This window comes from Erythrolamprus reginae, chromosome 2 (assembly GCF_031021105.1).
Source record: "Erythrolamprus reginae isolate rEryReg1 chromosome 2, rEryReg1.hap1, whole genome shotgun sequence".
NCBI lineage: Eukaryota > Metazoa > Chordata > Lepidosauria > Squamata > Dipsadidae > Erythrolamprus > Erythrolamprus reginae.
In genome coordinates, this window is record NC_091951.1 from 209,613,798 (window position 1) to 209,757,976 (window position 144,179).

At 42.2% G+C, this 144,179-nt stretch overlaps 3 protein-coding genes across 21 annotated transcripts; 1 reads left to right on the forward strand and 2 right to left on the reverse strand.

Moving 5' to 3' along the window:
- The first annotated feature begins 9,875 nt into the window (after positions 1–9,875).
- Positions 9,876–83,109, forward strand: SMARCA4 (SWI/SNF related BAF chromatin remodeling complex subunit ATPase 4). Of its 14 annotated transcripts, none has more exons than XM_070741588.1 (36): positions 9,876–10,177; positions 21,354–21,442; positions 24,100–24,346; positions 27,059–27,191; positions 27,824–28,216; positions 28,353–28,451; positions 29,052–29,310; positions 29,894–30,020; positions 31,304–31,477; positions 33,233–33,406; positions 33,514–33,681; positions 34,108–34,158; positions 37,551–37,681; positions 38,183–38,240; positions 39,020–39,138; positions 40,551–40,701; positions 40,848–41,011; positions 43,880–43,946; positions 45,524–45,634; positions 46,511–46,753; positions 49,898–50,011; positions 52,318–52,425; positions 54,623–54,709; positions 56,139–56,185; positions 57,952–58,118; positions 60,639–60,802; positions 61,955–62,182; positions 62,389–62,487; positions 62,734–62,811; positions 65,037–65,264; positions 72,287–72,540; positions 73,768–73,876; positions 76,214–76,315; positions 77,439–77,571; positions 82,126–82,265; positions 82,616–83,109. In XM_070741588.1, the coding sequence occupies exons 3-36, from the start codon at positions 24,125–24,127 to the stop codon at positions 82,646–82,648; spliced, it is 4,935 nt and encodes a 1,644-aa protein (XP_070597689.1). In that variant the 5' UTR covers positions 9,876–10,177; positions 21,354–21,442; positions 24,100–24,124; the 3' UTR covers positions 82,649–83,109. The 14 variants fall into 14 exon arrangements, with proteins under 14 accessions (XP_070597689.1, XP_070597701.1, XP_070597695.1 ...); XM_070741587.1 differs by having other exon boundaries at positions 10,002–10,172; XM_070741589.1 differs by having other exon boundaries at positions 10,002–10,172; positions 73,771–73,876.
- A 1,909-nt stretch (positions 83,110–85,018) lies between these two features.
- DNASE2 (deoxyribonuclease 2, lysosomal) lies at positions 85,019–92,068 on the reverse strand. 6 transcript variants are annotated; one of them, XM_070741607.1, is made up of 7 exons: positions 91,944–92,068; positions 90,284–90,390; positions 87,970–88,147; positions 87,297–87,378; positions 86,950–87,114; positions 85,827–86,024; positions 85,019–85,696 (listed from the first exon to the last, which is right to left on the reverse strand). In XM_070741607.1, the coding sequence occupies exons 2-7, from the start codon at positions 90,370–90,372 to the stop codon at positions 85,338–85,340; spliced, it is 1,071 nt and encodes a 356-aa protein (XP_070597708.1). In that variant the 5' UTR covers positions 90,373–90,390; positions 91,944–92,068; the 3' UTR covers positions 85,019–85,337. The 6 variants fall into 6 exon arrangements, with proteins under 6 accessions (XP_070597708.1, XP_070597705.1, XP_070597707.1 ...); XM_070741604.1 differs by having other exon boundaries at positions 91,701–91,979; XM_070741606.1 differs by lacking the exon at positions 91,944–92,068 and adding an exon at positions 91,761–91,776.
- A 5,623-nt stretch (positions 92,069–97,691) lies between these two features.
- LOC139159500 (uncharacterized) lies at positions 97,692–117,142 on the reverse strand. Its single transcript, XM_070736816.1, has 9 exons — positions 117,075–117,142; positions 113,659–113,709; positions 112,095–112,172; positions 110,832–110,888; positions 109,721–109,780; positions 108,108–108,172; positions 106,681–106,762; positions 104,146–104,204; positions 97,692–97,890 (listed from the first exon to the last, which is right to left on the reverse strand). The coding sequence occupies exons 2-9, from the start codon at positions 113,689–113,691 to the stop codon at positions 97,692–97,694; spliced, it is 633 nt and encodes a 210-aa protein (XP_070592917.1). The 5' UTR covers positions 113,692–113,709; positions 117,075–117,142.
- Positions 117,143–144,179: the final 27,037 nt, after the last annotated feature.

The window sequence follows — 144,179 nt, forward strand, 5'->3', positions numbered from 1 at the left end:
CTTCAGATGCCCGACTCCCACCAACAAAACGGAACAAAACCTTCTGAGACAAGAAGTGCAACATCTGTTGGACATTGCAGCCATCGAACCGGTGCCCCTAGACCAGGAAGGTCAAGGGTTTTATTCGCTTATCTTCCTAGTTCCCAAGGCTTCAGGGGGTCACAGGCTAATACTGAACCTCAAACAGCTAAATGTGTACATAAGATACCGCAGGTTCAAGATGCAGTCGCTCAAGTCCATCCTAGCCTGCATCCGGCAATACGATCTCCTGACCTCCATAGATCTACAGGAGGCCTACCTGCATGTACCCATACATCCAGCTCACAGGAGGTACCTACGTTTTTACCTGGAGGGGGGGCATTACCAATATCGAGCCATGCCCTTCGGACTATCGTCCGCACCAAGGGCCTTCACCAAACTGTTAGATGTCGTAATGGCAGATTTACGCCTCCAGTCGATAAGACTACAGGCATACCTAGACGACATTATTATCCTCTCCAGGTCCCCCAGCCAAGCAGAGGTAGACCTCAGGCACACCATTCAGTCCCTGCAGGCACATGGGTTTTCAATAAATGTTCCCAAGAGCCATCTAATCCCCACGAGATCCCTCCAACACCTGGGCACCATCATAGATACGACCAGCTGCCAGGTCTTCCTGTCTCCGGACCGCCAGTCCTCTCTGCTGGAGACGGTGGAATCAATACGACACAACCACAAGGTACAGCTATCCCTACTATCCCGACTCCTGGGGATATTTGTGTCCTGTATCGATGTAGTACCATGGGCAAGACTCCACGCCCGTCAGCTGCAGTGGTTCCTTCTGCCCTTTCAGAAGGGAAGAACCAGTCACACCAACAGACTGGTATTACTTCCCTCCAAGGTTCATCGATCCCTTCGGTGGTGGACTACATCAGCCATACAACAGGGCACCTGTTTCAAGGAGCAGATGGGCATCACAGTAACAACCGATGCGAGCCTCTCCGGCTGGGGCGCACACACAGCTCAACAAATAGCCCAGGGCTGCTGGACATCAGAGGACCTCAGCAACAACAGCATCAATTTCCTAGAGCTGAGGGCGGTTTCACTGGCGCTCCAACAATTCCTTCCCCGAATTGCGGGCCGTCCGGTACTCATCCTCACGGACAATGTGGCCACACGAGCGCACATAAACCATCAGGGAGGCACCAAATCCAGTTGCCTCATGAAGGAAGCAGAATCACTGATATCCTGGGCGGAAAGACACCTGCAGTCTTTGAGGGCGGAACACATAGCAGGAACCTCGAATACACAGGCGGATTGGCTGAGCCGGGCAACACTGGACCCGGCAGAATGGCGTTTGGATCCGAGCATTTTCCTCGACATCTGTCTACGGTTCGGAACACCACAGGTCGACCTCTTTGCCACCAGGGACAATACACAGCTCCCTCGATTCTTTTCACGCTTCCCGTCCACGGACGCAGAGGGAATCAACGCCCTGAGATCCCCCTGGCCGAGGGGCCTTCTCTATGCCTTCCCACCAACCCCTCTCATTCCAAAAGTTGTCTCCAAGCTCCTGGAGGAGAGAGCGGAGTTAATACTAATAGCACCACACTGGCCGCGGCGCCCCTGGTTCTCCGACCTGCAGAATCTGTCGGTCTCCAGACCATGGAGGATCCCGGACAATCGGATAGCACTCTCCCAAGGGTCGGTCCACCACCCGGATCCTCAGTGGTGGCATCTCACCGCTTGGCGCTTGAGGGGTGTCGACTAAGATCTCTCTCGCTACCTGAAGATGTAATCTCGACAATACAGGCAGCCCGTCGAGCCTCAACCACCAGAATTTACGGTGCAACATGGACAACATATTTCAATTTCTGTAAATCAAAGAACTTGGATCCGCTTAAGGAATCGTTGGAACAGATTTTATCCTTTCTTCAGGCAGGACTGGATAAAGGACTTGCACCTAATACCCTCCGTCGGCACGTAGCGGCCCTCTCCACGGTAATCCACTTGGACAAGTGGAGATCTCTGTACCACCACCCTTGCATCCGGGACTTCCTCCGTGGTGCAGGGAACCTGAGACCTCAAGTAGTACACAGATACCCTACCTGGGACCTCACGCTAGTGCTACAGGCACTAACAGGCCCTCCATTCGAGCCAATAAAATCAGTTCCACTGCGCTACCTTTCAATAAAGACAGCCTTCTTGATCGCAGTGACGTCAGCCAGAAGGGTATCGGAATTGTCGGCCCTATCGGTGAGACAGGACCTATGTGTGTTCCACCAAAACAGGGTGGTGTTGCGATTAGATCCAGCATTTTTACCAAAGATGAACACACCTTTTCACCGTGCTCAGGAAGTCATTCTACCTGATTTCTATGCGGAAGCCACTGACCCCAACGAGCGCCGTTGGCACAAATTAGACGTCAGGCGAGCCCTCGAAATATACATTCACAGGACCCAACATCTTAGGAAATCCGAGGCGATGTTTATCTCCTTCCTGCCGGCTTACTTGGGTCAGAAGGTCTCTTCCCAAACCATCGGACGTTGGATACGCTCCTGCATAACTGAAGCATATAAGTCCCAATCCCTGCAAGTTCCACAGGGGATTACAGCCCACTCCACAAGGAGCGCGGCTACTTCCGCCGCTTGGAACACTCAAGCGTCGGTCGAGGACATCTGCAGAGCAGCTACGTGGGCATCCCCAACAACGTTTATTAGACACTACCGGCTGGACCTCTTTGCAGCGGCAGAAGCAGACTTTGGCAGGCGGGTCCTCCAGAGTGTTGACACCTCCACTGCTCCCCTGGCCGGGCCTGTTCCCTCCCTGTCTCAGTAGCTTGGGTATATCCCATGTTGGACTCTCCTAAGCAGCGCATTGGAGAAGAGCCGTTGTACTCACCTGAACGGTCTTCTCAATGCGCTGCGTGGAGAGTCCAAACCCACCCGGCCTATCGGCTCAGGGTCGCAGTTATTGTTTTATGTCAATAAAGTTTTATATATATATATTTATACTACACCTGTCTACGCCTTCGTTTAAAAACTGGACCCTAGGGGTCGGTTGGGGGGTGTAGCCAATTTAAATATTTAAATTTTAAACTCAGTCCCTACCAATAAGACTAGAGTATAACCCATGTTGGACTCTCCACGCAGCGCATTGAGAAGACCGTTCAGGTGAGTACAACGGCTCTTTTCATTGTGAAGCTTCTCTATGCAACCTGAGAACACAAAGGGAAGTAAGCCTGATCAAACAATTTCTGTTGGGTCATGAAGAGTCAAACGTAACTGGACAAGATTTTATCTGCCCCTAGAATCTTTGAAACACAGGTTCTTTATTAAACACCATTCTTCGTGCCCTGAAACTTCAATCTACTTTGCAATAATCTTGTAATCTCTTTCTTTGGGATTTGGTAAGATATTTCTGTGTAATCCCTCCCTTTCAATTCATTTTATAAACTAATGCTTGCATTTCTAGCCATTGTGAACCACTAAATAAATGGATATAATGGTTTCAATTAATCATGAACCAATCCTAATGTGCATTATTTAAAAACGTATATTTTTGAATTATAAATTTGCCCATCTGATTTGCAGTTTCATTTATCTATCTATTCATTCATAACCTTTGAAAGGCTAGTGATGTCTCACTTGAAAACCATCATGGATTCACTATTACACCCCCTGTAATTTGCATACCAAGGAAATAGATTGACAGGTGATGCTGTTAATATGGCTCTGTATTACATCCTGCAACATATTGAATCTCCAAAGACCTACGCAAGGGTTCTTTTTGTAGACTTTAGTTAATCATTCAACACCGTCATACCAGACATTCTTTTAACTAAACTAAATCAGCTAGCAGTACCTGAACACACTTGTAAGTGGATCACAAGCTTCCTAACAGACAGGAAGCAACTGGTGAAGCTAGGCAAAATCACATCAGATACCTGTACAATTAGCACAGGGGCACCCCAAGGCTGTGTACTCTCACCACTTCTCTCTATACATCAATGACTGCATCTCAAACAATCCATCTGTCAAACTACTGAAGTTTGCAGATGATACAACAGTGATTGGTCTCATTCGTGACAATGATGAAACCGTATACAGACGGGAGTGTGAACAACTAGCCTAGTGGTGCAAGTGGAACAATCTAGACCTGAACACACTCAAAACCGTAGAAACGGTGATAGACTTTAGGAGAAACCCTCCCATCATACCACCTCTCACAATACTACAAATTTCTAGGTTCTATCATATCTCAAGACTTAAAATGGTCACCTAACATCAAAAACATCATCAAAAAAACACAACAAAAAATGTTCTTTCTGTGCCAACTCAGAAAGCTCAAACTGCCCAAGAAGCTGCTGATACAGTTCTATAGAGGAATCATTGAGTGTGTCATTTGCACCTCTATAACTGTCTGGTTTGGTTCTGCAACCCAACAAGACCAACACAGACTTCAGAGGATAATCAGAACTGCAGAAAAAACAACTGCTGCCAACCTGCCTTCCATTGAGGACCTGTATACTGCACGAGTCAAAAAGAGCAGTGAAAATATTTACTGACCCCTCGCATCCTGGACATAAACTGTTTCAACTCCTATCAAAACGTTGCTACAGAGCATTGTACACCAAGACTAGACAAAAGAACATTTTTTTGCTGAATACCATCCTTCTGCTAAACAAATAATTCCCTCAACACTGTCAAACTATTTATTAAGTCTGCACCACTAGTTTTTTTCTCATCATTCCTATCACCCATTTCCTCCAACTGTATGACTGTAACTTGTTGCTTGTATCCTTAAGATTTTTATAATATTGTTTCCTCATAGCTTATTTGAGTGTTGTACCTCATGATTCTTGACAAATACAGTGGTACCACGTGATACGAACTTAATTGGTTCCAGGACAAGGTTCGTAAGGTGAAAAGTTCATAACATGAAACAATGTTTCCCATAGGAATCAATGGAAAAGCCAATAATGCGTGCAAGCCCATTAGGAGAATCCAAAATATTAAGGCTTTTTTAAAAAAAGTGGTGGCCAGACAAAGCTGAGGGGAACAGAGTGGGGGGAGGGAGTCCCAATGAAGCAAGGTGAAAAGAGCCTCTCTTGAGCTCCATGAGTCCCTGCCTCCCGTTTTTGTCCCCCCCCTTTGCTCATCTCCCCCACACCTTTCCCCTCCCTTGAGCTCCATGAGTTTTTTCTTCCCGTTTTTCCCCACCCCACTCTGCTCATCCCCCCAACACCTTTCTCCTCCCTTGATCTCCATAAGTCTTTTCTTCCTGTTTTTGTCCCCCCTACTATGCCCGTTTTTGCGATCCTGGGATTCCCCTCCTGGGATTTCCCTACAGCAGTGATTTTCAACCTTTTTTGAGCCGCGGCACATTTTTTACATTTACAAAATCCTGGGGCACACCACCAACCAAAATGACACAAATTAAATAAATAAATAAATAAATAAATACATACATACATACATAACCCCCTCGTATGTACAATCCCATGTAACATCCCCTTATAAATACAGTCAATCATCAACCATCCCTACTCAACTTTATATCTCATTTCTGGGTACTTCTCCTGTCTTTCCCCCTTTTCTCTCTCATGTTTGTCATTTCTCTCTCTTCCTCCCTTTTTCCCTCATTCCTTTTCCCTCTCACTTCTCCTCTTTTTCCATCCCTGTCTCTCTCCCCCCCTTATGTGTGTGTGTGTATACACACTGGAACCATTTCCAAAACCAGTTGAGGGCTGGGGTTTTTTCTCTTTTATTCTTTTCAAAAAGAGGTGTGGGCTGGGGGGCATTTCTTATTATTTGGGTGCTTTTTACCATATGCTTCAAGAATCACCCCTCTCTCTCTCTTTTGTTTCTCTCTCCTCTCATTCTCTGCCTCAATCATTTCTCCTTTTTTCTCCCCTTTTTGTTCTCATTTCTCTCTCCTTTCCTCTCCCTATCTGTCTCTCTTGCTTTCTCTCTCTCTTGCTATCTCTTTTTCTCTTATTTTCTCTCTCTCTCTCTCTTGTTCTCTTATTTTCTTTCTCTCTCTCTTGTTCTTTCTCTCTCTCTCTTTCTCTCTCCCTCCCTCTTTCTCTCTTTTTCTCACTTTCTCTCTTGTTTTCTCTCCCTCTCTTGCTTTCTCTCTCTCTCTCTCTTGTTTTCTTTCTCACACTCTTTCTCTCTCTTGTTCTCTCTCTTGCTATCTCTTTCTCTCCCCCCTTTCTCTCTCTCTCTTTCTCACTTTCTCTCTATCTTGCTGTCTGTTGCTGTCACTCACTCTCGTTCTCTCTCCGTTCTTCTCAGCGGAGGCCAGCGAAGGTGATATTCAATGTCGGGAGCGCGCCAGCGGTTGTGCGTGCTCCCTACCCCCCTGCTAGCCGCTCGGAATATTCAAAATAAGAAAAGCCTTCACCGGCGAAGGTTTTTCTTATTTTGAATATTCCGAGCGGCTAGCAGGGGGGTAGGGAGCGCGCGCAACCGCCCGCGCGCTCCCGACATTGAATATTACCTTTGCTGGCCTCCGCTGAGAACGGAGAGAGAACGAGAGTTGGGCCATTTTTTGTCTCCTGCGTTCCGGGTGCGGGAGGAGCCACGCCGAAAGGCAGGAGACAGCGGAGGAGGAGAGGGGGCGGGCGGGGGGCAGCGCCGAAAGGCCGAGGGGGCCGGAGGCACCATGGGGAGGCAGGGGCGGCCGCGGCTCCCTTCCCTTCTGCTGCCGGCGCCTCTCCGCCCCCCCGCGGGCTGGCAGGGAGATGAGGAGCGCGCTTTCGGGGAAGCGATGGTGCTTTGGGGAAGCGACGAGAAGCCATGGGCGCGAGGGGGCCGACTTTCAAAGCAACCTTTGCCGGCCTCCCGTGGGATCGCAAAAACTGGCGCTTGGCTTGCAACGAAAGTCTGGAGGCAGAGCATCCCAGCGGCAGCGGCAGGTTCGTAAGGTGACAAAAGTTCATAAGAAGAGGCAAAAAAATTCCGAACCCTGGGTTCGTATCTCGAAAAGTTCGTATGATGAGGGGTTCGTATCACAACGAGGTACCACTGAGTATCTTTTTTTCTTTTATGTACACTGAGAGCATATGCACCAAAGACAAATTCCTTGTGTGGGCAACCACACTTGGCCAATAAAGAATTCTATTCTATTACTTTATTAAACTTATATGATGCCTATCCAGAGCAACTCTGGGCAGCTTTGCGGTTTTCCTGCAAAGTACTTTAGAAATGGGGTTCAAAGATTTGTGGGCATAGTCCTCCACCTTGCCATGGGAGTACTAATGTTGCTTCTTCTGTTTGTCTGTGAAAGTCTATATTTTTTATCCTAGCTACTTTTTTGAGCACACAAATAAGCATGAATGCCCTTCTCCCACACAATCTATCCCTAGGTTTACAAAAAACGAATGCCAGTTTCACTGCTGTATTCTTTGAATCTTGATTTATTATTATATCCATTAGCTAATGCTTCAGGTAACGATAAACTGTTTTGTTTTACTGAAGATAAATTAGGGAGGCCTAAAAAGCGAGCTCAACTCTCCCTGAGCTCACTCTGTGAAAACACATGGTTTCATCTTAAATCTTTCCATAGCATCAATCGTTCCCAGTGCAATTTTGACACTTTCAGCTGTATAAGAGGGGCTTGTCTCCGTCCATTGTCAAGACCACTCTTTGCACTAAGTCTATTTTCACTATCATCAATTGTGCCTCTGATTATGCTGTTTGCAGTCCCTACTAGAGAAGCCCTAGCTAATATATCTCACTAGATGTAAGAGCTCTGTATTAATAGGTACAACCTCTGTGGCACTATAGCTACTAATGTCCAATAGACTCCTTGTTCAATCAATTACAATATTTTAATTAAAATAAGTTCAAATAAGAGTTACTGAACATAAGCACATCAAAAAGTACCTGACCATTGAACCCTCTAAAGTATAACCAACACAAACTATGAAAAATTGCCCATACATCAAAAATATCTCAAAAATAACCAAGACTCAGCAACCACGTTTACAGTCGACTTCTTAGTACTTCAATGTAATAGGAAAAAATGAACAAATGAATAAATGTTTGGAGACTGAGAAGCCGTCTCATCTGGATGGGTGGAGGAGCCTGTCTATGGATACAGGATGTGGCAGTTTTATGTCTACTTAAGAGATTTAATGCACAGCTAAATTATTTCAGCTAAGACTATGGCAGAGAATGAGAGAACTGGGGATTGAGTACATGGTACTTATTATCTTACCTTTACATTCATGTTATTTAGATTTTAACAGTATTAGTTCAACTTCCCATGAAATGTATTTCTTTTATTAAAAAACCAGAAACTCCAAATGTGTGTTTTTTAGAACATAGATCCACAACCTCAGAGCCGTGGACCATTACCAGTCTGTGGCCTGTTAGAAGTCGGGCTGCTCAAGAGAGCAAAGCTTCATCTGTGCACACATGGGATCTAGGTAGCGCAGAAAACCATTCCGTCCCCCAACTGTGGATCCATGAAACTTGTCCCTGGTGCCTAAAGGGTTGGAGACTGCAGTTTTGGAGCATAATTTTTTCCAGCACCGATATTGTCAGGCAAAGTGGACACATTTAACCTCAACAATAAGCCCTTCTCTAAAATGAATTTTTGCAGAAGCAGCAGCGGACTCCAAGGCTATCTTCTGTAAAACTTTCTCGATTATTTCATCTCAGAGCAGACAGCAGGTTATCTTTGCCTTTAGAATCATCCTTTCTTGTTTGCAAAAGCACACACAGTAGTTTTTCTCCACCACCTACGTTTGCTTAAACTCATGAAATTAAAACGTATGGAAATATTTTAGGTAGACAGGATTCTTCAGACTACCCTCTCATGTGCCCTAGCCTACGTTTTGTACACTTGCAGATATTGTATATTCGTGACCTAGTCCCCCTTGGATTTAACTTCTTTCTTTCTTTTTTTAATATTTTTTTATTATTTTTCATTAGACAAACAAAAACAAACAACATTCAACATTGGGGGGATTTAACTTCTGTTGACTCTCGAAAGCCGACGTCGTGGGTCTTATTAACCATTTATCATTATTATTAACCTCTTATTAACCATTCAAAATGTCACGGTAGCAAGGCATCCTCGTTTCGCTTCCATTTCTCCTCCTCCTTTTGAACTGAACTTCTTTTGTGAAATCCTTACATATTTATTATTTATTAATTGTTCCTATTGTGCACAATAAGCACAATTAATTTTTTTAAAGCACAAAATTGTGCTTTTTTTAATATCTGGCCTTTCAGCCGGCTGAGGAAACAGAGGCAACTCACTGGATAGGGGTCCTTAAAGAAGCAGCCAATCCGAATTGCTTTGCTTCAACGGCTGCCAGATTTACATGATTAAAGCCCCTTCCCCCCGTATTACCCTCAGCCGCAGTGGTATCAGCAATGCGCATGCGCATCGACAGCCACCGCCGGCTTGGACGGGCATTGGGGGATGGGGAGAGAAACTTGGGAAGGCAAAGCAAGTCCGCGCGCGTCTCCATCCAGCTAAGCGCGTCTCCAACTTAACTCCTCCCTTTTTCAAAGGAGAACGAAAGAGCCTTCCTTCATCGCTTTATTGGCTGAAGCTAATGAAGGAGGTGGGACTTAGAAAAACCCCCAGAACCAATCCATTTTCCTAAATAGCATCTATGTCTGCCGTCCTGCTTTCTGTCTACTGTACTGTATCTCCGCTATATCCAGCGCTGTTGAGTTGGGTTTTTAAAAAAAACAAATCAGTTCGAGTCACTTAGAGAGAAAATGGAAGGATCAGAATAAAAATGTGAGACGTTTTGCTATTGGCCCATTCATGGCTACGTAATGCTCTTAAAGGCTGCTCGCACTTCCTCCCTCTCGTGATTGGCTAATAGCAATGGAAGGTGTTAAGATTCGGGAGGTCTGTTAGGGGAAGAGCTCTCTGATTGGTGGAAAAGACGAGCAGGTTCAGACCAGAGCGAGCGCGCCCCCTTGCCGGCTAGGAACGAATGAACGCGCGCTCCTGAGAAAACTCGTCTAGCCTGTTGGGAGGGGGAGTGCGCGCGCGCGCTGTTTGGTGCTACCTTTTGCGGGAGCGCGCCGTGAGAGGAGAGGCAGCCGGAGAGCATCTCTTTTTCACACGCGCGGCGGCAGCGGCTCCTCCTTTGTTCCCCCCCTCCCCACAGACCGCTCTAGAGCTCTCGGGCCGCCTAGCTGGCGGGGGCCGGCACGGTAAGGTGTGTGTATGGGGGGCAGAGAACGTTGATCGCGCACGCGCGTGGATGAATGAATGAGTGAGTGAGTGACCGTGTGAATGCTTTAGAATGAATCGGGAGGCAGCGGGGGGGGGGGCGCAACCTCAGCCAAATCAGCACATCCTCATCGGATGTGGGGGCGCCGTTATTTTCCGCGAAGTCTCATCTCTGCGATCGGCTTTGAGGGTAAGAAGAGAAAGGCAGGCGGGGGTGTGCCGAGTCCGCCTCTTTAGAGCCCCCCGGCATTTTTTTCATCTCTCGCCCCCTGCTCTCCTCCTACCAGCATATAATACTCCCTCCCTCCCTCCCCCACCGTAGCCTTTGCATCCCCTTTGGTACTTCTAAGCATCCTTGTTATTGATTGTGGAAGCTCTTTGTGGGGAATGGATTCCCTCCTGATGTGTCCTGTTTAGGTTTCAGTAGTTCATTTATTATTCATTTTGTATCCCTGCTCTTTTGATATTTCTCAAGTTTATCCCTCCCAGATCTCCAGTACAAACTGGTTGTAGAGAAAACAAGAGTTGGAAAAATGTCGAATTGGGGTATATAATGACTTAAATGAATAGGACAACACAGAAAAATCGGACTGTTTTTTGCTGATTGCAACATAAACTTCGTGTTCAGAAATATTTCAGAACGATAGTAAATGCTAGCTTGGATTTCAGAGTGTTAGATTAAATACTCAACATATAAATTCACTTCCCTTTGTTCTTAGTCCTTCCTCTGATAGTGCCCATCTTTTTCTGATAAGCTTCTTTTCATCTTTTCTACCGTTGGTCTTTCTTTCTTCCATCCTTTCATTCTGCATCCCCACAAACCAAATTCCCCAGAATCTGTGTTACCACTGCTGTTCTCTGGTAACCCTAGCTAGTCCAATGGTTCCAGTAATGGTGAAAAAAAAGTAGATTGTAACCTGCTTGTGTATCACAATTGTAAAGGATCATATAGTGCTATCTGATCTGGATGCTGAGATTATTATGAACCACTGGACCAGGCAGGCCTTAAGAGTTGTCTATTGCTCTTAAAAAGAATGCTTATTCAAGATTGCTTGATACATATTTCACTATTTTAAGGAACCCTGTTAATATTTTAAAATTCAGAGAATTCTGGTTTTGTGATGTTTAAAGTTGATTGAACACAAGTAAAATTAGTCCATGTATCGCTCCAGCTGTTTCCTTTACTCTTACTTTCTCAGGGACTAATTCATAGAAATATGGCCTTTCTGCCACTTTGATGTCTTTTCATCTCCTCTGTTGGTTTTCATTCTTATGAAGAATAATTCAATTTTCTTCTACCCCCTCCCTTTAAAAAATGTTTCTAGTCTTTGGTTATGTGATTCTTCCAACTGTTTTTAACTTTGATACTGTTTTCTTGTGTTGTCTCATCCAAGTCTTATCCCCTTTCTTTTAAGGAAGTGTGAATAGGTATTATTCCTATTCTTGTCTCCACTTTCGTATGGGCTAATTCTATAATAATAGAATCAGAATAGAACTAGAGGGAGATCCTATACCATTTCAGACAAGTGACTATCTAGTCTCTTAAAAACCTCCAGTGATGAAGCAACCACAACTTCTGAAGGCCAGCTGTTCCAATGGTTAATTGTCATCACTGTTAGGAAGCTTTTCCTTAATTTCAGGTTACTCCTCTTCTTGATTAATTTCCATCCATTATTTCTTGTCCTGCCCTCTGGTGCTTTGGGAAATGAATTGACCTCCTCTTTTTCGTGGCAGCCTCTCAAATACTGGAATAGTGCTATAATGTCCTCCTAGTCCTCCTTTTCGCTAGACTAGCCAAACCCAAATCCTGCAACCATTCTTCATATGTTTTAGTTACCAGGCCTTTAATTACCTTAATTGCTCTTCTTTGCACTTTTCCCAAAATATCAAAATCTTTTTTTGTAATGTGGTGACTAAAACTGGATGCAGTATTCTAGGTGTGATCTTATTTTAGGTCCACGGAGAGGGGCGGCATACAAATCTAATAAATAATAATAATAATAATAATAATAATAATAATGATAATTATTATTATTATTATAAAGAGGTATTAATACTTCACATGATTTTGATTCTGTGTTTCTGTTGTGTTAGTTTTTTTGGCTGCTGCCTCACATTGCTGCCTCATGTTTAAATGACCACCCACTACCATAAGACTCCAAAATCTATCTCACTGTTTTTGAGCCAAGTCTCACCTAATCTGTACTTGTATCTTTGGTTTTTCCTGCCCAGGTATAAAACTTTGCTTTTCTTCACGTTAAATTTCATTTCGTTGGATAGGGACCATTGTTCAAGTCTGTCAAGATCTTTTTGTATCCTGAGCTTGTCTTCTGGGGTGTTGGCTGTTCCTGCCAGCTTAGTGTCATCTGTAAATTTGATGAGTTTCCCTTCTATTCCCTCATCTAAGTCATTTATGAAGATATTGAAGAGTACTGGGCCTAAGACAGAATCTTGTGGTACCCCACTGCTTACTTTCCTCCATGTGGATGTAAGTACCATTGTTGAGTGCGGTTTGTCATATTGAAGGGGTTTGGATTAAACCCTGTTCAATGATAAGGGTTTAACAAAGATATCCTCTAAGACTCATTTCTAGTCCCTTGTAATGACGGAATGGAAGTGCTTTCTACCTTATCCTTATTCTTTTTCTTCCAATCCAATTCCCTTATTCTGTTCTGCTTTCTTTACATTCATATATTGTTCTTCCCAACTGACAACCATTCACCAAGTTCTCTTCCCAGCTTTGAAAACCTGGAGAACATTATCATGTTTTTGTGCAAACAAAGGCCAAATGTTGCACAACTTTCTTTATTAACAATTGAAGAAGGGTCTTAAGAATGGTGCTACCAAAGCACATATCAAGATGCTTTGATTTTTCTTGATATACTGCTCAAAATAATTGTGAATTTCTATCTAGAAGGCTTCTGTAAATAGAGGGAATGATGTGTTTCTACATGCTCAAGATCAGTCATCTAGTATCAGAAATGAAAAACCTCTAAGGCTTCAGTTAGCCTTCAGATGTGCTAATTTTAACCCTCATATGCCTCTAAAAGTTGCTATATTAAATATATAATTTAAGAAATAGGCAAAATGATTAAATATGTGCCTGTGGAGTAAATGTTTTTACTATATTTTACTTTAATTAAATGGATAGAAAATCAAATTTCTGGGTTTTTTCCCCATTCCCACCTGTTACTGTCCAACGTGCATTCCTCACATGCTGCTTAGAGAGCAGATATGGCCCTTGGCCCAGAAATAGTTGGACCCTCCTGCCTTTTGCTTACTTTCAACATGAAAGCCTGTTGCTACTTCCAGCTAGTCTAGGAACCAAGCGTAAGGTGGAAATGTTCTGTGGTCTCCTCTAAAAACAGGATGGAAAGAGGATCTTTATTTTTACATTTTCTAACTGCAGAGAGATAGGAAGAAGCAAAATAAGGTGTATGTGCTCGTTTTATGGTTGTAGTCATAGTTGCTTTGTACCCAATACAGAACTAAAAGATTTGTCTCACTCAACCACTTTTAGCACCAAGTGCTCCTTAGCCTCTCTGGAAATATTCTAAAGCACTTAATGGTGTCTAGCAATTGTATTCTGCTTTTCTTTTCTTTTTTCAACTTCAGGTAAACTGGTCTTCTAAATCCAGGGATTCTTAACAAGTACTCAGTGACTCTCAAAGGCAACATGTTTTTTCTTTCAGCCACTCTTAGCTGTTTTCCACATCTTGCTTATCTCGAGGAAACATTTTCTTCTCATTTGTCTCTCCCCAGCTTGTTTTATTTATTTGAATTTATTTATAAATATATAAACTGCTTCAGTTGAGATTGACATACAAAAGAGCACCGAAGCAAACAGGAACATTGTTCTGTGCTGAGACACTTTTTTCTTGCTTTTCTCCAAGATTTTTCTCCTTTGTTGCTTTTGTATTGCTTATTCTTTTTCCTCAATATGTTATCATAATGAGGAAAACAGACTGGCAGGATAGAACATTTTAAAAAATGAAACATTCCACTATTTCCTTCATTAAATTATATTATATTTTTGGCTCCCAAAATAAGACATATAATGGAGTACATTTCCCCTTTCGCTTAAAAGCAGTATAAATAATAATTTAAAAAATCTGTTTTGTTTTTTAACTAAATGTTATAATGATGTTCAAACTGTTAAGCATGATTAGTTAGTGAAGTTAGTGAAGGCAAGTCATTTTAAATTGCAAGTTATACATTTATTTATTTTCACTAAAGCTAAATTAAGAACAGTCTAAGCTTCATATATAGAGCTAACAATATTTGATCTGAAAGGGAAGCGGAAAATTGATTCTGTATAATCCTGAAGCTTCCTGTCTTCTTTTTTCATTTTGTTGAACTGTGATGTTTGGTACTATGTAAAAATCAGAACTCACAATAAGATAAACTGGACATTGCATGTACTGTGATTCAGAACTGAAACAATTGGAAAAAAGAGACCCAGCACATGATAATAGTGTTGAATTTCATCTTTCTGACTTGCCAAATTAGTTAAATTAAGAGATTGAATTAAATTAGCTAAAAGCAAATGAAAATAATTTATTTCTCTATTGCCATACTTTCAAGATAATTGTTTAGTAATACTTTTTTTAATTTTGTGCCTGCAAAGCGGCATCGACTCCTGGCAGCTGCCTGGACAAGTCCCTGCAATACAACTACTATTTCTGTATTCCTTATGTAAAATTTCTGAATAATTTGTTGGGGTACATTCTTAAAGAGTTCCATTGAAACTCTCTAGTTTAGAATTCAAATCCTGTTGCCCATATATTTTAAAGCTTCCTAGACCTGATGTGGCTAATAGAAAAAAAGATTATATAAAATGGATGAGATTCTTAACCCTGCTGTTCTGTTCGGGTCGTATGTGACCCGAAACCAAGTTTGAGTCCCTGTAAAACATTTTCCCTGCATATCTGAAACTTGAAATTCCATGAGTTTTCATCATTTCAGGGTTTCTTTCTTGCTGAAAAAAAAAACCTCCCTAATGTTATGTTCCCGGGTCTATTTGACCCGGACTGCAAATTGATCATTTTAGGTACTTATATTTGGTCTTTTTGAAAGCTTTTTTCACCTGGAAACAGGTTTGAACATTTCTGCACACAATGATATGAAAATTGAAATGAAAAAAGTAAATCTTATTGGTTTATTTCGTGGATATAATGCATGCCCCCCCCGTTTTTGTGAATTTTTTTCAATTTTTCCAGTTCAATTTTTTCAATTTTTCCAGTTCAATTTTCATATCATTATGTTCAGAAATGTTCAAGCTACCAATCCCACACCAACTTTAGTAAAATAGAATGGATTTTGCTAGCAAAACTATCCATAAAGTGAAGACTATTTCAAAAAAACGGAGGGGCATGCATTTCATCAACAAAATAAACCAATATGCATCAATTTTTCCAGTTCAATTTTCATATCATTATGTTCAGAAATGTTCAAGCTACCAATCCCACACCAACTTTAATAAAATAGAATGGATTTTGCAAGCAAAACTATCCATAAATTGAAAAAATTCACAAAAACGGGGGGGCATGCAATATATCCGCAAAATAAACCAATAAGATTTACTTTTTTCATTTCAATTTTCATATCATTGTGTGCAGAAATGTTCAGACTACTTTCCAAGTGAAAAAAGTTTTCAAATTGACCAAACATAAGCACTTCAAATGAAGAGTTTTTGGTCCGGGTCGTATGTGACCCGAACATAACATTAGGAAGTTTTTTCGAACAGAACAGCAGGGTTAAATGGATGAGATTCAAGTAGTGTGGTTAAGTGAGACATTTGTTAAGTATGTTTTGCCCCATTTTTACAACCGTTCTTGCCACAGATAAAGGAAGCACTGCAATTGATATGTTAGTAACCTGATTGTTAAGTGAATCTGGCTTCCCCATTGACTTTGCTTGTGAAAAGGTCAGAAAAGGGGATCACATGACTCTGGGAGACCACAACAGTCCTAAGTATGAACCAGTTGCCAAGGATTTCAATTTTGATAGCATGATCATGGGGATGCTTCAAAGGTGGTAACTGTGAAAAACGGTCATAAGTTGCTTTTTTCAGTGCCATTGAAAAGTGAACTGTTGTAAATCAACTACCTGAAAAAGATCAACAATCTATCATTATAGAATCTTCTGAATGAAATTAACTAGACAGTTTATATGATTTACAGATAGTTCTCATTTTATTTGGAATTAAGGTAGAGTTCCCTCTTCAATATGTATTCATTGTTGATAGGTTGATTCTCTGTGATTATGGTAAATCATTATTAAATAACATTCTCTTTCATGCCATTCCTTGAATTGGATAAATTTATTCTAACTTGTTTTGAGGATGAACAAAGGAATAGATTAAGAGAAGATGGACATAAAAAAATGTTTCCATCTTATCTAAACTTCTAAGGATACTTTTAAATGTGTGTTTAGAAGAATTTTGACTTCTTATCATCCAAAATAAATGGTAAATCTTTTTCTTTTTTTATACTTATAAATCAGGGCTGGGTTCTAACTTACCTCGCTGCCAGTTCACTTCCTCCTGTGCTTCGTGGCTGCGTCTCATGGGCGCACATGCAAAAAATCCAACACCCCCACCCCCTACCCCCGCAAAAAAGCCAAAAACAAGATGGTGACACATGCGCAGTGCCGGAAACTCCGCTTCTGCACATGCGCAAAAGAAAAAAAAACCTAGGGAAAAATCCCCCTCAAAAAAAATCCCCAGAATTTTTTTGGAAAAAAAGATGGTGTTGTCCATGGATTGGCACCAACCGAACCAGTTCTGTGACATCATCATGACCTCACCAGCAACTTGCTACCGGTTTGGGCGAACCAGTCCGAACCGAAAGGAACCACCTCTGTTACAAATACATAATGATATTCTTTGTGGCCTTTCAGATTACTTAGAAGGTTCTGATATAGGGATCATCTGAAAAGGAAACAAAAAAATTGCAGGAATAATCATTCTGCTCTTCCTTTTTTTCCTACAAAAATTATATTGTCAAGTTTTAAATTGTGTCTTAAGTAGCAATTTAATTGCAGCAAATTATTATTTCTAAATATTTAAATCCACTACAGCTAATAGGTAAATCAGTTGCTCCTCTAGTATTTTATTAGTATTAATCTATATATAAATGATAAATTGTAAAAAAGTATACATATGCCTAGCAGTATGTATGCAAACAATTCTATAATTTTAGGATATAAATATGCTGCATAAAAATCCAATCAATTTTTAGTGCTAGGAGTCAGATTTGTCACTGGGAAACTCCCAGTGAAGCTATCATTGAAACAATGCTCTTATAAATTGAGGGAAATTGCATTGGCAGAAAAGTTAACTTGACCATAAAACTGTTTTAAAATCCTATAATAAAAAATAGATGTAGTCAAATGTGGATGCAATTGGTAATAAGTAATAATATAATTTCTCTTTTTTATGACCCTGTAATCCCTTAATTTGGGATAGTGTCAGGCTGACTGGATAAAATAATTATTAGTTATAATTTCTTCCATTTGGAATTAATATAATAAATATTGATGCTTAATGTTTATACTTTCTTCAATTATATAGAAATAATGCTCCCAGGGTATCAGCTTCACTATTTCTTCCTTTTTTTGCAGGAACAAGCCCTTCTTTAATTTATTGTTCAGTTTGGTTTTATTTTGAGGTTGCTTAATAAAAGATTTTTATTATTTTATTTTATTTTTAGGCTGTTTAATAAAAAAGCAATATTTTTGAAATAATATTCTTTTGTGGGGGGGAAATCCAATTCTAACAATGCTTTGTTCCAGAATATTAATAGTAAAATGAATGCATTTAAATTAAGTAATTCCAGTTAAGATTTTCTAATAATTATCCTCAGAAAGCAGACATAAACAGAATAATCAACTTGTTAATTGGAGCACCTGATCTCACGTTTTCAAGGAACTTTCCAGCAACAGAATGCAGGTGAATGATGTCAGCATCACCTGGGTGGAACTGAATGGCAAAGGTGGCATCACGTCAGATGGAGCAAGCACCGTCTGCTTCTGCAAATGTGTTGTGGCGTTGCATATGCCTCCAAATAAAGTGGAACTTGCAGCGTGATACCGCTTTTGTCATCTTCATAAAAGCAAGATTCTTTAGATGCCTATATGCCCACAGTTTTCCCTCCCTGTATGGCGGAAAGAGGCTCTCTTCCATGGGAGAGAATTCATTAAGCTAACACTGTTCAACTTTAGTGGGCATATCTAGGAGCCCTTTGCTTCAACAGATCACTGAGACGTAGCATTTGGGGGTTTTTGGAGATTGGGAATTTCCAACTTGGGAAGAACCACTTTTAGGAAGGGGGAAACCAGGAGTGGATTTCTCCCATCCAGATTTGAAATCTCCTTCCTGAATGCACCTCCGGATCCTGTCACATAGAAACTGGAAATCCTTCTAAAGGCTTGGCTAATTTAAAAAAAAATGCTGGAAAGAAACTCTAAGGCACTTTAGGAAAGAAGTAACAAAAGCCTCTACCGTTGGACATTTCACAATCTGGCTGATGTGTCCAAAAAGCTCCAGGGCTATTTTTTGCTGAGCAAGTTGGCAGCTGATCACATAGTTATTATGTAACCATACAGGTTGGTGGTATATGGTTCAAATAATAACAGTACTTAAGACTGGGATCCTGTGCATGTTTACCCAGAAGAAAGCCCTATTGAATTCTGGAAACTGCTGCTTAAAATACGTATAGACTTTTGGAAGAATTAAAGTTTAAAAGCCATTGCTGAGCAATGTGTTCTCTTTTTTGTATCTAGAGCCAAAGTTTTGTATCGGTTCCCAAAGTTGGGGCCACGCCCCACAGAGGGGCAATTTGATTTTTAATGGGGGCAATTGGAACCTTGTTTAAGCCAAGTTAATGGGCGTTCAGGCTTCCATGAGTAAGTCACTTATTGAATAATAAGAATTATATGTCACGGGGGGGGGGGGGAGGCCTCAGGGTTTTAGAGATGCTTAGGTGGCTAAAAAAATGTTAGGAACCACTGATCTAGAGCCTCAGTTCACCATTGTTGCATAAAAATGATGATAACATTTTTTTCACCCTTGTAGGCACAACGTGTATTAAAATTGCAGTAAAAGTCTTACCTCTCCAAGACCCAGTTTAAAAAAAAAACTTATTGTATCTATACTTTTTATTTCCTAATCATCTAAAGCCTTAATTTCTTGTTCTTTAAGTTAGCCATATTTCCTGTTACCTTTAAATCTGGGGAGTTCCAATCTCTTAAGTTAAACTTAATTCCTGGTCATTGTAGATTTCTTGGCAACAGTACAAAATATTTGACAGTTGCCTTCTCCCAGGATGTTTTTCAACTTGCCAGTCTAACCTACAGAACAGGTATTCCTTGAATGTTTCTCATCCCAGGTGCAGGAGGATAGGTTGGTTGCTGCTGAGACAAGCTGTTGCTTAGTAAGTATATCTATTACCATTGGATTCTTCCCATTGCCATCAAATGTGGTCCTTCATAGGAAAAAAAAATCATGCTCCTAGTTTAATTCAGGCTCTGCTTTTTTAGTGTGAAGAATACAATACTTTTGACAGAAGGTTATGTCTTAGTTTAGGGCCAGAATGTACCCTGCAAGAAGTTTGCTTATTTTATTATTAGATTTTTATCTTCCTTTATTAATTATAAGTATTTCAAGGTGGTGAACATATATAACACCCCTAGGTCACAGGTATCAAGCTTGATTGTGCCCTGGGCTGGATTGTGACGTATTGCGACATTTTGCCTTTGCGGAGTCAGGATGGGCGTGGCCAGTGCGTGATGTAACTGGCCTGGGGGCTGCCAGTTTGGCAGGCCTGTCTTAGATTCATCCTGAATAACATTTTATATATTTTAGAAATCAAGTGTTCATCTCCAGAACATAAATTAACATCCCATTCATATTTATTTCCTGTGAAAACAAAACTTTTTAAAAATCAAATGTAAATCTTTCAAAAATTCTATAATAATTAAACCAATCATAAGTAGATCACTCATTAATTGTTCTCTTTTCTTTATCTTGAATCCCTCTTTTTCAAATATCAGTAAGTCTCGATACACCATCCATTTGAAGTGTGAAAAACAGCCCAATGGGCAAACCAGAAGTTCAAAAACATGGTCTTCTGGTTTGCCCATTGTGCTGCTTTTTGCACTATGAAAAGGTTCGCCCTGTTGTAAGTTGAGAGCTACTGTAGTATATGTAACTGGCAGAGCAAAGGAAGCAAAACAAGGCTAGTCTTTCACCCTAGAGAGGTTACCATCCAAAAATTGACCAGTAGGATAATATCAAACTCTCTGTGTTGTATTACCTGGGTGTCAAAATAAAGAGGCCACTGGAAAGACATTGGCTGGGAGAACAATTTGTGCAAGGGATTAATGTGATAAATGAAGAATGAATTATAGGAAAGACATTTCTTGTAAACTGTTTCCAATTCCCTGACTCAATTTATGGTGCTTCTTTGCAGTTGCTCAACTTGTCGTGAATCCTTCTTACACCATAACGGAATGGGCGTAGCCACGTAGGCATGGCCAGCTCGACATCACTCGTATTGGGGGCACCTATGGTGGTTCAAGCAATCTGCCAGAGAAAATGGGCTCCCAAGCTCCATTTTCAGCTGCAATGGCTTCATGCAACCCTCTGCACTTTTGGTGGCAGAGGCATTGTGGGCCAGTCCTTTGCTGTTTCCAGGATGGCCCAGTGGGCCATATGTAAGCACCCTACAGGCCAGATCCGGTCTCCAGGTCTTGAGTCTGACACCCCAGTACTAGAATATTTAAATTCACCATTTCCTAACCAGATAACCTCTGTTTGTGTTAATTAACAACACTCATCCTCCCTACTGCTAAAAGATAATCATATTTATTTATTTTATTTCATTTTATTAGTTTATTCAGTTTTTCAAAGAAAGGATTGTCTTCTTTCTTTGTGAATTGATGTTGCAAATATATTTCAAATGGTATATGTGTATGTGTATTGTTACTCTCTATTTTGGGTGCATCAGATTGAATAAACTGATTTTCAGAACTGGAATGTTGTAACCTTTAGTGTTGGGCATAAAACTAGGCAGGCAGATGGTGACTATTTCAGAACTTGAAACTGACAGATTGCAGATATTTTGAATAGAAGAATAAGTACAGTTTTTTCCCCCCAACAGAATTCGAATAGGTACGGGGAAGAGGGAGAGACTTTGCCTCACTATACAGGACTGATGTTATGAATTAATTGACACATTGACTTTCCCAGGTACGTGAAAGCAAAGAATGCCCTGTTTCCAATTTTTAAAAATATAAATAGAAGGTATTTCAGTGATATATTTTATGTAATATCGACAACTTAATGGGTTAAAACTGAAAAAAGTATTTATTAAAATAATGGAAATAGCACATTTAGAAAAAAATTTAGATGCTTAGATATCTACATTTTAAATATAATGTAATTGGTATTAATTTGTTTCACTCATTAGCCACTTTGACTGATTGAGATCATTCAATTTTTAATTCAAAAGGTTTTACTTTTTCTTATAAATATAAGCTAATCCTTCTTTCACTTGATGCTTTTGATTAAAATATAACATTTGGTCTACATTTGTGTTTTGGATTGGAATGTTTCTGAGCATGACTGCAAATAGATGAGAGAAAATACAATAAGGGAACCAGGTAGAAATAGTAGAATGGAAATAAAGATCACCACCTAATATTTTTGTGCAGTGGAACATTTCCATTCCATATCCGAAGGAGATATATATACTATGATTTATTTTGCAATATCTTACAAAAAGTGTAAGCAGGATCTTGCATCATGCTGGCTTATTGTATGCATCCCTATGGAGAACTAACCTCCAAATATATCACAAACTATCCATTTCCATAAGTAGGCTGCCTTTAAGCCTGCTGTTAGTATAATATATAGAGGGACAATGTAATTCAGCTACTGCAGTTCAGTTGTTGATGGAAATACATGAGTTAGGCTCATTTTAGTTCCCTGGAATCTCCTTGGGTAGCCTGGGTTGGAATTTTTGTTAAGATGTAATTTGTTAAATGTATATAAAACCATACTTTGCTCAAGAACAAGGGATGACCTAAAGCATAGCATAAGCAGCATAGTTTGGAATTATTTATCCACTTATAAGTGGATGTTCCAATAGACATTAGTTAAAACTGAAGTAGTATTCAGTTAGAGAAATTTCTCTTCTGGCTTATATTTGGGAAGCATTTTGATTTCTAATGCAAAATTAATTACTTTTTAGTTTAGAAGTAGTCCTTAACTTATGATCATTCATTTAATGACCATTCATAATTACAGTGGCCTCAAAAAAAGTGATCAGTGACCTATACTTGGATGCAAAAAGGGAGTGGATGTAATGTATTAGCGCATGTGTGTGCATGTGCGTGCCCATGCCCATAATGCAATGCCCTCTTCCCACACATGCGTGCATAATCCCTCTGCTGCCCCCTTGTGCATTCTGGACTTCTGGTAGGACAGTTTTTCGCCTTCCCCAGACTTCAGGAGGCTTTCCTTTCCGGATGGCGAAAAACGGCCCAACAGACCTACTGGCATTCCTGTTGTGTCTGTTTTTTTTGCTATCTATAGCCTTCAGAGGCTTTCCTGAAGCCTGGGGAGGGTGAATCCCCCCCCCCCGGCCTTCCTGAAGACCGAAAATCAGTTGGCTAGCAGGCATATGTGTGCTGGAGCTGACATAGGGCAACGCCTCGGGTGCCTGCAGATAGGGCTTCCACCTGCCACCTGTGGCATACATGCCAAAGATTCACCTTTACGGCTCTAGGTTATTTCTCTTGTCCATTTGTCTACTACTAGGGAACGTTTCTATGACTTGTGGACTTCAACTTCCAGAATTTTGACAAACCCAACAAAATTCATTATGCTTTGGCATGAATTCAGTTATCATTTCTCTAGATACTCAATCCTCTACTTACAATCATGAGCCAAAAATTGATTGAAATTTAAGATTAATAATTAAGTAAGAAATGTAGATAAGTATTAATTGGCTAAATATTAGTTGGGTTGAAATAATTTTTAAATTTTGGATTAGGTAAATGTGCTATTTAGAGGAGGAATAAGTCTGAAATTTATATATGTTTATGTTTTGTTTTTAATTTTCTTTTATTAACATCTGATTGGCTATACAAGGTTTTATTGGTTTATAGAAAAATGTGTACAGAAAGAAGGAAGCACTTTGGCATGATGGTTAATAAGTTAGAAATATAACTGGTGTTGTACTCTATAAGGACCTTGATTATAACTCCTTGACAAAACAGCTGATTTTTAAGGTATAGTTATTACTATGTTAGCATGATTTAGCCTCCTTCAATATAGTCTAATTTTGTTATACTGTCTGAAAAATGACACTTAATTGACCATCATCACCTATTGTTATTCACTTTTGTTTTTTAATTCTTTTTTTTAATGTGCTTTATTTTTAACTCCTTGCAGTCTATGACTGCAGTAAACGTATCTTAAAAATACAGATAATAAAAAAGCTGGAAAAGTGTCCGGGTTACAAAAAGCATTGGAATTTTCTGTTATCTCTTTGCTACCATCTTGTCATCCAGGTTCGTGCAGGTGTACTTTGAAATACACTGAATTTGCCATCAATAAATAGGTAGATTATTTGTGAATTGACACTTGGGAATTTGACAACACAGTCCTTTATTTTCCTCAATATCCCAAGGATACTTATTTGGAAGGAAAGTAGTCCAGTTCAAAACTGTTCAATACAGTCCTTGAAAGATTTCATATACTTAGTTTTAGTGCTTTCTTTTCCCTGACAACAGGCGGTGGTATCTTTAGAAAAACCTATATTATGATTATGCCATACTGCTAACAATGATTACATTTGATTAACAGATACTCCCCCCTAATAATAAATTCTCTTTCATTAGGATATTATTTTCAACGTCTCTGAAAATGTCTACTCCTGATCCTCCAATGGGAGGGACGCCTCGTCCCGGGCCTTCTCCTGGGCCTGGGCCTTCTCCTGGTGCTATGCTGGGCCCTAGTCCTGGGCCATCCCCGGGTTCTGCACATAGTATGATGGGTCCCAGCCCAGGACCACCATCAGCAGGGCACTCTATACCACCACAAGGGCCTGGAGGTTATACTCAGGATAACATGCATCAGATGCATAAGGTAATCAAGGTTGATATTCTTTCATCTGTCTACAGCTTGCTTTACTCAAATAGAAAAGGAAATGGGGGGATCGATTCCTTTATTATTTTAGCGATGAAATGGAACACAGCAGGATGTTTTATTTAGCATTAAATTTCAACAAGGGAGTGGAGAGGGAATGTTGTGTTTCTGTGTTCTATTTTATTCAGGAGTTCAGGCTGAACATTTAACTCTCTCATTCTATTTTTCCTCCCAAAAATGTAATACGTAATAAAACATACAATTAATCCTCGACTTCGAGCCCAAAATTTCTGTGGCTAAGTAAGACATTAGTTAAATGAATTTTGCCCCTTTGTTTCAACCTTTCTTACCACAATTGTTAATTGAATCACTACAATTGTTAAGTTAGTAACAAGGTCGTTAAGCGAATCTGGCTTCTCCATTGACTTTGCTTATCCAAAGGTTGCCAAAGGGGTTCACATGACCCCGGGACACTGGAACCGTCATAAGTATGCATCAGTTGTCAAGCATACAAATCTAATAAATAATAATAATAATAATAATAATCTGAATTTTCATCACACACAGAACCATAGGGATGCTGCTGCAGTGGTTGTAGTGTGAAAAATAGTTATAAGTCATCTTTTTCACTGGTGATGTAACTTTGAACAGTCACTAAAAAAAAAAAGTCGAGGACTATTTGTAATAAGACAAGGTGACGACCTTATTTTTAAAGATATGCAACCAAATAGAAGTCTTGTAGAATAGAAGACGTTCACGTCCTTCCGCAAAAAAAGGATTTTGCAAAGCGAACAGTCTACCTTGGAATCGTTTTCACAGAGTAGCTGTGTTAGTCTTGTGCAGTGGAATCAAGAAAATGTTATGCAGCACTGTAAGATCAGCTGTCGTAGATGCATGCTGATTCTAAGAGCCTAGATTTTGTACAGCATGGAGATTCTGTGATGGTCGTAAGTGCAAGGACTGGTTACAAGTCACTTTTTTCAGTGCTCTATTAACTTTGAAAGATCATTAAATGGATGGTCATAAGTGGAGGACTACCTGTAATAGGATTGTTAGTATTAGAAGTAGTTTTTGTTACATTACTTTAGACTATATTTTATTCATTTCTTTGGCTTCTGTGCTACTCCATTTCTGAAACCACTGAGCAGCTTATTAAGAACTACATTCAAGACAAATCATTGCTCTGATGCACCACCAGTTTGAGAAGGGGGGAGGCATTGTGATTTTTATTTGTTCCCAAATGTCTTTCTGAAATTCTTTTTAAAAATATAATAGGGAGAAAATTTTCTGTGATAGAAATAAGAGCCATCACTGAGAAAGGTTGAACAGGTTTATATTAGAGTAGTAAGAGTGAATATCATAATAATACCAGATGTTATTAATAAAATACCAAGCAAAATACTTTAATATCCTGTGAGAGATAAATACTTGTCTTGGGATACCAAGTTATATGAAACCAGAACACAAAGGATGTATTAGTGCATATATGTACCATATTTTTGGACTATAACACGCATCTAGCTTTTGGGGAGGAAAACAAGAAAAAAAATCTGCCTCCCAGCAATTTGTCTTCTTGCAGCAAACAGCCTGGTCAGCTTCAGCATAGCCTGATTTAGCACAAATCAGATGATTGGTGGTTGGATCAGCCTCCCGGAATACCACAGATCAGCTGTTCCAGGCTGCGAGGATCATCGCTGCCATCACCTATCACTGCCTCTACAAAAATGGGACACACAGAGGCAGTGATAGGTGGCAGTGATCCCTGTGGCCTGGAACAGCTGATTGTCAGTATTCCAGAAGGCCAACCCAACCGCCAATCAGCTGCTCCTGCTAAATCAGGCTGTTCTGAAACTGACCAGGCTGTTTGCTCTTTGCTGGAAGGAGACAAATTGCTGGGAGGCAGAGGCCAAAGGGTAGGGGCCAGTAAAGGGCAAGGCTTTGGCAATATTTGCTCTATTAGACATACAGACATTTCCATCCACTTTTGGGGGGGCAGGGAGTGTGTCTTTTAGACAGAAAAATACAGTAGATAAAATAATATTGTTTCTGGAATGAGAAAAACAGAAGAAAGAGGTTGTATAAAATACATAAGTCCATTGCCTTCTAGTAATATGAAAAAGTAGTCCAAAACCTTACATGTATGATATATACATATATCCATTTCCACAATTTAGTATTTGTGAATTCTGAGAGGTAGATAGTGAGTGTATGTGCACAATGTATTAAACCACCCTGTCTGGTTAGTGTGAATGCCTCATTATTGTCTTTTGCATGGCTCCTTAACCTAGTCAGCAACTGTCTTGTGGTTTACTGTGACGGATTTAATTTATCACATGTCAGTGTAAACCATATAAAGGATGCTGAGCATAGTTAAGAGGACATAGAGGACAAGAATAAAAAATGTGGGATGTATATTAACAAGCTGATTTAAAATGTCATACAAATTTAATTTGAGTTGAATATGATTTTGATCTAGGATATATTTTCATTTATATACTGTATTGGATTTATTTCATTCATTATGTGTCTTCAAATCTGTGTCAACTCTTAATCAACTCTGGCATTTGAGCTTGGTCCCTCTAGTTTATCTCAGCATTGACTCTCGTGTCATTGGAGTATTTACTGGCTATTCTATGGATAGTTTATGGTAGTTCTTCCATTAGAACAAATTTGTTTAGAGGAGTTCTTTATGTGGGCTTTGTACTATTGCAGCCAATGGATTCCATGCATGAAAAGGGAATATCTGAAGACCCTCGTTACAGTCAAATGAAGGGCATGGGAATGAGGGCTGGTGGGCACACAGGAATGGGACCCCCACCAAGTCCAATGGATCAGCATTCTCAAGGTATGGCATGCTTTCAGGATTTGTGTAAAGCACATTGCTGGTTAAATGTAGCATTTGTTCTGCAATTAAATCTCCTTCTGCCATTCTGATTCTTCATAACTTTAAGATAGTTTCTATAAGACACCTTCTCTGTTTGTAAAGGATTTTTGTGAAATTTAGAGCCACATTTTCTAAGTCTGCAAAAAGGAGGCTCTCTCTCTGCTGTAAATACTGGCCCTCAACATATTGAAGGTAAGATTTCAACCTGAGGAGCGGGGGAAATACACCATTCTTCTCACAAGGAAAGCTACATCCTTTTGGAATGACTGTATAGTCATGTAGAAAAGAAAGTACATCCTCTACGGTTTTCCATATAAGACATAATAAAAATCACCTGGTCTTTAAAAAGTTGGTAAATACACCATCAGCTGACCAACACATGACCTATTACCCATGTCATTATTTATTTTACAAAAAAGGAATCAAAAATATATCATTCTGATAGCTTCTACCAAGCCTTGTCTACTAAAATGAAAGCAAAACTGCTTTATCCTTGATTTTGGAAAGTACAAAGCAAGTTAAGCTTTCTCTCCCCCCCCCGCTCCCTCCCCCATTTTCATTTCTTTTCTCTTTTTTGTCTTGTCTTTTTTCAGGTTACCCTTCTCCACTTGGTGGTTCTGAGCATGCATCAAGCCCAGTTCCAGCTAACGGCCCTTCTTCTGGCCCCCAGATGCCATCTGGCCCTGGTGGCGTCCCATTAGATGGTACTGACCCCCAAGCATTAGGGCAGCAGAATCGAGGCCCAACTCCTTTTAACCAGAATCAGCTGCATCAACTGAGGGCTCAGATCATGGCCTACAAGATGCTTGCCAGAGGGCAGCCACTGCCCGACCATCTTCACATGGCTGTGCAGGGGAAAAGGCCGATGCCTGGAATGCAGCAGCAGATGCCAACTCTACCTCCTCCTTCTGTATCTGGAACAGGACCAGTGCAAGGGCCAGGGCCTGCACCTGGACCAACACCTCCGAACTACAACAGACCTCATGGTGAGTTTACGCTGAGGTCTTTGAGGCCCATGTAGGGCGAGGTTCTCCTAGGTCTCTTCTGGGATGTCTTTTCTTTGCTTAGACCAGGGGAGTGAAAAGCTTAATGGTGTCCCTGTGCTTTCCCATGTCTTCAAAGGTATGGGAGGGCCTAATATGCCCCCTCCTGGACCCTCAGGAGTTCCTCCAGGAATGCCTGGGCAGCCCCCTGGTGGACCTCCCAAGCCCTGGCCAGAAGGTAAGGCTGTGGATTGGGGGACTTTTGTCATTGCTACATGGCTTCATTCACATCTCGGTTAAGGGCTTCGAAGCCTCAGCCTGACATAGAGGCTACCATGTCACATATTTTTCAGTCAGACTTTTAGTGCCTGAAATTATGCCACCAGTCTGAAGATTGCCAGACTGGGAGTACCTCTGCATGAACTAATTCTATTTTTTGTAAGTTACATTAACAGAATCTTAGTAGTGTGAAAGTACATTTCTCCCCCATTTTATTTGCAGCTCAATAACCTAGGGAGGGTTCCTTCTGAAGCATTGCCATGCCCACATTCCTTCTCCTGACTAAGCTGGCTCTTATCCCACTGTTCCCGGCTATGCCTTGGTTTCCCAAGGTCATTCCCACAAGCCACTGTAGTATCTTTACTTTCAAGGATAAAGTTATCTACTTTATCCGAAAATGTTTATTTTTCTTTATTCACAAGATTTATATCCCGTACTCTATTCAAAATGACCGTCAAGGTGGCTAACAATATGGCGGAAGTAATAAAAATAAATTAAAAGTAATGCATGAACCCTGAAGGAACTCCACAAACATCTTCCTAACGTTGTTCTTCAACAGGACCAATGGCAAATGCTGCAGCCCCTACTAGCACACCTCAGAAACTGATTCCTCCTCAGCCAACAGGCCGTCCTTCACCAGCACCCCCAGCAGTACCTCCAGCAGCATCCCCTGTCATGCCTCCCCAAACTCAGTCACCCGGGCAACCAGCCCAACCTGCCCCAATGGTGCAGTTCCATCAGAAGCAGAACCGCATCACTCCAATCCAGAAGCCAAGAGGACTTGACCCAGTTGAAATCCTCCAAGAGAGAGAATACCGGTAAAATGATGGCTTTCAATAGCAACTTTGCTGGTATTGCCCCAATAGGATATCTGGGTGACTTTAATTTGAATGAATGATCTTGTTGATGTTATGATAGGCTTTCATGTTAACTGTATTAAGTAACCAAGCTACAGGGTATAGGTAGGTCTGTTTGGCACCAAGACAGCATTATAAATTTAGCAATTTATTGAAAGCTACCTGGTTTTGAGGGTAGAGTCTATTCCTTGGAACCTTTCTGCTTTATATAAGAAAACTTGCTATATATGTCCCTGGCTACATTCAAGGATTTGGGGGGAGGGTTGTTATTTTTAGTCTTTCGTGGAACTCCAAGTATTTAAGGAACCCCCAGTCCTGAACTAGTTAGTGTCTGTATCTCCCTCTTAGCTGTTGGGCATTAAATGTGACCTTCTCAAAGCAGTGCCCTTCAAATGCATTGAATTAAAATTCCCATCATTCCTAAGGCACTGTATTGGGAACAGGTGTTTTCAGAGATCAGCACTGAGTTTCTTGGATAGCTTTGTTTGATGCACACAATCCTTCATGCTGAAGCTCACTGGGTATCCTAATCTCTTGTCTGCAGCTTGCAGGCTCGCATTGCTCATAGAATCCAAGAACTTGAAAATCTTCCGGGGTCCCTGGCTGGAGACCTGCGAACCAAAGCAACCATTGAACTTAAAGCCCTACGACTGCTAAATTTCCAGAGACAGGTCAGTGGTGCACTGCTGAAATGTTACTCAGGACACTCTTGAATACTGAAATTAAACAGTCATCTCCAGAGTTTGCATATATTGTAAAAGCTTATGCTTGAGAAGCTTATTTTAAATTAAATTCTTGTAGAAACTCTTAAAATGTTCTCCCCTTAATGGGGCTTAGCTAAATAGTGCCAAGTGGCTTTGCAGATAGTTCTTTTCATGCAACAGAGGGATCCTGTATTTTGTGCTGTAGCGGAGTTCCAGTTTTACATGCCAGTGGACCATCCTATTCTATCTCAGCCCTCTGAAATGTTCCTGACTGAACGGGTGGGGTAATTTCACAGGCATTTGGAATATAGAAAACAACAGCATGCATAAAGTAATCATAGTGGCTTTGCTGGCCCAGAGGGTTTTGTGTTTCATTTTGTTCATTTTGGTACATTTTGACATGGGTTGATCTTCACAGCAGCATGGCTAGAACAAACAAAAAGGCAAGGCAGAGGTGAATTTGATTTTGATAAAGAAGCCCCTTTGCAACTCAAGCTAGAGAGCATGTCTAGTCCTTCTGTATCCTGTAGTAGCTTTGGCTGGCTGGCTTCTCTGTAATAGCCTTCTCTTATTTATTTTATAAGATTCGTAAGGCTACCTATCCAAATAATGTGACTCTGAGAAGTGTAGGACAGAAGAACAAATAAGTAAAAGGAAAGTAGATTACACAAAAGATACATAATATTTAAATGTAAATGTTCTTTTAGCTAGAGTTAGCAGTAGGGTAGTAACAATGCCAGGTTTCATATAAATGTCTAGTTGTTGTTTTAGAAACCGAATTGGAATTGAGATGTGTTCCTATTTCAACACTTTGATACTTTTTGCTAATCTCTCTTCCCCATAGATTTTTAGGATCAGATTTATATTTTTGTCTTATGTTGCTTGTCAATGCCTACTCTTGTTCTTCTTTTCAGAATAGTTCAATGGTGTTGTGTTTTTCTTTTGCGTCCAGGCAGAGTTCAGTACACTTAAGAATAGGTAAAACTATTTAAACTATGGAAAAGCAACAGAAAAATCTGTTCTCAGAGATGTGTCAGCTATAGTGAACTCTTTTTCAGAAGCATTTCTCATTATCCCGGGTGATGTAAAATACAGATGTTTAAATTTTAACAGTGATTCCGATATTTGACAACAAACATAGAGACAACATAAAATGTTTTAGTTAACATATACAGTAAGTGAAGCATTTGATTGGACCACACTTTATTCTCAGTTGGCATATATTTTTCTTTTAAAATATTGTTCTACAGCTGCGACAAGAAGTCGTGGTCTGCATGAGAAGGGATACTGCCCTGGAAACAGCACTGAATGCTAAGGCATATAAGCGTAGCAAACGGCAATCCCTACGGGAAGCTCGCATCACTGAGAAGTTGGAAAAACAGCAGAAGATTGAACAAGAAAGGAAACGCCGGCAAAAACATCAGGTACTTATGGTTTCTATTTGAAAAAGTGGTATTCCTTCAGATAGACTCAGTTTACAACCACAATCGGGACCAGTTTCCATTGATTTAGCAAAGCAGTTGTTAAGTGAATCATGCCAGGTTTTATAAGCTTTTTTTGCCACAGTTGTTAAGTGTACCTTGCAGTTGTTAAGTAAATCTGATTTCTCCCATTGACTTGTCGGAAGCTGGTTGCAAAGGTCACACAGGGTAATTGCATGACTCTGGGATGCTGCAACCATTGTAAATTCAGGGTGGTGCTAAGCTCCCAAATTTGGCTCATGTGAATGTGAGGATGTTCTTGGAGTCATAAGTGTGAGGACCAATTGTAAGTCACTTCCTTCAGTGCCATTTTAACTTTGAACACACACAAGTTAAGGACAACCTGTAATAGAATGCCAGAGTGGATAAATCATCAATGCAATATATTTATTATTAGCTTATTAATAAATATAATAAACCAAGGATACGAAGATGTATACAGTGGTACCTCAAGATACGAACCCCTCGTCTTACGAACAACTCGTGATACGAACCCGGGGTTCAGAAAAATTTTGCCTCTTCTTACGAACTTTTTTCGAGTTACGAACTGGCGTTCGGAGACAGCTGGGAAGCCGCACGGCTGTTTTAAAAGGTGACAGCCGGGCGGCGGGGCTTCCCAGCAGCCTCCCGAACGCCGGTTCGTAACTCGAAAAAAGTTCGTAAGAAGAGACAAAATTTTTCTGAACCCCGGGTTCGGTTCAGGAGGTTCCTGGGAAGCCCCCCAGCCTGGCTGTGACCTTTTAAAACAGCCGTGCCGCTTCCCAGCTGTCTCCGAACGCCGAACACGGAAGTTCGGCTTTGGCTTTCGGCTTCGGGAGAAAGCTGGGAAGCCGCGCGGCTGTTTTAAAAGGTCACAGCCGCACTGGGGGGCTTCCCAGCACTCCCCCCAACCCCGAACCCGGAAGTTCGGCAAAAGTTCGGGGTTCGGGGGGGTGCTGGGAAGCCCCCCAGCGCGGCTGTGATCTTTTAAAACAGCCGTGCGGCTTCCCAGCTGTCTCCCGAAGCCGAACGCCAAAGCCGAACTTCCGCGTTCGGCTTCGGGAGATAGCTGAGAAGCCGCGCGGCTGTTTTAAAAGGTCACAGCCGCGCTGGGGGGCTTCCCAGCACCCCCCAAACCCCGAACTTTTGCCGAACTTCCGGGTTCGGGGTTGGGGGGGGGGCTGGGAAGCCCCCCAGCCTGGCTGTGACCTTTTAAAGCAAGGTGACAGCCGGGCGGCAGCGGTTTTTTTGCGGGGTTTTTTTTTGGTTGCACGGATTAATTGACTTTACATTGTTTCCTATGGGAAACAATGTTTCGTCTTACTAACCTTTTGTCTTACGAACCTCCCCCTGGAACCAATTAGGTTCGTAAGACGAGGTTTGACTGTATTTGGACAATAGCTAATGTTGGCAAAGGTGAATGAGCTAAATGTGCCTTAGGCTATGGCCAGTGAAACACCTTCCAAATCCTTGAATTAACACCAGGACACTGTGTAATTACTGATACCATGCTTGTGATATAAATAAACTATGATCCAGTGTAGTGTCAGCAACTTTAAACTGTGTGGGCTTCAGTTTCCAAAATTCTCCAGTGAGCGATGTTGGCTGTGGAATTCTGGGAATTGAAAGCCACACAGCTTAAAATTCGCTGAGATTTAGAAACACCGCCCTAACCCCTGCATGCCTCATTCATTAACTGTTGTTTGGGGGGTTTTTTAGGAGTACCTCAACAGCATTCTCCAGCATGCCAAGGATTTCAAAGAATACCATCGATCAGTCACCGGCAAGATTCAGAAGCTGACAAAGGCCGTGGCCACTTACCATGCGAATACGGAGCGTGAACAAAAGAAGGAGAATGAGAGAATTGAGAAGGAGAGGATGCGCCGGTTGATGGTATGGATTTTTCATGTCTGTGTGTAGAATGAATCTGACTGATCATTTACATGAATGCTCCCAGTATAATTTCAGAAAATTATAACTTGCGTCTGTGTATCTTACAGGCTGAGGATGAAGAAGGGTACCGAAAGCTTATTGATCAAAAGAAAGATAAACGCTTAGCCTACCTGCTTCAGCAGACAGACGAATATGTGGCCAACCTCACAGAACTGGTGAGACAGCACAAGGCTGCACAGGTGGCAAAGGAGAAGAAGAAGAAGAAGAAAAAGAAGGTAAATGAGTTAAATCAATCTGTTGCAAGCCCTGCATAAATCTTTGATTTGTGATGTGTCCCATGTCAGTCTTCCAGGGGCTGAAATTTCTGTCATGTTTAGTAATACATCTCTTATATTTTTATTTGTAAATGTTGGCCTCAATTTGAGATATCATTAAACTATGGTGTCTATTGATACTGCATCTACAACATTTATTAGAAAACTAAACCAAAGCACTTCCAAATGAAAATAATACATTTAAGTAAACCTCTCTACATTAATGATATCCAGAAGTACAAATATCTAAATTGATGTCAGAATGAGAATGTTGCTTTTTGTGCATTAAAACTGGAAAAAGTAACCTAAATGCCTTTCAAATACTTCTGCTTTAAAATACTTCTCTCCGTTGTAATAGATGTTTTTCCTGATCTTCATTTCTTTTAGAAGGCTGAGGCTGTGGAAGGACAGACTCCAGCAATTGGACCTGATGGTGAAGTAAGATTCCCTTCCCCAAACTAATTTAATTGTAGCTATAAAATTGTGTATGTATTTTATAGCACAATTAGCACCTGATTTCTTATGGTAGGGAAACTGCTTTTAATTGGACTTACAACTGGAATGAACTGATGCAAGCAGCTAGCATTGAAAATTGCTACAGAATAGAACAGAATAGAATAGAATAAAATGTTTTATTGGCTAAGTGTGATTGGACACACAAGGAATTTGTCATTTGGTGCCATATGCTCTCAGTGTACATAAAAGAAAAGATACATTTGTCAAGAATCATGAGATACAACACTTAATGATTGTCATAGGGTACAAATAAGCAGTCATGAAACAATTAATATTATTATAAATTGTAAGGATACAAACAACCAGTTTCAGTCGTACAGTCATAAGTGGGAAGAGATGGGTGATAGGAAAGATGAGAAGACTAATAGTAATAGTAATGCAGCCTTAGTGAATAGTTTGACAGTGTTGAGGGAATTATTTGTTTAGCAGAATGATGGCATTCGGGAAAAATCTGTTATTGTGTCTAGTTGTCTTGGTGTGTAGTGCTCTGTAGCGTAGTTTTGAGGATAGGAGTTGAAAAAATTTAACAATTTAAGTTGAAACAGGATGCGAGTCTGCGGAGAGGGGCGGCATACAAATCTAATAAATAAATAAATAAATATTTTCACATCCCTCTTTTTGATTCGTGCAGTATACAGGACCTCAATGGAAGGCAGGTTGGCAGTAATTGTTTTTTCTGCAGTTCTAATTATCCTCTGAGACTGCAATTGGTAGATCAGAGTTTCACCAATTGGATTTTCCTAAACATTTCTTGTAGGAATACATATTTTCTAGTCCAGTTTGTATTATGAATATTTGAATATTATGAACAGTTAGAAATTACTGCATTCTGGCAAAATCTGTGATACTTTATCTACTCATCAGTATTACAGTGGCTTCAACAAATAGGACTGCCCAGTTACACATTGCCAGATAGAAGGAAGATGGTGTTCAGTCTGTGAGTTTGGGTCACTCATTCTTTCTCAATCTAGCCTACCTCAAAACAGTGTTGTTATGGGGGGAAACTGGAAATAGAACTGTGTATGTCACTGTGAATTCCTGTAGCAAAGGTGATATAAAAATCTAAAGAAGAAAGGAAGGTTTGCACATGCTTGCAAATATCTATAGATGCAAATAAACACATTGATTGGAACAGAACCATAATACACTTAACTACCATAGGAACATTTTTGAAGCAGTCAGTTGTGTCTGATTAATCTATCTTATAATGAATCATCTTCCAGAATTGTTGGATTTTGTGATACTACCGTCAAACAAGAAAACATTATCCAACCCGATTACCAGTATTGCATTTGCAACAGTTTGAAATACAGTGGTACCTCGGTTCTCAAACGCCTCGGTTTTCATACATTTCGGATTTCAAACAAAATTTTCTGCAAAAATTTGCTTCGGTATCCAAACAAAAATTCGGATACTGAACAGAAAATTTTGTTTACTATCCGAAATGTAAGATCTGAGGGGACGAGGTCAGAGGGACACACCCCTCCTGGCCGCCCTCTTAACAGCCTCCCAGTCTCTACCTTGTAACTGCTCCAAGCTGCAGGAAGGGTAGGGCTGGCTGCAATACCGGCAGCTTCGGGGGGCTCCTTTCCTCAGCGGTTCAGTTCGGTACCTCCAGGCAGCTGCACCAACTTTTTCCTTCCCGGCGGCGGCGGCTCTGGTGGCTTCCCTACGAGGAGGAGCAGCGTCAGGAACATCATGTGATGAAGGTAAGCTGCCGGAGCCGTCGCTGCCGGGAAGGAAAAAGTTGGTGCAGCTGCCTGGAGGTACCGAACTGAACCGCTGAGGAAAGGAGCCCCCCAAAACTGCCGGTATTGCAGCCAGCCCTACCCTTCCTGCAGCTTGGAGCAGTTACAAGGTAGAGACTGGGAGGCTGTTAAGAGGGTGGCCAGGAGGGGCGTGTCGGGATTCCGACTCCCATTCCCTCTCACCCCGTCCCCTCAGATCCTTATCCCATAGGAAATAGAGGAAATACTGTAGATTTAATTGGTTCCCAGCAAGTCAATGGGCTGGGAACCAATTAAATCCATTTCCATTATTTCCTATGGGATAAATTAATTCGGTTCTCAACCAAATCGGTTCTCAACCACACTTCTGGAACGGATTGTGGTCGAGAACCGAGGTACCACTGTATCTATTTTGGCAAACAATACTGGTACAATGTGTCAACAAAAACATGGAACAACTGTTTTCTCCTATTATGAATTTATCCTCATAGTAAATTTGATATTTATCTTCCACTGGTAGTCCCACTGTTGGATATCAATTGCCATGTTTAAATTGTACATCCTTTTAACTGTCCAATCTCTTTTTCTGAATCATAACAACTTATGAATTAATCCTAGCAGGTGTTCTGAATGTCCTGTTATAAACTTTTCAAATTGAGTCGTGGTTTCTGAGGGTTCCTTTTTCTTTTTGTCATTCATTTGAACTAAATGACTGAAATTGCAGTTAATTGAAACAATTTAAGTATTTCTGACCAAGAACAAGTATCAAGATTGCATCTTTGTTTATTCAAAGATTAAATAAATAAATCTTGCAATCTATACCAATAATTATTTCTCCAGTAGTGAAATGTTTTTGCATTCATTTTTAAAAAGCAAGGGGTGATTTATCTGATATATACTTTTTCTATAGTCTGTCAATGCTCCATAAATCATAAATAAATAAATCAGAGTCCAAGGCTTGGCCTTCCTTTAAGTTCCAATTTATTAACAGAGTCATGTTGGCACGAACTATAGGAACCCGAATCTAAATTCCCCTAGGGTTCTCCACCCAGTTAAAAGTTCATCCCTTGTTCCCACACCCCCAAGTTCATCACATGGACTACTTTGGTTCTCCCAACCTCCATGATCGTCCCATCGACTTCTGGGCAGGTGTTGAACAAAGGATGACCTTGAATACCTGGAAGAAATTTGTTGTGGCTAGCATTCTTCCCTCTCATACAATCACCCCTCCCAAATTCCTACAGTGCAATTACATTCTACATTCTCTGGCAGGCCAAAGTCTCCAATTCAAATGATGCCTTCGGCCTGACATAGTCATCCCACATATTATCCCACCTATTTATAATTCAGTAATCTCTAATAGAGAGTACACTTTCATTTGTACCTCACCAGAGGTATTTATGCAAGCTTTCTGAGAGTCCTGCTCTGCCATAGCAGTAATCTTGCCATACAGTTAACCACAATACAATCTTTTTCCTTTCTCCTCTGTTTCCTGAGGTCTAATATTAAATGAGATTAGAATTGTACAGCTTTAGAATCATACTTTATGTGAAAAATACATTTTAACTTGTTGTTGTATTTCTTCAGCCTTTAGATGAAACCAGCCAAATGAGTGACCTCCCTGTGAAAGTGATTCATGTTGAAAGTGGGAAAATTCTTGCTGGCACAGATGCACCAAAGGCTGGACAGCTGGATACCTGGTTAGAAATGAATCCTGGGTAAGTTGCTTGCAGAATTCACTGTTACCTTTTCCCTAAGAAAAGTGACATGCAATATGTTTATTCTGTGCATTCCCCACCCCCGCCCCGCCCCAGATAATCATAGTAATGCAGTGGAGTGGGTGCTCTCAAACTTGTGAAGGCTATGGCCTGTATGTTTGCTAAAGAACTTGCTGAAGTTGCAATGGACTCTATGCCTGGAGTCAAAGCAAGCTCACCTGTTATCAAGGCAAGCTAGCATCTCAGATGATTTGGGCTGAGAGAATGACTGGCCGAAGATCACCAACCCAGCTTTCATGGCTAAATTGGGACTAGAATTCATATTTTCCTGATTTCTAGGCCTGTATCTTAACCATTAGACCAAATTTAATTCATCTTCCTTTTTCCTTCATCTTTCTCCCAGTTTCCCAATGATTTGGAAAGAAGGAGTGATTCTAACTGATTTGGCTTGTCAGAGGTATTTCTCTATAATAATTCACAATATCATAATTATTTAAATAGATATGAAGTAGCACCAAGATCTGACAGTGAAGAAAGCGGATCAGAGGAGGAAGAAGAGGTGAGGAGGAGTGTTCTTTTTGCTCCATTTGATCTGTTCAGATCAAAATCACACATATGTACTATATTTGAAGCATTTTTTTATCCTGGATTGAAACGAATTTTGATAAGAACCATTTGATGCATTTTATCTAATTTTACCTATATTCAGACAGACCTTTCTTGTCATATTGTCTTGTCATCAGGAAAACATAACTCAAGTAGCAGTTCCTACTTTCCATTAAATTTTGCTTTTTTCACTTAAGTATAGTATAAATCAATTCAGTAGGATTGAACTGTATCTCCAGTGAGTCATTTTTCTCCTTGCATTGTACCATTATAAATGGAGATGCATGTGAAAACTTCATATGGGAAAGGATCTAATGCAGACATATAATGCCTTATTATTGTTTATGTAAAGCATTTTCCCTTTTGTTTGGTTAATGATTGTACAGTGAGGAGCTGAAAGTGACTTGAACCATTCTCAGTTTTTACCGCAAACGTCATTCAAAAACACTCTGAGAACTTTTTTTGAGATCAAAAGAAATAAAGGAGGTTGGTGTGAAAGGAGGAGAAAACGCATATTCAGGGACCAAATGTTAGAAAATTCTTATGGCAGACAGTAAAGAAAGAAACATTTAAAGGGAATAGGTAGCCATCAACTCTGCCCCCCCTTTCTTGTGCTGCTGCTGCTAACATCTTGAGGGGACTGAAGGAGAAGGCAAATGAGCAGGACTGATGGGGTGATCCTTCAGTGGCAAGTTATTGTGAGTTACATTAAATTACTTTGGTTTGTGGCAGGAGGAAGAGGAAGAACAACCTCAGCCTGCTCAGGCGTCTCTGCCTGTTGAGGAAAAGAAAAAGATTCCAGATCCAGACAGTGATGATGTATCAGAAGTGGATGCAAGGCACATTATTGAGTAAGACTCATATAGCTTGAGGGTTGGGGTTTTTTGGTCAGCGGTTTCTTTTGGCATTCTCTTTAAATAGAGGTGAAAAAGGAGGGTGGCTGCATATGGAACATTTCCCCTGAGTGAAGGAGGGCAGCTCATACTGGAAAAGACCCATCTTCTGCCTTGGAAAAAGTAGAATTTGGAACCCCTTTAGGGGTTTGCAATCCCCTTGGTTCCCTAGGGGGCATAGTTCCTAGGGCAGTAATAGTGAATCTTTTTTTGTTCAGGTGCCAAAAGGGTGCGTGGATTCATTAATTTCTTTAAAAACATAGTAATAGACGAATTTACAATGCCATTAGCAGAGTTCTTCAAGCAGTTACAGACAGCAGAGAACAGTTAGTTTCATTTCAGCAGAGTTCAGAGTGTACAGAGTGGACACAGTAAAGAGAGGAGAGTGAGCCACACCCAGCCTTAAGTTTAAGTTTCCAGTTTCTATTCTCTGCACAGACTCAGAAGTGATTAGCTCCTATTGGCTGACTCAGTTGCTATGGCTATTCATTGGCTAACCTTGTTAACATGACTCTCCCAGTCATGAGTATTCTAACAGAAATAGATGCTGCTGTGGATCCTAGGTTCTGAAATTAGAGCTGTTCTTCTTATAGACTCCTTTTTTCTTTTGACAGCAACCCTCCTTAGCAACTAATAATAAATGAAAAATTATGTGATTATACATGATAAAAGACTGTTGATTTGGGAAGGCTTGAAGAAAACAAGGAAAAAATTGTCCATTCTGTCTGCCACTCTTTAATGGCTCCATGGTTACCATAAGGAGAATATGTGCCGCCTAGCAACAAGGACCAAGCTTTGCTTCCTTGAAGTGGAGCAGCTCCCACCAAGACCATCTGCATTTTCTGCTTCTAACCCAGGCCTTTCTGCAAGCAAGAACTAGGAAGACTCTAGTAGACAGTGATGGGAAATATCCCCAACTTTAGGTATTATTGAGAGGTTCCAGGCACAATCAGTCTGGAGCCAGGCAACTTCACTGGAGATTCCAGTCAGTCACCCAGCAGGGAAACAGATTCTTGAAAGAAAAAAAATCAATAGTGTAGTACAGAATTTAGCTGTTAACATTTCCCATTATGTTACTGACACCCCTTTTCCATTCACAAAGCTAGAACGTTAGTCATATCCATCCCAAACCAGAGAGGAGAAATCCAGAACAGGTCTGAGCTCCCAGAGCAGATCTGAGCTGCCAGTTGTCCACAGCATACGCACACAATTACACCCTGAAGATAAGTCAATTGTTGTGGGGGGGGTTTCTGGTCTCTCACACCTAGCAAGAATCAATCTCCTTTTAACTCCTTATGACCGTAGTTATATTGCCAGTAAAGTTAATACTCCCACTCTATCTTACTCATCCCCTTAAAATCTTTTCATAGGAATGCCAAGCAAGATGTTGATGATGAGTATGGTGTGTCTCAGGCCCTGGCAAGGGGGTTGCAGTCTTACTATGCTGTGGCTCATGCAGTTACTGAAAGGGTGGACAAACAGTCAACCCTCATGGTGAACGGTGTCCTCAAACAATATCAGGTAACTGTCAGAGAGCAAGTCCTTACCACTTGGCTGAGCCTAGATGTTGACATTCAGTGTTTTGAGCTGCTCCATAGAACAAGGCCACCATTTTCTCTTCGTAGGCTCTGCAATGTCTTTGTGTTTCTTTTTCCTCCTATCCACAGATCAAGGGTCTAGAATGGCTGGTATCGTTGTACAATAATAATCTCAATGGCATCCTGGCCGATGAAATGGGCCTGGGTAAGACAATCCAGACCATTGCTTTAATTACATACCTCATGGAGCACAAACGAATCAATGGACCCTTCCTCATTATAGTACCTCTGTCGTAAGTATATCTCGAAAGCGGATGGGCAACTTTGAGACTATCTGTATCCGTGAAAAAGTACTGTTACTGTGCGCTGATTGAAGTGTAAGTGAGATACAATTTAATAGGAAAAATAAATAAACCATTTGGAAGTCTGTGGTCCAATCACATGTGCCTGGAAACATCCAGGGCAACAGAAGCAGCGCATGATGTGCAGCAGTAACTGTTATTATTATTTATTTATTATTAGTTATTAGATTTATATCCATAAAGTGAGCAATAAAAAGATAACAAAGTTCAACAATAACAACGATGTCTGAGAAAATATTTTTTTAATGAATGAGTACATTTATAAGTTTGGTTCAGGCATTTTACATGTTGGTGTTCACTGACTTGTTGAGCAGCCTATCCCTGGCTTATCTGCCCCATTCAAATAGTGGTGGGGTGGGTTTTTTTAATGACTGGGTTAAAAAAGGGTGGGTAAAATTTTTGAGAAATAAAAACTCTTTGGACAAATGCTTTACTTGAGAAGAAACTTAACTACCAAGAATTGACAATCAAAGATTTTAAATAACTTGTGTTTCATACCATTATTTAATGTACCGTATATACTCGAGTATAAGCCGACCCGAGTATAAGCCGAGGCACCAGTTTTTGCCACAAAAACCTGGGAAAACGTATTGACCCGAGTATAAGCCGAGGTTAGAAAATGCAGTGGCTACTGGTAACTTATAAAAATGGAAACCAATAAAATTACATTAATTGAGACATCAGTAGATTAAATGTTTTAGAATATTTATTTTAAAGAAAACCAAAATTAGCTCTGTAAATTTAAAAGAGGGTAAATGAAAGCAATCTGGTAATAACAATAAATTAAAAAGTAAAAAAAGTAGCTCAATCAGCAACCAAGCTAAAACCTATTTCTAAACCTAACCCAGGGGTCTTTAAACTTGACAGTTTTAAGACTAGTGGACTTCAACTCCCAGAATTCCTGCACCAGCCATGCTACCTCAGGAATGGGAGTTGAAGTCCACAAGCCTTAATCTTTCCAGGTTTGAAGACTTGCATTTCTAACCCTAACCCAGGGGTCTTTAAACTTGACAGTTTTAAGACTAGTGGACTTCAACTCCCAGAATTCCTGCACCAGCCATGCTACCTCAGGAATGGGAGTTGAAGTCCACAAGCCTTAATCTTTCCAGGTTTGAAGACTTGCATTTCTAACCCTAACCCAGGGGTCTTTAAACTTGACAGTTTTAAGACTAGTGGACTTCAACTCCCAGAATTCCTGCACCAACCATGCTACTTCAGGAGTAGGAGTTGAAGTCCACAAGCCTTAATCTTTCCAGGTTTGAAGACTTGCATTTCTAACCCTAACCCAGGGGTCTTTAAACTTGACAGTTTTAAGACTAGTGGACTTCAACTCCCAGAATTCCTGCACCAGCCATGCTACTTCAGGAGTAGGAGTTGAAGTCCACAAGCCTTAATCTTTCCAGGTTTGAAGACTTGCATTTCTAACCCTAACCCAGGGGTCTTTAAACTTGACAGTTTTAAGACTAGTGGACTTCAACTCCCAGAATTCCTGCACCAACCATGCTACTTCAGGAGTAGGAGTTGAAGTCCACAAGCCCTAATTTTTCCAGGTTTGAGGACTCTTGCATTTCGAACCCTAACCCAGGGCTCTTTAAACTTGAGTTTTTAGAAGCCTGGAGAGCGTTCATGCTGTTTCCCTCCCCCCCTCTTTAGCTTGCTGGCTGGCTCGTTGGCTTGATCTCCCACCCCTGATCCTCCCTCCTCCTCGTCTCCCTTTAGTGCCCCATGTGTTGTGCAGGGAAGCAGATTTACTAAAGAGATCCACTTGGGACGGCAACAGGGAAAGGAGGAGGTGGAGAGCCAGAATAGCCCACAGCTGCGTGGGAGGAGGAGGAAAGGAAAGAGCTGCCCTCCTCCTCCTTCTCCTCCTTCCGTACCAAGTGGATCTCTTTAACAAATCTGCTTCTCTCTCCGGCTGGAGGCTTCTAAAGCCTGGAGAGAGTTCATGCCATCCGGGTCCCCCCCACCCTTTAGCTTGCTAGCTCTCTCCTCCGTCTCGCTTTATTGCCCCATGTGTTGTGCAGGGAAGTAGATTTGCTAAGGAGATCCACTTGGGACGGCAACAGGGAAAGGAGGCGGAGGAGAGCCAGAATAGCCCACAGCCGCGGGGGAGGAGGAGGAAAGGAAAGAGCTGCCCTCCTCCTTCTCCTCCTTAAATCTGCTTCTCTCTCCGGCTGGAGGCTTCTAAAGCCTGGAGAGAATTCATGCCGTCGCTGTCCTCCCCATTTAGCTTGCTGGCGGGGCGCCCTCTTGTGGTGATTCGGCGCCCTCTTGTGGTGACTCGAGTATAAGCCAAGGTCGGGTTTTTCAGCCCATTTTTGGGGCTGAAAAACTCGGCTTATACTCGAGTATATACGGTACATTAATCTTGTAAGAGATTGAAGTAGTTTAATTCATTTACTTAAGTGATAAAAACAGCTGCAAGGGGAAACGTATGGCGCTAGTAGGTTCCATCTGATCAGCCAGCAGATATGACTACATTTTTGTGTTACACTTCTAAACAATTGCTTCTTTTTGGAAGAATGACAAATAATGATGATACCAATATTAACTCTAATGTTTACAGCTTTACATAGTTTTTAGTTATTTCTTAAAATGATAAAATGAAGTTAGTGATGCATATTTGTTTCTCTTTTTCCATCTTCTATTGAAATAAAGTCATTTAAAATAAGTACATAAAATTTGAGTGTACCGTTTTTATTCATTAAATATATGGTTATGAGATTTAACTTTTAATTCTTGAAAGAAATCAGAAGATAATTTTTATAAAATGGAATTCGCTCTGTTTTTCTGTTTTAGAACTCTATCAAATTGGGCCTATGAATTTGATAAGTGGGCTCCTTCTGTGGTTAAAGTCTCCTATAAGGTAAATATCAAGATTGGGATTTTCATATACTTTCTCATGATTTGAAGTGCCATTTTAGCACTATCATGTGTCCTTTGATGTAGGGATAAAAGTATCTCATTACTGAATCACTCCTGTGTGTAAGACCTGAATGTCTTCATCAGTTCTTCCACCTCCAATCAGCTTTTTAGTTACTGCTGCTTACCTTTTCTCCTCTGGTTTTTCTTTTTTTCATGTTTCTGTTTCTCCTTACTACTGGATATTGCCTCTTAATTTTGCAAACTATTCAGCCAGTCCTCACAAAGTTTATTCCTCTCTCAAAGTTTATTCCATACAGACGGGAGGTTGAATAACTAACCTTGTGGTGTGACTGGAACAATCTATAACTGAATACACTCAAACCGTAGAAATGGTGGTAGACTTTAGGAGAAACTCTTCTATCCTTCCACCTCTCACAATACTAGACAACACAGTATCAACAGTAGAGACCTTCAAATTTTTAGGTTCTATCATATCTCAAGATCTAAAATGGTCACCTAACATCAAAAACGTCAACAAAAAAGCACAACAAAGAATGTTCTTTCTGCGCCAACTCAGGAAGCTCAAACTGCCCAAGGAGCTGCTGATACAGTTCTACAGAAGAATCATTGAGTCTGTCATCTGCACCTCTATAACTGTCTGGTTTGGTGCTGCAACCCAACAGGACCGACACAGACTTCAGAGGATAATCAGAACTGCAGAAAAAACAATTGCTGCCAACCTGCCTTCTATTTTGGACCTGTACACTGCATGAGTCAAAAAGAGGGCAGTGAAAATATTTAGTGACCCCTCGCATCCTGGACGCAAACTGTTTCAACTCCTACCCTCAAAACATCGCTACAGAGCACTGCCCACCAAGACAACTAGACACAAGAACAGTTTTTTCCCGAACACCATCACTCTACTAAACAAATAATTCCCTCAACACTGTCAAACTTTTTACCAAGTCTGCACTTCTATTTCTACTAGTTTTTTCTCATCATTCCTATCATTCTTTTCCTCCCACGTATAACTGTAACTTGTTGCTTGTACCCTAAGATTTTTATTAATATTGATTGTTTCTTCATTGCTTATTTGACCCCTATGACAATCATTAAGTGTTGTACCACATGTTTCTTGACAAATCTATATTTTCTTTTATGTACACTGACAGCATATGTACCAAGACAATCACACTTGGCCAATAAAAGAATTCTATCTATTCTATCTATCTATTCAAATGTGTATGAAGATTTATTTCAAGCTTAAACACTCTACAAGAATCTGGCCAACTGAGGTTTAAGGGAAATGTGCTGGAGATAAGAGAGGCATTCAAGTCTAGGCATAGATCTCTTGGGGTTGCACAGAGCCATGTTTGACCCCTCGCTCGGGCTCAGCCTTGACTTCTCCTACAAAAACCTCTGTGAAGTGTAATCCTAGGCTACTGATTTGTTTACCTATCATGTGGACAGTTTATAAAATAGGTCAGTCAATTCATTTCATGGGCATACATGCAATAAACAGCATAGATTAAATGTCAAAACATATACTTAGTTTTTGTATGTGTATTCTTTTTTTAGGGCTCTCCAGCTGCAAGACGGGCTTTTGTACCTCAGCTTCGAAGTGGAAAGTTTAATGTTTTGCTTACTACATATGAATACATCATCAAGGATAAACACATTCTTGCAAAAGTGAGATTTCCCTGTTCTTATATATATATATTATTTATGTGGTTCTATTTATAATTTTTTTTCTTAAAAAGCAACTGAGAAAAAAAGGATTTGGAACAGTGTTTTTCAAACATGGAAGTTTTAGGATATGTGAACCCTCAACTCATGCTGGCTGGGAGGGAAAAGTTGCTAACTTTAGAACAACAGAAAAATACCATTGAACAATGGCAGCCAGCAGTAAAAAAAAAATAGCATTCATGTGCACTGTCTGTGGACTATTCAGGCAAGCATGGTTTGTGTTCCAATCAGGGGTGGAATTCAGCCTGTTCGGACTATTTTGAGCGAACCGGATATTAATTTTAATCTGGTTCGCCGAACCAATTCCAAGGACTGGTTGACCCCATTCACCCTGTCCCTCCCCTCCCAGGAGCCTCCACGCAGCCCGTTTTGGATGCCAAGAAAGGGCAGGGGCCATGTGGAGGCTCTGGGAGGGCAAAAAACGGGCATATCAGAAGGCTAGAAATAATGGGCCTGTTTCTGGCCTTCAGAAGAGGACATTTTTGCCCTCCCAGAGGCTCAAGGAAAGCCTCTGGAGCCTGGGGAGAGAGAAAAACTGGCCTACCGGAAGTACAAAAAGTCTGGAAATGGCCCTGTTTCCAGCCTGCAGACCTGGGGCAGACCATTTTTGACCTCCTGGAGGCTCGAGGAAAATAAGTTAATGGCATGTTGAGGACTCTTATTTCACTCCTTTCAGAATATATATTGTTTACTTAATAACATTTTGAAACAACTTAACCCAGAGAGTCTGTGTCTTTACAATGAAAATGTGTCCTGGGGGAAGAAGCTTTTATTATGGAATTCAGGCAAATCCTTACAGCTGCCAACTTGTATTGTCAGATTCGTTGGAAGTACATGATTGTTGATGAAGGTCACCGGATGAAGAATCACCATTGCAAGCTAACCCAGGTTCTTAATACACACTACATAGCCCCACGTCGTTTGCTGCTGACAGGAACTCCACTACAAAATAAGCTGCCAGAATTATGGGCTCTGCTCAATTTCCTCCTTCCAACTATCTTCAAAAGTTGTAGCACATTTGAACAATGGTTTAATGCTCCGTTTGCCATGACTGGAGAAAAGGTAAGTGCTGAAAGAAGCATTTAACTCTGTTCTTCAAGGCCTTGTGAAGTTCTGCACAACCCTCCAGTGGGTTCTATCTGAACAAGTATGGCATTGCTGAAACCTTGGAATTTTATGGTTGACTTTTTTTAAAAAAACAACGAGTTTTGTTTTTGAAAAGATTGATTTTTTTTCTGAGAAGACTATCCTCTCTTAAAGGACCAAGTTTGAAAGGTCAAAATGTTCTTGAATTGTCTGAGTTCAATTCTCAACTGTCGCAATCTAAAGAATTTTAACATTGCTGTTAACAAGATTAGATATTGGTTGTGCTGGTTACCCAAAGCAGCTAAATAAACTAAATATTTTAATTATTTTTTTCAACGTTAAACATGGATTTATTCTAGTTAAATACAATGTTCCTTATATTTGAATTTAATAGGTTCTTGGATACAAACTCAAGTTTCTGTTTCACCTAGAATGTTAAATGAATTATGGGCAGAGCATATTTGTTTATCATAGCTGTATTCAGGGATGGGTTGCTACCGGTGCAGTAAGCAATTGCACACTGCTAGCAGTGTTCCCTCTAATTTTTTTGGGGGGTGGGCGGAAAAGTATAGTGTCTGAGCGGCAGTCCCTTCGAGACTGGGTGGCACAGAAATAATAAATAAATAAATAAATAAACAAACAAACAAAAAACCCACCCTGTTTTGCCTCAGAGAATTTCAAAATAAAATACAGTGATCCATCGAGTTTCGCGATCTCGATCTTCGCGAAACGCTATATCGCGATTTTTCCACCGATTACGTCACTCTCTTCCTTCCTTTCTCATCTTTCTTTCTCTCTCTCTTTCTCTATCTTGCTTCTTCCTCTCTCACACTCTCTTCCTCCCTCTCTCATCTCTTTCTTTCCTTCTCTCTCTTTCTCTATCTCTCCCCCTCTTGCTGGCGGGCGGCGGGCGGGCGAGCGGGGGCATCAGCGAGGAGCCGGGGTTTCCGGTGGAGTTTGCGTTCCCCGCCGCCCTTTGCGTGCGGGGAAACCCCGATCTTCGTCTGCTCGCTGCTGCTGCGCCGAGCAGATCAGCTGCTGGGCGGCCGAAGGAACCTTCCCTGGGTCTTCCCCCTCTTGCTGGCGGGCGGGCGAGCGGCAGGCATCAGCGAGGAGCCGGGGTTTCCCCTTTGCGTGGGCGGCCGGGAAGACCCAGGGAAGGTTCCTTCGGCCGCCCAGCAGCTGATCTGCTCGGTAGCGCAGCAGCAGCGAGGAGCCGAATCGGGTTTCCCCGCACGCAAAGGGCGGCGGGGAACGCAAACTCCACCATCTACGCATGCGTGGCCATAGAAAAAAAGGGCGCGCATGCACAGATGGTGTTTTTACTTCCGCAACCCTACATCGCGAAAAATCGATTATCGCGAGGGGTCTTGGAACGGAACCCTCGCGATAATAGAGGGATCACTGTACTGTACTGTGTGTCTATAACAGTGAGCTCATAATAGGGCAACTCTATCAATATCAAAATGCCACTTAAATAGTTGAGCTAGTTTCAAACTAGATTTTGATTTTCTTTCTCTCTTCCTTACTCCCATTCTTTTTCTTTCTCTTTTCCTTCCTCTCTTTTTTCTATCTGTTTCTCTCTGTTCTTCTCTTCCCCTCTCTCTCCTTCCCTCTCACTCTTTCCCTCTCGGCTTCTGGGCAGGTTTGGAAAACTCTGAGTTGATGATGATTTTTACGTGAGCGATTGCTCACTGCTCAGCTTAGAGGGAACTATGACTGCTAGTATTCAGTAAAATATTATTTTACTGAAAGAGTAGTAGATCCTTGGAACAAACTTCCAGCAGATGTGGTTGGTAAATCCACAGTAACTGAATTTAAACATGCCTGGGATAAACATATATCCATTGTAAGATAAAATATAGGAAATAGTATAAGGGCAGACTAGATGGACCATGAGGTCTTTTTCTGCCGTCAGTCTTCTATGCTTCTATGTTTCTATTCTATCCTGGCCTACACAGCTTGAAAAAAAGGAGGAATCCATTCATTGATATTTTCAAATCAGTCTTTTAATATATAAAGTTCCATTTTTAGGAGCCAAAGTCATGCATGTGATATAATCTTGGCAAGTTTCTCAGCGAGGGTAATTAAGATATAACAGTTCCAGCGAGGCTGCTGCCAAAGATCAAAGCTACTGGTGCATTCCTTTCATGAGATAAGACTTCTACAATTTCACAGACTTACTAATTACAGCTTCCCAACCTCTCAGAAGACAGGGCACTTTTCCTCCAAGGATTTCCAGCAGAAAAATAACAGGTGGCTAGCGTAACCTGGCTGAGACCTCAAATCATCATCCGACTCCATTGCAAAACGTTGTATCTCCACCCGAATTACTCATACGCCACCCTTGAATACCTATAGGAAGTGGTCAATAATTCCCTAGAGTTAACAAACGACAGACTACTTATTTTTCCAAACAAGTATTCTTGTCTTTTTCTTAATCTTCTAAAACGGGCAACTAGCAAAGGCTCCAGATCTTCCTCCTCCTCCTCTAAGTCAGACTCTCCTGTCTGCCACCTCTAGTGGTCCTTCAGGTTCATCCAAGTGTATTTCTCACTCACTCCCACTCTCTGCATCAGCTGGCAACACCACTGGCCCAGGACTCATCCTCCTCAGAATCTTTCATTACCAGAGGTGGACAAGGAGCACTAACAACAGATAGCGGCCGCCAGATTGCACAATTTGCGTGTGACCACTCCGGTGCCAGTCCTTCGGGCTCTACTATGTTTTTTCTTTAAATTTTGGTGTCAAAGAAATCTCATGCATGCACGTGTCCCCTCACAAGATTTTGGTGTGTTTTTGCTTCCTAAGAATTCAGGGAAGTAATATCACACTGTGCGCGCACATGCGTAGCGCACACACGCATGCGAGACGTGTGCCAGCCAGGTGTATCAACTGGAGCTGTTTGCTGGTACATTAGACACTTTACTCATATTATCCCATAGTTATAATCTGGTTTGACACAACTTTTCTGCGTCATTCATTGTGGTAGGCAATATGTTACGTTTAGAAAGCTGGAGAAGAAATAATATTTTGTTTTTTATTAAGTGCGGATATATAATTAATGAAAGGTATTTTAAATATTGGTGTTTCCATGAATTTGTGTGTGTTTTGATACAGGTGGATTTGAATGAAGAAGAAACTATTCTAATTATCCGGCGTTTGCACAAAGTTTTGCGCCCCTTCCTACTAAGAAGGTTAAAGAAAGAAGTAGAGGCACAGCTACCTGAAAAGGTAATTATATACACTGGATATTTTCTTTCTGGAATCTGTTTGGCTTGTGGAAAGTAGTGTTTTATCATTAAATTGATCCTTTGGAATCTTATAGGTGCCATTTCATTTTCTTAGAAAATATTCTTTTGATCGGGAAAAGTGCCTGGTTGCTTAGGGTGCGATATTCAAGGCACATGACTTAATAGAAGAGTTGATGTTCATTATTTCTCAATGCCCATTTATAAAAGGCTTAGAATAGCAATGCCGAGAAGGACATGAATCTGGAAGCATGAAGAATATTGCCAGGCTAGATGGTTTGTTGGTTCTGGTGTTTGGATAAATGTGGGGGGGGGGGGGGGAGGATGGGGGGGGGCACAAAGAGATTGCTGCTAAGGATGTTAGAGGTAAGCAGCCCCTTCGTGTGCATTTGATTTCTCTGCCAACAAGCCTTTATTTGATTACAAGTTTCTACATAGAATCCGAGTTAATAGTGGACCAAAAGAGTCACAGCTCTGCCGATAAATGTTTCACCTCTCATTTTTAACAAATGTTCTTCTGCTTTTGTGATGGCCACCTCTGTCTGTAACTACCCACTCATCCCAAAACTCAAGAATTTTTAAAGCAAATTCTCATCAAGAAACCCATTGTAACATCAAGAACTAGGTTACCTTTATGTCAATGCTAGTATAATCCTATGAAAATAACCAACATTACCCAGATTGTTCCCAGTGCCTGAAAAGTTGGTACGTTCTTTGAATAGTTAGATCCTCCAAACAGGAAATATCCAATTTTAGTGATATTAGAGATATTTCCAATCCAAAAATTCTGTATGATTAGGTAATTCTTGTTAAATGTTTGGAGAAAACACTATTTTTTCAATGTTCCAGTTCATAATTGTATTGGTTGGACATCTGCAATCCTTTTGTCGTGCTATATAAAAATCAAAAAGCAGAAATCCAACAGAATGGATTCTGCCAAATGGATTGACAACTATAGGTTTTTGACCTTGTATGGAGTCTCATTTTAGAAATGCCTGCAAAGATGATCAAATCAAGTGGATTTGGGATGACCAGCTACTATTATGAAAATGGTTTCTGCTGCTGCTTGCAAAGCTGCAAGAAACGAATCTGAATAGATTACATTGTGTAGAGGGGAAAAAGTAACTAAAGTGTCTCAAAATTGGGGCAGCTCAAATCTTCTCAAGTTTTTTTTTTATTTTGCTTGCCCTGCTTCAGAATCAACTCAGAAACATCCTCTGCCACATTTGTCTATGAGTTCACCAACAATATATTGATGTTTAAAATACTGTATCTTACCCCAACTGATTTCAAAGCTACTCCTGTTTATTGCAGTAGTGGGTGCCTCTGGTCTATTGCCAAATATCCATGGGGCTTACCATCTATCATATGATCTCCTAGTTCAGCTTCTTCTCTTCTCTCTTCTCTGCATGCAGTTAGGTCGTCTCCCGTGGAAACTTCTGTCACTCAGTATGGCACAAGGGAAAGTATGTCACAATAAGAGAGAAAAGCTAGAGACAGAAAAGTTAATTTTCCTTTTCTTAAACCCTATGTCCTACTCTAGAAAATACTTGAAAAGATACTATTCAAACCTAATTATGGCATTAAGAATACATGCAAGACTACATGCATATCTTTATGAGTATTTTTAAGAAATGAGCATAGAAAAACTATTTTCACGTATTTGACCCTCTCCACCATTAACTTACAGCATCCACAAAGGTGGCCTAGAGCAGGGTAGGCAACGTTGGCTCTTCTATGACACGTGGACTTCAACTCCTAGAATTCCTGAGCTAGCATGAGTGGCTCAGGAATTCTGGGAGTTGAAGTCCACAAGTCATAGAAGAACCAACTTTGTCTACCCCTGGCCTAGACTCTGGAGGAATATGACATCCTTAAAGAAAAGGATTCTTGTCCTGACTGAATGCACAATTAATTGACCACCCTGACAAAATCTTTACGAATTGTCATCCAGATATCAGCATCCTATTCTCCACATCTACTCTGACTGGAAACAAAATGAAATGAGAATATTATAGATATACAGAGATACCATGTACCAAAGCCAGTACATTGATTCCAGTGTACATTTTCAGCTCTGCCTAAAAACCATGGAGATTTAATATGGAGCTTGATACATGCATGCTACTCCACAACAAAGCTACATCCCTAACCAAATAAATGTTGCTGCTTGAATATTATCAAAATTTTGAAGAAGCTCTAAAAGTCAACCACCAGCATAATGTTGGATTCCGTGCAATATGAAAACTGCATTTTAATGAATCCATGTGTATTTTCTCTTCCAAACAGGTAGAATATGTTATTAAGTGTGATATGTCTGCATTACAAAGAGTGCTTTATAGGCACATGCAAGCAAAGGGAGTGCTGCTTACTGATGGATCTGAGAAAGACAAAAAGGTTTGGAGAACAGATTTCTTTTTACACTATTTTGAAAACAAGGTGGCCATTCTTTTATTGGGCTGCTTTATTACATTCCTGAATTGGAATAAAACCTTCAGTGTCCCTAACCAGTTGGATTACAGTACTTCTTTTTTGGAGTTCAGGACAGGACATAATGCTTGGCTTCAGCTAGTTCACAGAGGGACTCCACATCAGATAAACAGGCTTGTGATCCCAATCTGGAAAGGGGCAGCAGATAGAAAATGGAGCCAGCATGAGAGGTTTAATTTTCTTTTTTTAAAAAAATATTTTATTAATTTTCATAAAAGACACACAAGACAAACATACATTTAACATAAATAGGGGCTACAATTGCCCCGCTCAAAATAGAAGTCTTTCTAATACAGAAAAGAAAAACACTAAAATTTGTAAGATCAATACAGAGAGTAGAAAAGAAAAATTTTCTCATTTGTTTAAACTTTTCTTTAAAAAATCAAATCATATACATTTTACTTTGTATTCCAATCATTCAGCATTCTTTTTATTTAACCATACATAAATCCTTTCCCAAATTCTATAAAAATCAGATTCTTCTTGATTATTTAACCACCTCGTCATCATATCCATCTCAGCACACTCTATAATTTTCCTTGTTACTTCATCCTCCTTAGAGATATCTTCTCCCTTCCATGTTTGTGCATATACAATCCTGGCGGCTGTCAGGATATGAGTTATTAAATAAAAAATATCCTTTTTATATTTTTGATTTGTTATACCTAATAAGAAAAACTCGGGTTTTCTTAACCTCCTGAAAGGTAATTTCTTTTATCCACCTTTCTATTTTATTCCAATAAAGTTTAGCTTTTTGGCAAGTCCACCACTGATGGTAATAAGAGCCTATTTCTCTTTTGCATTTCCAAATGTTTGGGGATATATTTGGAAACATCTTTGCGATTCTTTTGAGTGGTAGATGCCACCTATAAAACATCTTAATCTGATTTTCTTTCAATGAGCCTGATTTGGTTATTTTCCAATTATATGTCCAAACCCTTTCCCAAGTATCCAAGTCAATTTCTTTTCCTATATTTTTACACCAGCTTATCATATTATCTTTTAAAATCTGATCAATAGTTTTAAAGCTCATCAAATATTTATATGCTTTTCCTATTAATTTTCTCTGGTTTGTAATTAACAAATTCCCTAAATAATTGTTGCCCTTCCTAAATATATATATTTTAATATCTCTTTGATATCTGGACTGGATCTACACATATTGCCACCAGTCAATTATTACCCCCTCTTCTTGTAACTTTTGTCTAGATTTTAATTCCATTTGTTCATCTATTAATTCTTTATATTTCAGTATCTTCCTTTCTTGAATTAAATTAGGGTGGCAAATTGCTTCTATCGGGGAAATCCAATCTGGGATTATTAAAAAATTGTCTTTTCTTATATCCTTCCACACCTCTAGTAAGGCTTTTCTCATTATATGTTTCTTAAAGTAGGAATGTGTTTTATCCTTATCGTATCAAATAAAGGCAAGCCAGCCAAGTATAAGATCATAACCGCCCAAATTTAATAATCTTACATTTTCCAAAGTTATCCAATTTTTAATCCAGGATAAGGCTGCAGAGGTTTAATTTTCTAATATGTGGAAATCTAATTCTGTAGATAATCAGAATGAGGCACAGTCAAGTGTAACCAAATATTTGGATTAGTAATGGCACTCCATTGATGTAGGAATCATTATAATGTATTTCTGATCATAACAGTATTTTAAAGCACAATGGTCAAAACGTTTCCTGCTGTAGCATTCATGTTTTGAGATCTTCCATGAAATCCATTTCAAATGATGTCACTGGATGGAGAGTGCAGTATGATAAGAGATTGTTACCAAGAGAAGAAATTTGTGGACCTTAAAAAAAGTAAATGTAGATTTTTACACCTTCCTCATATACTTTACATGCTTAGTTGATGTGATGAGAACTTAAACCACATGCAAGTAATAGCAAAACAAAAAACTTTGGGGAAATGAATCTTAATACATCAGATATCCCATGTCTGGTTCCTTTTCCAATGTCCTACTCATATAGCTATAACTAACCAACATTTGCTCTATGGTTTGAACAGTGTGGAAGAAACAGGGCCCTGGCAATATAGGTACGCTACAAATAGTTTGCCTTCTTTGATATTTTTCACACTCTTTTTCTTGCAGGGCAAAGGTGGCACAAAAACACTCATGAACACTATTATGCAGCTTCGGAAGATTTGCAATCATCCATATATGTTTCAGCATATAGAGGTAAAGATGTAGCATTGTTAAAGAGGAGACTAGCAAAGAGAAATGTGCTGGAGCAAATATGTTGAAAGATGGGCTAATGGGAGCATGTTTGGATAGATTACTACCATGCCTATCTAACAATTTCCCAGACAAACTCAGCTCATAATCTGGGGGTTCCTCAAGCATCAAATGGCTGTTGTGGCCAGGAGGACTTTTACTCAATTTCACATTGTGCGCCATTTGTGCTCTTTCCTGGATCAAGAAACTCTTCTTTCAAACTCTTATGCCTTAGTCATCTGCCTTATGGACTGCTGCAGTGTGCTCTACATGGGGCTACCTTGAAGAGTATCTGGAAGCTGCAGGTGGTGCAGAATGTTGCCACACACAGTTTTGAATAACCCAAAGGTGGTGCATGTAACATCTTTGCTGTGTGAACAACATTAGGTGCCAGTTTGCATCTGGGTTTAATTCAAGATGTGGGTTATCATCATTAAAGCCCTTCATGGCATAGGATCAGCTACCTAGGCTACCCATCTTGTCCCAATTACATTGACCCCTTCCACCTGGTCTGGCAGGGAGAGCATATTACAGAAGAATATGCTTTAAAGAATTTCAATTGGCGAGGTCTGGGAAGAGAACTTCTGCTGTTGCTCCCACCCTATAGAACATCTTGCCCCCAGAGGTAAGGCTGCCCACCCACCCCAACTCTTCTGCTCTTCTGGAAGAGCATGAAGACCTGTCTCTGCCAACTGGTATGGGAATCTAAGAGTGGTACGCAGTTGTATACATTTTATTATTTTTGTTCCTAAAGCAAATAGCTCTCAAGGAAAATTTTGTAGCAGTTGTCTATCCTTTTTCTCATCACCCTGGCATCAAAAATGTAGAAACTGTACTCTTGTTGTCCAAGAAGAAGAGAAAGGAAGAAGAGAAATCTTCGTTTTGTTTTATTGGCTGAAGCTTTCCAAAATGTCACAATTCATGACTTTCCCTCCTTCCTCCAGATTTATTCAAAAATTAGAGAAGTTCATGGGTTGACATTTGGTTCCTCAATATAGTATTGTATGTATACTATTTAAAGCCTCAAAATATGTTGGACTCCAATAGTTTCCTGTTAGTTTTTTGTAAATCACCCAGTAGAGGAAGGCTGATTGTGAAGAAATTTGCAGCATTATAAATCCTAAATACTTGGAAATTTGCATTCATGAAATAAGCAAGAAAAAATCTCCAGCTGCTTTGAAAATAATTTTAACTATAATTCAAACATCTGTTTATTTGAAAAACTGTTTAACTGTATTAATAAAAATGTTAAAAAGAATGGCTATCTTAGTTAAGATGTGCAGTAAAAGCCTTCCTTAACTATCAAAATGGTTTTTGAAGGTGAGAAACCCCCTATTGTTATATTTGGCATCATTTCTTCATATTTATTTAGTTTCCGTACATTTTGTTACAGGAGTCCTTTTCTGAGCACTTAGGCTTCACTGGAGGCATTGTGCAAGGGTAAGTTGCAAACTCTAAAACTTTGGGACTATGTGAGGGATGTGAAACTGCTGGCCCATGGGCCAGACATGTTATGCGCAGGCCACCCCAACCCCAGCCCCGAGAAGGGAAAAGACATCAGGAAACTTCATGTGATGGCAACATGACGCTGCAAGTTTGACACCTGTGGACTATGTGTATGTTTTCTTCGTGAAGACTCAACAGTCTGAATCAATGGCTTCTTAAATTACAGAGGCATCTCCTACCTGTTCTTGATGGACAATCCTGACACTAGGACAGTGATGGCAAACCTATGGCATGGGTGCCACAGGTGGCACGCGGAGCCATATCTGCTGGCAGGTGAGCTGTTGCCCTAGCTCAGCTCCAACATGCATGTGTGTGCCGGCCAACTGATTTTTGGCTCACACAGAGGCTCTGGGAGGGTGTTTTTGGCTCCCAGAGAGCCTCGGGGGGGCGATGGGTGAGGGCGTTTTTACCCTTCCCTGGCTCCATGGAAGCCTTTGGAGCCTGGAGAAGGCAAAACCTGAGTCTACTGGGCCTACCAGAAGTTGGGAAACAAGTCATTTCTGGCCTCTAGAGAGCCTCTGAGGAGTGGGGGAAGCTGCCTTCGCTCTCCCCAGGCATTGAATCATGGGTGTGGGCACTTGAGGTTGTTCACACTCCTTCGGCATCCAAGGAAAAAAAGGTTTGCCATCACTGCACTAGGACAATTTCCAATCATGGTTTTGGGGTGATGTTTTTAAGGACTTGGGCTCCCTTAAAAGCTTGTCTAAATTTAATTAATTTAATATCAGTACAGATAGTTCTCACTTATCACTTGTTTAGCGACCATTCATAATTGCAATAGTGCTGAACAAGTGATACAGTACTTATGACCAGTTCTCAAAGCTCCAGCCACACTAACACAGTTTCAATTTGGATGCTTGGCAACCAACTTGTATTTATGGTGATTGTCCATCATAAAAGTGAGTGGTAGTCATGTGATAGCCGTTTTTGACCTTCCCTGCTGGTTTTCTACAAAGTCATTGAGAAAGCCTGGCAGAGAAGATCACAAGTCACTCTGGTAACTCCCCTTTGCCTTTCTGCATTTGCACCCTACTGTATTGTCCATGCCCCACTCTTCCTGTGCTTGTACCATCTATCCCTAAGGCTTCCCATGCTCAGGCAGCACATCATCCATCCCCCACTCTTCTTGCACTTGCACACGAAATGTGCCAGACTTCCAAGCTCTCCCCCGGTCTCCCTCATATTACGTCTAGCCTGTATCAGCCCTCCCAGAGTCTCTCCTGGCCTCCCTCACACCCCTGGAGCATCCCTGAATTGTTTGCCTGGGATTCCTTCCACTTCCCACTTAATGGCCTGCACATCTTGGCTGTTACAGCATCAACCAAGATTGTTGGGATTGTTCTTGCTAAGCAATATGATCACATGACATTGTGTTTTATTACCGCCCTCCTCAGTAATGGTAATTCCAGTTCCAGCTTTTATAACCTGACAACTATCTGTAATGGTGGAAAATAGCTTCTATTCTCCACTAAAAATAGTGGAGAAGGCAACAGCAAAGGTCTGGTTTATTCATAAAAGCAATTAGAGTATCCTAGCTTTTCAAATTTAGGAAAATAGGACTTCTATGGTCTAAAAAGAAAAGCGAGATTGTTCTGCAAATGTTTGATATAGAAGGAGAATCCTGAAATTAAAACATGTGAAACTGGTTGTTTTGCTGGGGAGAAAAATCTTCCTTTTTCTCTTTCTCATACATAACCTAGTCTTGATCTCTATCGAGCTTCTGGGAAATTTGAACTTCTAGATCGTATTCTTCCCAAGTTGCGAGCTACCAACCACAAGGTATTGCTCTTCTGTCAGATGACCTCCCTCATGACCATAATGGAAGATTATTTTGCCTACCGCGGATTCAAATACCTCAGGCTAGATGGTAAGTTTGTCAGTAGACTTACATGCTGGGCAAATTTTGTATTGAGAAATACCTATTTGACTTGGCTACAGCGTTTGCTTGAAGCGTTACCTAAGTTATGAAGTTTTGAGTTGCATATTTAAAAAGTGGAGTATAATTTTCCTGCATTGAACATAAATATGTGTAGGTATGTTGTGCATACATGCATATACAGTGGTACCTCTACTTAAGAACTAAATTCATTCCGTGACCAGGTTCTTAAGTAAAAAAGTTTGCAAGTAGAAGCAATTTTTCCCATGGGAATCTATGTAAAAGCAAATAATGCGTGCAAACCTATTAGGAAAGAAATAAAAGCTCGGAATTTGGGTGGGAGGAGGAGGAGGAGGAAGACAGTCGCTGCCAAAGAAAGAAGGTGAGGTGAGGTGAATTTAAAAAAATCCAAAACTTTAAGACTTTAAAAAAAAAGAGGGACTTTGAGGCAGCAAGGAGGAGCACACACCTCCCATACACCTGGTGCGAGTCTGCTGCTCTCAAATTTCCCAGGAAGATTCCAGGTAATATCCAAACTAAATCGGAGTCCAAGTAAAGGTACTTCTCAAAGTTCCAATTTATTTCTGGAGCCATCCTGGCACCTACACTGGAAACCTGAATCTGAGTTTCCCATTCAGTTGAAAGTTCACATTCCTTGTCCCCCACCCACAATCTTGTCACGTTGCCCACTCAGATTGTGTCAGCGTGGCAAATCCTTCTTCCGCTTCCCCCAGGTGAGTGGGCATAGGATGTCCTTGAACCACTCGAAAGAATGCTGTGTGGCTGCATCTGTTCCCTCCTGAAAATCACCCCTCCAATTTCTTATAAACATCAGGTCTTCTATAGATAGTGTGGCAAGCCATTAATTTATCACCAACCTCTGCACTGGCTTGGCAGTAGAAATGGCTCATTCTCTTTCAATATGGGCAAAGGGAATTTCCCTTCAGTGCTGGTATAAGCCATTTGAAAGTGTGTGTCACACCTGCGCCAGTCAGGTTTCTTTTGAAAGAAAGACCTTCAATTCCATTTTGGTGAAGTGATAAGTTACTTTACTAAAAGTTGCTAGCTGCAGTATAGTCAGGTTTAGAGCTATGTTTCAGGCATAAAGAACTACACATTTTTTCCTCTCATCACAGTCCTCTCCCATGACCTGTGTGCCTTCAGCCAATGAAGAACTGCATAGGTGTTTGAGAAGCGCTGAGGTGTTTGGGGCAGTCCACACTCCAGTCAAGAGGGGGTGGTTTTGAGTGCTGACACAAATTGGTTCTGTGCTTCCTTGGTCTTCATCAAGCTGTCATTCCCTCCCCTCCCTATTTTCATTGTTAACTTTTCCATTTTCAACTTGCCATTTTGATGTCTCAAACCACTATGTAATGTATGGGCCACTTTTTGAATGACTATTTTTGTTAATGCTTTCCTGAAATTATAAAACACATTTGGATAAGAGATATTTTGGATCTCTTCCTGATCCTAAAATAGCATTGATTAAATAGGAAGTCAGTCATATATTCTGGTAAGTATAATCTACAGTGAGATATTTGTGATCTAGTTCCAATAGATTAGTCAGGTTTAGCCAAGGCAAAAGTTCTTTCTCTCTTTTTATTTTTATTTTTCGACTCTCAATTAAGGGTTTGTTCTTTAATCCAGCATTAATTTGCCCTTCTGTAAAGAAATAGATCAAAAGTGGATACTCTCCATATAATACTTTGTGCAGAGGGAGGAAAAGAGGCATTTATAGAGTAACTATACATGGATGCCATGTAGTCTGAAATATCTACAGTCTAGTGTTTTATATATCCCTGTGGCATAATCTGCTAAAGTTTATGATTAAACTCCTAACATTGCTCAAAAATGATGATCAGGTTATACGGAACTGACTACCAAGAAAAGCTTAGGAAAGACTAAGGTTTTTATTTTTAGAAATATGCCTTTCTTTTTTGTTGCCCACTTAATACTATAATTAACAGCCACAGTATTCTGAGAGATTCATCTGTTTCATGTGTTCATTACTGCCTGAATTTGCTGATATTGAATGAAGGTCTAGAATAGATGTTAATTAATATTATGATCTGGGCATTATAGGCCTGTCCCAATAATTTTGGAAATGGCATAGAGCAAAATACAGTATCTGTTAATTGCAGCTTCTCTTTCTTGAGTGGCCAGTTTTAGTTTATTCTTCAGTTGTAAAGTTCAGAAAGGAAAGGAAGCAAGTTATAAAGTAGTTAACAAAATGCAATTTCTGTGTGTTATCACGATTATTCTGTCCAAATAATGTCTTCCAATCCAAACCACCTGATTTATCTTTATAAATTCTCTAATATTGTTAAGAATTTAATTATTCAAGTGTTCTGTAACTTCTCCATAGGTAATAATTCTAAAATGTCACTTTTGTTGAAATATGCTTTTTCTCTATGAATTCTTCTGCGTTTTTGGAATATTTGTAATAGTTTTTATCCTGAAGAAAAATATTGCAGCATTAGGGGAAACCCTCTCTTTTCTGGGCTTTTAAAGGGACCACTAAAGCTGAAGATCGTGGCATGCTGCTGAAAACTTTCAATGAGCCCGGCTCTGAATATTTCATTTTTCTTCTGAGCACCCGAGCAGGAGGTTTGGGACTGAACCTCCAGTCTGCTGATACTGTGATTATTTTTGACAGTGATTGGAATCCTCACCAGGTAACTTAAGTGTTTTCACTATGTTTCAAGTGAAAATATTTATTAGGACATTAACCTTTAATGGTGAGATTAAATTTTGTAATACTACATATATAATACTAATGCAAAAGAAAGGACATTTTATATTTCATCAAGAGTTGTGGATTTATAGGAAAGGCTGTATGAGATCGGAAGGGAGGATGGTAAAAAAGCAACCTTGAACTAATAAAGCAGTAAGATAAATATAGAATATATATGTAAAGATTTTGTTAAATAATGACATGAGGAATAAGATGATAAATATGCGAAAATGTCTGTAGGGCAATAAAAATATTTTTTTTAAAGAGTTGTGGATTATAAATATTATAATTTTTAGTTTCAAGAATATCTGAATCTTTGGCATTCCCCTTCTGTCTACAATCTATAATGAGTTTTCTGGCAAAATGGGATATTACCGTTTTAAAATATTGTCATAAATAGTTTTTCTATGCCCTTAGGAGAAAAACAAAAAAGTTATCTCATCTGATAATAGATATCTTCACGAGCTGGTAGTATAAACTCTCATTCTAGTCGGGTCTTTTCTTAGGGCACAGCCTTAACTATCTTGAAGCAAAGTTAAAGAGGAACCTTTACTTGCTAAATAAAACCAAAATTATACCAATGTACCAAACCAAAGGACAGGCATATGAAACCAAATAATACTTATCAATTAAAATAATCTCTTTGGGGGAGATAGATGGTAAAATGTATGAAATACAAACAAACAAGTGAGCAAGTGATATAAGAATTATTACACCAATAAAGATTTAGAGACCAAGAGTATCCCTTGATGTTACTGCTGTCCTCTAAACATTACCTGGACAACCTTGAATAATGGGTTACAGTACAGAGCATTAGTAGATAGGTTGGGACACACCGCCAGTTCACAGATCAGCCAGAGACCTAAAGAGCAGAGAGTTAGGCAGAAGCATTTCCTCTGATCTATAGGATTAGAAATGAATCTCCAGATGCATGTTTTGGCCTTGAGGCATGGGTGCTACTTTTATAAAAAGGTAGAGCTATCCAGTCTTGGGCCCTTCTGCTGGTAGGGCCCTCCGGTCTTTAAGGACGTAGCTGAGAGTAAGCTGAGCGTAGTTGTTGAACAGTGAGGAAGGTTTTTGTCTACCACTTCAGGACCTCCAGGCACAGGATCGAGCACATCGCATTGGGCAGCAAAATGAAGTGCGAGTGCTGCGCCTGTGCACTGTGAACAGTGTGGAAGAGAAAATACTTGCTGCAGCCAAGTACAAGCTGAATGTTGATCAGAAGGTGATCCAGGCTGGAATGTTTGACCAGAAATCCTCCAGCCATGAACGGCGAGCTTTCCTGCAGGCTATCTTAGAACATGAGGAGCAAGATGAGGTAAGAGGCCACGAGGGATGGCTTCTCTCGTGCGTGACTGAGGAATGTGTCGCCTTGATCTTTGCTCTCTGTAATCCTGAGGTCAAGGGACTGTGGGCTGGAAGGAAGGGGCATGAATCCGTGTCACCTTAGGAAATGAATTTGAGTGTCAGTGAAAGGTGTTGGATTGACAGCCCCGGAGACTGAAGTCCTCTATCTATCCACAGACCAGATACAGCACGGGCAGCGGCAGTGGCAGCGCAAGCTTTCCCCACACTGCCTCAACCCTGTGCCTCAACTCCGACTCGGAGGAGCCACCTTTAAAGGTGAGAGGGGTAATTCAGTCGCCGCGCCCGTCCAGTCCTTAGTCCTCACTGTTTTAAGAATGTCAGCAAAATTGCCAACACTGATGGGGAGCGTCTGCCACGTGGCTACTTTCCACCGAGACCACCAGATATATTTTCACACAAGTAGCCAAATCAAACTTGAGATGGTAAAACTATCAATATAAAGCTCCAAGCACACGAACTGCCCTGCAGGAATTAAATGGGGAAAACTTTGAAATCTTTCAGGAAGAAGATGAAGTTCCAGATGATGAAACAGTTAACCAAATGATTGCCCGGCATGAGGAAGAGTTTGATCTTTTTATGGTGAGAGTGGCTATTTTGCTTGTTGGGTTTCATAAAGGTCACCTTTATTCTTTTACGTTCAGCCTATTACTTGAGGTACATTAAGTTAGCTAAATTTTGTTGAGGAAGTCAGTAATAGATACAATTGTGCCAGAGGAAAGCAGGGCATACATAATGTGCTAAAAAGAGAGGAATACATGCAAATACTCGAGAAAAATGGTTCCAAGGCAATAACTAAATATCACCTAATGCAATAATGTATAAGTATCAGGGTTCCTTCATACGCACACACATGAGAAGCTTTTTACTTTCTGTGTTGTTTTAATGTTGTTTTGAGAACCATAGGAAGCTTCCTATTATTGGGGAAGAGAAGATTGTGGTTATTGATAAAAAATATCCACCCAAAAAATGAAGCACAAGCAAGAACAAGCAAAAACCCAAAGTATAATCCTGTCAAAACATGTACGTTTCCTATAGATACTTATGACTTGTTATGGAATTAGGACAAATAACATTCTACAGCTGTTTCACTTGAGACTACCTCCAAATCTCTCCAAAGTTGCAGTTTGCCTTCCTAGGAAAAATGCCCTCTTCTCTCACCCATTTCTGTCCCACCTCGTCCAATAGTTTTAAGTCCTTCTCCTTCCAAGTGTAGAAAGGAAGAAGTTGGGAAAGGTGGGAAAACAGCATTCCCCTTTCTTCAGTGCTGGAGGAAAGGGAAGTCTCTTTGAGTCAGACTTGATCCTGAGGGGCTTATAAGCACATCCTTGTTGGGAAAAGTGAACATTGATGCCTAAAGTGAGTATAGCAATAGTATTTAGAATTATATACCGCTTCATAATGCTTTTACAGCCCTCTCTAAGCAGTTTACAGAATCAGCATATTATCCCCACAACAATCTGGGTCCTCATTTTACCCTCTTTGGGAGGATGGAAGGCTGAGTCAACCTTGAGCTGGTGGTGAAATTTGAACTGCTGAACTACAGCTAGCAGTTAGCTGAAGTAGCCTGCAGTGCTGCACTCTAATCACAGCGCCACCCTGGCAGACATATCCCCTGTCTTCTTCTGTTTTAATTTACCAGTCTAATCTATATTCCTGAGACTGTGATGGTCTCATCCAAGAACAACCAGATTTACTCTCGGTATACTTAGTGAAATGAGCCAACATCAACTACATGTCTAACTGTTTATGCAGGAATTGGTGAGGGACAAAGGCAAACAGGCACCGTCTTCTTCATTCTCAGCTATTGCATGGGGAAGAAAATACTAGTCAAATTGGGCATCTGACTTTCAAAAAACAATGTGTATTGTAGCATATTGAAAGTATGTATATCAATATAGTGGTGTTAATTTGAAACCAAAACAGTTCTCTGCATTCTTGAAAAAAGTATACTTGCTTTCAAATCATGCATTTTCATATAACTATATAAATCTGTTTCTTTAAGAAAAATGTTTGAAGTATACTTGAAATAATGTTTCAGGTTTCAGAAATCTATCAAACCAAGAAACCTGGGGGGGGGAATCTTACTTATTTTGGTGACACCAATAAAAATAAGTCTTATTGGACTTATTCAGTAAGTCCATCTTTATCCCCTTAGATTTCAGGAATCACTTTTTAAATGAAGAGAGCCCATAGTTTTGATTGACTTACCTTTTGATAATCTAAGGCAGCCTTTCCCAGCCTAATAGTGAATTTCAAAGTGGGGCCAGATGGGAAGCCCTGGAGGGGCCATTGCATTCTCTTTCTGATATTGTCACGTTTTAGAGTCTAGAATAGAATAACGAGTGGAATACAGAATGAAGAGGGAAAGGTGAAAGATTCTTCTATTCTATGAAAAAAGACAGGGATGGATGGATAGATGGATGGATGGATGGATAGGTGGATTTTAAAATATTTCCATATTCTGGCATGTTGCTTAGTAGTGATGAACATTTTACTCCTATCATATCTGAATGTTGAAACTGAATATTATACACGTTACTCTTCACAAAAAAATGCAGGTGTTGTTTATTTATACAAAATCTCTTAATAGTTTGCCAACTAATTTGCAAAATTAACTCAAAACATTTAAGATTGATGGTTTTCCTGTACCTGATAATTCCCCTCTAATTAATATTGAGGGGGATTTTGTTATCCTGAAATGGTAGACTTGCATCTGTTCCCCATAAATGACTATACTGAGCATAAAGCTTAGAAAATCCAGTGCAATACCACATATAGTTTAAACTGCAGTTCTCCCTCTGCAGCGCATGGATTTGGATCGCAGGCGAGAGGAGGCCCGCAATCCTAAGCGAAAGCCACGATTGATGGAAGAGGATGAATTGCCCTCTTGGATAATTAAAGATGATGCAGAAGTAGAAAGACTAACCTGTGAGGAGGAGGAAGAGAAGATGTTTGGTAGAGGTTCTCGTCACCGTAAGGAAGTGGATTATAGTGATTCCCTGACTGAGAAGCAATGGCTCAAGGTATACATGGTACAGCATCGTTCTCCAATGATTTTCTCAAATTTTATTTCTACCTATCTCTGTGTTGTCTGTGTGTCTGAATGTTGAGAAAATACCCAACACAAGAAGTTTTGAGGACTAGCTGAGTTTATGCAACCAAATTTCAATTTGATCATTCTTTTGACGATTTCTAGCAGTGAAACTCTTCCAATGCTAATCCCTAATTTTTTGTATTAAACAGGGCGGGTTGTTTTAACAGTAAATTTCTTCAGTGCCATTCAAAACTTCTGTTGGGTATTATCAACTCAACTGTGTGGAACCATGTTGCTAAACTTAAATTCAATTGATCTCCTTGACAGATGTCAAACATTTCAGATGCAGAAAGCCTACTTACTATGCAGCTGAGTGTGCCCTCTTCTTGCCTGTCCCAGCAAACATTTCATCCTATTTGTTGCTGGGCAGTGATCCAGAGATTGGATGTTCTCCGTCTTTGGCCATTAAGAGGCAGACTGGGGGTGGGGGATGGGAAGAAGACACTGTCCCTGAGCTAGACTAGGAGGCATCACCCTTCCTTCTGTGATCCAGTCACTACTACTGCAGGAGAAAAAGGGAGGCTTAGTTAACTGTGATCTTTTAGGGCACTATTCATTTGTAAAATAACCCAAAGATTGTTGGTTTGGGTTTTACTTACATCCCGTTCCTTCTGCTCTGTTTACCACCAAAGTATGTTAACTGGAGAGACTGATGATTGAAGCTAATAAGGAGGAGACATATGGCTATTCGTGCAACATTCTCAAAAAAATTGCTGTAATTCACCTTTTCAGTCTTAGAGAATCTTGTTATGATGTTCTCCTGTCTTCTGACTTGTTACCAAAGATCATCCTGGTAAGGGACAGGCTTCCAAGCATTTGTGTATACTTCTAAGGTTGAGCTACAGAAAGCATCCCTGCTTGATGTGCCTGCTCCACTCAGCACTTGTTCTTTGTTATTCTTACTCATAGAGGACATTAACTGGACCACAGGAAAGCAGTGTGAAAATAAAAATTGGATTATTTTTTTTTATATATAGCAGTCACTAAGAAGACCTCATGTGAAAAATTGATGTCAAAGTAACCTGCAGTTTGTTTCCTAGCATTTTTGTGCTAACTTCCTTTGCTGTATATAAATCCTTTAGGGCAGAAATTTATAACTTCTGTTGTTATAAATATATAATTTTTCAGAGATAATGGCAGAAGGCAAGCTATAAAATAGCAATTGCTTTTCTGCTTAGCTATGTAGGATACTTATCAAGTTTGTTGTTATGATTATGATGATTTCATCAATAATGGCCATACTTTTTACTAGACTCTTACCCAGGTCTAGAGCAGATATGTCAGAAGGTTTGCAACATATCAGGCAGAACTACTACCCGAGTCTTATTTTCACTTCTATAGTTATTGTGGACATGAAACTGCTACATTGATGGTTTTATGAAGATCGGCATTCATTCAACTTCCTCATTCAAAAACATCTGATTCTGAAACTGATGCCTGTTTTGGGGAAGGAAAGAAGATTAATTGATGTTACAGAATTTGAAGTGATGGTTCCTAAATTGCTGGCCCCCATAAAATGATAACTATGTTGACAGGCACAAGGCTACAAGACTGGGAAACCTGGATTTCAGCTTTACACTTTCAAAATACACTTGGGCATTGCAACTTTAATGCATACAAGGCCTAGAGCAGAGTTCGTCAAACTTGGCAATTTTAAGACTTATGAACTTCAAGTCCCAGAATTCTCCAGCCAGTGTACCATAGCTGGTTGGAGAATTCTGAGAATTGAAGTCCAAAAATCTTAAAGTTGCCAAGTTTGAGGACTTCTGTTCTAGAGCTATCCAGAATTCCTTAACTTTCCTATCCTTAGCAGAACAGCTTGGACTTCTGTCAGCAGGAAGAGAACTACTTGTTAGATTAATTTGGATTGGCAGTGAATGAAAAGCATTGCTGAAAATATACTTAAAAGTCTGGGCTTTTCTCTCTTTAGATTTTTAAACATTATTTTACATGTAGGCTCCAGTTTGTGGAAACAGCAGTTTCTTATATGGCTGAAAAAGCAGTGAATATGCATTACAGGTTTTTAAAAAATTGATAGCCTTAATGCTACAAAATAGTTGCTGATGAAAAGTCAACACACAACCAGCAGTTTGCATGACTTCAGCTCAGTGTTTAAAATGAAAGGGCAATAATTACACTTGCTTAATTAATAATAATTTTTATGGAAAGAAGTTGACCTGCAATCAAATATGGAAGATTCCAAATTAGTGTTTGTCAAAAAATTGATTACTTTAAACTTAATATTACCAAATCAGTCTTTGAGCATTGAAGGTAGAGATCATGCGTGTTGGTTTATGGAGGGACACCCTGCCTATTCACTTCTTCAGTACTAAATGGGAACAAGAAGAGCATCAACGGATCAAGATCGAGTCTCATCATAGGATTATGTGATATTTGCAAATAACTTTCTGATACAGGAGAGAAGGTTTTTTGGGTGCCTTCTTACTGAGGCATTCATTACCTTTATTTAACAAATGAAATAATTCTAAGAACAGAGCCTAAAGCAAAATGTTGACACAATTTGTATGTAGGCTAAGCAATGAACTTACTGAATCATCCCAGTGATTGGACCACTGCCCAGCAACAAATAGAAAAGAAAATTTGGTCTTAAATATTAATTTTCCTTCTGTTTTTTAATGGGCAGTAATCCAGCACTTGCCTGTTCTAGGATGCCTGTTCACTATGGAGCCTGTTGGTGGTTGGGATCCTTATTGCTAGGCTAAGAGTGACTGGTTGTCCAGAGGAAGAGGTGGTGACCTTTTAGTCCAGCCCATTTATATTTTCCTTAGCATCTGCCCCCATTGTCTGGGCAGGGAATATGCCTTCTGTCTGGACTGCTACCTATCAAACAAGTAGAAACAAAGAAGGTAAGACCAAGTTTTCTGTTTTATGCCATGTTTGAGGGTGGCAGGGAGAAAGATAGCCTAGCCTTTTTTGCTTCAACACAAAGATATGTCAAAAAGTAAAATGTTTTAGCAAAGGGGAATGGCGATCAACACTTTACCACAGAAACATAAAGTAAAATCAGAATGACCTGCCAAACAAGGTTTTTGCCTCTACTTCTTTTATTGCAGATCTTTTCGTTATTTTTGGGTGGATTTAATGTGTTCATTTTTTAAATCTAAAAATTGCACAAAGGTAGGCAAGTTAGATATTAAAAGTTGATCAGATGCTACTATTGTGTTATTGTGTTTCCCCGAAAATAAGACCCAGTCTTATTTTCTTTTGGGCCCCAAAATAAGCATCAGGGAAGTTTTATCCGCTTACCTTAGGACCACCGCTGCCAGGCCTTCCACGTCTTGACACCTGTTGTGCTACTGCCCAACTTTTTTTGTGGTTGCTTGTGGCCAGACACCGTGTGCCTCATAGTGCCAGTGCTGCTACTTGTTTAGGTGCAGAACAACACTGGCACAACATGCCACATGGCATCCTGCCACAATTGGCAGCACAGTGCAACAAGCTTTATGGTGACCCACCACAAACAGCGGCACCGGCACAATGCATCATGCGTCTGGCTGCAAGTGGCCACAAGGGCCCTCAGAAGAAGTCGAGCAGCGGTGCAGTAGGTTTTGGGGCGTGGGAAACCTGGCTGCAGCAGTCCTAACATAAGCAGGTATGGAATGCTTGGGGCACTCACTTCATCCCACTTTGTATAAATGGATGATGGGTGAGGCTTAACTAGGGTTTATTTTGAGGGTAGGCCTTATATTAGGCGCAGGTGTGAAAATAGGGATAAGGCTTGTTTTCTGGACAGGGTCATACTTTCAGGGAAACACAATGTGTAGATTAATAAAAAGGTTTTTTTTAAAGAAACAAGACATTTTACACAAATCAGTAAAGTTTAAAGAAATTAGGGGAACTGTAAATCTCTGTGTAACACTGTGGCTTTCCTCTATCAAAAGAACAGCTAATAAGAGGTGTAGCTAAGAGGAAGGAAAGCATTTCCTATTTAATCATAACATAGGTTTTGCTGGGAGGATAACAACTATTGCCATAACAGAAATAGGAAGCTAACCATTTTGTAGGAGGAAAATTATTCGGATTTGGTTTATTATATAATGGAGCTGTGTGCCTAAATTTCCCTTTCTCCAGTTCTGTTTCGTGTACCAGTGAAGGTCCACACCATGTTAAATCAAGAGCCTTGGTTTCTCTCTGCAGTTTGGAAAATGCTGGCTGGCAAAGGAGGGATCAAACATTTGAATGATGTTTTGCAAAAAGGCTCCACAAAGCAAATTCATTAATGGCAGTCATCTCTAGCAAGGGCCTTGCTAACAGAATGATAGCTCCCTTATCTACCTTTTATACATTATATGAATTACATGGTTTAAATTATATGGTCTTTATGGCTTTTACTTTTCTTTTATCCCTGAGAATTCCTGCTTACAAAAGTATTCAACAACCCTGAATAGTTGAGCTATAAATTAAAAGAGAAAGAAGATTGTGTTCCCAAATGGACACAATTTGGTGCCCTCTGGCTTTCAGACTATATGTTCTACAAGTTTTTGCAATTGGAGAGGCTAACTATTAATCAAAAATATCAAGAAGGAACCAGGCTGCCTCCTCAACAATAGAGACTTGCAAGTGAAATTAGTTCTGCTTCAAAACGGAGGCAAGCTTTTGTTATGTAATAGTCATGAGGAAGGAGTTTCTAGTTTTGTCCTATAGATATATATATTTTTAGTCCCCAGCAAATTATTATTGGTTTTCTGTTAATCTTATATACGTGGAGACTTTAAAAGTATATGACACCTTCTGCAGGCTCAGGCAGCATCCTCAGGAGTATACAATTAATATGAACAGGACAATTCTCAAGATTCCAATATGGCTCCAGCCTATTTTACTTCAGTCTATAGGAAGAGATCTAATAATATGCCAGAACAGCATAGCCAATGGCACCAACAGTATTTCACATATTAAAACTTTTCCAGATATCCACAAATTAATCACTAATAGACACAGAGACCGAAGGAGAAAATAGAAGCTACAATAGTTCATAGTTTCTTGATTAATTACATCCCATTTTCCTTTCTCTGGAAGAGGCTTTGGCTCAGCCAAGGGGTGAAATGCTGGGACATTGAAAGAAACTGGGCAGGAAGAGTCTTGCCCATCCTTGTATTTTTGTTCCATTTCTGAGAGAAACATAATGACAAGAAAGTTCTGTGTATATCAGGTTTCTGCACTGTTCTGTGTATTAGCCAATGCTGAAATACGTTACTTGTAGTTTAATGAAAGGGACTCGTTCCATTAATTGATCTACAAATTCACATTCTTACTGTTTTGAGGAATTGAGCAGCTGTCTTCCAAAGGCCAAACCTTTAAACATGAAACAAAAAGAGATTTCTGAGCTAGTATTTGCTTACATGCAGTCAAGAGTCTTCCCGTTCTATTAGATTTGTTCTTCACCATTTTCCAAATTTATCAGACTCCATACAAGCCCCCAAATACTATATTTCAGCTCCTTAATAGCTGGCATTGTAATGTCCATGGACTAGTTTTTTCTAGGTCAGCAAATACCCCATGGCTGTAAATGTTTTGGCTTGTTGCAGGGAGGGTGGCTGATGCCAAATGCAATGAGAAGGGACCCTGGAATTTCAGGCTATAACTTCCATTTCTGTTCTCTTTGATCCCTCCAAACACTAGCATAATTAAATAGATTGCTTCCCTTGTTTGAAGCTGCCAAGAATAGTTCATTAATATATTAATATATATATTATTATTTATATATATTAGCCCTATATATTTCTTGGGCAAAAAGAAGTACGGGTCTTGAAGAACCCTGTAATATATTCCATTATCCAAGATCAGAGCTGTCACCTATTCGTTGAAAAGTGAGGTTACGGTCATAAATTGAATGAGTTTAAAACCCAGATGTTCAAAAAGGAATGAACAATTATTGGACCTATTTGCATGTATATGTCTTAATTAATTAAACTATCATTCCTTTTCCCACATCTATTTTCAGTATGCCATAATTCCTTATAGGTTAATTAACCAGTTTTTTGTTAGCGTCGGAACTAGCAGATTATGGACAGAATAGGACTCAAGAAATGATTTCAAAGAAAAAATGTAGATAGTATAAAAATAATGCTGGGATGAAGTGCTTCCTTCTCCCAGGCTTTTAGACATTTGATGCCACCCATTAAGAATTTTAAGTTAGTGCTTTTTATTTCTGTGTTACAAAATGAAAGAATGGTCTCCTTGATTTCATTCTTTTTCATAAGGTACATCTCATAAGAGGTCCTGCAGAGCTGTTTGAGGTCAGGAATTCTGTTTGCTTTAATTGTCATATAAGGAACAAATGATGAACAAAGTACACCCATGTTGGCAGGCCATTCTCCACGTAAAGACTTTCCATGATTTGCTGACATTACAGAGCTGTCGCAATTTGAACTGTAGGTTCCTTTGCTCTGACTGTTGAGTAAGTGAGATCCTGTAGCCATGTATGACCATAAAAATGAAAGATGGGTAGTTTTACTTCTGAGTTTTCCTACTTCTGTTATACATGGCCTTCAGTCAACTTGCTTCTTTTCCTCTCTTACTGTGCAATCTGAAGCATAAAAATTTATGGCTAACAGGTGGTTAAGTAGCCTCAGGCCTCCTTGCTGCTTTGGAAGAAATTGCAACAGAACTGGCAGGAAGGGGCATCCCCACAACCTGCTCTGCATGGTTTCTACAGAGTCTTCTGCCTGTTGGCCCTGTTTAACATGAGAAGAAAAGCTTGTAGGTAAGAGAACTAGCTTTCCTCCCCACCTTTTAGTGTTGCAGCCTTCCATGATCCATAACTGACTACACTGGGAAGTGATGCCTTTGGGGAAGCAGCCCATGTAGACATCCCATTCCTCACTGTGCTTAGATAGCTCGGCTGTGTGTGAGTGTTCACGTTCAGTCATTTCGCAGTGTGCTGTTGTCCCATTTGCTTTTCATTGCACCTGGCTGGCTGACTGCTGCTCTTATCTGTAGGCCATAGAAGAGGGCACCCTAGAGGAGATTGAAGAGGAGGTGCGTCAGAAGAAGTCCTCCCGCAAGCGCAAGAGAGACGTGGATGTCAGTTCTTCCACCCCGACCACCAGCACTCGTAGCCGGGACAAAGACGACGACAGCAAAAAGCAGAAAAAGCGCGGCCGGCCTCCTGCTGAGAAGCTCTCTCCGAATCCACCCAACCTCACGAAGAAAATGAAGAAGATCGTCGATGCTGTGATTAAGTATAAAGATAGGTAACCGAAAGAAGGGATATTTTTCCTGTATAATTCAACACTTCATATCCTCAGCCATCAGTATTTCTCCTCTGGATAGACGCTTGTTTGGAAGTATCTAAATGTTTATTGTTTCTGCTGTCTCTGGACTTTGAAAGGGAATCCAGTGTATGTGAAATGCTGGGGGTTATGTGAAAAACTGAGGCCACGGGTGGTCCTCGACTTACAATCACAATTGAGCCCAAAATTTCTGTTGCTAAGTGAGATGGTTAAACAGCTTCCTATCTTGCCCCAAATTCCTCCAAAAATCACCACTCCAAAAGCTTCCTAAGCCACCCCAAATCACTTCCAAAGTCTTCCAAACTCACCTCTCCTTTCAAAATGCCTCGTTTCTCCTTGCTGCCTTTCTTCACTCCATTTGCCTTCGTTAGGACCTCGATTTAGGTGGCATAGGAAGCGGCTGGAGGGGCGATTTTAGAAGCAATTTGGGGCAACGTAGGAAGGCTTTGGAGTGGCAATTTTTGGAGGAATTTGGGGCAAGAAAGGAAGCTTTTGGAGTGGTGATTTTTGGAGCAATTTGGGGCAACGTTTTGAAGGGGTGATTTGGGGAGAGATTTGGGGCGGCGTTAGCCTTTGTTAGGACCTCCATTCCTCGCTTGTCCTTGCTGTCCGTCTCCACTCTGTTAGTCTTCACTTTGTCCGCCTGCCGCTTTTTTTTTAAGCCTTAAAGTTTGGATTTTCCTAATGGGTTTGCACACATTATTTGCTTTTACATTGATTCCTATGGGAAACAATGTTTCGTCTTATGAACTTTTCACCTTACGAACCTCGTCCCGGAACCAATTAAGTTTGTAAGACAAGGTATCACTATATTGAAGGAAGCAGGGGGTAAATTACATTTTTAATTCTTTTTTTAAAAACCACAATATGACATGAACCAGCAGGAGAAAATATTTTCATCAGATTCGCAACTTGAAGTAGATTTAAATTTCCCTTGTATAAATAAAAATTGATTTGCTATGCCTCATATTAACAAATACACAATAATCCTGCAGATAAAATGGGCTCTTTCTTTGCTCCTCTTTAGCTACTAATCCAGCATATCAGCCACTAGTATATAAAATAAAACGGTCTTCATATTTCACTTCGCTTCTCAGTCCATGACAGCCAAGACAGATGCCTCTGAATTGACCTGCTCTGGGAACGACACACCATGTTTTAGATGTTTTCCTTCATCTTGTTTTGTAGCAGCAGTGGACGTCAGCTTAGTGAAGTCTTCATTCAACTGCCTTCTCGAAAAGAGCTTCCAGAATATTATGAACTCATTCGCAAACCAGTGGATTTCAAGAAGATAAAGGTGCCTTAGCAGTTGTTTGTCTTTCTCTAATATCAGAGATGAGCCCAATGTTTGTTTATTTCTTTATTTGATTTATATCTCATCTTTATTTCTGCAACTCAAACAACATATAGAATGCTCATACCTCCTATTTTCCTCTCAACCACCATCTTTAAAATAGATTGGGCTGAGAACAGGACTGACCCAAAGTCCCCTAGTGCTTCCTCCTATGCCTAAGGAGGGACTAGAAAGTTGCTACTTTAATACCATAGTGGCTCTTGGTAACAGAATGGTAAAATATAGCTGTTGCCCATCTTAAGCAGGATGCAGCACCTTGGATTTGAATTAAATAGGGTACTTTCGCCCAGTAATGGGCAGCCAAAATTTTTACTGCCACAATGCGGGTGTGGCTTATTTTGTGGGTGTAGCTTAATGGACATATAACTGGGTAGGAATGGCTTGCTGGCCAGGAGGCCAGGTGGGAGTGGCTTGAGCGATCATCATCGTTCAAGTGAACTGTTATGTCCTTGACTTACAACCTTACCAGTGTCGCTCGCTGGGGTGACAATTTGCTTCGTGTTTCCCACGCTCCTTCCTGGGTCGCCCCTCCCCCCCCCGCCTCTGGCTGAGTAGCTAGGCGAATGGGTGCTGCCAGAAGCGCCGCTTCCACCCACGCTTTCTGCTTGCCCCTGAGGCGGGAGATGACCACGTGAGGCTGGAGGGGAGCCGGGCAAGAGAGAGGGAAGCTCATCCGAGGCCAGGAAGGAGGAAAGAGGAAAAAAGCAAGGAGCGCAGACGCAGCAGCAGCAGGGGGGAAAAGGAGAGCTGAGTCGAGACCAGTAATCCAGGAAGTGACAGCCGCCGATCAGCTGGAGCTGGGCACATGTCTTCATTTCCACCAGTGGAACTACGTTCCACTATGTCCTGTCTGCTGCCCATCCCTGCTTTCGCCTCATATGAGAGACAACAAACATGAGAGAAAGCAGACATAACCAGAGCAGAGTTCATTTCCCATATCCACTCAGCAAATTATATCATCAGGTAGAGAAGGCTGATTTGACATTTGGTCATGTGATGGGAAAATCACCTACTGCAATTTCCTGGCAAGATCACATGCCTACCCTTTGTTCCCTTGTTTAGAAGAGCAGGCTGAGCCCTGTAGTTTAATGCCTACAAGGGTAGTGAACTGATTTCCCAGTTCAATGTAATTAATATGTGCCTCTGCAATTTCTAACTCTGGGTCGCCCATCGTTCTGCATTATTTCCGAGAACACTTTCTGATGAAATGAAGGGACTTGTGTTGCACATAACTATAACTTTAGTAAGGTATATAGCCCATTTGAAACATCATCAATATTGCATTGTACCTTTTTAAGCTGTGTTATATAGTATGTCTTAAATAGTTCTTAATATATTTTAATGCATTAAAGTGTATATGCAACAGCATGCTGGTTTCCTAAACAGGATGGTGGAAGTCTTTGTATTAGTTTATAGTATCTCTGATTTACTGAATGAAGCCATTCTAAATTAGTAAATGTAACCTTTTTAAAACTTCCAATGAATCATATTTGCTTGTTTAGATAGATTTAGATTTTAAGGTCTTAATATAGAAATTTCAAAATGCCCTCCCTTTAACAAAAGAAAGATTCATGTGTACGTTAGATCCCTTTGAATTTTAACCTTCTAGGATAGAATTAGTTCATCTGAGGCCTTCAAACCAGTTACAGAACAAAGATGATAGTGTGGATTGCCAAAGATCCATCATCAATTGAGTGGCACAATTAGTGATTTCTCTTGAGGCCTGTTAAGGGGCCAAACATCAGATAGCCATTTTGCTCATCCAGTTTTGCATGTTCATGTGTTCAACAATTAGAGTTTCAGTCAATACTTCCACAAAATCAGTACTATTGAAATATTGTATAATTGTATATATTGTGTAATTGAATATAATTGTATGATGCATGTTGTTTATTGGCCAAGTGTGATTGGACACACAAGGAATTTGTATGCACCAAGACAAACTCCTTATGTGTCCAATCACACTTGGCCAATATTTATTTATTGGATTTCTATGCTGCCCCTCTCCTAGGACGCTGTTTCTACCTGTCTTCTAAGTGAATTAACAGCACAGCTGTCCTAAGATATACTCTGTCTATGTTCCTAGTTTTAAAGAAAATGTTGAGGATACTATCTCCCTTTAGCTTTAAGATTTGCTCCTTTTTCTCCTCTCAGTTGCTGAAAGAGTCATACAGCTAGGGGAATCATGTCACTCTGAAGACAAGTGAATGAAGGCAGGAATTTGAATCTTTTGTTCAATAAAACATTGTTGTGTTTCTCGCCCCACCCTTTCACCTTCAGGAGCGTATCCGGAACCACAAATATCGTAGCCTGAACGATTTGGAGAAAGATGTCATGCTTCTATGTCAGAATGCTCAGACGTTCAATCTTGAAGGGTCACTGGTAAATATCTCCCTGCAGTTAGAGAATGTTATTGACAATAAAAAAAGTGTATGGTTCTCCCCATCTCGTGGATTGAACGAGCTCTCCTGTTGCTAAATATGTTATGCGTTTTGAGAGATGACTAGTTTCTGTGTCATTAGTGACGGTTTGAAGTTACAATGGCCCTGAGAAAAAGTGACTTATGACCATTTTTCACACTTACGATAATCAGGATCACGTGGTTTACATTCAGATGATTGACTCACATTTATGACAGTTGCAGTGTCCTAGGGTTATGTGATCCCTGATAAGCAAAATCAATGGGGAAGCCGGATCCTCTTAACAATTGTGCTACTAATTTAACAATTGCAGCAATTCACTGAACAAATATGGCAAGAAAAGTTGTAAAATGGGGCAAAACTCACTTAACAAATTTCTCAGTTAACAACATAAAATTTGGGATCAACTGTGGTCCTAAGTTGAGGACTGCCTGTAGTTTTTATAATACCATGGTTGTGGGCAGGATACATATAGCAAGAATTCCTTTGCAGAGGTATGATAAATCATTAGTTTTAAACAGAGGTGGGCTGCCCACAGCGTCCCTTCATGTCCATGCACGATTTGGCTACCTACCCAGGTGCAGTAGCATAATTGCGCTGCACTCTGCTAGCACTCAGAGACACGGGGCTGAGCACATCTTAGCAGCCAATTTTAGCAGATTTTTAAAAACGTAAGAATTATCAGGAGATAATGAGTTTTATAGAAAAGCTCTTTTCTAATATCTCTTATAACTAAGCTTTAGAAACTCCCTTCAATTTACTTGTAATATGTATCTGATGCTACTGCAACCAATTAAGTAAATGGTTTTAGGGCAGCCACTTTTTTCTATTCTTCCCAATTTCAGTATGGAACACAAGACTGTTGGAAGATTACAGCAAGATATATAATAGGAGCAGTAGCCACTCGAAAGAGTTGTATAAATCCCCAATATAATTAAGAATGACCCCCTCCCCCTTTTTTTAACAAAACCATCATAACAACTAAGGGTATGGACTGAGAATAAATATAGAACTTAGCCCAGAGCAATGAAAGGATTAGATCAATCATGATTTTTCCATCTTCCTTTTTCTATGGTTTCTTGCAGATTTATGAAGACTCAATTGTACTGCAGTCTGTCTTTACTAGTGTGAGGCAAAAAATTGAAAAAGAAGAAGACAGTGAGGGAGAAGAGAGTGAAGAGGAGGAAGAGGGAGAAGAGGAAGGATCTGAATCAGAATGTGAGTGGGTTTTTTTATTCTGCATTATTTTTTTGGAGAAAACAAATGTGCAAATTTTTCCAAAAAATCTAAATGGGTTCTTCCTGTATCTTCATGGACACACCTGTGTCATTTTCCTGGTAGCAATACAGAAGTAATGTGGCTTCCCTAGAATACCTTTCAAAATCAGTGATGGAACTGTAGAATTGTAAGGTATGCTATCCCCTACTTTGGGCTAGATCTGTAAGAGAACCTCTGACAGCTGCCCTCCAATTTTCCTTTGAAGTCCTTCATGAAGAGCTCATGTCCTATGGTATATACTGTTTTAGTAGCAGACAGCTTGTAATCAGGAGGTTCCTCCTGATATTTGCTCCTAATCTCCTTTCTTGAACTTTTAACTTATTGGTCCTCATTCTTTCCTGTGGCTCAATAGACAAGAAGGTGGCTAATGTATCTTCCCTTATGTCATATTTCTTTAAACTAAAGAAATCCATTCTTCATAGGGCTTCATTTTCAAACATTTCATATCTTAGTGACCTTAGTGGCCTTTTTATTAACTTGCTCTAATTTGTCGCTGCCTTTCTTGAATCTTGGTGCTCAGAGCTGGATATCGTATTCCATGTCCTTGGTATTTCTGACCGCACATCCACCTGTAATACTTGTTAGGTTTTTGAGATAGCCAGACCTGGTTAGGTATTTCTTGTTAAATAGAAGGAAAAAGTATGAAAATTATGATGGACAGATGAAAAAGTATCTGAAAGCCTGAAGTTAGAGCCATCAGGAAAGATTGACATTTGACAGAATTATCATCCAGATCTTGTGATGAAAGCCTTATCCAGCCCTTTTTGCACCATCATTATGTGTACATAAAAGGCTGTTTGATTTCTTTTATAAGAAGATAAAGAGTTTTTGGTGTGGTTATTTCACAAACCAAGCCTAGGCTATTAGGTTTAGGAATACAGTGAAACAGATTATTGGAGGATTTGGAAATACATATATATAAGTAGAATTGTGTCTATTTCTCATGTAATATGTACAGTAATACCTCATGATACGAACTTAATTGGTGCAAGGAGGAGGTTCGTAAGACGAAAGGTTCGTAAGACGAAACATTGTTTCCCATAGGAAACAATGTAAAGTCTATTAATCCGTGCAACAACAAAAAAAAAACCCCCAAAAAAACGCTGCCGCCCGGCTGTCACCTTTTAAAACAGCCGGGGGGGGGGGGGGCAGCAGCTGCCACAGCCGCCGGCTTCCCCGCCGCTCGCCCGCCCAGGATGCTGACCTGCTGCCTCGCGGGGAAGCCGGGCAAGAGCGATCTTCTGCCCGCCATGGGCGAGCTGCGGGGAGTCGCCCATGGCCGGCAGAAGATCGCTCTTGCCCGGCTTCACCGCAAGGCATCAGGTCAGCAAGAGCGATCTTCTGCCGGCCATTGGCGACTCCCCGCCGCTCGCCCATGGCCGGCAGGAGATCGCTCTTGCCCGGCTTCCCCGCGAGGCTCGGCTGCTGGATTCAAAGTGCTGATGTGGGGGGGGCTGTCGGGACAAGGAGCGAGGGGGCTGCGAAGGGGCACGTCTGGCGGAGGAGCCGCGCACAAAGGCTGAGGCAAGGCTGAGCAGGAGGCGAAGCCAACCAGCGAGGCGGTGGGCTGGGAGCCGCAGGCAAAAGGAGCTCGGGCATTGTTCTCCGGACCCCGCCCGCAGCCTGGAGAGGGAAAGGGCCGCCGCGGGGCTGAGCGGGCGGGGTCCGGAGAACAATGCCTGGCGCCGCGCTCCGATGCCCGAGCTCCTTTCGCCTGCGGCTCCCAGCCCACCGCCTCGCTGGTTGGCTTCTCCTCCTGCTCAGCCTTGCCTCGGCCTTTGTGCGCGGCTTGTCCCGACAGGCCCCCACCCCAGCACTTTGAATCCCGCCGCTTCTGCTGGATACGGGCGGTGGGTGGGACGGGCGGCGCGGAAGCCAGGGGCTGTGGCAGCTCGCCCCGCCCACCGCCCGTATCCAGCAGAAGTGGCAGGATTCAAAGTGCTGAGATGGGGGGTGTCCCGACAGTCCCCCACCCCAGCACTTTGAATCCAGCAGCTTCTGCTGAAGACGGGCGGCGCGGAAGCCAGGGGCTGTGGCAGCTCGCCCCGCCCACCGCCTGTATCCAGCAGAAGCGGCAGGATTCAAAGTGCTGGGATGGGGGGTGTCCCGACAGTCCCCCACCCCAGCACTTTGAATCCAGCAGCTTCTGCTGAAGACGGGCGGCGCGTATCCAGCAGAAGCGGCAGGATTCAAAGTGCTGGGATGGGGGGTGTCCCGACAGTCCCCATCCCAGCACTTTGAATCCAGCAGCTTCTGCTGAAGACGGGCGGTGGGTGGGACGGGCGGCGCGGAAGCCAGGGGCTGTGGCAGCTCGCCCCACCCACCGCCCGTATCCAGCAGAAGCGGCAGTGCTGGGATGGGGGGTGTCCCGACAGTCCCCCACCCCAGCACTTTGAATCCAGCAGCTTCTGCTGAAGACGGGCGGCGCGTATCCAGCAGAAGCGGCAGGATTCAAAGTGCTGGGATGGGGGGTGTCCCGACAGTCCCCCACCCCAGCACTTTGAATCCAGCAGCTTCTGCTGAAGACGGGCGGCGCGTATCCAGCAGAAGCGGCAGGATTCAAAGTGCTGGGATGGGGGGTGTCCCGACAGTCCCCCACCCCAGCACTTTGAATCCAGCAGCTTCTGCTGAAGATGGGCGGCGCGTATCCAGCAGAAGCGGCAGGATTCAAAGTGCTGGGATGGGGGGTGTCCCGACAGGCCCCCACCCCAGCACTTTGAATCCAGCAGCTTCTGCTGAATACGGGCGGTGGGTGGGACGGGCGGCGTGGAAGCCAGGGGCTTTGGCAGCTCGCCCCGCCCACCGCCCGTATCCAGCAGAAGCGGCGGGATTCAAAGTGCTGGGATGGGGGGTGTCCCGACAGTCCCCCACCCCAGCACTTTGAATCCAGCAGCTTCTGCTGAAGACGGGCGGCGCATATCCAGCAGAAGCGGCAGGATTCAAAGTGCTGGGATGGGGGGTGTCCCGACAGTCCCCCACCCCAGCACTTTGAATCCAGCAGCTTCTGCTGAAGACGGGCGGTGCGTATCCAGCAGAAGCGGCAGGATTCAAAGTGCTGGGATGGGGGGTGTCCCGACAGGCCCCCACCCCAGCACTTTGAATCCAGCAGCTTCTGCTGAATACGGGCGGTGGGTGGGACGGGCGGCGCGGAAGCCAGGGGCTGTGGCAGCTCGCCCCGCCCACCGCCCGTATCCAGCAGAAGCGGCAGGATTCAAAGTGCTGGGATGGGGGGGTCCCGACAGTCCCCCACCCCAGCACTTTGAATCCAGCAGCTTCTGCTGAAGACGGGCGGCGCGTATCCAGCAGAAGCGGCAGGATTCAAAGTGCTGGGATGGGGGGTGTCCCAACAGTCCCCATCCCAGCACTTTGAATCCAGCAGCTTCTGCTGAAGACGGGCGGCGCGGAAGCCAGGGGCTGTGGCAGCTCGCCCCGCCCACCGCCCGTATCCAGCAGAAGCGGCGGGATTCAAAGTGCTGGGATGGGGGGTGTCCCGACAGGCCCCCACCCCAGCACTTTGAATCCCGCCGCTTCTGCTGGATACGGGCGGTGGGTGGGACGGGCGGCGCGGAAGCCAGGGGCTGTGGCAGCTCGCCCCGCCCACCGCCCGTATCCAGCAGAAGCGGCGGGATTCAAAGTGCTGGGGTGGGGGGTGTCCCGACAGGCCCCCACCCCAGCACTTTGAATCCAGCAGCTTCTGCTGGATACGGGCGGTGGGTGGGACGAGCGGCGCGGAAGCCAGGGGCTGTGGCAGCTCGCCCCGCCCATCGCCCGTATCCAGCAGAAGCGGCGGGATTCAAAGTGCTGGGGTGGGGGGTGTCCCAGACCTGCTGCCTCTTCCCGTGCCCCCCGCCGGCCCGATCCTGCGCCTCCTGCTTCCCCCCCCCCAGCCAAAAATACAAAGGGGTCTCCGGCGGCAGACCGTCTTTGTGTTTTTCACTGGGAGGGGGGAGCAGGAGGACCTCCCTGACTCCCTCCCCCAGCGCCGGACCTCCTGCCCTCCCTCCCAGCCAAAAGACCAAAGCGGCCTCCCGAACGTTTTCAATCTTACGAACCTGCCGCCGTCGCCGAGAAGCCCCGCCGCCCGGCTGTCACCTTTAAAACAGCCGGGGGGCTTCCCAGCAGCCTCCCGAAGCCGAACGCCAAACCCGAACTTCTGGCTTCGGCTTCCGGGAGGCTGCTGGGAAGCCCCCCGGCTGTTTTAAAAGGTGACAGCTGGGCTGCGGGGCTTCCCATCAGCCTCCCGAACGCCAAACCCGGAAGTTCGGGTTTGGCGTTCGTAAGACGAAAAAAGTTCGTAAGAAGAGGCAAAAATTTTCTGAACCCCGGGTTCGTATCTCGGGTTGTTCGTAAGACGAGGGGTTCGTATCTTGAGGTACCACTGTATATGAAAATCAGGATAGATTTCAAACCTGTTTCAGTCACAATTCATAATGGCACAGGAACATAATCTCATAGCCAGTTTTGCAGTCTCACTCTGTCTTTTCTTCTTCCCAGCTCGTTCTGTCAAAGTGAAGATTAAACTGGGCAGAAAAGAAAAAGTACCGGACCGAATGAAAGGCCGCAGACGCACTAGCCGTGGGTCCCGAGCTAAACCCGTAGTTAGTGATGACGATAGCGAGGAAGAGCAAGAAGAGGTAGGTAAAACAATAGTTTTTCCCCCAAAGTGTCATCAGTGATCCCAGGAGGAGTGTTTTTGTTGGAGAGAGATAGCCAGAGAAAGAAAGAAAGAAAGAAAGAAAGAAAGAAAGAAAGAAAGAAAGAAAGGAGAGAACATTTTCCGCTTAAATAAGAGGAAACACAAAACCAGGTTCTCCTTTTCAAAAAGCTACATGGACAATAAGTAAAAATTTTAGACCTTGGTTCATCCACGAGACTTCCTGAATGATTACTGCTTTTTTGCCTGGTTACTACTTCCCAGGACAGTCGGGAAGATTCTTGATACGTTAAGATATCAACTAAAAAGTATTTTCCTCTTCTCTCCTAGGATCGCTCAGGAAGTGGCACAGAAGATGACTAGGTGACATTCCGTGATGGGGACCTCAGTCATCAGTTTTTCCAAAGCAGAGGTGCTCTAGTCCTTTAGCTGCAACGGGTAGCAAGAAAAGTAGTATTGGATGTGGGTAAACTGTATAAATTCTTCCATATTTATACTGCAGTGAAGATATAGGACTTTTTTGTGTCTTGCCTTGTCCTCACATCAGTAGCGTTTGTAACAGCATTAACTGTTTTTTTAAAAAGATTATGACTGGGGGAACACTTGATTTTTTTTAATGGCAGTACTATTTTCAGTTGCAGTATTGAATCACTGTAGTTTTAACTTGTGGGTGCATGTGTGTAAGCAGTCCACTTCCTAGTACTGTATTTTATGAAACAGGTCAAACAGCCAGCTGCTCCCTTCAAAGCAAGGACGAGGGTGGCAGGAGTAACTGTGTCAGTGTCACTGGATTTCAAACAGTAATAAATTAAGCAAAACAAACACCCCACTATCACCGTGCTGCATTTGTTAAATGTGCTTCTCTTTTACGGTAACATCTGGAAAGCTCCTCCCATCAGCTCAGGAAGGTCTGATATATCCATCTTCTGATCCATTCGGAGAATACATAATGTCAAGAATTGGAAGTAACTTTGGAGGTTTTCTAGCACAAGCCTCTGCTCAAGCAGGAAACCCTGTATCATTTCGGACAAGTGGCTGTCCGGTCTCTTCTCAACTATGACAACTATGATTATGGCCTGCTTAGAATAATTGTCCAAGAAGTTCCTAAATTCCCATCTGGGTTCTCAACTGTTGTATTTATCAAAGGAGAGGGCAGCCCAGGTTACAATATCTTATCATTCCAGATTGCACAATAGATTTTAACCAGGCCTTTTGTTTTGTAAAACAGATATTTAATGAATTTAAAGATGAAAACATCAAAACACATCTTTAAAGCATTTTAGCTTTTATTCATTTTGTCTCTGGTATTTTTTTTCCACCATCTGAAAGACTCTGCTGATTTAATCCACATCTATGATTGTGGGAGATCCTCTTCCATGACCTGCTGGGCGATGAAACTACCGTATTTTCCGGCGTATAAGACGACTTTTAAACCCCTGAAAATCTTTTCCAAAGTGGGGGGTCGTCTTGTACGCCGGATACTGATTCCACAGTATAGAAAATTCGCCGGATACTGATCACACAGGCTGTAGAATGTGTGATCAGTATCCCATTACTACCGGTACCTCACTGCAGATTCCGTGATTCGGTTCCGTGAAGGGCCACGCTCTCTCACTGCCAAGAAAACCCCCCCCCCCACCCAGTGAAATGGTGCGCTCCCCGGCTGCTAAGCTCCGCCCCTTTCATGTATCTGGCCCTCCTATTGGTTCCTTCCCCTCTGCATTACAGACCTCAGCACACGCTCCGGCTGCCGATAAACCCCGTCCCTTTCATGTATCTGGCCCTCCTATTGGTTCCTTCCCCTCTGCCTTACAGACCTCAGCACACGCTCCGGCTGCCGATAAACCCCGTCCCTTTCATGTATCTGGCCCTCCTATTGGTTCCTTCCCCTCTGCCTTACAGACCTCAGCACACGCTCCGGCTGCCGATAAACCCCGTCCCTTTCATGTATCTGGCCCTCCTACTGGTTCCTTCCCCTCTGCCTTACAGACCTCAGCACACGCTCCGGCTGCCGATAAGCTCCGCCCCTTTCGTGTATCTGGCCCTCCTATTGGTTCCTTCCCCTCTGCCTTACAGACCTCAGCACACGCTCCGGCTGCCGATAAGCTCCGCCCCTTTCGTGTATCTGGCCCTCCTATTGGTTCCTTCCCCTCTGCCTTACAGACCTCAGCACACGCTCCGGCTGCCGATAAACCCCGTCCCTTTGATGTGTCTGACTCTCCTATTATAGTAATTGCTTCCCTGCCTCCCACATGTTGAAATCAAAACTGATGGGGGTTTTTTCATTTTTATTTGGTGTGCGTCAGAAGAGGGGTAGTCTTATACGGCGAGTATATCTCAAATTCTATATTTTAACTGGAAAAGTTATACACCCAGTCGTCTTATACGCCGGAAAATACGGTATATTCCTGGGCTAGCCAAGAACAATAGGAGAGGAGAGCAAGTCACTCCATTTCAAATTGAGTTACTTGAGTAGAATTGAGATGACCATGTATTCTGTAAATACAGAATTACAATACACATGTGGAAATTACTCAGTAAGTTTGTGGTTGCGGTGGTTTAAGAGATGCTGTATTTATAAACAGGCTACAGTGGCCTTGTTAAAGGCTTTCCTGTTAGAAGGGGGCAGGGAGCCTTATCCTTAGATCAGCCTGTTTCCGACACACACACAGAATTTGCTACAGAAAAATATTTTCCTTGGAATACCCAGTTTTTAGGAAATTACAGAAAATAAACACTATATACATTTTTTATTTTAGGAAAAGAATGTCCTATATTTTTCAATATAGCTCATGTCGCCCCTTGGAAATGTTACCATGTAACAGAAAAAAAAATTGCAATTGAAGCAGTCCAGAACACAAAGGAACCATTGCTGGAAATTAACTTTTTTTAAAGGAAAGCAAAGCAACAACACAACTCACTGCATTATGCTATGTAGGGAGTTAATAGGTTGTGAAGAGGATATGCAGGGACACTGTTACGTCTTCGAATATTCTTAGTCCTTTCTCTTAGTCTGAATTCTGCTCACTTAATAACAGACAATTTTAGCCAATTAGGGTCCATATCCTGTTGTATCACAATCGGTATAGTTCTGTACCAAGGAGTGAAAGCTTTTCCAAATTGTGGCATCACGGCAACAGATGGTACCACCCCCACGGTGTTCCTCTGCACAATTACGGTTCATGTCTCCAACACAGGCCCACCCCGGATCACTCTCTATTCCAACACACCACTTGGAATGGTCCGATGTGGAAAAGAAGGTGGTAGATGGCTTCTGGAATGCCAGTTTCTCCACATTGTAGACTCTGTACTTCCCAGAGCAGTTGGATGCCAAAATTCTTGGAGACTTGAGCCAGAACTCAACATAGAGATCAGTAGCAAGAGCCTGGGCCAACCAGCCAGAATACAGATCTGGGGAGATGAAATAATAGCAAATGAGGATAGCGTTGATATAAATCGGTGGCCATATTCCCTGATTCTCTCTAGTAACTTGACTGCTTTCTACACCTACCAAGACTAACTATCCTCCCTCATTACTTACCATCATCAAAGAAACGGAATTTTGCAAAGCTGACAAATTCCTTGCCCCCTTTTGAGGTCAGAGTCACCTGGGAGTTCCATGGTTCCTTCTGAACATGTTCTCCCTCAGAAGCATTCAACAAGGCAGGCAAATCCTGGGCAAAGTCCCCTTGAACCTGGTAATCATAGACATGGGGCTCTGTGAAGAGCAGCTGATTCCCTAAAGGCAGAAATACAGTGTACAGTACAGTATTAGATTAATTGGTTGGGAGCATATTATCATCCTACCAGGAAAAAAGAATATTTTGACCCCTCTGTGGTCTGAGAACAACTAAGGATATTTCTCTGCTGCTGGTATCTACATTCTCCGGTCTCAGAAAGACCCTTTGCTTCCCTCCTTTGCCAAAGTTAACCAGCACTTCCTTCACCTGGCTTACAAGAGGATGCCAAAACTGGGTTGGCAACATATTGCAACATCCCCATTCTCATCAGGCTTGTCTCTGTAATGAAGCTTAAAAAACAACAACACCACTATTAACTGACTGGCAGCTTGTCGATTGTTAAGAAGGAGACAGGGCCTCTTAAAAGCAAGCTGAATAGGGCTGCTTATGTGGGATGCTATAAATATAGCACTACCTTGTGTAGAATCTGCCTCAGTTTATCCACAGGAATAGTGTGGTGCTTCTTGAAATGGAATCATGTTGAGAGATGGTGCTACTTAGTGAAGGTACATATGCTATTCCTTTGTTGGGACAAGGGACAAACCTTCCATTTTTGTGGGAAGGCATGGCGTGGTTGAGATGTGCATTTCAGGGAAACTAGTGTCAAAATGTTTGGCTGAAATTCTTCCTCACAAATATTTGTAGCTCTTGAACAATAATTTTAGAGGTTATGCTTCTTAGGAGCATGAAGCTACCAATTCCTCTTCCCTCCTCTGTCAAGGCAATAGGTCTGCTGTCTTGACTATCTTATCTATATCTTTATAGTCCATTCATTCTCCTGTACAAGCCACAAATTCAGGAAGATTTTAGTTTGGGAAAGACATTTTAGCACTTCCTAGCCAAATGCCCTGAAATAATCCCAAGGTTTTGATTTTCAGCATGAAGATTTAAAACATCCTAACATTCCCCAGCCCTCACACCTACCTATGGCTTTGAACTGGCTATAGGGGTAGGTGACACACAGAAAGCTCTGTCCATAAGTCAGGGCAGTGTGGGGCCATGCATACTCCTTCTCATCCAGTCTGGGAGGGAACCGAGGTGTGCTGTGAACAAGCCAGAATCCTTGAGTTCTGTCCAGGAGGATGACCCCTGAGTAGGGGGGGAAAAAACCAAAAGATGCAGTCAACCTCTGTCCAGCTGACTTGAAGTCCCAGGAGTGCAGTACGGGGTGGCTGGTCTGCTTCACCACAAGACTAAACTGAAGAAAAATCCAAGACTGCAGGTCACAGGTAGCCTATCTCTTTGAATACATTTTGATGCAAGGGCACTACCTTTTGTATGACCCTTAGAACCGTAGAAATTCTCCTTTGGAGGCTCATCGTTGTACAGGACATAGGCCGTCTCTTCCTCCCTCTGGAGGGAAAATAAAACACAGGTAGAGCAGGGTTTTTCAAATAGAACAAGTAGCTTCATGAGAGATTACAATTGTTTTAAGGGCAGGCTTATTCGGTGACATTTCAAACCCTCCCCTCCAGGGGCCATTTATGTGCATGTCGTGACATATTGTTTTACCTCTTGACCAAAGGTTCTAGGATTTCTTTCAACTAACAAATTCCACAGTCTGAAAAAGTTAGAGGACCTATGGCAGTCTGCCACCTGCCTCAACTATACTGTGGTCCTTACCATAATTTAGCATTCAATCCTTTCCTCTCAGATGGATCTACCCTGTTTCCCCCAAAATAAGACATCCCCTGATAATAAGCCCAATCGGGCTCTTGAGTGCATGGCAATAAGGCCAAGCGCTTATTTCAGGGTTCAAAAAAATATAAGATGGGGTCTTGTTTTAGGGGAAACATGGTACTTGGGATGGACAAGTAGTGAGTGGTGTGATTCAAGGGAAATCTTGGTCAGTAAAAACTGAGTTTTTTCAGTGAGAGCCACATTACCCCATGACCATGAGTTTTAATTTGGAACCATGAGAAAGTGCTCTTTCTGCAGACTCACCTGCCTGTTGGCTGCCTCCAGGTACAGCTGATTCAGTGTTCTGCCCACAGCTCCCTCAGTACTGTTCATCAAGCTCCTGCCTTGCACCCAGCCCTGGGTACGTCCATCTTGATACATGTACCGCATGCCTTCTACTGGGGAGTGGTGATGGGACTTTGGCAGCTTGTAAACAATAAACCTGTAAAACAGGACTTCAGAAATCACAAACAGCCCATGGATGAGAAAACTCTGTCTTTAATTTCTGCTGAAGTATGCAACATGACTCCATTGTAGGATTAAAGAGTTACAGACTGAAAGGAAATGAGCTACAGCAGGGGTGTCAAACTCGCAGCTCTGGTCACATGAGGTATCATGACTTTTTTCCTCCTTGACTAAACCGGGCATGGCCATGGCATATGTTGACACATCCAGCCCATGGGCCATGAGTTTGACAGCCCTGAGATAGAGCATATTAAGGATGTAAATTCCCGAGGCAATCTAGGGAAGTGGTGAGGCTCACAGTATTTCAAAGATAGCTTCACTGAGAAATGGGATGTTTCCCAGCAGTGGCACCTACACTGCAGACCAATCTTTTGCCAGAAATCCAAATGATTCAAATCACTTTAGAAACGCCTTAAGAGGGAATATGTTCCATAGGGCAGCGTTTCCCAACCAGTGTGCCGCGGCACACTAGTGTGCTGTGAGACATGGTCAGGTGTGCCGCCAAACTCCTAGGGCAGCTCCAGCTGGGCGGGGCACTGCCGGTGCGGCTACTTTCCGATGCCGCTATTGCTGGCGCTCTCCTGCCCCAAAGAAGGAAGGCGGGAAAAAAGGAGAGCTTCATTCTTCGCACCGGCAGCAAGAGGAGGGCGCCATCAGCAACGGCACCAAGTAGTAGCTGGGGGATGGCGGTGGCAAGAGCTCTAGGGCGGAGGCACCAGCAGCGCCCAGCCCAGCTGGAGCTTCCCTGGCGGGGGCGGCAACCAATGTCCTTTGGGGCCCGGAGGGAGGGCGGTGGGAGCAGGAGGGTGCCGGGCCGCGCACGCCTGCGCCAGCGCACCCCAAAACACCCCCCGCACACCCTTTTCCAAGGGCGAAGCCGCGGCCTCCCCCCGCGCCTCTAGGCCCCTCGCGCCCCTGGCTGCTCGCCGCTGCCTTCGCCGAAAGCGCTTTTGTCCCGGGCTCTCAGCGAGGGGGCTGCAGGAGAGGCAGCGAAGGCGATCTCTCTCGTTCTCCGGAGGCTGGAGAAAGTGATTTTCAATGTCGGGCGCGTGGGCCGGCGTGCGCTCTCCCCATCCCCCTGCCCCATTCAAAGTAAGCCGGCAGGGGGATGGGGAAGAGCGCACACCGGCCCGCGCCCCCGACATTGAAAATCACTTTCTCCAGCCTCCGGAGAACGAGAGAGATCGCCTTCGCCGCCTCTCCTGCAGCCCCCTGGCTGAGAGCCCGGGACAAAAGCGCTTTCGGCGAAGGCAGCGGCGAGCAGCCAGGGGCGAGAGACATAGCAAGAGAGACAGAGAGAGACAGAGAGAGAGATAGCAAGAGAGGCAAAGCGAAAGAAAGAGACATATAGCAAGAGGCAGTGAAAGAGAGAGAGCAAGAAAGAGAGAAAAAAGCAAGAAAGAGATAGCAAGAGAGAGAGAGAGAGCAAGGGAGAGAGAGACATAGAGGGAGGGAAGGAGGGAGAGAGCAAAAAAGAGGAAGAAAGAAAGAAAGGGATGGAGAGAGAGAAAGAAGGGAAGGAAGAGAATGAGGGAGGGAGAAATAGAGCGAAAGGGAGGGAGAGATTTTTTTTTTGTCCAAACTTTTCTTTAGCGCCCCCCCCCACCCGTTCAATGTTCCCCAGGATTTTGAAAATATGAATAATGTGCCGCGGCTCAAAAAAGGTTGGGAAACACTGCCATAGGGTACAGTCATCAATACATCCATTAGGAATTTTTTTTGTAGTAATTATGAAAAATTTGGATAGTTTTAAGAATTATTGTTTCATTATATACTGTATGTACTTTCTTAATTGTGCACCACCAAGAGTCCATGTAGAGTGTGACTGTTGATAAAAACAATAAATGCGATTTCTAACTAAAAGGCAGCCAGGGTAGAGTACTGCTTGCATCTCTTGCACAAGGCATTTCAAATACACCTCTTGTTCATGGATAGTTGCAGGGAAGGAGTTGGGATAAAGTCAACAAACTGTCAAAGAAACAGGGAGGCTAAAGATGGAGAGTGGGAGGATTTAGTTTTACTTTTTGTAAATTGCTCTGGAGACTGATGAAAGGCAGGAAAGGAATCATTTTTGAGGAAACGAAAGATAAAACCAGGTAAAATAGACACATACCAGTCCACAGGCTTCCCAGAGTCATCATAGCAGGAAATGCTCCCATACACAACATTGTATGACAGAGCCAAAGACAGAATGAGCAGCATCAGGATTCTGCAGAATCCCTGCAAAGGATAGACAAGCATGGCTGAAAATGAAAGTCTGGACAACTGTTACCTCTTCCATCATTATCCTAATATATCTGTTAAGTATACCCACCCATTTTTAAAAAATTAACTGAGGGCAGTTTTCTAGCCAAACATTCTTTAAGGAAAACTGGCTTATTGTCCAATGTACACTGCTCAAATAAATAAAGGGAACACTTAGCACAATATAACTCCAAGTAAATCAAACTTCTGTGAAATCAAACTGTCCATTTTAGGAAATAACACTGATTGACAATCAGTTTCACATGCTGTTGTGCACATTCAATTTTGTACAGAACAAAGTATTCAATGAGAATATTTCATTCATTCAGATCTAGGATGTGCTATTTGAATGTTCCCTTTATTTTTTGAGCAGTATATTTTCTCCCTTCCTATATGCTTATCTCAATAGTTGATTCTACATTTTCTTCCAAACTTATTTTCATCTCTCTATTTAGCAAATGGAGTTTGTAATCCTGAAATACAAATTATTTTGTCTTGCATAGTCCCTGAAGGTACTCTACTTACAACTGTATTCAAAGGACACATTCACACTCAAATATAAAGCAACTATACCTGCTGGATTTACACAACGGAGAACCAGCCAGTTTAACCATCACTCACTCCAATCCATGTGAGCACTGTCTGCGGTCAATACCTCCTGTTGCCAATGTGCACCACAGCATGTGGAAAAAAAGCGTCTTTCGTTAAAGTGCAATTATTATTACTTCCCCCAATAACTGAGATTAGGAGGCCAGCCATGGCACAGAAAACTCAAAAGAGGAAAAACCAACAGGCAACCCAGAATCGGACTCACCCAAAAGAGATTTATAACTCCGTGCATCTCATGGTAGCCCAGCGACTAACGCGGAGAAATTAAATCAACCATACCCAACCTGATTTCCGCTTCCCTTGGAGTGCAATGCCCACATCCCCTGCACAGCATAATCATGGGAAAATGGGAGTTGAAACCCGACGCTCCCGAAGGGCCTCAGGCAGGGCAGGGAGTCTCTCTCCATAAGGGTCTCCGGAGAGGAAGGCACTGAGAGGAATCACAGGGGAGGGAGCGAGCACGCACTAAGGGCATTCCCGGCGCTCTGCAATCCCGCGAAGGCGACCTCTCCCCTCCGCGACGTGCGCTCGCCCCCGAGGCTCTGAGTGCTAGTGGAGTCTGGCACAAGTGTCCGCGCGCAGTTTTGCTACCTGCCCAGACGTAATTGCGCCGGACTCCGCTAGCACTTAGAGCCACGGGGGCGAGCGCATATCACCGTTCCACCATAGCAGCCCACCTCTGGCTGACGCATTTGCGCGTAAGAAGCCTTTTTGTCGAATGCTCCGGAAGACGTAACTGCTCAGGTAGCGCAGCCGCCGAAGGTGAACAATGCGGACTGGACTCTTGCAACGGCTGCCTTAAGCAGCGCTCCGACCGAACGCGCCGCGCTCCTCCGCCTCGTTCCGGGTGAAAAGGGAAGGAGAGACCGGCGAGCGAGCTTTCCAAAAAGCTCAGCCAAGCAATACTGGCCAGTACTTACTTCCCCACGAAAAAGAGAATCATGTGCCTTAGCTCCACCCTTCCCATTTTGTTCGGCGGTGGCGGCTCTTGCGGCAAACCCTGGGCAGAAAGCGAAGGCGATACCAAGCTCGGCAGGCGCCGGGCGGGGGTGGCGGAAGACGTTTGGCGGCGCTTTGCCCTCCTATGCCCAGGCAACCGCGCTTAGGAGAAGAGGGAGGGTGCGCCTTGGAGTGCGCCAGCCGCCTGCTGTAAGTTGCAGACTAAGTGAAAAATAGTAGCTCCTCGGTGGTTTGTTCGGAAAAGGACGTTCTGAAACCTTGTTGTAGTTGTCAAGACGCTTTAATACTGACTTGCTCAGTGATCAGTGCCTGGAATGCACTACCTGTAGTTTCTTTCCCAAACCTCAGAAACTTTAACCTTGGAATTTTTATAGTCAACTTCTCCCGGTTCCTAAGAGGTCTGTAAGGGTCGTGCATAAGTGCAGCACTGTGCCTACCGTCTCTGTACTATTGTCCTCTTTTATCGTTACTTTTTACTTAATGTTTATACAAACTACTACAATGCTATACATGTTTGACAAATACATAGATAAAAATAAATTACACGGGTACAACCCTGCTGCTTTGCTTCATTAAGATTACTGCTGAGAAATCAACTGGCCATCCTTTATCCAAGTGCTCACCCTGCTTTAATTCCATAGGTGAATCAAGATCTAGTCCTTTGAGGTAATCCAGACAAGATGCCCAACAAATCCAACTTTTTTTTACCTGTGGTTGTCTTATGTGACCTGCTGTCCAGGTGGTGTCTTGTTTTTTTAATCAGCCTGGTGTCTTTTGAAGTTGACATTCCATAGGTTCAGCAGGAGCAGCTTCTTTAGATTCAGAATCTGAGTTAGGAGCCTGGGTCATGACCCTCTTCCCCCAACCCCTACCACCAGCACACCATCTGCATATTTTAAGTCATTTATTTCTTTATCTTTAAAGGCTTTAAAGAAGCAGGATAGAAAGTGTCCTGTGATTTCTTTCAACTTTGGTGTTGGAAAAGACTTAAGAGAATATTGTGGACAGCCAAGAAAATCAACCAATGGATCATTGAACAAAGCAATGAAAAGTTCTCTCTCAAGGCATAAATGACCATACATTATTCTATTTCAGACACCATATGTGAAGACCCAACTCTCTGGAAAAGGCTTTAATGCTGGGAAAGTGGAAAGAAAAGAAAAGCATAACCAGCAGCAAAGGGATGGACTAGATAAAGTGTCTTCAACCTTGGCAACTTTAAGACGTGAACTTTAACTCCCAGTTCTGGAAGTTGAATTCCACAAGTGTTAAAGTTGCTAAGGTTGGAGATCCCTGGATTAGATGATAATGGCAATGAGTGCACCATTGGGAAACCTAAAGGAAGAGATTAAGGACATATTGACACAGAGAAAATCTATCTGAATCAACAGTCTAGGACAGTGATGGTGAACCTATGGCATGAGTGCCACAAGTTGCATGCGGAGCCATATCTGCTGGCATGTGAGCCGTTGCCCTAGTTAAGCTCCAATGTGCATGTATGTGCCAGCCACCTGATTTTTGGCTTGCACAAATGCTCTGAGAGGGCATTTTCGACTTCCAGAGAGCCTCCCGGGGGCTGGGGGAGAGTGTTTGTACACTCCCCTGGGCTTCAGGGAAGCCTTTGGAGCCTGGGGAGGGGAAAACACAAACCTACTGGGCCTCTGTGTGGCAGGGGAAGCTGTTTTTGCCCTCCCCAGACATTGAATTATGGGTGTGGGCACTCACGCATGTGCGATAGCACATGCACATGCTCTTTCGGCACCAGAGGGAGAAAAGGTCCACCATCACTGGCCTAGGAGCTAGGAGTCAACAGTCATGTAATTAAATAATTAATTTGTATACCACCTAACACACCCTAACATACTTTTAAAGACTAAAAATGTATCTGAAAGAGATTCCCCCCCTTTTTTTTTTTGCAAGAAGAATCTGTTATCAGGTAGTCCTTTGTGCAAAATATTTTGGTTTGCATTTGATAGTAAATAATCAAGAATCATAATAATGTTTACAATGTTAAATGCTGGCAAGAGATTAAAAAGGACTTTGAAAGGTGGAGGAATCCATATTTTGGTTAGGATCAATTGTAATCATTAAAATAAATGTTTTATGAAAAGTAAACAATCTGTTTCAAATGGCATCAATTATAATTTCTGAGAAAATTCTTCACAAATGGCAAGAATTTATCAGTAACTTCATATATAGCATGACTAATATTAAATAGACTAGTGTTAAGCAAAATTTTTGACAAGATTCTAAAGAAATTTCAATATTATGTTATTTAGCTTAAGACCAAAACATTTATTACATAACAAGTATCTTGATATAGTGTATGCTCTTCCTTTATCTCCTCATTTTCAATGTTATGAACGAGAAAGCCAAATAATCATAATACTTGCAACTTTAATATTTTAAACTGTAACTCGTAATGATAGAATAGCCACTTTTTATTTCCTCTTCTCCTTATTTATTAGATTTTTATCCCACTTTTATTTGTGTTTTTACATACCAGAATATTTATATATATTTCATGATAATATACCACCATCTTTCTCAGTGAGGAACTCTGGGCAATGTACAGTATAAATAGTTGTGAGCCGCCCCGAGTCTTCGGAGAGGGGCGGCATACAAATCTAATAAATTATTATTATTATTATTATTATTATTATTATTAATAATAATAATAATAATAATAATAATAATTACTTTTATAGCAACAGCACTTAAACATTCTTAATACTCCTCCTTCCTTTTCTTTAAACCAAACCAACAACCCTGTGAGCTTGATTGGGCTGAGAAAGGGATTTATTCAAAGTCACTCAGCCAAGTTTCATGCCCTAGGCCAGGGGTAGGCAAAGTTGGTTCTTCTATGACATGTGGACTTCAATTCCCAGAATTCTTAAGCTAGCATGATTGGCTCAGAAATTCTGGGAGTCATAGAAGAGCCAACTTTGCCTATCCCTGCCCTAGGTGATACCAGAACTCAGTCTCCTGGTTTCTGTTGAACACCATCACCACTATTTCTTTCTTTATTTGATTTTTATGCCTCCCTTCTTTTTAGACTCAGGGCGGCTTACAACATGATAGCAATAGCACTTTTTAACAGAGTCAGCATATTGCCCCCACAATCCTTTATCACTGTTGTTAGCCGCCCCAAGTCCACGGAGAGGGGCGGCATATCGAATCCAACAAATAAATAAATAAAATCCGGTTCCTCATTTTACCCATCTCAGAAGGATGGAAGGCTGAGTCAGCCTTGAGCTGGTGATGAGATTTGAACCACTGACCTACAGATCTACAGTCAGCTTTAGTGGCCTGCAGTTCTGCACTCTACGTGCTGCGCCACCTCGGCTCTTATGTCTTACTATACAAGACTATTATCTATAATACATTCAATAGGTATCCAAAGGAGAAGAAAAAGCAGAAGCAGCCACGAAAGAAGAAGAAAGAAGAAGAAACCAATGGTTGTCTCAATAGTAATAACCCTTGAAGCAATATCCAAAGGGTTGCCTAGATACTTGGAAAATTTGAACTTAGCAGAACTCAGAACTGCTTAAATACTCAAACACTATCCTAACAGCTTTAGCTCTTTGGTTAGTACTTGAACTGTTATGTTTTTACCAGTCCCAGACTATGAATCAAATTGAAGATTAAATGCTAAATAATAATAATAACAACAACAACCATTGGCATTGACAAATTTGCTATCAGTCAATTGCAAAAGGCAGCTTTACTTGGAGCAGCTTCCATCCTGCGGCAATATCTGGAACACCATCAAACATCCACATCTGCCTATCCCAGGTCCTTGGAAAGGATTCAATAAGTAGACAAAAATGTCAAATCCAGTCTGAGCATCTGGCCTACTGTGTGACAAACCATTATTATTATGTTAAGTTGTCATTCCAAATTGAGACCAGATACTCTAGTCCAGCGTTTCCCAACCGGTGTGCCGCGGCACACCGGTGTGCCGCGAGACATGGCCAGGTGTGCCGCTAAGCTCCAGCTGGGCGGGGCGCTGCCGGTACTTCCGTCCTGGGGCTCCCGCTCGCAGCTGTCCCCCGCCTCCTGCTCGATGCCGCGGTTTTCGGCGCTCTCCTGCTGGGCGCCAAAGAAGGAAGGCAGGAAGAAGGAGAGCTTTATTCTTCGCGCCTTTTCCCTGCCTTCCTTCTTTGGGACCCAGCAGGAGAGCGCCGAAAACCGCGGCATCGAGCAGGAGCCGGTTGACAGCTGCGAGCGGGAGCCCCAAGACGGAAGTACCGGCAGCGCCCCGCCCAGCTGGAGCTTCTCCTGCGTCGACGGCAAGTTTCCTTTGTGGCCCGGCGGGAGGGCACTGGCGATGGGAGCGGGGGGCGGGGGCGGCCGCAGTGGCCGCAGGCAGTCGTGGGGAGATGGCGGCGGCGAGAGGGAGCGCTCTCTCTCTCTCTCTCAGCTGACTGCAAGCGGGAGCCCTGACGGTGGCGGTTGGACGTGCTGCTAGACGTCGTACATGCTGGCGCTGCGGGCCTGGCATATACGGTGTCCAGCAGCACGTCCAGCTGTCGCCATCAGGGCTCCCGCTTGCAGTCAGCTGAGAGAGAGAGAGAGAAAGAAAGAGAGACATATAAGAGAGGCAGAGAGAGAGAGAAAGAGAGACATAGCAAGAGAGGCAGAGAAAGAGACAGAGCAAGAAAGAGAGGCAGAGAAAGAGAGAGAGAGAAAGAAAGAGAGACATAGCAAGAGAGGCAGAGAGAGAGAGACAGAGCAAGAAAGAGAGGCAGAGAAAGAGAGACATAGCAAGAGAGGCAGAGAGAGAGAAAAAGAAAGAGAGACATAGCAAGAGAAAAAGAGAGACTTAGCAAGAGAGGCACAGAGAGAGAGAGAAAGAGAAAGAAAGAGAGACATAGCAAGAGAGACAGAGAGAGAGAAAGAGAGAAAGAGAAAGAAAGAGAGATAGCAAGAGAGGCAAAGAGAAAGAAAGAGACATACAGCAAGACAGTGAAAGAGAGAGAGAGAGCAAGAGAGAGAGAAAAGCAAGAAAGAGATAGCAAGAGAGACAGAGAGAGAGAGAGAGCAAAGGAGAGAGAAAGACATAGAGGAAGGGAAGGAGGGAGAGAGAAAGAGAGCAAAAAAGAGAGAAAGAAAGAGGGATGGAGAGAGAGAAAGAAGGGAAGGAAGGAAAAGAGAAAGAGGGAGAAATAGAGCGAAAGGGAGGAAGAGAGAGGGTTTTTTTGTCCAAACTTTTCTTTAGCCCTCCCCCCGCCCCGCCCCCCCCCCTTTCAGTGTTCCCCGGGATTTTGAAAATATGAATAATGTGCCGCGGCTCAAAAAAGGTTGGGAAACACTGCTCTAGTCGGTGCGGTGCGGGTTCCTCTTACCCTCCTACAGGAGTGCTGCGTGCGATCGCAATGTTTCACGCAAGATTTTGCTTTGGTGCATGCACAGAGGGATGGTTTTTCTTCTGCGCATACTCAGCAAAAAATGTGCCAAAAATTAGGAAAGAATGGCACCATGCACGGACTGGCAAATTGGGCAATCGGCAGGCCACTATTGGAGTGGTGCACCAGAGCGCACTGATAGGAACCCACCTCTGATCTGGCTACTGTAAATAAAAAATAACAAGCACATCATAAAGGAAAGTGGCACAATAAACATCAGATCTGGTTCCAAGTTCAGGTAAACATATGTTTGTGGTGATTGTTATTCAGTTTTATTAAATGATGGGTGCATAAGTGCCTTCAAGAAGCTAAAGGAGGAAACAACCTCTTGGACTGGATGTAGAGCAGGGGAGTTGAGTGCAGCTGCAAGCATGGCTGCCTGGAGTACCTGGCATGAAAGATATGGAGAGGCAGAGCTAACAGCAGGATCAAAAGCAGGATTTTGGCTGAGGCCCACAGCATCCTCCAGGCAGCCTGGAGAGTTGGACGTGGGAAAGAGCTGCACAAAAATGGGAAAGAATGATACGTAAACAATGGCACAAGAATAGGATCAAATACAGCTGATGGTTTTTGGTTGAACAATGAAAAGGTGGATTTACTTTATCTTCATTAAAAGAAATCATTGATTTAATATTGGAATATAATGCTAAAGAAGGAGCCATCTCTTTTTTTTTTAACTAGGTGAAATTGAACAGTCATCACTTTCTTCAAAATTATAGCCAATGAATAGGGGGAAAAATTGGAAAATCTGTAATATTGTCTTTATTTTAAAAAATCAGTTGAGGAGAAGTTTTAAAAGGTGTGGGGGATCACCAATCAGAATAAACAGACAACAATCATAGCCAAAGCAGTGGGAGCAGGGGTGGACTACTGCCCAGACCGGGGTGGGGGAGAAACGCAGTGGGGTAGCAAAAATGGAGCTCCATCCCAGAGCACCCAATTTGCATTGAAAGATGTTGAAAGAAAATGCAGGGTGTCCAGCATAAGTCATGCTCACAGTGTGGTGGTAAAAATTTTGGTGGCCCTTCACTGAGTGGGAGGAACTGAAATCCAGAATGGGATTTCTTTAACTAGCTTTATTTCCATTTGGTTTATTCATGGGAGATTAATAACTTAAAGCTAAAGTATAAAACCACCTAACACAGTCTTGGAGAGAAAACAAAGTTTAGATTAAGTAAGTTTTACACATCATGCTCCTTTTATACAGGCATTGGGAAAAAACATATTTTGCCACTAATTGCAAGGTATCCTAGCCACTCAGACACTACCTATCTCGAGTGGCTGCTTAAAGATGAGCAGGCCAAAATTACAGCACAGGTGGCCAGATTCTGTGCAGCAGCAGTGAGGATTCATCGCAAATGTGTGCCTTCATCATAGTGAGATATGTATATCTTTTGTATATTTACAATGGGTCAATTTTGGTTGGTCAGCCAAAAGTCATGAATTTTGTAACTCGTTTGTCTCCAGATGTCCAAGAACCTCAACACCTAGCATGTCTTTGTTGACTTGGGTGATGACCAACTTTGGATGGTCAACGAATGGCTGTAAGTCAAGGACTACATTTATCACCCAGGAATCTGCTACTAGGATCAAAGAGATACTAAAATGTCTGGATTCTAAGAATCTGAAACAATTCTAGGATATTCTGTTTTTTTAAAAATAATATATTATTATTATTACTATTGTTGTATCTTGAAATGGCTACCTTGTATTGCTTGTAGATAGTTTGTTCCGTCTTCCAGCGCTGTCTGAGCTAAAGCAGGAAGTCGCTCCTGATTGGCTCAGACGCGGCTGGCTCTTGCTTTGGCGGGAGCCGCAAATGTATAAAAGAAGCGGTTTCTCCAAGCAGAGTCAGTCGGTACTAGCTGAATTGTCACTTTGCCTTGCTGAGCGGTCACTTGTTCTCTGAGCTGAATAAAAGTACCGATTTGTTTGAACCCTGCCTCTGGGTCTACTTCACTGGCGACGACGGACGGAAGAAACCTCGCGTGCAACATGAGCAACGTCCAGATCGGCCGGGCTCCAGAATTCTTCGACCCCGAAAAAACGTCCTGGGACGAATACATGGCTACCTTCGAAATCTTCCTCGAGGCGGCAGGAATACAGGACGCCGAAGCCGATCGCAGACGAGCTATGTTTTTGAATTACTGCGGCCCGGAAATCCGTGGCCTTGCCCAGACTCTCACCGACCCGCAGCCAGCAAGAACCGTCGCTTGGGACGTCCTACAAGACAAGCTAGTGAGCCATTTCAAACCGACCAAACCAGCCATGGTTTTCCGGCATCAGTTCTCCATGATGGCTCAGAAGGAAACAGAGTCAATCAACCAATTTACAACGCGACTTCGGACGGTACTTGCACAATGCAAGTTTAAAGACCCGGAAGCTCGCCTCACCGATGCCTTGGTTTTCGGCATGAGAAGCGCCACGGTGAGGAACAAACTCCTCACCGAAGACGAACCGACGCTACAAACTGTGATTAAATTAGCGCAAACCGCAGAAGCCACCGATGCAGCGGCTAGAGAATTAAAAGAACACGGAAGGCGAGAACTCATCGCCAAGATTGACTCCGCGTCTCCCCGCGCCGAGGGATCAGACGACCTCAGCCAACCAGCTCACAACGTGGACAACTGCTTCCTGGTACAAGACCAGCCAAGACACCACAGAGCTACTCACCCCCCAGCCCCCTGCGCCGGCTGCCGAGGGAACCACCAGCGCCATCGATGCCCCTTCCGGGACGCCACATGCCACCGCTGCAACCGCCGAGGCCACATCGCCATCGCATGCAGAGCAACGGCACCAGAGGAGACATTCTCCACACCGCGCCACCAACGACCACAAAACCAGACGCCCCAACCGCGAGAAAACCGACCGTTCCGCTATTCGGGTCAAAGAAACTACTCAACCGCTAACCGCGACTACTCAAGAGGTAACACTCAATTTTCCGTGAATAACACGGCAACTAAAAAAGGGGGCAAAATTGTTATCTCGCTGTTACTTAACAACCAACCATGCTCAATGGAGCTTGATACAGGGTCTAGGTATACCATTATGCCATGGGAGAAGTTCAAACTGTATATGCCTAATCTGTCTAAATCTGATCTAAAACAAACCTCTTTAGTAATCAGAGATTTTCAAGGGGGGGTAATCTCGGTCCTGGGAACAGCAAATGTACCTATTGTATTCAAGAATGTCAAATGTACCCTACCCATGCTTATTGTAACAGGGGCTAAGCACTCTCTCCTGGGTTTGGCTTGGATGGAACCTTTGGGGATTGAAATTTCGGGTGTTTGTACTGTAAACTGTGATAATATGCCTAATTTCGTGCAAGAGTTCCCTGAAGTGTTCAGCCCCACCTTGGGATCGTATAAGGGGCCCCCTATATCATTTTCTATTGACCCCAAGGTCCCACCAGTCCGGCTCAAACCTCGCAGGGTACCCCTCCCGCTGCTTCCCAAGCTAGACCTGCAGCTGGATAAACTTATAAGCCAAGGTATTTTAGTCCCTGTGGAACAAGGGCCATGGGAAACGCCCATAGTTACGCCTTTAAAGCCAGATGGTTCCTTAAGGGTTTGCGCTGACTATAAATCCACCCTTAATAAGGCTCTCCAACATCACCCCTACCCCATCCCGGTGGTACAACAACTCTTACACTCCCTGGGGGAAGGGAAAAGGTTTGCAAAAATCGACCTTGCGCAAGCTTACCAGCAACTCCCGGTCGATGAACAAACAGCAAACGCGCAAACAATTGTAACGCACAGGGGGGCTTTCAAATGCACAAGGTTACAGTTTGGGGTAAGCATAGCCCCAGGGATATTCCAGAGTATTATGGAACGCCTTTTGTCAGGGGTAAATGGGGCCATCCCATATTTTGATGACATCTTAATTGCAGGGGAAAACCAAGAGCAAGTAAACAAAAGAATAAGGGAAGTACTTAAGAGGTTACAGGATAAAGGGTTAAGGATCAAGCCTGACAAATGCGTTTGGGGAACCAACAGTATAGAATTCCTGGGATATAAAGTGGACAGAGAAGGTATCCACCCCACAACAGAGAAACTGAGGGCCATTAGGGAAGCCCCGGAGCCACAAGATAAAAATGAACTGCAGGCATTTTTAGGCCTCCTTAATTTTTATTCCGTTTTTTTGAAGCAGAAGGCAACAGTAGCAGAGCCTCTACATCGTTTACTCCAGAAGGAAACCCGTTGGACCTGGGGGGAAATTGAACGTGAAGCCTTTTTCCAAATAAAGCAATTATTGACTTCTAAGAGTGTGGTAGTCCAGTATAGTACTTCACTACCCATTAGGCTCACGTGCGACGCTTCGCCATACGGCGTAGGAGGAGTCCTAGCTCACGTTCTACCTAATAATACAGAGGCCCCAATAGCATTTTTTTCCAGAACCATGACCAGCATAGAGAGGAATTATAGCCAGTTAGATAAAGAGGCTCTAGCTTTAGTAGCAGGGGTGAAGAAATTTCACAACTACATTTTTGGAAGAAGTTTTGAATTGGTTACAGACCACAAGCCCTTACTAGGCCTGCTAGCCCCCAACAAGCCCACTCCACCATTTATGTCTCCAAGACTGATCAGGTGGGCCCTTTTCCTCTCAGGGTACCAGTATGAACTCACCCACAAGGGGGGGAAGGAAATCAATCATGCAGATGGCCTCAGTAGGTGCCCCATAACAGACTTAGTGGAGGACCCTGCTCCTTCCACAGATGTATTAATGATAGAGCTCGAGGATAACCCACTAACCACGGCCAAAGAGGTAGCTGCACACACGCAGCAAGATCAAATCCTTAAACAAGTGGTCAACTGTGTACTTAAGGGATGGCAAACTGACTCTGTGAAACCTGAATTGTGTGATTTCAAAACCAAAAGACTTGAATTATCATATGTAAAGGGTTGCCTGCTGTGGGGAGATAGAGTGATCATCCCCAAAAGCCTAAGGGTAAAGGTACTCAAAATGTTACATGTAGGCCATCCTGGGATTGTCAGGATGAAGAGCCTAGCAAGAGGGCATTTATGGTGGCCAGGGTTGGATGCTGATATTGAGAACTGGGTATCAAAGTGTGACCCATGCCAAGAATCACGGCCTAATCCCCCCAAAACAACCCCGGCTGAGTGGGAGCAGCCTGCTGGGCCTTGGTCAAGAATCCACATTGACTTTGCTGGTCCAGTGGGATCCCAGTATTTCCTGATAGTGGTTGATGCATTCTCCAAGTGGGTGGAAATAATAGCAATGAACAATATAACCACAAGTGCCACCATCAAGGTATTGAGTAGACTGTTTGCCACCCATGGTTGCCCAGATATCTTAGTGTCTGACAATGGGCCACAGCTAACAGCCAGGCAATTCGAATTGTTCCTAGACGGCCTTGGGGTCAGGCATGCCCTCATCTCGCCTTACTCGCCATGGGCTAATGGCTTGGCAGAACGTTACGTTCGTGTGGCGAAGGAGGCATTGCGCAGGTCAGGCCCTGGGGATGTACAGCAAAATTTGGACCAATTCTTGCTTACCCAACACATCACCCCTAACTCTCACACACATGTAAGCCCTGCAGAGTTATTAATGGGAAGAAAATTAAGGTCACCACTAGACAGGTTGAACCCAAGATTCTGTGTTAATAATCAAATGTTTGTAAAACCTGAAAGGGAAATGTATTTGGGACAAAATGTATTTGTAAAAATTTTTGATGGAGGTGTAAACTGGATGAAAGGAATTGTTGTCAAACAAAATGCACCAAAGACTTATATAGTAAAACTAGAGGATGGTCGACTGTGGAAACGACACATCGACCACATTCGGAAACGAACAGAAAATCCTTTGCCACAAACCGCTGACATGGACTCTCCCCCTTCAACAGATCTTAACACATTGCCCGAACTAAGAGACACGCAAAGGAACTTATCGGGCCAGGGAGAGCCATCCAGCGACGCCGAGCCATCCTCCTCCTCCGAGGTCTGCGTTGGGCCCGCCAGGCCAAGTCCACCGCACCGGGAGAACAACGGTGAGCCATCTTCCACAGTCGGTGTCGAAGGAGAAATTGAACTGCGCAGGTCAGAGCGAGCTTCACGGAGACCCCACCGATTGGACGACTTTGTCACATGGCTTTCGTGATGGATGTGTCCAACTATGAGGGGAGGGGTGTTGTATCTTGAAATGGCTACCTTGTATTGCTTGTAGATAGTTTGTTCCGTCTTCCAGCGCTGTCTGAGCTAAAGCAGGAAGTCGCTCCTGATTGGCTCAGACGCGGCTGGCTCTTGCTTTGGCGGGAGCCGCAAATGTATAAAAGAAGCGGTTTCTCCAAGCAGAGTCAGTCGGTACTAGCTGAATTGTCACTTTGCCTTGCTGAGCGGTCACTTGTTCTCTGAGCTGAATAAAAGTACCGATTTGTTTGAACCCTGCCTCTGGGTCTACTTCAACTATTATTATTATATTGATGGTCTTTGACTGTAATAAAGACTTCTTGTTGTTACACATCATGCAATTCAGCTTTTTGTCCTCTTTAATCTGGTTAAAGCTTGTTGTGTAAATACAGCTTTTGCCCTTTCCTTTTTTTCCATCCCGCCCATCTCCAACACTTCTGCTTTGCATCTTATCTATTTACAGTACCTGCATGTTTATTTTTTTAGACTTATATTCTACCCCACCTGCGAAGGCAACTCTAGGCAGCTTATTCAATTTAAAGTTATTCAATTAAAATATCGTACAAAGAGTTAACATGTTAATAAATCATAGTCCATTGGCCACTTACATGGATGAGCAGTACTCATTGGAAGTACTTCTGTATAGTTCCAGACTTGTAAGTCTCTTCTGAAAGAATAGGAAAAACAAAATGTGAGATGGAAGAGTTCCTCTTAGCACACATTTATTTCAAAGAACGGAGCATGGAGGTAACCTTCGATTTATAACCACAATGCTTCAAAGTTATGATTGCCATAGAAAAAATGATGACCCGTCCTTAGAATTACAATCAGCTCATCACTCCCACAACCACATGATTGCAATTTGGGCACTTGGGCTACCACATTTACATTTCTTGTACAGTCTTGCGGTCACATGGTCATGATTTGCAACTTTCCCAGTGGCAGGCATAAAATCAGATCCAGTCACATGGTGGCTCAATGACTGCATTGCTTGCAGTCCCAATTCTGATAATAAATTGAGGAGTCTCCTTTGACGGTTTCTTTCTCCTTTAAAAAGCAAGAATCAAACAGAAAAGAAGTGGCAAAGGTGAAGGCCATAGATAGGATTTGCAGCTGTCCTGGGCTGGTTCTACAGCTGTGTGATTAAGTGTAATTGCCTTGCACTCCTTGTGGACATGGAATAGGACAACTTGAGGGGCTGCTACAGTGAGGGGGGGTTAGGCCAGACATGGAATAATGGGTGGAAGCTGACCAAAGAGAGATTCAACCTGGAAATAAGGAGAAACTTTCTGACAGGGAGAGTGATCAACCAGTGGAACAGCTTGCCTGCTGAGGTTGTGAACACTCCATCATTTGAGAAATCCAAGAGGAGATTGGACTGCCATTTGTCTAAAATGGTGTAGGGATTCCTACTTGAGTGGGGGCTGAACTAGATGACCTACAGCAGTGATGGCTAAGCTTTTTTTCCTTGGGTGCCGAAAGAGCATGCGTGCATGCTATCGTGCATGCGTGTATGTTCACACCCATAATTCAATCCTTGGGAGGGCAAAAACAGCTTCCCCCACCCTCCTGGAGGTCCTCTGGAGGGTGGAAACTGTCTGTTTCCCAACTTCTGGTGGGCCCAGTAGGCTCGTGTTTCACCCTCCCCAGGCTTTAAAGGCTTCCCTGAAGCCGGAGGAGGGTAAAAACACCTCCCCCATCCTCCCAGAGGCTCTCTGAAAGCCAAAAACGCCCTCCCAGAGCCTCTATGTGAGTCAAAAATCAGCTGGCCAGCACACACATGCATGTTGCAGCTGAGCTAGGGCAATGGCTCATGTGCCAGCAGATATGGCTCTGAGTGCCAACTGTGGCACCCGTGCCATAGGTCCACCAGCACTGAATTACAAGGTCCTTTCCAACTCTATTAGATTACTATCTAATCTAAACTAAACTCGCAGAAGCCAACTCATCATGGCCAATTTGTCATGACTGACTTGCTGTGGCCAACTTACCATAGCTCATTCGCCATGAGTTAACTCAACAACTCAATTATTTAAAATAATTTTAAACATATTTTAATTTTTGTCATTCACACTGTTTTGTCCTTCCTTTTGCATCCTCTCTTTAATTATTCTGTTCTACACTTCTTTGATGTTACATTAACATTGTTAACTCTTGTCCCACTATGAGTTTTCCTGGAGCAAGATGACCATGGTGAGCTGGTCATGGCAAATTGTCCTAGACCCTTTTGGACGAGAACAAACTTCCAGCTCTGCTCCAACGTACTCAAAAATCACTGCAACCCCTGTCTGTAGTGTGCATGTCAGAATGTCAGGGTTCCCATTGATGCAGACTCTTGCTTTATCCCATTGGCTCTTCACTCTTCAAATCATGATCCTATGACATCATTTTTAAAAAATACAGTGATACCTTGTCTTAGAAACTTAATTGGTTCTGGGACAAGGTTCTTAAGGTGAAAAGTTTGTAAGATGAAACAATGTTTCCCATAGGAATCAATGGAAAAGTGATTAATGCGTGCAAGCCCAAAATTCACCCCTTTTGCCAGCCGAAGCACCCGTTTTTGCGCTGCTGGGATTCCCCTGAGGCTCCCCTCCATGGGAAACCCCACCTCCGGACCTCTGTGTTTTTGTGATGCTGCGATTTCTCTGAGGCTCCCCTCACTGGGAAACCCCACCTCCGGACTTCCGTTGCCAGTGAAGCGCCCGTTTTTGCGCTGCTGGATTCCCCTGCTGGGATTCCCCTGCAGCATCGCAAAAACACGGAAGTCTGGATGTGGGGTTTCCCATGGAGGGGAGCCTCAGGGGAATCCCAGCAGTGCAAAAACAGGGGCTTCACTGGCAACGGAAATCCGGAGGCGGGGCATCCCAGTGGTGGTGGTGGGTTTGTAAGGTGAAAATAGTTTGTAATAAGAGACAAAAAAATCTTAAACCCCGGGTTTGTATCTCGAAAAGTTTGTATGATGAGGTATCACTGTACAAGGAAGGTGGCAGTGATACAGCCCTTTTCATATGGACTGGTCAGAGGAAAATGCTGAAGTATCTCAAGGCAGGGAACTAGTTGGAGAAGGCACTGGCCAACTCATCCATAGTTTTGTTTTGGGAAGAGGGTGGCATTAAGAACAATTGCAACCACAAACTTCATACCATCTGGTCACACACTTGTTCCTCCCAAAGAAAGCCCCCTGCCGAGGTCACCATTTCTCCAGACAGGGCATCTTTCTGCAAACTAAAATAGAAAACAGTAGTGAAAATGCAACTGTGGACCGAATATTTTGTCACTTGCAACTCAGTAACCCATTCTTGCTTTACAGAAAAATATGAAGTTGCTTTTCAAGTCTTTTAAAATGCTGATTAAAGTTTGAAGTTTCCTAAAACACCTCTTGTCTTTATGCCTGTCTGCACGCGCGCACACACACACACACACACACACACAAAAGCACAATGTTTCTCACAAATAAAAGCAATTCCACTGTCAAATATAAGAAACTCCAATACTAATCCCATCACAGGATATTTTCAATGAGAACATGTGCCAAACCTAAAAAATATTATGGGGACGTCTCTTTGGTTTTATTTATTTCCAGCCTACATTCCCAAGGCCTGTTTGTTGAGATGCCCTCAAATCAGGGGTGAAATGCTACTACCTGTTCGGCCTGGTTCGGGCATACTAGTAGTTCAATACCAATGGTTCAGAGAAGCGGTAGCGGCAGCAGTGCAAGACTCCACCCACCCACCTGGGCATTGCCATTTTCTCTTTATTGTTAACCCTCTGTGCATGCGCCAAGCATTCTGTGCATGTGCAGGTGTTGTATATACTCCTGGTCAGTTGGAGGATGGTGAAGAGTTAGATGACTGATACAGATAGTGTTTATGAATTAGTGCCAGACCCTGGGTTACAGGTATCAGAACAGGTGGGAGGCCAGCCACAGGATGTTGCTATGAGTCCAGACTCATGAGGAAGAGACAGACAATCGCTGGTTAAACCCTCAATTCAGAAGAGTTCAAAAACGCAAGGAGCAAGTGTTAGGGAAAAGATATTAAGGGGAGGAACGGGTTAATTTCTGGAGTGATGTATTCGTCATGTCAGGGTGCCAGCGGGGAAGAAAGGCGGAGTTTTTCAATGTTGTAAATCCATCATGGATATGTGTTGTTTTGGCTTTGGAGTGAGTTAGCTTATTCTTTGTTATTTCACAGCTATTCCTGGTGCTTTTAAACTACGCTGTATAGACATAAATCTTAAGATAAGGGAGGAGGCATGGAGAAATGTTTGTGTGCTCTAATTGCTAAAGATAAAGAGAGAGGAATGTGACTGTCTGTAATGCATTTTGAATACAGAGGAGAGGAGAGTTTTTGTTTATGAAATCCTGCATTCAGTAAGTGTTATTCCCAATGTAACTGAAGTTCTACCAGAATCCAGAACAGCAGTGGGTGAAAAAGTATGCCTGATGATGACATGCGTATGCAAAGCTCTTGCTTCTGAACCAATAGGGAAGGTAAGTAGATTTCAACATTGTTTCAAATGGATATTATATTGCTATTCCTGTTTTACAGATGAAGAACTGAGTCCTTACAGTGCTATTTCCTGTTGAACTTCCACCACATTGTCTTCTAAGGAGGTGGTGTGTCGGTGCAGCTCCTTCATTGATTTAGAAAGAAAACAACATTGCTTTTTAGGCTTTCAAATTTGTTTTATCTTAAATTTTTACACTATTTCAGCTAGGCTTTAAACCAGGGGTGAAATTCAATTTTTTCCTCTACCTGTTCTGTGGGCATGGCTTGGTGGGTGTGACAGCAAAATCCACATTCTCTCCCCATTCCTGGGGGAAGGATATTGCAAAATCTCCATTCCCATCCCATTCTAAAGCCAGCCAGTTTGCCTGTTCTCTGAGTCTGAGCTACTCAAAATTTCTACTACCAGAAACAGATGAATTTCAGCCCTGCTTCAAAGTCTTTTGAAAGGTCTGAGATGGCAGGATACTCCGGATTGTGAGGGCAATATGCTGGTTCTGTTAAAAAGTGCTATTGCTAACATGTTGTAAGCCGCTCTGAGTCTAAGGAGAAGGGTGGCATAAAAATTAAAAAATAAAATAAAATATAAAATATAAAATATAAAATAATATAAAATATAAAATATAAAATATAAAATATAAAATATAAAATATAAAATATAAAATATAAAATATAAAATATAAAATATAAAATATAAAATATAAAATATAAAATATAAAATATAAAATATAAAATATAAAATATAAAATATAAAATATAAAATATAAAATATAAAATATAAAATATAAAATATAAAATATAAAATATAAAATATAAAATATAAAATATAAAATATAAAATATAAAATATAAAATATAAAATATAAAATAAAAATAAATAAAAATAAAATAAAATAAATACAGGAAGAGAGATTAATTTGGAGATCTCTAATCCTTGATACTCTATATTGGATTTCATTATATGCCATTTAATTCTAATTGAAGATAATCTGAACCTGAAATCAAACGTAGGAGAGGATTTTTCTCAGGAATTTGGCAGACACAATTTTCATCGATTTTCAACTTTTATCTATTGTTTCAGCACTTAGATTGATGTGGCAGCTACAGATAGTCCGAAACTTATTGTCTCACCTGGCACCAAGATTGCAGTTACAATCACCGTGGTCATAGAACAAGATGTCATGTGACCATATCATCTTATGATGGCAATCCCAGCACTCCCGATTGCAGTTATTAAACAGAAATTGTGGGTATTTACATGACTACCCACTCCAATTCAAGCCATTCAAGGCTTGGTCCCACCCAGCTCCGAGTCTCAATAAGACAGGCTCCAATTCTCAACACTAGCTAGCCATATCCTGAGAAGCCTCAGTCACCAGAGTCTGTCCCAGCAAGCATTTGCTTGCTCAGCTGCCTTCTATCCCAGTTCCCTGCACCAACCTTCTACCTTTTGCACCCAGCCAAAGCATAAGCGCTTAACTTGGTTGTCTTTCTTTTGGACCAAACTTCTCTGGGGGACATTTACTAAGTCTATGTCTTCTTTTAGAAGACAGTGCAGTGCCTCATTTCTTTCAGTGCCGACTCACTTTTACTTTGTGATTCTCTTTGATCCTGCATAAATTCTGTTAGCTTCATATATGTGACAACTCTGTTGCAGGGGACAAAAGTTGTCATACCTGGCTCTTCAGAGACAGCCCTTGGATTACCGTGCTCAGTTTCTCAATATGCTGCCGTTTCTAAAATGCCAAAAATATATTAGAAGATTTTTATTGTATTTCCATGTAAAAAAAAAATGAGCCTTGCATATTTTTGAGGTGTAGTTTTTGAAATTATATTAACGTGTATCTACATGTATCTTTATGTTCTATTATTCTTTCATCAAAGTGGTAGTCGTAGAAATTTTAAATTGGAAGGGATTTTAGAAATTATATAGTCCAACCCTCTGCCCAGTGCAGATTCCCCTAGCAATGTCACTGACATGGACTATTCCAGCCTTAGCTTAACACCATCTGATAAAAAAAGAACGCAACCACACCATGACAACTTATTCCATACAGTGAGGGGGTTGATCAGATATTAGGCAGACAAAGGATTTGAAGGAGAGTGCATAATGAACAGTGAACAGGGGGGAGGAAGGTATTACGCTTATTTCCTAATTCTAGAATTCAGCATGATCTGGTAAGCCTAAATGTTGAAGATGGAAAGGAAATCAGAAGATAAGGCGGTGATAGTTACAAACTTGGACCGCTTTGAATGGATTTAGACAACTTCATAGGGGCTGGGCTGATAGTAGCAATTATTTGTAATGGCTGCATAGTGTATTATATGGGATGCAGCAGGCCACCCAGTGCCTCTTTCTGGAAAAAATCAGTGGTAGAAACTATTACTTTAGTATTTGGGGACTTCCCAGAAGCATCTAACTGAGCTTTGTGGGAATTTAATATTACAGTATGTACTTTCAGAGCATTTGTTTCTAATTCTTATATTCAATATTTCCATAAAGCTACTTTTATTATGAATAAATGGACCTTTTAGTCTTAGAAGATGCTTCTAAGCATGGCATATCTCTCAAATTAAAGTATAACTAGAAGGATCCAAGAAGTAGCAGCTGAGATAACTATTGAACCCTATCTGCTGAATTGTGAACGTTGACAAAATTGACTATTATAGACACCTGGAAAATAATCATCATGCCTTGGCTCATTTTTCTCAGCCAAAGACCCATGAGTAGTTTAGTTTGCCATCAAAAACAAAGGAACTTTGAAACCAGAAATACAATTGATTTACCTGCCTGATCCCGTCATACTTTGTCTGCCACTGAGCTTCCCATTCAAATAAGTGCCTCTATGTCGGTGGAGAAAAAAATTTAACAATTTAGTTGCAGCAACTTCCAGTCTTCAAATGCAAAGTCCCAGTCACAACTATGAGCTGTCCCTTAATATTTTGAGCATTCGAGATTATTTCTGTCCCAAACCTGGGACACAATTGTGGAGCTCTAGTTTCAATAAAGTAGTTCTCTTTTGTCTTCCATAAGTGAGTAAGCTGGTGAAAAACTATATTCTCAGAACAGCAAGAATACATTCAATTTCTTCACACATGAAAACTTGGATATATATATACTGTATATTCCTAGTAGCTCTAATAGCCCAACTAAACACTGTACTTTGCAAAGCAAAAATGTTCCACCTCAACAACACATTTTAAACCATGCTGTAAATGTATTCCGCCTCGGTGCTTCACCCTACTTCTCAAAGCACTGAAGTGCACATCTCTTGGACTTGATTGACAGCTCATACCAAAGGAAATGCCCAGGGACTACATTCTTGCAGAGCAGCAAAATAGCTCTCTGGTGCATATAAGCAGTGCCTATGCAGTTTTGCTTCAAAGCTTAATCAGAAAGAGGTGTCCTTTAAACTTTATATATTCTTAGTAGAGACATTTTCCATTATTGTACTTTGGGAAACAGAAGGGAACCAACTATGAGCACAATATTGCTGCTCAGAGGACTCTTCCACGCTCAAGAAAGCTCATTCCTTTCTCCCTTCCCATGAAGAGACTACAGAGATCTCCTATCTCCATTCAGATTTTTCCCACTTCCTGGAAAAGAACAGAAGATGAATTAGCAGACTTCCTCGTTCCTATGCTGTTTACTGCCCAACAGCTACAGCATCTAGTTGTAGGGACTGGGGCAGCAGTAGAGCACTGTTAATTTAATAACCTGATTGCATATGGAAATCCTACTTTGTCTTAATAAATCTGGCAGCTGTAGCATGTAGTATAATAAACAAGCACATACTCTTCTTGCCTGTGCAAATGGATCTTCTCTTGTGAAAGAGAAGGGACAGTTACTCAAGCAAGCAGAGCTATATTTAGTAAGAACGTGTGTGTGTATGTATATGTGTGTGCATAAAATAAGTATGCAAGATAACATCAATGCTTAGAATTTCTATTACATTTCTACCAAATTCTGTGATCATTTTTACATTAATAGTATTGATTTCCTAGTCTAGTAGGCCCTTATATCAAATATATAAAGCACGTGAAAGTTACCTTCAGTTCATTGCCTTCTGATCTGAGTTTCTTCAGAACATCTTTGTTGTACTGCTCATCCAGCTGTTGCTTGAAGACCTGTATATAATTATTGCAAAAAAAGAATCCAAAATTTTCATAGTTAGAAAGAAGGCAGTGCCATTATGTGGGCTCACAGATAGGTAGTTACTATTGCAGTTGGTTTCTTCTTTGATCTCTCATACATTTCCACATCGGCCTGCCCTCTCAGAGTTGAGCCAAGAACAGATTTTTCTAGACTAAACATGTCCATCTGCTGAGGCTTTCACTTTCTGAAGAATTAGCAAATGAAGCATCTTGTATCAAAGGCAATTCCTGCTATGTTCATGTATGCTTGTCCCCCCCATTTGTTTCAGAAAAGGATTCCTATGAACCAGAGGTGGCCAACCTGCATCCAACTTAATATGGTTTGGAAGAATAACAGTATGAGAGGAAAGTGATTTTCCAGATTTCTGAAATCAGTGGAGAGCCTTAATCCTACAGGAAATTTCACTTTATCTTTATAAATCTAGCCCCTGTAGCTGATCATTTAGTCAGACTATACTAGTGCGTTATTTTTTCTGATCTGAATTTTCAGATTCATTTGAACTATATTTGAAGCCAGATTAGATTTATATAGTGTCATACAATTCCTATATGTGCTATCTCCATTGATAATGTAATCACACTTGTGAAATAATTGATAGATAAGCAACATACATTATATCCAAAGATGTTCAGCCATCTAAGTATAGTTCTGATGCATATTTAACATTGAGTTGGTGTGTAAGCCCCGCTACATGCTGAAAATTGCCACCCCAAGTAAACATTATCTCAGATTCAGAGCTGCATTACTGACTTATTCTTACCATTCTTACCAAGCTATAATTGGTTCCTTATTTAACAGCTGGTGTTTTGCATTTGTTTCTAAGGCTTTACCCTTCCCACTTCTCACCAAAAGGGGGAGCTCTTCATTTATTTTTCCTGGCTTCCACCATTTCTATATAGTGTACTGTATATACTATCACTGCTAGGTGGCAGCAACTAACCAAATTTAGCAGATCTTCAAATGCATGCAAGGACAAATCTAGTTAATAATTGGATGGGAGACTAACAGGAAATCTCTGAATTGGAAAGTTGGGATGGTTTTTTTTAAGGAGGCAATAAGAAACCACTTCCATGAAACTGCTAAGAAAGCTACATGGATTTATCCCATAGAGTCACAGGAATCAAATGACAGGTACAATGTCCAATTTCTATTTCAGGTTGCAAATTAACTGCTGCATATTCAAATGTTGGTTAATGAAATTTGGCATATTTGTAACATCAAATTATTTCATCTGGGGCAGGTGGTTGGACCTGCAAGATCCCTTCCAACTCTGTTAATCTGTAAAATCTGGTATGCTACAGTTAATTTGCAGGTTTATGTTTTATGATTTATTGTACTTGGAGCATAAAGTGATAACCGTAACCGTAAGCCAAACCTAATCACTTTATTTTATAGTCAAATGAAGTCTAGAATAAAGGCAGCAATCTTTTTGAACTCTGCCCTCTCTGAAATACTCACCCTTTTTTCCAGTTCTTTAACTATCTCAGCCATTTTCTGATTTTCCCTTTCCTGCAATTTAGCAAAGAAATGAAACTATGTAAGCCCTGCTGCTTAGATTATGTTTTTTTGTTTAGTTTAGTTTTGTAAAAAATTTTATTATCAGCACTATTAACACTTAAAAATCATACTGTGTTGCACTTTAGAATATTCAGCGTGCTTTATGCAAATTTTTGTGCAGTAAAATCAGTACAGTATTGTTATTCCTGTCCTGCAGGCAGTGATGGGCTACCAAAATTTTTATTACCACACTGTGAGCGTGACTTATGCATTTTGTTTCAACATCTTTCAGTGCAAATTGGGTGCTCTGGGTTGGAGTTCCATTTTCGCTACCCTACTGCATTCCCCCCCCCCCCAATCTGGACAGTAGCCCACCCCTGATTATCTACTATATAAAGTTTATGTACACACATGCACGCACAGATCTTCTAAAATTATACACATTCAACCTCATTTGCTGCGATAGGAAAACATACCCAGAGCCCAGAAGGGGGGAAAAGGGGGGGGGAATAAAATTTTGCTACCCGTACTGTGAATCTGACCATACCCGTAGGAGCCCATCATTGCCTGCAGGGGACTTTAGCTAAGATTGCCACTAGAGTGAGGAGGCAAGAAATCTTGTAGGTCCCATCCCCTAAAACGGGCGTCAGCAAACTGTGGCTCTGGAGCTGCATGCAGCTCTTTGGGCCTTCCGCTGCGTCTCCCAGTCCCACTATTGGCTGTTTCCACCCCTTGCCCAGCTCTCCCAGTCACTCTCAGCTGGCCTGAGGAGGTAAGGGCAATGGTGGGGGATGGAGAATCACCTGGAGCTGATTCTCCACTGTCTCACTTTTCCTGGAGATTCTTCCAGCCCTTGCTGGTACCAGTCATGCCTCAGTTGCTTGCTTTTCACCCAGAGACACTGGCCCAACACTGCTGCAACCGATGCCGGCCTCGCTAACACAAGGGCTGGTGGAGTGGGAATGGGATCTGGGAGGACGGGATGACAGGAAGGGCTGGGCACCTTTGCTGCACTTTGGTCAAGTCTGAGCGCTTGGTTGAAGAGGGTCTCCCCGCTCATGTGCACCCTACCAGCCTTGCCACAGCCAGACAGAAGGTCACAATAAGGAGAGGAAGGAGGAGAAGGGTCACCAGAGCCTTAGTGCAGGAGCAAAGTGGCCCTGTACTTGCCTTTGTGCCACATTTGTACTCAAGGCAGCCCTTAACTCCCCCACAAAAGGGGGAAGGGGAGAGATAAGACAGAGAAAAGGGAATTGTTGAGTTCATATACTGAAGAGACAGGAGACTGGTGGAATGACTTTTTAAAAATTATTATTATTAATTGGACTTGTATGCTGCTCCTCTCTGTGGACTCGGACTTCAGCTCTTTCTTAGGTTACAGGGAGTAACATTTCTGCTCAAGCAGCCCTTGCCTCCCGCCCCTTTGGGAGGGAGCTCCCCCCCTCTGCGCTCGGGAAAAGAGCTGCAGGGGGGGGACAATAACTGGAGTGCAGGAGTGAAGAGAAGAAAGGGAGAAGAAAGAGAGAAACAAATGAAAGAGAGACAGAGAGAGAGAAGGGGAGAGGGAGAGAAAAATGAGAGCTGGAGGGAGAGAATGGGAAGAGGAGAGAGAGAGAGAGAAAGGGAGAAATGAGCAAAGTGGAGGGGAAAATGAGAGAGACCTGGTTTTGCCAGTGGGCCTGGGGAACCCAGAGCAGGATGGAGTTCATTAGATGCATGAGGTGTTGTCACTGAGATGGGAGGGGGGGTATTATTTTATTATTTATTTTTTCCTATTAGTTTTATTTTTTTATACTTGATGTTTTTATATTCTCAAGATGCCTTGAATCACCATGTGTGAATGGGTGGCAATGTAAATTGTTTAAAATAAAAATAAATAAAATTACAATAATGAATTCAAACTGTTATTAAACTTAGCACTATTTTCTTGATTTGAATGGCCTTAGTGTGAAATTCTCAAAAAGAATGTTTTTTAAAAATAATCCAATTTCTATTGCATTTGCCATAGCAAACATTTACAAAGGGCAGGTTTGGGATTATCATCAGGAAGATGGCAAGGCCAATGAGAAAGGTGTATCAAAACTCTTGTCCAAAACATTTAGAGAGGGCCAGAATGCCTATCTTTAAAGACACTGGTTTTTATTTCTTCAAAATGTTACATATCAGGTAGAATAATGAGAAACCTCATACTGGCATGAATACTTCTCTGGATTTGATCAATTCACTCAAGAGTATTTTTAAAAAGTTGTTATAGAATGCCTAAGTGTGAAGAAGAAGATGTATCATTGGCCATCAGAAATAAAGACTAAAAACAGAACATTGAAATAGCAATTACAAAAATTACAAAAAAACCCCACCCCACATCCCTTATTGACTCCTGTCGGTCTAGAGAGCCATTCTAATACCAACTTCTTTCTCCCAGAATACAAATTGGTCAAGGTTTCTAGAAAACCATGTCATATAATCAGTGATGGGCTGCCAAATTTTTAACTGCCACCCTTTGAGCGTGGCTTATTTTGTGGTGGTTTGATGGTCATGTGACTGGGTAGGAGCAGCTTGCTGGCCATGTGACCAGGTGGGAGTGGCTTGATGGTCATGTGTCTGGGGGGGTTGCTTAAAGGTCATGTGACTCGGTGGGAGTGGCTTACCAACCAAGATAAGTTTTCACATAGGTCCTTGGACTCTTTTTCAGTTGATTAAGTCACATTATTTGAATAGCCACAAAAAGGACAAATGATAGACAGCATTATTGGTTGAGGAGCACAGTAACATTTTAATGTTTTGTACTGAACCCACAAGGTTTAGTATGATAACAGATTAGGCAAGTAGTTCAATTTTTTTTAATTGCTACAAAAGTTCAGTTCTAGGTAATCATTAAAATGATTAAAGCAGTAGATGGTTGGAACAAACTTCCAGCAGACGTGGTTGGTAAATCCACAGTAACTGAATTTAAACATGCCTGGGATAAACATATATCCATCCTAAGATAAAATATAGGAAATAGTATAAGGGCAGACTAGATGGATCATGAGGTCTTTTCTCTGCCGTCAGTCTTCCATGTTTCTATTTTCTAAAGCGTTTATAGGTAAAATATACTATTTAATTAATTTCTATTTTAAAAGTAATTAAGGATCAAACTAAGGTGCTAGAGAAGGAAGGACAACTTAAAAAACTATTAAATAGTCCATAAACCTACTACCACCCTGGGCGCCCCCCGCCCCCTGTGGGTGCAACAGCCCATTACTGCATATAATCCAATTTTCTTATCTCCACCCTGAGGGGTAAACACAATCCGATAAAGGAAGAAGGAAGGGAAGCTGAGCATAGTGAAGACAGAATGCAGAGTTCTTAAATAGTCCCCTGAGGGGCTCACTTGCTTGTGGATATGCAGCTGGCGTTGACGGCTTCGGTTCTGATACTCCTGCAGAACTCCCTGGATTTCTTCCAGTTCCTCTTGCAATAGTCGAGTTTTCTTCTCCAGGGGCTTAAGACTGCAAAGGACAAAACGGAAGGTATCCTCACCATTTCCTAAGACAACAATTTAATCCCAGAAGAATATTACTCAGAAGAATCCTGACCTTGCTTCAAATTTCTGCCCCTTCCATTTACGCCTGTCAACACATTGAGTTGAGCCTATCAGCTAACCTTTGCAAATCCTTGCAGTATTTTTCAGTTAGAAATGAAGAAAACCCTCTACAAAACCTGATTTAAACTTAGCCATAGCAGATCTTCTAGGCCCATGATGGCAAACATATGGCACACATGCCACAGGTGGCACTCAGAGCCCCTCTCTGCACCCCAGGTCAGATCTCTGTGGCATTTCTTTCGTGAGCTTCTCTTTCCCTGCAAATGAAAAAAAAAAGTTCACAAAAGAAAATATCTTACTTCTTGCCACGCAGCTGGTGTTGGGATCCCCCCCCCCCCCGCTCACTAGCCAAATCATCTTCCGGTCTCTGCTCTGCACACGCATACACACCTTTCAGTTGTGGCATGCACAGCTTGGGCACTCAATGTCTAAAAGATTTGCCATCACTGTTCTAGGCTGCTCAAGTTGGAGACCTTATACCAGTGATGGTGAACCTTTTTTCCCTCGGGGGCCAAAAGTCCATGAGCACACACTATCACACCTGCGCGAGTGCCCACACCCATGATTCAATGCCTGGGGAGGGTGAATATTGCCTCCTCCCCTGCCCCCCCAAGGCCTATGGGGGCCAGAAACAGCCCATTTCCCAACTTCTAATTGGCCCGGTACCAGGGGTGGGCAGCAGGCAGGACAGGGTGGAACACCGTTCCACCAGTGGAAACCTATTTATTTATTTCTTGGTTTTATTTGCTGCCCCTCTCCGAGGACTCGGGGTGGCTCACAACATAAATGAAGCTGACCCCCCCTCCCATCCTCCTCCTCGTAAAGCGGCAGGGAGACCAGCACCTGCAGGAGTTGCAGGGGGCCCCTTTCCTCCCCCCCTCTTTTCTCAACAGCTGATTGGCACCCATTCGCCTAGCTACCCAGACTGAGGCAGGGGGTGACCCAGAAAGGAGAGTGCGGGAAACGCGAAGCAAATTGTCACCCCAGAGAGCGACACTGGTGAGGGCTTAACAGTTCACTTGAAGAAAGATGATCGTTCAAGCCACTCCCACCTGGTCACATGGCCGTCAAGCCACTCCTACCTGGTCACATGACCATCAAGCCATACCCACAAAATAAGCCACACCCACAGTATGGCAGTAAAAATTTTGGCTGCCCATTACTGCCCAGTATGCCTGTTTTTCACCTTCCCCAGGCTCCAGAGGTTTCACCTGAGCCTGGGGTGGACAAAAACATGTTCCCCCATTTCCCCTGGAGGCCCTCTGGAAGCCAAAAATACCCTATCAGAGCCTCTGTGCACACATGCACAGAGCCTCTGGTGCACACATGCATGCTGGAGTTGAGCTAGGGCAACGGCTCGCGTGCAAGCAAATATGGCTCTCTGTGATAGGTTCACCATCACTGCCCTGTACTATTCCAGATACATAAGTGACTGTCCAGTCTCTCTTTGAAAGCTTCCAGTTATGGAGCACCCACAACTTCTGAAGGAAAGCCATTCCACTGGTTAATTGTTCTGCTAGGCAATTTCTCCTTAGTTTTAGGTTGCTTCTCTCCTTGATTAATTTCCACCCATTGTTTCTTGTCTTGTCTTCTGGTGCTTTGGAAAATGGATTGACCCTCTCTTTTTATGTTGCAGCCTGTCAAATATTGGAACACTGCTATTATGTCACTCCTAGTTCTTTTTTTCACAAGACTAGGCATGCCCAATTTCTGCAACCGTTCTTTATATGTTTTAGTTTCCAGCTCCCTAATATCTTTGTTCCTTTTTTCTATATTCTTTCCCGAGTCTTTATACATTTTTTATAATATGGTGACAAAACTGGATGCTGTATTCTAAGTGTGGTGTTGCTAAGGCTTTACAAAGCGGAACCAATTCTTCATGTGATCTTGATTCTAATACAACCTAGGATTGTATGGGCTTTTTTGACTGCTGCCGCACACTGTTGCCTCATATTAAAGTGATTGTCCATTAGGGCAGTGTTTCTCAACCTTGGCAACTTGAAGATATCTGGACTTCAACTCCCAGAATTCCCCAGCCAGCCTTCACCAGTGGGATCCCAGTATTTCCTGATAGTGGTTGATGCATTCTCCAAGTGGGTGGAAATAATAGCAATGAACAATATAACCACAAGTGCCACCATCAAGGTATTGAGTAGACTGTTTGCCACCCATGGTTGCCCAGATATCTTAGTGTCTGACAATGGGCCACAGCTAACAGCCAGGCAATTCGAATTGTTCCTAGACGGCCTTGGGGTCAGGCATGCCCTCATCTCGCCTTACTCGCCATGGGCTAATGGCTTGGCAGAACGTTACGTTCGTGTGGCGAAGGAGGCATTGCGCAGGTCAGGCCCTGGGGATGTACAGCAAAATTTGGACCAATTCTTGCTTACCCAACACATCACCCCTAACTCTCACACACATGTAAGCCCTGCAGAGTTATTAATGGGAAGAAAATTAAGGTCACCACTAGACAGGTTGAACCCAAGATTCTGTGTTAATAATCAAATGTTTGTAAAACCTGAAAGGGAAATGTATTTGGGACAAAATGTATTTGTAAAAATTTTTGATGGAGGTGTAAACTGGATGAAAGGAATTGTTGTCAAACAAAATGCACCAAAGACTTATATAGTAAAACTAGAGGATGGTCGACTGTGGAAACGACACATCGACCACATTCGGAAACGAACAGAAAATCCTTTGCCACAAACCGCTGACATGGACTCTCCCCCTTCAACAGATCTTAACACATTGCCCGAACTAAGAGACACGCAAAGGAACTTATCGGGCCAGGGAGAGCCATCCAGCGACGCCGAGCCATCCTCCTCCTCCGAGGTCTGCGTTGGGCCCGCCAGGCCAAGTCCACCGCACCGGGAGAACAACGGTGAGCCATCTTCCACAGTCGGTGTCGAAGGAGAAATTGAACTGCGCAGGTCAGAGCGAGCTTCACGGAGACCCCACCGATTGGACGACTTTGTCACATGGCTTTCGTGATGGATGTGTCCAACTATGAGGGGAGGGGTGTTGTATCTTGAAATGGCTACCTTGTATTGCTTGTAGATAGTTTGTTCCGTCTTCCAGCGCTGTCTGAGCTAAAGCAGGAAGTCGCTCCTGATTGGCTCAGACGCGGCTGGCTCTTGCTTTGGCGGGAGCCGCAAATGTATAAAAGAAGCGGTTTCTCCAAGCAGAGTCAGTCGGTACTAGCTGAATTGTCACTTTGCCTTGCTGAGCGGTCACTTGTTCTCTGAGCTGAATAAAAGTACCGATTTGTTTGAACCCTGCCTCTGGGTCTACTTCAACTATTATTATTATATTGATGGTCTTTGACTGTAATAAAGACTTCTTGTTGTTACACATCATGCAATTCAGCTTTTTGTCCTCTTTAATCTGGTTAAAGCTTGTTGTGTAAATACAGCTTTTGCCCTTTCCTTTTTTTCCATCCCGCCCATCTCCAACACTTCTGCTTTGCATCTTATCTATTTACAGTACCTGCATGTTTATTTTTTTAGACTTATATTCTACCCCACCTGCGAAGGCAACTCTAGGCAGCTTATTCAATTTAAAGTTATTCAATTAAAATATCGTACAAAGAGTTAACATGTTAATAAATCATAGTCCATTGGCCACTTACATGGATGAGCAGTACTCATTGGAAGTACTTCTGTATAGTTCCAGACTTGTAAGTCTCTTCTGAAAGAATAGGAAAAACAAAATGTGAGATGGAAGAGTTCCTCTTAGCACACATTTATTTCAAAGAACGGAGCATGGAGGTAACCTTCGATTTATAACCACAATGCTTCAAAGTTATGATTGCCATAGAAAAAATGATGACCCGTCCTTAGAATTACAATCAGCTCATCACTCCCACAACCACATGATTGCAATTTGGGCACTTGGGCTACCACATTTACATTTCTTGTACAGTCTTGCGGTCACATGGTCATGATTTGCAACTTTCCCAGTGGCAGGCATAAAATCAGATCCAGTCACATGGTGGCTCAATGACTGCATTGCTTGCAGTCCCAATTCTGATAATAAATTGAGGAGTCTCCTTTGACGGTTTCTTTCTCCTTTAAAAAGCAAGAATCAAACAGAAAAGAAGTGGCAAAGGTGAAGGCCATAGATAGGATTTGCAGCTGTCCTGGGCTGGTTCTACAGCTGTGTGATTAAGTGTAATTGCCTTGCACTCCTTGTGGACATGGAATAGGACAACTTGAGGGGCTGCTACAGTGAGGGGGGGTTAGGCCAGACATGGAATAATGGGTGGAAGCTGACCAAAGAGAGATTCAACCTGGAAATAAGGAGAAACTTTCTGACAGGGAGAGTGATCAACCAGTGGAACAGCTTGCCTGCTGAGGTTGTGAACACTCCATCATTTGAGAAATCCAAGAGGAGATTGGACTGCCATTTGTCTAAAATGGTGTAGGGATTCCTACTTGAGTGGGGGCTGAACTAGATGACCTACAGCAGTGATGGCTAAGCTTTTTTTCCTTGGGTGCCGAAAGAGCATGCGTGCATGCTATCGTGCATGCGTGTATGTTCACACCCATAATTCAATCCTTGGGAGGGCAAAAACAGCTTCCCCCACCCTCCTGGAGGTCCTCTGGAGGGTGGAAACTGTCTGTTTCCCAACTTCTGGTGGGCCCAGTAGGCTCGTGTTTCACCCTCCCCAGGCTTTAAAGGCTTCCCTGAAGCCGGAGGAGGGTAAAAACACCTCCCCCATCCTCCCAGAGGCTCTCTGAAAGCCAAAAACGCCCTCCCAGAGCCTCTATGTGAGTCAAAAATCAGCTGGCCAGCACACACATGCATGTTGCAGCTGAGCTAGGGCAATGGCTCATGTGCCAGCAGATATGGCTCTGAGTGCCAACTGTGGCACCCGTGCCATAGGTCCACCAGCACTGAATTACAAGGTCCTTTCCAACTCTATTAGATTACTATCTAATCTAAACTAAACTCGCAGAAGCCAACTCATCATGGCCAATTTGTCATGACTGACTTGCTGTGGCCAACTTACCATAGCTCATTCGCCATGAGTTAACTCAACAACTCAATTATTTAAAATAATTTTAAACATATTTTAATTTTTGTCATTCACACTGTTTTGTCCTTCCTTTTGCATCCTCTCTTTAATTATTCTGTTCTACACTTCTTTGATGTTACATTAACATTGTTAACTCTTGTCCCACTATGAGTTTTCCTGGAGCAAGATGACCATGGTGAGCTGGTCATGGCAAATTGTCCTAGACCCTTTTGGACGAGAACAAACTTCCAGCTCTGCTCCAACGTACTCAAAAATCACTGCAACCCCTGTCTGTAGTGTGCATGTCAGAATGTCAGGGTTCCCATTGATGCAGACTCTTGCTTTATCCCATTGGCTCTTCACTCTTCAAATCATGATCCTATGACATCATTTTTAAAAAATACAGTGATACCTTGTCTTAGAAACTTAATTGGTTCTGGGACAAGGTTCTTAAGGTGAAAAGTTTGTAAGATGAAACAATGTTTCCCATAGGAATCAATGGAAAAGTGATTAATGCGTGCAAGCCCAAAATTCACCCCTTTTGCCAGCCGAAGCACCCGTTTTTGCGCTGCTGGGATTCCCCTGAGGCTCCCCTCCATGGGAAACCCCACCTCCGGACCTCTGTGTTTTTGTGATGCTGCGATTTCTCTGAGGCTCCCCTCACTGGGAAACCCCACCTCCGGACTTCCGTTGCCAGTGAAGCGCCCGTTTTTGCGCTGCTGGATTCCCCTGCTGGGATTCCCCTGCAGCATCGCAAAAACACGGAAGTCTGGATGTGGGGTTTCCCATGGAGGGGAGCCTCAGGGGAATCCCAGCAGTGCAAAAACAGGGGCTTCACTGGCAACGGAAATCCGGAGGCGGGGCATCCCAGTGGTGGTGGTGGGTTTGTAAGGTGAAAATAGTTTGTAATAAGAGACAAAAAAATCTTAAACCCCGGGTTTGTATCTCGAAAAGTTTGTATGATGAGGTATCACTGTACAAGGAAGGTGGCAGTGATACAGCCCTTTTCATATGGACTGGTCAGAGGAAAATGCTGAAGTATCTCAAGGCAGGGAACTAGTTGGAGAAGGCACTGGCCAACTCATCCATAGTTTTGTTTTGGGAAGAGGGTGGCATTAAGAACAATTGCAACCACAAACTTCATACCATCTGGTCACACACTTGTTCCTCCCAAAGAAAGCCCCCTGCCGAGGTCACCATTTCTCCAGACAGGGCATCTTTCTGCAAACTAAAATAGAAAACAGTAGTGAAAATGCAACTGTGGACCGAATATTTTGTCACTTGCAACTCAGTAACCCATTCTTGCTTTACAGAAAAATATGAAGTTGCTTTTCAAGTCTTTTAAAATGCTGATTAAAGTTTGAAGTTTCCTAAAACACCTCTTGTCTTTATGCCTGTCTGCACGCGCGCACACACACACACACACACACACACAAAAGCACAATGTTTCTCACAAATAAAAGCAATTCCACTGTCAAATATAAGAAACTCCAATACTAATCCCATCACAGGATATTTTCAATGAGAACATGTGCCAAACCTAAAAAATATTATGGGGACGTCTCTTTGGTTTTATTTATTTCCAGCCTACATTCCCAAGGCCTGTTTGTTGAGATGCCCTCAAATCAGGGGTGAAATGCTACTACCTGTTCGGCCTGGTTCGGGCATACTAGTAGTTCAATACCAATGGTTCAGAGAAGCGGTAGCGGCAGCAGTGCAAGACTCCACCCACCCACCTGGGCATTGCCATTTTCTCTTTATTGTTAACCCTCTGTGCATGCGCCAAGCATTCTGTGCATGTGCAGGTGTTGTATATACTCCTGGTCAGTTGGAGGATGGTGAAGAGTTAGATGACTGATACAGATAGTGTTTATGAATTAGTGCCAGACCCTGGGTTACAGGTATCAGAACAGGTGGGAGGCCAGCCACAGGATGTTGCTATGAGTCCAGACTCATGAGGAAGAGACAGACAATCGCTGGTTAAACCCTCAATTCAGAAGAGTTCAAAAACGCAAGGAGCAAGTGTTAGGGAAAAGATATTAAGGGGAGGAACGGGTTAATTTCTGGAGTGATGTATTCGTCATGTCAGGGTGCCAGCGGGGAAGAAAGGCGGAGTTTTTCAATGTTGTAAATCCATCATGGATATGTGTTGTTTTGGCTTTGGAGTGAGTTAGCTTATTCTTTGTTATTTCACAGCTATTCCTGGTGCTTTTAAACTACGCTGTATAGACATAAATCTTAAGATAAGGGAGGAGGCATGGAGAAATGTTTGTGTGCTCTAATTGCTAAAGATAAAGAGAGAGGAATGTGACTGTCTGTAATGCATTTTGAATACAGAGGAGAGGAGAGTTTTTGTTTATGAAATCCTGCATTCAGTAAGTGTTATTCCCAATGTAACTGAAGTTCTACCAGAATCCAGAACAGCAGTGGGTGAAAAAGTATGCCTGATGATGACATGCGTATGCAAAGCTCTTGCTTCTGAACCAATAGGGAAGGTAAGTAGATTTCAACATTGTTTCAAATGGATATTATATTGCTATTCCTGTTTTACAGATGAAGAACTGAGTCCTTACAGTGCTATTTCCTGTTGAACTTCCACCACATTGTCTTCTAAGGAGGTGGTGTGTCGGTGCAGCTCCTTCATTGATTTAGAAAGAAAACAACATTGCTTTTTAGGCTTTCAAATTTGTTTTATCTTAAATTTTTACACTATTTCAGCTAGGCTTTAAACCAGGGGTGAAATTCAATTTTTTCCTCTACCTGTTCTGTGGGCATGGCTTGGTGGGTGTGACAGCAAAATCCACATTCTCTCCCCATTCCTGGGGGAAGGATATTGCAAAATCTCCATTCCCATCCCATTCTAAAGCCAGCCAGTTTGCCTGTTCTCTGAGTCTGAGCTACTCAAAATTTCTACTACCAGAAACAGATGAATTTCAGCCCTGCTTCAAAGTCTTTTGAAAGGTCTGAGATGGCAGGATACTCCGGATTGTGAGGGCAATATGCTGGTTCTGTTAAAAAGTGCTATTGCTAACATGTTGTAAGCCGCTCTGAGTCTAAGGAGAAGGGTGGCATAAAAATTAAAAAATAAAATAAAATATAAAATATAAAATATAAAATAATATAAAATATAAAATATAAAATATAAAATATAAAATATAAAATATAAAATATAAAATATAAAATATAAAATATAAAATATAAAATATAAAATATAAAATATAAAATATAAAATATAAAATATAAAATATAAAATATAAAATATAAAATATAAAATATAAAATATAAAATATAAAATATAAAATATAAAATATAAAATATAAAATATAAAATATAAAATATAAAATATAAAATAAAAATAAATAAAAATAAAATAAAATAAATACAGGAAGAGAGATTAATTTGGAGATCTCTAATCCTTGATACTCTATATTGGATTTCATTATATGCCATTTAATTCTAATTGAAGATAATCTGAACCTGAAATCAAACGTAGGAGAGGATTTTTCTCAGGAATTTGGCAGACACAATTTTCATCGATTTTCAACTTTTATCTATTGTTTCAGCACTTAGATTGATGTGGCAGCTACAGATAGTCCGAAACTTATTGTCTCACCTGGCACCAAGATTGCAGTTACAATCACCGTGGTCATAGAACAAGATGTCATGTGACCATATCATCTTATGATGGCAATCCCAGCACTCCCGATTGCAGTTATTAAACAGAAATTGTGGGTATTTACATGACTACCCACTCCAATTCAAGCCATTCAAGGCTTGGTCCCACCCAGCTCCGAGTCTCAATAAGACAGGCTCCAATTCTCAACACTAGCTAGCCATATCCTGAGAAGCCTCAGTCACCAGAGTCTGTCCCAGCAAGCATTTGCTTGCTCAGCTGCCTTCTATCCCAGTTCCCTGCACCAACCTTCTACCTTTTGCACCCAGCCAAAGCATAAGCGCTTAACTTGGTTGTCTTTCTTTTGGACCAAACTTCTCTGGGGGACATTTACTAAGTCTATGTCTTCTTTTAGAAGACAGTGCAGTGCCTCATTTCTTTCAGTGCCGACTCACTTTTACTTTGTGATTCTCTTTGATCCTGCATAAATTCTGTTAGCTTCATATATGTGACAACTCTGTTGCAGGGGACAAAAGTTGTCATACCTGGCTCTTCAGAGACAGCCCTTGGATTACCGTGCTCAGTTTCTCAATATGCTGCCGTTTCTAAAATGCCAAAAATATATTAGAAGATTTTTATTGTATTTCCATGTAAAAAAAAAATGAGCCTTGCATATTTTTGAGGTGTAGTTTTTGAAATTATATTAACGTGTATCTACATGTATCTTTATGTTCTATTATTCTTTCATCAAAGTGGTAGTCGTAGAAATTTTAAATTGGAAGGGATTTTAGAAATTATATAGTCCAACCCTCTGCCCAGTGCAGATTCCCCTAGCAATGTCACTGACATGGACTATTCCAGCCTTAGCTTAACACCATCTGATAAAAAAAGAACGCAACCACACCATGACAACTTATTCCATACAGTGAGGGGGTTGATCAGATATTAGGCAGACAAAGGATTTGAAGGAGAGTGCATAATGAACAGTGAACAGGGGGGAGGAAGGTATTACGCTTATTTCCTAATTCTAGAATTCAGCATGATCTGGTAAGCCTAAATGTTGAAGATGGAAAGGAAATCAGAAGATAAGGCGGTGATAGTTACAAACTTGGACCGCTTTGAATGGATTTAGACAACTTCATAGGGGCTGGGCTGATAGTAGCAATTATTTGTAATGGCTGCATAGTGTATTATATGGGATGCAGCAGGCCACCCAGTGCCTCTTTCTGGAAAAAATCAGTGGTAGAAACTATTACTTTAGTATTTGGGGACTTCCCAGAAGCATCTAACTGAGCTTTGTGGGAATTTAATATTACAGTATGTACTTTCAGAGCATTTGTTTCTAATTCTTATATTCAATATTTCCATAAAGCTACTTTTATTATGAATAAATGGACCTTTTAGTCTTAGAAGATGCTTCTAAGCATGGCATATCTCTCAAATTAAAGTATAACTAGAAGGATCCAAGAAGTAGCAGCTGAGATAACTATTGAACCCTATCTGCTGAATTGTGAACGTTGACAAAATTGACTATTATAGACACCTGGAAAATAATCATCATGCCTTGGCTCATTTTTCTCAGCCAAAGACCCATGAGTAGTTTAGTTTGCCATCAAAAACAAAGGAACTTTGAAACCAGAAATACAATTGATTTACCTGCCTGATCCCGTCATACTTTGTCTGCCACTGAGCTTCCCATTCAAATAAGTGCCTCTATGTCGGTGGAGAAAAAAATTTAACAATTTAGTTGCAGCAACTTCCAGTCTTCAAATGCAAAGTCCCAGTCACAACTATGAGCTGTCCCTTAATATTTTGAGCATTCGAGATTATTTCTGTCCCAAACCTGGGACACAATTGTGGAGCTCTAGTTTCAATAAAGTAGTTCTCTTTTGTCTTCCATAAGTGAGTAAGCTGGTGAAAAACTATATTCTCAGAACAGCAAGAATACATTCAATTTCTTCACACATGAAAACTTGGATATATATATACTGTATATTCCTAGTAGCTCTAATAGCCCAACTAAACACTGTACTTTGCAAAGCAAAAATGTTCCACCTCAACAACACATTTTAAACCATGCTGTAAATGTATTCCGCCTCGGTGCTTCACCCTACTTCTCAAAGCACTGAAGTGCACATCTCTTGGACTTGATTGACAGCTCATACCAAAGGAAATGCCCAGGGACTACATTCTTGCAGAGCAGCAAAATAGCTCTCTGGTGCATATAAGCAGTGCCTATGCAGTTTTGCTTCAAAGCTTAATCAGAAAGAGGTGTCCTTTAAACTTTATATATTCTTAGTAGAGACATTTTCCATTATTGTACTTTGGGAAACAGAAGGGAACCAACTATGAGCACAATATTGCTGCTCAGAGGACTCTTCCACGCTCAAGAAAGCTCATTCCTTTCTCCCTTCCCATGAAGAGACTACAGAGATCTCCTATCTCCATTCAGATTTTTCCCACTTCCTGGAAAAGAACAGAAGATGAATTAGCAGACTTCCTCGTTCCTATGCTGTTTACTGCCCAACAGCTACAGCATCTAGTTGTAGGGACTGGGGCAGCAGTAGAGCACTGTTAATTTAATAACCTGATTGCATATGGAAATCCTACTTTGTCTTAATAAATCTGGCAGCTGTAGCATGTAGTATAATAAACAAGCACATACTCTTCTTGCCTGTGCAAATGGATCTTCTCTTGTGAAAGAGAAGGGACAGTTACTCAAGCAAGCAGAGCTATATTTAGTAAGAACGTGTGTGTGTATGTATATGTGTGTGCATAAAATAAGTATGCAAGATAACATCAATGCTTAGAATTTCTATTACATTTCTACCAAATTCTGTGATCATTTTTACATTAATAGTATTGATTTCCTAGTCTAGTAGGCCCTTATATCAAATATATAAAGCACGTGAAAGTTACCTTCAGTTCATTGCCTTCTGATCTGAGTTTCTTCAGAACATCTTTGTTGTACTGCTCATCCAGCTGTTGCTTGAAGACCTGTATATAATTATTGCAAAAAAAGAATCCAAAATTTTCATAGTTAGAAAGAAGGCAGTGCCATTATGTGGGCTCACAGATAGGTAGTTACTATTGCAGTTGGTTTCTTCTTTGATCTCTCATACATTTCCACATCGGCCTGCCCTCTCAGAGTTGAGCCAAGAACAGATTTTTCTAGACTAAACATGTCCATCTGCTGAGGCTTTCACTTTCTGAAGAATTAGCAAATGAAGCATCTTGTATCAAAGGCAATTCCTGCTATGTTCATGTATGCTTGTCCCCCCCATTTGTTTCAGAAAAGGATTCCTATGAACCAGAGGTGGCCAACCTGCATCCAACTTAATATGGTTTGGAAGAATAACAGTATGAGAGGAAAGTGATTTTCCAGATTTCTGAAATCAGTGGAGAGCCTTAATCCTACAGGAAATTTCACTTTATCTTTATAAATCTAGCCCCTGTAGCTGATCATTTAGTCAGACTATACTAGTGCGTTATTTTTTCTGATCTGAATTTTCAGATTCATTTGAACTATATTTGAAGCCAGATTAGATTTATATAGTGTCATACAATTCCTATATGTGCTATCTCCATTGATAATGTAATCACACTTGTGAAATAATTGATAGATAAGCAACATACATTATATCCAAAGATGTTCAGCCATCTAAGTATAGTTCTGATGCATATTTAACATTGAGTTGGTGTGTAAGCCCCGCTACATGCTGAAAATTGCCACCCCAAGTAAACATTATCTCAGATTCAGAGCTGCATTACTGACTTATTCTTACCATTCTTACCAAGCTATAATTGGTTCCTTATTTAACAGCTGGTGTTTTGCATTTGTTTCTAAGGCTTTACCCTTCCCACTTCTCACCAAAAGGGGGAGCTCTTCATTTATTTTTCCTGGCTTCCACCATTTCTATATAGTGTACTGTATATACTATCACTGCTAGGTGGCAGCAACTAACCAAATTTAGCAGATCTTCAAATGCATGCAAGGACAAATCTAGTTAATAATTGGATGGGAGACTAACAGGAAATCTCTGAATTGGAAAGTTGGGATGGTTTTTTTTAAGGAGGCAATAAGAAACCACTTCCATGAAACTGCTAAGAAAGCTACATGGATTTATCCCATAGAGTCACAGGAATCAAATGACAGGTACAATGTCCAATTTCTATTTCAGGTTGCAAATTAACTGCTGCATATTCAAATGTTGGTTAATGAAATTTGGCATATTTGTAACATCAAATTATTTCATCTGGGGCAGGTGGTTGGACCTGCAAGATCCCTTCCAACTCTGTTAATCTGTAAAATCTGGTATGCTACAGTTAATTTGCAGGTTTATGTTTTATGATTTATTGTACTTGGAGCATAAAGTGATAACCGTAACCGTAAGCCAAACCTAATCACTTTATTTTATAGTCAAATGAAGTCTAGAATAAAGGCAGCAATCTTTTTGAACTCTGCCCTCTCTGAAATACTCACCCTTTTTTCCAGTTCTTTAACTATCTCAGCCATTTTCTGATTTTCCCTTTCCTGCAATTTAGCAAAGAAATGAAACTATGTAAGCCCTGCTGCTTAGATTATGTTTTTTTGTTTAGTTTAGTTTTGTAAAAAATTTTATTATCAGCACTATTAACACTTAAAAATCATACTGTGTTGCACTTTAGAATATTCAGCGTGCTTTATGCAAATTTTTGTGCAGTAAAATCAGTACAGTATTGTTATTCCTGTCCTGCAGGCAGTGATGGGCTACCAAAATTTTTATTACCACACTGTGAGCGTGACTTATGCATTTTGTTTCAACATCTTTCAGTGCAAATTGGGTGCTCTGGGTTGGAGTTCCATTTTCGCTACCCTACTGCATTCCCCCCCCCCCCAATCTGGACAGTAGCCCACCCCTGATTATCTACTATATAAAGTTTATGTACACACATGCACGCACAGATCTTCTAAAATTATACACATTCAACCTCATTTGCTGCGATAGGAAAACATACCCAGAGCCCAGAAGGGGGGAAAAGGGGGGGGGAATAAAATTTTGCTACCCGTACTGTGAATCTGACCATACCCGTAGGAGCCCATCATTGCCTGCAGGGGACTTTAGCTAAGATTGCCACTAGAGTGAGGAGGCAAGAAATCTTGTAGGTCCCATCCCCTAAAACGGGCGTCAGCAAACTGTGGCTCTGGAGCTGCATGCAGCTCTTTGGGCCTTCCGCTGCGTCTCCCAGTCCCACTATTGGCTGTTTCCACCCCTTGCCCAGCTCTCCCAGTCACTCTCAGCTGGCCTGAGGAGGTAAGGGCAATGGTGGGGGATGGAGAATCACCTGGAGCTGATTCTCCACTGTCTCACTTTTCCTGGAGATTCTTCCAGCCCTTGCTGGTACCAGTCATGCCTCAGTTGCTTGCTTTTCACCCAGAGACACTGGCCCAACACTGCTGCAACCGATGCCGGCCTCGCTAACACAAGGGCTGGTGGAGTGGGAATGGGATCTGGGAGGACGGGATGACAGGAAGGGCTGGGCACCTTTGCTGCACTTTGGTCAAGTCTGAGCGCTTGGTTGAAGAGGGTCTCCCCGCTCATGTGCACCCTACCAGCCTTGCCACAGCCAGACAGAAGGTCACAATAAGGAGAGGAAGGAGGAGAAGGGTCACCAGAGCCTTAGTGCAGGAGCAAAGTGGCCCTGTACTTGCCTTTGTGCCACATTTGTACTCAAGGCAGCCCTTAACTCCCCCACAAAAGGGGGAAGGGGAGAGATAAGACAGAGAAAAGGGAATTGTTGAGTTCATATACTGAAGAGACAGGAGACTGGTGGAATGACTTTTTAAAAATTATTATTATTAATTGGACTTGTATGCTGCTCCTCTCTGTGGACTCGGACTTCAGCTCTTTCTTAGGTTACAGGGAGTAACATTTCTGCTCAAGCAGCCCTTGCCTCCCGCCCCTTTGGGAGGGAGCTCCCCCCCTCTGCGCTCGGGAAAAGAGCTGCAGGGGGGGGACAATAACTGGAGTGCAGGAGTGAAGAGAAGAAAGGGAGAAGAAAGAGAGAAACAAATGAAAGAGAGACAGAGAGAGAGAAGGGGAGAGGGAGAGAAAAATGAGAGCTGGAGGGAGAGAATGGGAAGAGGAGAGAGAGAGAGAGAAAGGGAGAAATGAGCAAAGTGGAGGGGAAAATGAGAGAGACCTGGTTTTGCCAGTGGGCCTGGGGAACCCAGAGCAGGATGGAGTTCATTAGATGCATGAGGTGTTGTCACTGAGATGGGAGGGGGGGTATTATTTTATTATTTATTTTTTCCTATTAGTTTTATTTTTTTATACTTGATGTTTTTATATTCTCAAGATGCCTTGAATCACCATGTGTGAATGGGTGGCAATGTAAATTGTTTAAAATAAAAATAAATAAAATTACAATAATGAATTCAAACTGTTATTAAACTTAGCACTATTTTCTTGATTTGAATGGCCTTAGTGTGAAATTCTCAAAAAGAATGTTTTTTAAAAATAATCCAATTTCTATTGCATTTGCCATAGCAAACATTTACAAAGGGCAGGTTTGGGATTATCATCAGGAAGATGGCAAGGCCAATGAGAAAGGTGTATCAAAACTCTTGTCCAAAACATTTAGAGAGGGCCAGAATGCCTATCTTTAAAGACACTGGTTTTTATTTCTTCAAAATGTTACATATCAGGTAGAATAATGAGAAACCTCATACTGGCATGAATACTTCTCTGGATTTGATCAATTCACTCAAGAGTATTTTTAAAAAGTTGTTATAGAATGCCTAAGTGTGAAGAAGAAGATGTATCATTGGCCATCAGAAATAAAGACTAAAAACAGAACATTGAAATAGCAATTACAAAAATTACAAAAAAACCCCACCCCACATCCCTTATTGACTCCTGTCGGTCTAGAGAGCCATTCTAATACCAACTTCTTTCTCCCAGAATACAAATTGGTCAAGGTTTCTAGAAAACCATGTCATATAATCAGTGATGGGCTGCCAAATTTTTAACTGCCACCCTTTGAGCGTGGCTTATTTTGTGGTGGTTTGATGGTCATGTGACTGGGTAGGAGCAGCTTGCTGGCCATGTGACCAGGTGGGAGTGGCTTGATGGTCATGTGTCTGGGGGGGTTGCTTAAAGGTCATGTGACTCGGTGGGAGTGGCTTACCAACCAAGATAAGTTTTCACATAGGTCCTTGGACTCTTTTTCAGTTGATTAAGTCACATTATTTGAATAGCCACAAAAAGGACAAATGATAGACAGCATTATTGGTTGAGGAGCACAGTAACATTTTAATGTTTTGTACTGAACCCACAAGGTTTAGTATGATAACAGATTAGGCAAGTAGTTCAATTTTTTTTAATTGCTACAAAAGTTCAGTTCTAGGTAATCATTAAAATGATTAAAGCAGTAGATGGTTGGAACAAACTTCCAGCAGACGTGGTTGGTAAATCCACAGTAACTGAATTTAAACATGCCTGGGATAAACATATATCCATCCTAAGATAAAATATAGGAAATAGTATAAGGGCAGACTAGATGGATCATGAGGTCTTTTCTCTGCCGTCAGTCTTCCATGTTTCTATTTTCTAAAGCGTTTATAGGTAAAATATACTATTTAATTAATTTCTATTTTAAAAGTAATTAAGGATCAAACTAAGGTGCTAGAGAAGGAAGGACAACTTAAAAAACTATTAAATAGTCCATAAACCTACTACCACCCTGGGCGCCCCCCGCCCCCTGTGGGTGCAACAGCCCATTACTGCATATAATCCAATTTTCTTATCTCCACCCTGAGGGGTAAACACAATCCGATAAAGGAAGAAGGAAGGGAAGCTGAGCATAGTGAAGACAGAATGCAGAGTTCTTAAATAGTCCCCTGAGGGGCTCACTTGCTTGTGGATATGCAGCTGGCGTTGACGGCTTCGGTTCTGATACTCCTGCAGAACTCCCTGGATTTCTTCCAGTTCCTCTTGCAATAGTCGAGTTTTCTTCTCCAGGGGCTTAAGACTGCAAAGGACAAAACGGAAGGTATCCTCACCATTTCCTAAGACAACAATTTAATCCCAGAAGAATATTACTCAGAAGAATCCTGACCTTGCTTCAAATTTCTGCCCCTTCCATTTACGCCTGTCAACACATTGAGTTGAGCCTATCAGCTAACCTTTGCAAATCCTTGCAGTATTTTTCAGTTAGAAATGAAGAAAACCCTCTACAAAACCTGATTTAAACTTAGCCATAGCAGATCTTCTAGGCCCATGATGGCAAACATATGGCACACATGCCACAGGTGGCACTCAGAGCCCCTCTCTGCACCCCAGGTCAGATCTCTGTGGCATTTCTTTCGTGAGCTTCTCTTTCCCTGCAAATGAAAAAAAAAAGTTCACAAAAGAAAATATCTTACTTCTTGCCACGCAGCTGGTGTTGGGATCCCCCCCCCCCCCGCTCACTAGCCAAATCATCTTCCGGTCTCTGCTCTGCACACGCATACACACCTTTCAGTTGTGGCATGCACAGCTTGGGCACTCAATGTCTAAAAGATTTGCCATCACTGTTCTAGGCTGCTCAAGTTGGAGACCTTATACCAGTGATGGTGAACCTTTTTTCCCTCGGGGGCCAAAAGTCCATGAGCACACACTATCACACCTGCGCGAGTGCCCACACCCATGATTCAATGCCTGGGGAGGGTGAATATTGCCTCCTCCCCTGCCCCCCCAAGGCCTATGGGGGCCAGAAACAGCCCATTTCCCAACTTCTAATTGGCCCGGTACCAGGGGTGGGCAGCAGGCAGGACAGGGTGGAACACCGTTCCACCAGTGGAAACCTATTTATTTATTTCTTGGTTTTATTTGCTGCCCCTCTCCGAGGACTCGGGGTGGCTCACAACATAAATGAAGCTGACCCCCCCTCCCATCCTCCTCCTCGTAAAGCGGCAGGGAGACCAGCACCTGCAGGAGTTGCAGGGGGCCCCTTTCCTCCCCCCCTCTTTTCTCAACAGCTGATTGGCACCCATTCGCCTAGCTACCCAGACTGAGGCAGGGGGTGACCCAGAAAGGAGAGTGCGGGAAACGCGAAGCAAATTGTCACCCCAGAGAGCGACACTGGTGAGGGCTTAACAGTTCACTTGAAGAAAGATGATCGTTCAAGCCACTCCCACCTGGTCACATGGCCGTCAAGCCACTCCTACCTGGTCACATGACCATCAAGCCATACCCACAAAATAAGCCACACCCACAGTATGGCAGTAAAAATTTTGGCTGCCCATTACTGCCCAGTATGCCTGTTTTTCACCTTCCCCAGGCTCCAGAGGTTTCACCTGAGCCTGGGGTGGACAAAAACATGTTCCCCCATTTCCCCTGGAGGCCCTCTGGAAGCCAAAAATACCCTATCAGAGCCTCTGTGCACACATGCACAGAGCCTCTGGTGCACACATGCATGCTGGAGTTGAGCTAGGGCAACGGCTCGCGTGCAAGCAAATATGGCTCTCTGTGATAGGTTCACCATCACTGCCCTGTACTATTCCAGATACATAAGTGACTGTCCAGTCTCTCTTTGAAAGCTTCCAGTTATGGAGCACCCACAACTTCTGAAGGAAAGCCATTCCACTGGTTAATTGTTCTGCTAGGCAATTTCTCCTTAGTTTTAGGTTGCTTCTCTCCTTGATTAATTTCCACCCATTGTTTCTTGTCTTGTCTTCTGGTGCTTTGGAAAATGGATTGACCCTCTCTTTTTATGTTGCAGCCTGTCAAATATTGGAACACTGCTATTATGTCACTCCTAGTTCTTTTTTTCACAAGACTAGGCATGCCCAATTTCTGCAACCGTTCTTTATATGTTTTAGTTTCCAGCTCCCTAATATCTTTGTTCCTTTTTTCTATATTCTTTCCCGAGTCTTTATACATTTTTTATAATATGGTGACAAAACTGGATGCTGTATTCTAAGTGTGGTGTTGCTAAGGCTTTACAAAGCGGAACCAATTCTTCATGTGATCTTGATTCTAATACAACCTAGGATTGTATGGGCTTTTTTGACTGCTGCCGCACACTGTTGCCTCATATTAAAGTGATTGTCCATTAGGGCAGTGTTTCTCAACCTTGGCAACTTGAAGATATCTGGACTTCAACTCCCAGAATTCCCCAGCCAGCCTTCACTGGCTGGGGAATTCTGGGAGTTGAAGTCCAAATATCTTCAAGTTGCCAAGGTTGGGAAACACTGCACTAGGGCTCCAAGATTCCTGTCACAGTTACTGCTATTGAGCCATGTTTCACCTAATCTATTTTTCTTGCCTAAATGTAAAACCTCACTTTTTTCTACATTGAACAAAGAGTTCCTGGTTGTTGACTAAATAGAAAAATGACTGCCTGAATTATGAATAATTCTCAGGGGTGCTCATTTTCTCTCCAGCTTTTTGAAGGATAAACAATTGCCAGGGAAAAAATGGGGAGAATCCCCATGACAGCCTCTCACCTCTTGGTCTGTAGCACAGTACAGAGCTGGGCCTGATGTTTTAACAGTGCCTCATATTCCTTCTGCCAGACTTCACCGTGGGCAAGTTCTTCACGGATCCATTCCTGTAGCCAAGCATTCTCATCATCAAAGTTCCTGAGATTGTAGGGGGGAAAGTTGATGAGGAGTAAGTGTGGGGCATTCTGGTAAATCTGAGAGGCTGCAAAAGTGATACTTCCTGTCCAACTGATAAGTGTGAAAAGCAAGAACTAAATGTTTCTGCAAAATTGATGAAAAAAAAGAAGAAAAAAAGAATTGCTGTCAAGAGGCCTCTAGCAATATTAAAGGAGTTGTAGGAATGTTTGACAAGTCCTAGCTATGTACTATATGGGACAAAAATCTCCCATATTCTTCATATGTATGCCATAGGTAGACAAGATAGAAGCCTTTTCTTACAAAGAAAAATATCCAAGCCTGGCTACATTTTGCAAAATCTGCATTAAATCTGACAGAAGCATGTGGGAAAATGTGTTATGGTCTGATGAGACCAAAGTTGAACTTTTTGGCCACAATCCCAAATAGTATGTTTGGTGCAACAGAGTGTATCACCAAAAATACACCATAGTCACAGGGAAGCATGGCGGCATCAGTATGCTTTGGGGCTGCTTTTCTTCAGCTGGAATTTGGGGCTTTAGTCATGATAGAGGGAGATGAAGAACTCCAAATATCAGCCAATTTTTGCACAAAACTTTCATGCCTCTGCGAAAATGCTGAAAATGAAGAATTTCTCCTTTCAAGATGACTATGACCCAAAGGATGCCTCGAAATCAAAGTGAATCCAATTGAAAATCTATGGGGTGACCCAAAGAGGACTGTGTACAAAAGATGCCTTAACAAACTGACAAATTTGGAGCACTTTTGCAAGGAAGAGGAGCAAAGATTACTAAGGCAAGATGAGCCATGCTGATAGGCTCCTACTCCAAAAGATTGGATGCTGCCATAAAATCAAAACAAGGTGCTTCCAGAAAGTACTACGTTAAGTTTGCATTGTTGTAATTGTTTTAATATTTATTTACCCCCCTAAAGGCCCTGAAAATTTTATGTACCCTTCTCCTGCCTGATACCTTCCAGCAATGAGAGCCTTTTAATGCTTTGGAAGCTCTTGGGAGACAATGGCTTTTGTTGTAAGAAGCAACTGAGAAACTATCCGAGAAAACCTACTATAACAGCTGAACTTTATAGCCATTAATTAATGGCAGTAGGTGAGCATTACTATTTAATATCAGTTTAAATATGATTCATTCACACTCCTATTTATAAGAGGATGTGCACATTTGTGCAATATTGTAAGATTATATTTATTTCCCCCTTGTAGAGTTTACAGTGTATGTTAAAGAAAGAAAAATTCTTAAGTAATTTAGCTTAGTTTGGTTTTTACATCTCAAAAATCTTGCATTTCAATAGAGGTATATTTTTTAATATCCTCTGTACTTCCTAAAAGCTGAATTTGCTTCTTCCTTTCTTATACACTATGAGAATATTATTTCTTGTACTCATTTAAATTTATTGCCAATCTTTTCTGTTGGCTAAAAATGCAAAGTTCTGGGTTTATCTAAACATTTGCCTGTCTGTAAGTTGTTAAATACATACTGTCTGCTCATTCAGGGAAACAGCTGATTATAATTAAAACTGACCATATTCAATTACAGAAGGTGTTGTATCCTGAAATGGCTACCTTGTAACTCTGTAAATAGTTTGTTCCTCTTTCCAGCGCTGTCTGAGCCCAAGCAGGAAGTCGCTCCTGATTGGCTCAGACGCGGCCGGCTCTAGCTTTGGCGGGAACCGCAAATGTATAAAAGGAGCGGTTTCTCCAGGCAGAGTCAGTCGGTACTCGCTGAATTGTCACTTTGCTTTGCTGAGCTGTCACTTGTTCTCTGAGCTGAATAAAAGTACCGATTGCTCAAAACCCTGCCTCTGGGTCTACTTCACTGGCGACGAACGGACGGAAGAACATCGCGTGCAAAAATGAACAAAGTCCAGATCGGCCAGGCTCCGGAACTCTTCAATCCCGAGAAAACGACCTGGGACGAATACATGACCACCTTCGAGATCTTCCTCGAGGCGGCGGGAATACAGGACGCCGAAGCCGATCGCAGACGGGCTATTTTCCTTAATTACTGCGGCGCAGAAATCCGTGGACTGGCCCAAACGCTCACCGAACCGGAGCAAGCAAGAACCGTAGCGTGGGACGTCCTACAGGAAAAGCTAGCGAGCCACTTCAAGCCGACAAAACCGGCCAGGGTTTTTCGGCATCAATTTTCCATGATGGCTCAGAAGGAAACCGAGTCGATCAACCAGTTTACAACGCGGCTTCGAACGGTACTTGCCCAATGCAAGTTTAAAGACCCGGAAGCTCGCCTAACCGACGCCTTGGTTTTCGGCATGAAAAACAGCACAGTGAGGAATAAACTCCTCACCGAAGAAGAGCCGACTCTACAAACCGTGATTAAACTGGCGCAAACCGCAGAAGCAGCCGACGCAGCGGCTAGAGAATTAAAAGAGCACGGAAGGCGAGAACTCATTGCCAAAATTGACTCCGCGTCTTCCAGCGCCGTGGAATCAGACGACCTCAACCAACCAACTCACAGCGGAGACAACTGCCTCCTGGTGCAAGACCAGCCAAGACACCTGAGAGCTACTCACCCAGCCCCCTGCGCGGGCTGCCGGGGAAATCACCAGCGCCATCGATGCCCTTTCCGAGACGCTACATGCCGCCACTGCAACCGGAGAGGCCACATCGCCATCGCTTGCAGAGCGACAACACCGGAAGACACTTTCGCCACGCCACAATACCAGCGACCACAAAACCAGACCCCCCAATCGCGAGAAAGGAGACCGTTCCGCAACTCGGGTCAACGGAACTACTCAAACGCTAACCGCGACTACTATAGAGGTAACTCTCAATTTTCCGTGAATAACACGGCAACCAAAAAGGGGGCTAAAATTGTTATCTCATTGTTACTAAATAACCAGCCTTGCTCAATGGAGCTGGATACGGGCTCTAGATATACCATCATGCCCTGGGAAAAATTTAAACTGTATATGCCTAATGTGTCTAAGGCTGACCTAAATCAAACCTCTTTGGTAATCAGAGACTTCCAAGGGGGGGTAATCTCGGTCCTGGGAACAGCTAATGTACCTATCGCATTCAAGAATGTTAAATGTACCCTTCCAATGCTTATTGTAACGGGGGCCAAGCACTCTCTTCTGGGTTTAGCGTGGATGGAACCGTTGGGAATCGAGATTTCGGGTGTGTATAATGTTAACTGTGATAATATGCCTAACTTTGTTAAAGAATTCCCTGAAGTGTTCAGCCCCACCTTGGGATTGTACAAGGGGCCCCCTATATCATTCTCTATCGACCCCAAGGTCCCACCGATCAGACTAAAACCTCGCAGGGTCCCCCTTCCGCTTCTCCCCAAACTAGACATACAGCTGGATAAACTCATTAGCCAAGGTATCTTGGTCCCTGTGGAACAGGGGCCATGGGAAACTCCAATAGTTACACCTCTGAAGCCAGATGGTTCTTTAAGAGTTTGCGCTGATTACAAATCGACCCTGAATAAGGCACTCCAACACCACCCCTACCCCATCCCAGTTGTGCAGCAACTTCTACACTCCCTGGGGGAGGGGAAAAGGTTCGCAAAGATCGACCTGGCGCAAGCTTACCAGCAACTTCCGGTCGATGAACAAACAGCAAACGCTCAGACAATTGTAACGCACAGGGGGGCTTTCAAATGCACGAGGTTACAGTTTGGGGTAAGCATAGCCCCAGGAATATTCCAGAGCATTATGGAACGCCTATTGTCAGGGGTAAATGGGGCCATTCCATACTTTGATGACATCTTAATTGCAGGGGAAAACCAGGAACAAGTAAACAAAAGAATAAGGGAAGTACTTAAGAGGTTGCAGGACAAAGGTTTAAGGATCAAGCCTGATAAATGTGTCTGGGGAACCAACAGTATAGAATTCCTAGGATATAAAATAGATAAGGAAGGTATCCACCCCACAACAGAGAAGCTGAGAGCAATTAGAGAAGCCCCAGAGCCACGAGATAAGAATGAGTTGCAGGCATTTTTAGGCCTCCTTAATTTTTATTCCGTTTTTTTAAAGCAGAAGGCAACAGTAGCAGAGCCTCTCCATCGTTTACTCCAGAAGGAAGCCCGCTGGACATGGGGGAAAACTGAACGTGAAGCTTTTTCTCAAATAAAGAATTTATTAACTTCTAAAAGCGTAGTAGTCCAATATAGTGCTTCGCTACCCATTAGACTCACGTGCGACGCTTCGCCGTACGGCATAGGAGGAGTCCTAGCTCACGTTCTACCTAATAAGACAGAGGCCCCGATAGCATTTTTTTCAAGAACCATGACCAGCACAGAGAGGAATTATAGCCAGTTAGACAAGGAGGCTCTAGCATTAGTGGCAGGGGTAAAGAAGTTTCACAATTATATTTTTGGAAGAAGTTTTGAGCTAGTCACTGACCACAAGCCCCTACTAGGTCTGCTAGCCCCCAACAAGCCCACTCCACCTTTTATGTCTCCAAGACTAATCAGATGGGCTCTTTTCCTCTCAGGGTATCAGTATGAGCTCACCCACAAGGGGGGAAAGGAAATCAATCACGCAGACGGCCTCAGCAGGTGCCCCATAACAGACTTAGTGGAAGACCCTGTTCCTTCCACAGATGTGTTAATGATAGATCTCGAGGAAAACCCACTAACCACAGCAAAAGAGGTAGCTGCACACACGCAGCAAGATCAAATCCTTAAACAAGTGGTGAACTGTGTTCTTAAGGGATGGCAGAATGATGTTGTGAAACCTGAATTGTGTGATTTTAAAAACAAAAGACTTGAGTTATCGTATGTAAAGGGTTGTCTGTTGTGGGGAGATAGAGTGATCATCCCCAAAAACCTAAGGGAAAAGGTACTCAAAATGTTACATGTGGGTCATCCTGGGATTGTCAGGATGAAGAGCTTGGCAAGGGGGCATTTATGGTGGCCAGGGCTGGATGCTGATATTGAAAATTGGGTTTCAAAGTGTGACCCGTGCCAAGAGTCACGGCCTAGTCCCCCCAAAACAACTCCGGCTGAGTGGGAACAGCCTGCTGGTCCTTGGTCTAGAATCCACATTGATTTTGCTGGCCCGGTGGGGTCCCAGTATTTTTTAATAGCGGTTGATGCCTTCTCCAAATGGGTGGAAATAATAGCAATGAACAATATAACCACAAGTGCCACCATCAAGGTATTGAGTAGACTGTTTGCATCCCATGGTTGCCCAGATATCTTAGTGTCTGACAATGGGCCTCAGCTAACAGCCAGGCAATTCGAATTGTTCTTAGATGGCCTAGGGGTCAGGCATGCCCTCATCTCACCTTATTCGCCCTGGGCTAACGGATTGGCAGAACGTTACGTTCGGGTGGCAAAGGAGGCATTGCGCAGGTCAGGCCCTGGGGATGTGCAACAAAACTTGGACCAATTCTTACTAACCCAGCACATTACCCCTAACTCACACACACATGTAAGCCCTGCAGAGTTATTGATGGGAAGAAAGTTGAGGTCACCACTAGACAGGTTAAACCCAAGGTTCTGTGTTAATAATAACCAAATGTGTGTAAAACCTGAAAGAGAAATGTATTTGGGACAAAATGTATATGTAAAAAGCTTTGATGGAAATGTAAACTGGATGAAAGGAATTGTTGTTAAGCAAAATGCACCCAAGACTTATATTGTAAAACTGGAGGATGGTCGTTTGTGGAAACGACACATAGACCACATTCGAAAGCGAGCAGAAAATCAATTGCCACAAACCGCTGACATGGACTCTCCCCCTTCAACAGACTTTAGTACATTGCCCGAGCTAAGAAACACGCAAAGAGACTTATCGGGCCAGGGGGAACCATCCAGCGACGCCGAGCCATCCTCGTCCTCCGAAGCCTTTGTTGGGCCCGCCAGGCCAAGTCCGCCGCGCCGGGAGAACAGCGGCGAGCCATCCTCCACAGTCGGTGGCGAAGGAGAAATTGAACTGCGCAGGTCAGCGCGAGCTCCTCGGAGGCCCCACCGATTGGACGACTTTGTCACATGGCTTTCTTGATGGATGTGTCCAACTATGAGGGGAGGGGTGTTGTATCCTGAAATGGCTACCTTGTAACTCTGTAAATAGTTTGTTCCTCTTTCCAGCGCTGTCTGAGCCCAAGCAGGAAGTCGCTCCTGATTGGCTCAGACGCGGCCGGCTCTAGCTTTGGCGGGAACCGCAAATGTATAAAAGGAGCGGTTTCTCCAGGCAGAGTCAGTCGGTACTCGCTGAATTGTCACTTTGCTTTGCTGAGCTGTCACTTGTTCTCTGAGCTGAATAAAAGTACCGATTGCTCAAAACCCTGCCTCTGGGTCTACTTCAGAAGGTTTTTAAAAATTTGTTGTGTGAAGATGAAGCCAACTTTTTTTGCCCGTGAGTATTTAACATTTTCTTTAAGAGCCCTGGTGCTGCAGTGATTGCAGTATTGCAGGCTAACTCTGCCCATAGCCAAAGTTCTCTCCTGACCGGCTCAAAGTTGACTCAGCCTTCCATCCTTCCGAGGTGGGTAAATTGAGGACCCAGATTGTTGGGGAAAATATGTGGACTCTGTAAACCACTTAGAGTGAGCTGTAAAGCACTATGGGTTGTTATCTAAGTCTAAATGCTGTTGCTATTCTTTATATAAGCAGACAAGACAAGAGAGGGTGAGGTGATCCAAATCAAAAGGGAATCATGTGAATCAAGTCTCCCTCCCCATATTTCTAATATGATGTGTAGTGGGAGAAAAGCAGTGATGGGCTCCTACGGGTACAGTCAGGTACTCAGTACCGGTAGCAAAAATTTGGTAAGATATACAGTACCGCTAACAAAATTTTGATATTTTTTTTCTTTTTTACCCTTCTGGGCTCTGGGTATGTTTTTCCTATCGCTGTAAATGAGGTTGAATGTGTATAATTTTAGAAGAACTTTGCATGCGTGCGTGCGTGTGTACATACACTTTATATAGTAGATAATCAGGGGTAAGCTACTGCCTAGACGGGGGGGAACACAGTGGGGTAGCAAAAATGGAGCTCCACCCCAGAGCACCCAATTTGCATTGAAAGATGTTGAAATAAAATGCAGGGCATCCTGCATAAGCCGCGCCCACAGTATGATAGTAAAAATTTTGGTAGCCCATCAATGAAGAAAAGCTTCTTTGGCTAAACAGGGAGTATATGTGGAAACAAAGAGATTGTTTTATTGTAATTTGTCCAGGTGTTGTAGGCAGTTATACATGGAACATCTCCCATTTTGTCCTCAGTAAAATTGAAAAGGACTCTTGGCTTATTTGGTCAACCGATTGAAGCCTGAATACAAAACTGGGTCTAGATCAGTGTTTCCCAACCTTGGCAATTTGAAGATATTTGGACTTCAACTCCCAGAATTCCCCAGCCAGCCTTCACTGGGTGGGGAATTCTGGGAGTTGAAGTCCAAATATCTTCAAGTTGCCAAGGTTGGGAAACACTGGTCTAGACCAGGGGAAGATTGCTATGACTGGCTTCTTCTGGTGCACTGCGCATACAGCTTTGGTTGTCTCGGGCGCACGTGTGCTACACGTGTCCATGTCTCAGCATGATTTTGCTTCCTCGCATGCACAGGAATCAAAAATATGCCAAAATCTCACAATGGAACGCATGCGCGGAAGCAAAAAAATCACCAAAATCTCACCCGTGCAGGCATCCTCACAAAATTTTGCTTCTGCACATTC

Excerpts from the sequence above, each read along its gene's own strand:
- DNASE2 (XM_070741602.1), bottom strand. The coding sequence starts at position 91,255 with ATGCACGGAGTTATAAATCTCTTTTGG. Across the intron at positions 88,148-90,283 it reads TCTGGGAAGCCTGTGGACTG|GTTTATTGTTTACAAGCTGC; the intron begins GTATGTGTCTAT and ends CCTGTTTTACAG. Across the intron at positions 87,379-87,969 it reads TGGAGGCAGCCAACAGGCAG|AGGGAGGAAGAGACGGCCTA; the intron begins GTGAGTCTGCAG and ends TTTTCCCTCCAG.
- SMARCA4 (XM_070741588.1), top strand. The coding sequence starts at position 24,125 with ATGTCTACTCCTGATCCTCCAATGGGAGGGACGCCTCGTCCCGGGCCT. Across the intron at positions 52,426-54,622 it reads GATCTGAGAAAGACAAAAAG|GGCAAAGGTGGCACAAAAAC; the intron begins GTTTGGAGAACA and ends TTTTTCTTGCAG. Across the intron at positions 76,316-77,438 it reads TCAATCTTGAAGGGTCACTG|ATTTATGAAGACTCAATTGT; the intron begins GTAAATATCTCC and ends GGTTTCTTGCAG.
- LOC139159500 (XM_070736816.1), bottom strand. The coding sequence starts at position 113,691 with ATGGCTGAGATAGTTAAAGAACTGGAAAAAAGG. Across the intron at positions 108,173-109,720 it reads GGCTGTCTCTGAAGAGCCAG|GAGCTGCACCGACACACCAC; the intron begins GTATGACAACTT and ends AAATCAATGAAG. Across the intron at positions 104,205-106,680 it reads AACAAGTGTGTGACCAGATG|AAGAGACTTACAAGTCTGGA; the intron begins GTATGAAGTTTG and ends CTATTCTTTCAG.